Source organism: Acinonyx jubatus, chromosome E1 (genome assembly GCF_027475565.1).
Source record: "Acinonyx jubatus isolate Ajub_Pintada_27869175 chromosome E1, VMU_Ajub_asm_v1.0, whole genome shotgun sequence".
NCBI classification, from domain to species: Eukaryota; Metazoa; Chordata; class Mammalia; order Carnivora; family Felidae; genus Acinonyx; species Acinonyx jubatus.
The window spans coordinates 45,692,212-45,806,313 of NC_069397.1; the positions used below are offsets into that span (position 1 = coordinate 45,692,212).

Genomic DNA, 114,102 nt, shown 5'->3' on the forward strand with positions numbered 1-114,102 from the left:
ATGTTTTTTTAATTTACCATTTTTACCATGTTATTTTATTTATTTTTTATTAAAAAAAATTTTTAATGTTTATTTTTGAGAGAGAGAGATAGAGCATGAGCACAGAGCCTGACATGGAGCTCAAACTCATGAACTGCAAGATCATGACCTGAGCCGAAGTCGGATGCTTAACCAACTGAGTCACCCAGGTACTGCTAGTTTTTGTTTTATTTTTTAAAATGTTTATTTATTGGGGCACCTGGTTGGCTCAGTCAGTTAGGTGTCTGACTTTTGGTTTTGGCTCAGGTCATGATCTCACAGTTCTTGAGATCAAGCCCCACCTTGCTGGGCTCTGCTCTGACAGTGCAGAGCCTGCTTGGGATTCTCTCTCTCTCTCTCTCTCTCTCTCTCTGTCTCTCCCCTGCTCATGCTCTCTCTCTCTCTCTCTCTCAAAATAAATAAATAAACATTAAAAAGAATTTAAGTAAATTAAAATGTTTATTTATTTATCTTGAGAGAGAAAGAGAGGGAGAGTGGGGCAGACAGCGAGATAGAGAAAATCCCAAGCAGGCTCTGTGCTGTGAGTGCCGAGCCCAACGTGGAGCTTGAACTCATGAACGATGAGATCATGGCCTGAGCCAAAACCAAGAGTGGGATGTTTAACTGACTGAGCCACCCAGGCACCGGTGGATAATATGTTATATATTTCTGCAGTGTGCTTTTTTTTTCACCTTTTGCCCATTATGAATATATTTTCATTTATATACATACAGAATGACCTTATTTTTTAAAAATGTCTCCAAAAGATCTCATTATGTATGGGAATCATTTTTGGGGTAATAAAAATACTCTTTTTTTTAACTATAATTATTCTCATTTTATTTTATTATTTATTTAGAGAGAGAGGGTGTGAATGGGGAAGGGGCAGAAAGAGAGAGAGAGAGAGAGAGAGAGAGAGAGAATCTTAAGCAGGCTCCACACTCAGTCCTACACAGGGCTCGATCCCACAATCCTGGGAACATGACCTGAGCCAAAATCAAGAGTCCGACGCTTAACCTACTGATCCACCCAGGTGCCCCCAAAACGTTCTAAAGTTAGATTGTGGTGATAGTTGCACAGCTTTGTGGTTATACTAAAAACCCCCAAACTGTGCACTTTAAATTGTATGGTGTGTATATCTCAGCAAAACTGTTTCAAAGAACAGGATGTCAAAAAACATACCATTGTAAGGAATGTCTATCATTTAAATAACTAGTTCCCAATCGATGGGCGCTTAAGTGTCTGCAGTTTTTCATGATTACAAGCAAAACTGCAGGGATGCCCTGTGCCTACCTTGGCACACTTGTAGATCGAGAGGGAAATTTCTAGGTCTATACGACACAGCTCTGGATGCAGGGATTCTGATGCTAGCTGGTGTGGTAGAAGCCCCTTCAACTTTCTTCCAAGAAGATAAATGTTTTGACACTTGCTGAAGTAAGTTTTCTGTTGAGGATGGGCCTATGTTCCCCAGTGATCGTAGGTAGGGGAGGAAGGAGATGTGGTTTAGTCTTCTTACTACAATCTACCATAGCTAGGTATGGCCAGGCACCTTGGTTAGTACCCCAGATCTCCCTCTACCAGCTGCAGACTTAGATCTGTCTGTTCCCGAATGGTTTTTCCCTTCTCGAAACAGAACAACTCACTGTGTTACGTGGACGCAGGGAGCTGGTCCATCTGATGGACCGACCCCTGGCTAGCAAGACCTCAGTACATGCTAGATCCTCCCCATGGGTTCTCGAGAGACTCTAGATGAGTGTGCAGCAAATTCAGAGGCAGGGCAGACCCTGGTGAATTCAGTCACATGATGCAGTTCCTGAGTGGTGACCCCCACAACTGGGAGGTCACCAGCTCAGTCCAGGCATGGACACCAAAGTCGCTTATTCCCAGCTGCGGACAGATGGAGGAAAGTCCAAGAAGAATCAGGAGAAGGAGGGCAAGGCCTGCATCTGGCCTTGTGAACTCCTCCTACCCACCCCAGAATCTTCAGCAGCCCCTTCCCTGGGAGGGGTTAGGGGGTCAGTTGAAATCATTCTGAGACCCAGGGATGGGGCTGCCTTCTCAGCAGCAGCCCAGGCCATCCTGAATGCAGGAAAACTGGAAAACAGACAAAATTACCAGAGCCTCTGCCAGACCCTGCCGCTGTGAAGAATCACAAAGCCTCCTTCTTGTAAGGACACCAGTACGACTGCATTTTAACTAACTACATCTGCAAAGACCTCACTTCCGAGTAAGACCATATTCTAAGGTTCTGGACGGATATGAAGTCTGGGGAGCACTAGTCAATTGAATACAGAATCCGTGGGAACAAATAAGATACGAAACAGATAATGAATTGCAGCCCAGAACATCTGCTATAGGGCCCAGCCCAGAGTATCTTTTTACACTGTGCAAGAAAAGTACAAAATAAACAGTTTCTGCTCGTGCAATGAAAAACAATTGGATTATCGTAACAAAAAACATGAATAGCCTTCAGAGGTTGTGAATAAATGGGGTTCAGCAGCTGTAATGTGAAAAGTTGAAAATACTAAATATATTTAATAGGAATGGTAATCATATGCTGGCAAAGCTCATTGCTCTAATAAATTCTACAATGTCAGTGAGCAAAATAATGAAAAGAATACCTTAAATCTGACAGGTGTGAGGTGGTATCTCATTGTGCTGGTGTAGCCGCTCTGGAAAACAGTATGGAGGTTCCTCAAAAAATTAAAACTAGGACTACCCTACAACCCAGCAATTGCACTATTAGGTATTTATCCAAAGGGTACAAAAATGCTGATTTGAAGGGGCACATGCACCTCCATGTTTAGAGCAGCACTATCAACAATAGTCAAATTATGGAAAGAGCCCAAATGTCCATCGACTGACAAATGGATAAAGAAGATACGGTACATATATACAATGGAATACTACTCAGAGATGAAAAAGAATGAAATCTTGCCATTTGCAACAACATGAATGGAACTAGAGGGTATTATGCTAAGTGAAATAAGTCATTTGGAGAAAGACATCATGTGATTTCACTCATATGTGGAATTTGAGAAACACAACAGATGAATATAGGGGAAGGGAAGGAAAAATACGATAAAAACAGAGAGGGAGGAGGCAAACCATAAGAGACTGTTAAATGCAGAGAACAAACTGAGGGTTCCTGGAGATGGGTTAAATGGGTGATGGGCATTAAGGAAGGAACTTTTTGGGATGAGCTCTGGGTGTCATATACAAGAGATGAATCACTGGGTTCTACTCCTGAAGCCAAGACTACACTGTATGCCAACTAACTTGAATTTGAATTAAAAAAAAAAAAAAAAGAATACCTTAAATCTACTTCACACAGATAAACATTCTGGAAATTTTCAAATCAAAATTGTGTCTATACAGCAAGTGAGGATATTCACAAAATGCTGTCAGAATTTTTAACACAATTTAATATGTAGTTTTATCATTTTTTTTTGAATTTTTTAAATGCTTTCATTTACATACAGTATATAGATAGCATGTTTGTTTGTTTTTTTTAAGACTTGATTTATTTAGTCCAGTGTTAAATTTACAGAATAACTGAGCAGGTAGTACATAGAGTTCAATATACGCACCCTGCCTCCAACTCCATAGTCTCCCTTATTATTAACATTTTGCATTAGTGTAGTACATTTGTTACAATTGATGAACCAATACCCATATATTATCATCAACTATAGTCCTTTATTTATGTTAAAGGTCACTCTTGGTGTTGGGCACTTCTGTGGGTTTTGACAAATGCTGTATGACATGTATCCAACATTACAGTTTCTTAGAGAATAGTTACACCAACCTAACAATCCCCTCAGAAATTAGATTCCATGAGGCCTTTTTCTCTCCATGGCACTTCATCTCCACCCGACAATATTCTAGAGTTGAGTTATTATTATTATTATTATTATTAAAATCCAAGTTGGTTAACATATAGTGTAATAATGGTTTCAGGAGTAGAATTTAGTGATTCATCACTTACATATAACACCCAGTGCTCATCCCAATTAAGTGCTCCTTAATTCCCATCACCCATTTAACCCACCCCCCACCCAAAACCCCTCCAGAAACCCTCAGTTTGTTCTCTGCATTTAACAGTCTCTTATGATTTGCCTCCTCCCTCTCGTTTTTATTGTATTTTTCCTTCCCTTCCCTTATGTTCATCTGTTGTGTTTCTCAAATTCCACATGAGTGAAATCATATGATATCTGTCTTTCTCTGACAGACTTATTTCACTTAGTATAATACCCTCTAATTCCATCCATGTTGTTACAAATGGCAAGATTTCATTCTTTTTCATCTCTGAGTAGTATTCCATTGTATATATGTACCGTATCTTCTTTATCCATTTGTCAGTCGATGGACATTTGGGCTCTTTCCATAATTTGACTATTGTTGATAGTGCTGCTCTAAACATGGAGGTGCATGTGCCCCTTCAAATCAGCATTTTTGTATCCTTTGGATAAATACCTAATAGTGCAATTGCTGGGTCATAGGGTAGTTCTAGTTTTAATTTTTAAAATTTTGTTTAATATTTACTTATTTTTGAGAGAGACAGAGACAGAGAGAGACAGAGCACAAGTGGGGGAGGGGAAGAGTGAGATGGAGACACAGAATCCAAAGCAGGCTTCCAGCTCTGAGCTGTCAGCATGGAGCTTGATGCAGGGCTCGAACTCTTGTGAGATCATGACCTGAGCCAAAGTCAGATGTGTAACAAACTAAGCCACCCAGGAGCCCTTATTTTTGATTTTTTGAGGAACCTCCATACTGTTTTCCAAAGTGGCTGAACCAGTTTGCATTCCCACCAGCAGTGCAAAAGTGTTCCCCTTTTGATACATCCTCACCAACATCTGCTGTTTCCTGAGTTGTTAATGTTAGCCATTCTGACAGGTGTGAGGTGGTATCTCATTGTGGTTTTGATTTGTATTTCCCTGAGAATGAATGATGTTGAACATCCTTTCATGTGTCTGTTAGCCATCTGATGTCTTCTTTGGAAAAGTGTCTGTTCATGTCTTTTGCCCATTTCTTCTCTGTTTCTTTCTTTCTCTCTCTCAAAAATAAATAAACATTTTAAATAAATAAATAAACAAATAAATAAAAAGTTGTAATTATTATTGGTCATCAGGGGTTGAAGATTTAACATCATGAGTAATATCCTTGATGGGAAGAGGAATTTTCTATTGAGACTACACATTACTCCATGGCTATCTATTTATTTATTTTTTTTTTTAAATTTTTTTTAACTTTTTTTTTAATTTATTTTTGAGACAGGGAGAGACAGAGCATGAACAGGGGAGGGGCAGAGAGAGGGAGACACAGAATCCGAAACAGGCTCCAGGCTCTGAGCTGTCAGCACAGAGCCCGACGCGGGGCTTGAACTCATGGACCGTGAGATCATGACCTGAGCCGAAGTCGGCTGCTTAACTGACTGAGCCACCCAGGCGCCCCACCATGGCTATCTATTTAAAAGAATTCATTGGAAAAGTTCAAGGCACTTCCTCATATCAGATCATCCCCGACAGTGAGCTCTGTATCAAAAGACTGCACCAACCATTTCTAAACATCAACCAAATTTTGGACAATATGAGAATGATTTGATTAACAATTTGCAGAAATATGTATATCACTTCTTAAGCAGCTTTGTATCACATGGTTTAGTTTACTTGGAAATAAAGCAGGGGCGGTGGTGGAGTGTGTTTTAAAATTTTTGATCTGTGCATTGAGTTAATAATTATTTACATTACTCCGTAGGTTGTTAAATGTTTTGGAGGGGGGGTTGTGGGTTTCTTTTTTTTTTTTTTGGTTGTTAAATATTTGTAATACCTCCGCACACCTCACAGAGATTTTGTAAGGATTGAATGAGATTATCAGGGTAAAGTTCTCAGGTAAGAGGAATAGACTAACTTTACTGTTAGTAAGCATGACAAGTCCACGGATGGATTTTTCTCTTTCCATTTGAGACTTCCCTCTTGATATATCTGTGTAACCTTTGACAAATTACTTTCCTCTTATGGGGCCTCGCTAACGCACCCCTACCAATCAGTACTTACCAACAGCTGTTAGTAGCACTTCCTCTGCTCTCTAAGCGTCCAAGCTGCGGTCTGCAAGTTTCCTGACCCAGCTGAGTTTCATACAGGGAAAATGTTCTAGACACGTCAGCTCTTCTGAATGTACCCCTGCCCCTGCCCGCCAGTCCTCCTGGGCATGAAAGTCCTCAGGGACTGGCCCCGTCCACCACCCAGGTAAGGATGCATGAGATACTGGTGGGGAAAGTGTCAAACCAGCCATGCCTGCAAAACCTCCAATTTCCTTTGGCAACAGTTCTGACATGGAGAAGGATCATCCCACCAGAGATTAAACTTGTGAGGTTCCTTCCCTCCCTCTCTTCAGCAAGAGAAATTACCACCACTATCCCAGCATGAAAATCACCACTGGGGCGCCTGGGTGGTGCATCTGACTTCGGCTCAGGTCATGATCTCACAGTTTGGGAGTTGGAGCCCCGTGTTGGGCTCTGTGCTGACAGCTCAGAGCCTGGAGCCTCCTTCGGGTTCTGTGTCTCCCTCTCTCTCTGGCTCTCCCCTTCTCACGCTCTGTCTCTCCCTCTGTCTCTCTCTCTCAAAAAATAAATTAACATTAAAAAAAAAAAAAAAAGAAAATCACCATCAATCACTGTCGTGTTTTTTACAAGAGGTGCCCAAAAAGCAACTGAAAAAAAATTTTTTTTAGTGGTTATTTACTTTTAAGAAAGAAAATGTGCCAGCAAGGGAGGGGCAGAGAGAAGGGGACAGAGGACACAAAGCAGGCTCTGTGCTGGCAGCAGAGAGTCTGATGCGGGGCTCAAACTCACGAACTGCAAGATCATGACCTGAGCCAAAGTTGGACGCTTAACTGACTGATCCACCCAGGTGTCCCAAAAGCAACTTTTTAAAAAAGTTTACTTATTTTGAGAGAGACGGGGAGGGAAGGGGCAGAGAGAGAGAGAGGGAGAGAGAATCCTAAGCAAGCTCTGTACTGTCAGTGCAGAGCCCAATGTTGGACTCGAACTCGCGAACCATGAGATCATGACCTGAGCTGAAATCAAGAGTCAGGTGCTTAACCGGCTGAGCCACCCAAGTGCCCCCCAAAAGCAACTTTTACTATCAGAAGGGAATAAGGGCCTTCTATGCACTGAGAGTTAACTAATGATTTGCTTCCAGACAGTGGCCAGGTGGCAGACCCTGGCTTTGCTCAGTCCCCCAGGGGCGGCTAGGTGTGAGACCCAGAATGACTCACCACCACAGGATGGGACGTGGGGAGGCCAAGCAAAGAGCACCTGGACTGAATGCACACAGTAGGTTGGACGATGTCCCAGAAGGACATGTACCTGGGCAGGAAACTGACTTCCCCCAGAGAGAGCCCCTGTCCACAGAAAAGTGGGAGACCTATAGGGCAGGCCTTAGAGTGGCAAAAGAAATCACCACCAAAGTGGCCTGGCCAGATCACAGCTCCCTCCACTTGGGAAGCCCCTCACACTTCCTACTCCCCACTTCAGACTGGTGACACTGGAATATGTGGCTTTACTTCTTTTAAGTTTTTATTTATTTATTTTGAGAGAGCGAGCTTGAGCAGGGGAGGGGCAGAGAGAGAGGGAGAGAGAGAATCTCCAGCAGGCTCTATGTTCAGTGCGGAACCTGCCCTGGGCTGGATCCCATGACCCCGAGGTCACCACCTGAGCTGATATCAAGAGTCAGATGCTTAATCGGCTGAACCGCCCAGGCGCCGCTATGTGACTCTACTTCTGCATACATTTCACAGAGCCAGGAGAATTCTAGATGGAGTAGAAGTGGATCACAAGCCTCTCTGGGTTGTAACGTAGAGACTCAGAGACTGCTGGGGGCCCTTGTTACAATTCAGAGTCCCAGGTTTTATTCCTAGTAAGTCTGGAGTGGGGCCTAAGAACCAGCATTTCATATAATATTTAATACAAGACATTTCTTTTTTTTTAAATTTTTTTTAATGTTTCTTTTTGAGAGACAGAGTGTGAGTGGAGGATGGACAGAGAGAAGGGGAGACACAGAATTTGAAGCAGGCTCCCAGCTCTGAGCTGTCAGCACAGAGTCTGACATGGGGCTTGAACCCATGAACCACCAGTCTCTTCGTGCAAGAACTCATTGGGGGAACACAGATCGGTCAAACCAACCAATCATATTTTGTTTCAAACTTGTCTAGGCACCTCCAATTTCTTTTACGTTGTCAAAAAAGAGGAAGTTCCCTAAATGACTCACCAGTATGGGGTCATCATGCCTCCTGTGTCCTCCTCCCTAATTTCTTCTGGAGCTGTTTCAAGAAACTGTTCTTTTAGGGCATTTTTTTCTTCTCTCGCATGTATGGCTCATTTGCCATTTTGAAGCTTGTGTCTCCAAACCAAAACGTGATGTGGAAAAAGAGTTTTCTCATGTTCCTTTTCTCTCTCTCAGTTCAAAGAGCTGCCCTGGATTGTGAATGGAGGAACAGTAAGTTTCATTTACTTCCTTCTCTCTTTTACCAAAACTCTTTTCACCGACACATGGAGATGGTCAGCTTTCAGCACGACCATTCATGAGTAAGTCTTTCTTTGCTTTTAGACGAACAACCAAAGTCAAGTCTTTTCTGTTACCTACAGTTTAAAAGGAAATGCTGGGAGGGAGGGAGGGAGTTGAAGGCTCTTTGCTGAGGTTCAGAGATTAAATGTTGAGATTGCTTTTACGCTGAAATGTTTCTTTCTTTCTCTGTTGTTATTGGTTTTTTTTTTTTTTTAATTTAGAAAATCAACACACAATCATTGTAAAATAATTCAAGCAACAAAATAAAAATATATATTGGGAGGTGGTTTATCATCATGGAACTAGACCAGCCAGGCTTGTGGTCCTAACCCCGGTTTCTACCGTTTTCCAGCAGGTAGGCTGGGTGTCTGATGTAACCACCTGACACTTAATCTCTTTCCTCTGTGATGTGAGGATAATAACATCACCTACCTGGGAGGGTTCTTACGAGGACTCGGTGAGACAAGCCATGTCCCTTAGCACAGAACTTGGTATATGGTAAGCTGTCAGTAAATGCCAGCCCATGCTGCTGTGACTAGATGAAATATGAAAGGGCTGTTGTGCTCTCCAATTCTCCATTTCCAGAAGCAACCACTTATCAACAGTCATTCTCTATTCGGTACCATAGGAAACAAACTCTTCTGTGATGTGTCCTTTTTAATTTATTTTAAAGTTTATTTATTTACTTGAGAGAGAGAGAGAGAGCAGGGGAGGGGCAGAGAGAGAGGGAGAGAGAGAATCGCAAAGCAGGCTCTCCACTGTCAGCGCGGAACCCCATGTGGGACTCAAACTCACGACCCTCCAGATCATGACCCGAGCTGAAATCGAGAGTCTTGATGCTTAACTGAACCACCCAGGGGCCCAGTCCTATTTTTAGATGACAATACATCACAGAAATCCTTGTAAGCAGTAGATGTGGACTCACCTCTCTTTTTTCAACGGCTGCTTGGCATTTCATAATGTGACTCAGCCATAGTTCATGTAACCACCCCCCTTACTGATTTATCCATTTTTGTCTTTGTAATGTAAACAATGCTGCAATGAAAATCCTCATACAAAACATCCTTTGTGGAGACAGGAGAGGGGGAGAGCATCTCTGGAGGATAAAATCCTGGAGGTGAAATCGCCGGGTCAAAGGGCATGTACATTTGAATTGTTAAGTTGCCCTCTCAACACGCAGACCAGGTACCCAGTCACAGGGTGAGTGTGTCCCAGCCTTCTCCAACAGTGGACACAAACTGTTTTTAAATTTGTGCCAATCCGATGAGTAAAAAAACAATATCTCAGTGCTGTTTTGACCTCATCACTTGTGAGCCAGAGCATCTTCTTCATGTTTATTGGTCATGAAAGCTCCAGAAGTTCTATGGAAAGGAAATTTAGGGACAGCCGTCTGATTGGAAGGAGAGGAGAGGCTTTATCTTGAAGCTGAGCTTACAGAAGCTGAGAAAATGTCAGTTGTCCAGATCAAAAAGGGGAAGGGAGCTTGATGACATTTTTGAGGGGCCTAAACTCCTCCTCTACCCAAACTGTCCCATGGCCCTAGCATTATTTAATGGCCTTTTGCATTCATTCTTCTGGAAATTACCTATTCATATTATTTGTCCATTTATTTGTCTTTTTCTTATTCAGTTGCCATTGACATATCTATATATCTATATCTATATATCTATCTATATATATACATATATGAAAATATATATACATGAAAAATCTTTGCTTTCATTTATATGTTAAGTATTTCCTTTTAGATTGTCACTTGTCTTAATTTTGCCATAGAAAATCTTTAAGTTTTAGGGGAGTCAATTTTTCAGTCTTTTCTTTGTGGCTCCAATTTTTGTGTCTTATTTGGAAGAGATTTTCTTCTCAGGTGATATAAAAACATTTTCTAATATTTCTTTAAATCTTTAATAATTTTATTCTTTTCATTAGATTATCTGATGAGGGTTATTTTTTTCCTTGGCATTTTAAAATAATAAAATACAAATATACAAGCTATCAAAGACTACTAGCTAGTGTCAAAGGACTCATGAGGGGCTCCTGGCTGGTAGAGCATGTGACTCTTGATCTTGGGGTCATGAGTTTGAGCCCCATGTTGAGCCCCATGTTGTGCCCCATATTGAATATAGAGCTTACTTAAAAACAAACAAACAAACAAACAAAAAACAAAACAAAAAAGGACTCAGGAGCTGGTATAGAGATGCTTCCCATGGCCAAAAAATGGGCCAATAAAAATAATAATTGCAATGGATTGAAATACATCAAATATGTAAACTATGAGTTCATAATGATTCTTTTTTTAAAAAAATTTTAACATTTATTTATTATTGAGACACAGAGAGAGACAGAGCATGAGCATGGGAGGGACAGAGAGAGAGGGAGACACAGAATCCGAAGCAGGCTCCAGGCTCTGAGCTGTCAGCACAGAGCCCGACGCGGAGCTTGAACTCACAAACCATGAGATCATGACCTGAGCCGAAGTTGGACGCTTAACTGACTGAGCCACCCAGGTGCCCCAAGTTCATAATGATTCTTAAACAAAAAAATAACAACAGTGAAAGAAAAATATCCTGTTACAAGATGCTAGGAAACCAACTCATTATTTTCAGAACCAGTCAATAAAGGAAGAGTATCAAGCATTTATTCTGCTTTTTCAATGCAAACCGTATCTCCATATAATCATAGTTGATGGGGGCAAGTTTCTCTTTATAGAATTATTTCAGATAATAAATGGAAAAGGAATGAATTAGTATATCACCATTTTGCAACCTCTAATCAAATAATGCTTCCAAGTGATTATTGTCAAAGCCGACTAAGAAACAAAAAGAGAGATGACCAGACATTATGTGCTTCGTAATGGAAGTGCGCACTACCCTCATGCATTCTTGCTAAATAAAAGCTAATCTGGGGGCACTTGGCCGGCTTAATAGGAAAAGCATGAGCCTCATGATCTTGAGGTCATGAGTTCAAGCCCACATTGGGTGTAAAGATTACTTAAATAAATAAAACTTAAAAGAAAAAAAAGCTAATCTAAATTTCATTAAATTCAGGGGACAAGGGACAGAGGACCAAGGTAAAGGATACCATGGGAATGTGATCAACAAAATCCAGACCATGGAAAACACTATCGAACAAAGAGCTTGCCATCTTCCACAAATAAATTGCAGGGGGAAAGAAAAAGATGGAAACATCTACAGATTTAAAAAGACATAAGAAATAGGGGCGCCTGCGTGGTTCAGTCTGTTAAGCGTCCAACTTCAGCTCAGGTCATGATCTCACAGTTCGTGGGTTTGAGCCTCGGGCTCTGTGCTGACAGCTCAGAGCCTGGAGCCTGTGTCAGAGTCTGTGTCTCCCCCTCACTCTCTCTCTCTCTCTCTCTCTCAAAAATAAATAGACATTAAAAAAAATTTTTTTAATTAAAAAAAAGGTGGGGAGGGACCTGGGTGGCTCAGTCTGTTAAGCGTCCAACTTCAGCTCAGGTCATGATCTCACAGTTTGTGAGTTTGAGCCCCTTGTCAGATTCTGCACTGATGGCTCAGAGCCTGTGTCTCCCTCTCTCTCTCTGCCCCTCCCCTGCTCATTTCTCTCCATTTCTCCCTCTCGAAAATAAATAAAATTTATTTTTAATTTTTAAAAATAAATTAGAATTTTTAAAATAAATAAATAAAAATAAAAATTTTTTATTAGAATTTTTTAAATAAATAAAAATAAAAATATGATGTAAGAAACAGATCAACTAATTACAATGGACCGTTTTGGATCCTAAAAAAACAAAACACAAACACAAAAACAAAAACAAAAAAAAACCCCACCAGGAGACAGGAAAATTTGAATATTAACTAGATGTTTGATACAACATTTCAAAAACAATGTTAATTTTTGGGTGTGATAATGGTATTTTTACAAAAAAGAATCTTTACCTTTTAGAGCTACAAACTATCACTGTCCTCCAGGCAAAGATCACCAAGGACACATGTGTAGTTGAACAAAGCTGGGTGTATTGACTCTTGGAAGTGACAGCAAGTGTGTCCCATGGGAGCCACGGGATGTCTCAGCAAGAAGGTGTTAGAATCTTATGATAAGATTTGGACTTACGTTAGGTGATTTTGGAGGGAGATTCAAAGCAGCAGGCTTTCCTCTGGATTGGATTCTTTCAGGGAGTGAGGATAGTGATATGGTTGGCCATCTCAATAATTACGATCTAAAAGACAGGAAGAACAGAGCAAGGCAGAGTCAGGGCTGATGAAGATTCAGTAGTCACTCATATCAGCCAGTTCAGGGGGATGTTTGGCCATTTTTATGGTTTGGACGATGCTCACATCTTTATCTGCATTCGGAGATGACCATGAAATTATCTTGTGTTTGTCTCAATCCAACATGGTCACAGGGTCTTTGTCTGGTATTGGTGTTCTTAGCGGTGGGTCACTTCCTAGCCAGGCCGGTTCTCACTTGTCAAGGGCTGTTTTTATTCTCAATACTGAAATTTATGGAGGAAATAATATGTGGTCTTGGACTTGTTTTAAAATAATGGAAGGGGAGGTGCCTGGGTGGCTTGGTCGGTTAAGTGTCTGACTCTTGATTTCGGCTCAAGTCATGATCCTACGGTTGTGAGATCGAGCCCAGAGTTGGGGTCTGTGCTGGGCGTGGAGCCTGCTTATGATTCTCTCTCTGCCCTTCCCCCACTCACATGCCGCTCCCCCCCATCAAAAAACAAAAAAATAAAAATAAAAATAATAGAACGGGATGGAAGGTGGATGAAGCAGTTGTTGACTACGAGTTGATACTTGTTGAAAATGGGTGGTAGGCCCCTGGGGGATCATTACATACTCTTCTCTACTGTTGTATTAAAATTTTTCTGAAATAATAATTTTTTTCCCCGGGGCGCCTGGGTGGCTTACTTGGTTAAGCACCCGACTTTGGCTGAGGCCATGATCTCACAGTTCACGGGTTTGAGCCCCACATCGGGCTCTGTGCTGATAGCTCAGAGCCTGGAGCCTGCTTTAGTTTCTGTGTCTCCCTCTCTCTCTGCCCCTCCCCTGCTTGCCCTCTGTCTGTCTCTCTTTCTATGTCTCTCTCTCTCTGTGTCTCTCTCCCTCTCTCAAAAATGAATAAATATTTTAAAAAATTTAAATAATTTTTTTTTCAAAATAAGAAATTTAAAAGAAATAGTGGTCCAAAAAGGTCACCAGACATAATGTTTGGTCAGAGAACCTAGAATTTTAATATTTATTTCAAAAAAAAATTTTGAATGTTTATTTATTTTTGAGAGAGAGAGAGTGAGAGTGAGAGAGAGAGAGAGAGAGAGAGAGACAGAGGGAGAGTGGAGGAGGGGCAGAGAGAGAAGGAGTCACAGAATCCCAAGCAGGGTCTGTGCTGTCAGCACAGGGGCTAGGTCTTACGAACCGTTAGATCATGACTTGAGCTGAAATCACGAGTACAGACTCTTAACCGACCGAACCACCCAGGCGCCCCGGAATTTTAATATCTCTAAGTCAGCACAGCCAGTCTTAAGGGAGTGTCTTTTATCACACTGTACACCTGCAACTAATATCACACTGTGCGTTAAGTAACTGGAATGAATTTTTTTTTAATTTATTTATTTCGAGAGAGGCAGAGATAGCGCGAGGGGGGAGGGGCAGAGACAGAGAGGGAGACAGAGAATCCCAAGCAGGCTCCTCACTGTCAGCTTGGAGCCCAATGTGAGGCTCGAACTCACGAAACCACGGGATCGTGATCTGAGCCAAGAACCAAGAGTCGGATGCTTAACCGACTGAGCCACCCAGGCGTCCCCTCACTAGGATTTAAATTTAAAAAAAGAAAGAAGGAAAAATTAGAGTGTCCACTTCAAGCTCTCACCAGCAGAAGAGCTAGCAAGCATGGAAGAGCTGGTCAAGGCCACCCATCCGTCACTAGAAGGAGCCTCTGTAGGTGCTGAGGCTTTCCTCACACACTGGTCAGCCTGGCTGTGCCGACAAGAAAGTTCTCCAGGAACGAGCGTCTCTACCCCTTGACCCACAAAATGTGGCCAGATTACCACTTAGTTATTAAGCGACATTAACAAAGACTTTTTTCTTGTGTTACTCTGTTTTCCAGAACTCCTTTCTCCAAGTTTGAACTCAAAAACAAATGCAGTCACGAGGGGTCAAAATGTGTCTTTAATTTGTTCCAGCCAGAACCCATCACTACAGATCACCTATCTTTTGTTTCGGCATGAGAAGCACCTGAGAACCCAGAAAGGCAAAGGAGAACCCATGATTTTTAACCTAAGCGTCTCAGAAGCCCATGATTTGGGTCCCTACAAATGCAAAGTCCAAGTTTCTAACTGTTCAGTTATCAAATACAGTCATGAGTTCAACTTCACCTTTGTTGGTAAGTAGAGACTCATCCCTGGGGGGGGCCCTGTGATTTGTGGGATCCTTTCCTGTACTAGAATGGGCTCTCTGCTCCCCTGCGAATACTCACTCAAGGGCTTGGAAAGTATGTCACTGAGATCTTTATTCTTATTAATTCCATTTTGCTTGCTCTTCCGAAGACTTTTTTTTTAATGATTAATAGAGTTCTTTAAGCTATTATAATACATAGGGTCATCGTTGCCAGACTTAATATGAAATGTTAAATGGTCGATCCAATTTTCCTTTCTAGATAAGTTTTTCTTTCCTATTTCTGTCAGTTTTGAATACATAATACCAGAAGAAGGGGGACCCAATTCCTAACAGAGCTCCTAAGAGTGAGGTCTTGGGATTGGGATAGATATTTGCTGATCTTGCATAGGGCCCAATGAATTAAGGCAGGATCTTTGGTGAGCCCTCTGTGGCTGAGATCGTTGTACTGAAGCAAGTACTCCCATTTAGGTTGGGATCTTTTTTTTTTTTTTTTTACGTTTACTTATTTATTTTAAGAGAGAGAAAGAGCGTGCATGCAAGGGTGCGAGTTGGGGAGGGGCAAGGTGAGAGGGAGAGAATCCCAAGCAGGCTCTGCAATGTCAGCGCTGAGCCCAACGCAGGGCTCAATCTCCCAAACAGTGAGATCATAACCTGAGGCGAGATCAAGAGTCAGGAGCTTAGTGACTGAGCCACCCAGGCGCCCCAGGTTGGTGTCTTATGACCAACCACTCAGTTTGTGCCTTCTGGGCTTCCACAGATGTGTCTGTCATATTCGGCTGGGTGGAAGATAGCAGGCAGGGTGGCCAACCGCCACGGCTGGTATTTGGGGAATGACATCGTGGCAATCCGGCATACCTCTTCCAAAGACTCATTGCTATTTCAAATAATGATAGCCTGATTGCCTTAGACAAAAAGCCTTATGTGAACAATTTGGGAAATTGTTGAGATCTTTTCTAGATGCTTTATTCTAGGATTCCCATCCCTTAGGCAAAAACTACTTTTTCTCTGAAGGTGCAAGAAGACTTAGAATCAGTATTGGACCCTGCGGCAAAGGTCTTCAAAGCCCCAGGTCTTTTCCAACTTCTTCCCTTTGCAGTGACCACCCAGCAGGCATCCCACCAGCCAGCACTCTTCCTGCCCAACCACATCTTATTACTGCTATATTTTTCTCTCCCATCTTCCCACCCAAGCCTCTCACAACCTAGCATTAATGGTCTCATTTATAAAGGTGACCTTGATAAAGGACTTCTGAGAGAGGGAGAGAGGGTTTCCAGGTAATATGTGGGCATGGAACCTGGAGGCTTCTAAACATAAGAGCTCTGACTCACTGATCGAATCTTTGAGTGATTCTCTAGGTCTGTGCTCTCTAGCATAGTAGCCACTAGCCACGTGTTGTTATTTACATTTACATCCAAATTAATTAAAACTAAATGAAGCAAAAAGCTCAATTCCTTAGTGTATTCAATAGCCACAGCCGGCCGGTGGCTGCCTTGTTAGTGCAGACAGAACGTTTCCATCATTACAGAAAGTTCTACTGAGCGCCATTGCTCTAGTGCAAGGGTTCTTAGCATTTTAGGTTATAGCTGTCTTAACAATCGAATGATAGTGATGGGTACTTTTCCTGAGACATATTCATGAGATTACAGATGCAAATCTCTGCATAAGGCTTTTAGGAGATCCCGGTTAAAACCAACCATTTTAGGACAGTTTTGAACCCAAAATGAACAGAAGCCATATTGTAGAAGAAGAGTGAAGAAGGGGCAAATCCTTACAAGTATGGTCTTAGGATGTGGTACATGACGTGAGGGCAGGCCCTCTGTTGATAATAGTCCATCTAGGCCACCAGGCTGGACTGGGCCACCTTGTACTGCAGAAAGAGCAACGGGGTGAGCGTTGGGGAACCCGTGCACCCTTGGCTTCCCGTGCAACTTTGCATATTCCCTTTAGATGCGCCTTTGCTATATCTCCAGCCCTCAATCATTAAAATGGGTTAAATGGTAAAATACCATTTAACATGGGTTTTAACTCTGGGTGGGAATCTCAGTCTTTTGTGGGCAGCATGGGGTGAGGAGAGTAGGCACTTACTTGGCAGAGAAAACATACGATTGTCCTTCAAATCACTGAGATTCAGTGTGAGAAAAGATGTCAAGACCCACTATTAGTGTGGGTTTCCTCCATTTGAATAATGGGGACCTACACTCCTGTAAGGAACAAGCCCAGTTTTAGATGGTTTATGAACTTGATGACTGAAGCCTTAAATCAGCTGATTAAAAAAAGCCCCAAGTCTTCATTTCCTGAGCTTCTGTCCCACAGATATGTATAAAGTCTTCCCACATCCTGCCTTCCAAGTAAATGCACAAGTTTCCTGCAATTTGTCATGGTAACTACACTGTCCTGTAGAACTATTTTGATAGATTATAAGACTGTTTCAGCCCCATTTAGATCCAGTTAGTAGATATCTATTGAGTGCTTACCCTGTGCAAGTAATTGTGTTGGGTATTGGGTGTTGCTGGGGTTTCAGTGATGCCTAAGACATGTTCTTGTCCCCAGCCCAGTAGGGGTATGAGCCATGAACACAAATTCACTAATTATTGACTCAATCATCAAATATTTGATGATATCCCAAATGTGCCAAACCCTGGATATACATTAAGTTTCTTCTCTGGTAGAGCTTACAGTCTTGTTGGGGAGATACAAAACCCAAGTACCCAAACAGATTTATAATCACAAACGGCATTGCTTGTTATGAAGAAAAAAGAAACTGGCACAGTGATGGAGTGAGGCAAGGCATGGTGGAGTGATCTACTTAGGTAGGGTAGTTAGGGAAGGCCTCTCAAAGGGGATGGCATTGCAGTAGAGCCTTGAAGAATGAGGAGTTAGCTATGCAAGGAGACAGAGAAAGAGGGCTCTAGTCAAGGGACACTAGCCTGTTCAGGGGCTCCAACTTGGGAAAGAACTTGGCTGGTTGGGAAGGACCTGATATGAGGCTGGTATGGCCAAAGGTCAAATGAGGGGAGTGTAACCCCAGGTGAGACTAGAGTGGGAAGGGGCCAAGTCAGGCAGGGCCTATGACCCAATTTATCATCTTCAAAGTACATTCTAGGTGAGGCAGGGCAAGAGAAGTTGGGGACTGGTTAGGAGGCTCTTGAAGTCATCCAGGAGACAAACAATGGTGAGGACGGACAGACATGGATGGATTCCAGGTATATTTTGGAGGAAGAAGCAGCAGGATTTGTTTGATGATTGGATTTGGATTCACAGTAGTGAAGGTGAGGAAGGAATCAAAATGATTTCCAGATATCTAATGTGATCCACGATAGGAGTGTTGCATTTACTGAGATGGGGAAAACTAGAAGAATGGGAGGTGAGGGAAATGGAGAGCTGTTCAATGGGTATATGCAAGATGAGTAAGTTCTCCAGATCTTGCTGTACAACATTGTGCCTGTAGTTAATACTACTGTATTGAGCACTTAAAGATTTAAGAAAGTAGATCTCCTGTTAACTCTTCTTACCATGGTAAAGTAAGTAAATGAATGAATGGATGGGTGGATGAATGAATATATATCTAAATAAAAACATTTCTTTTTTTAATAAAAACATTTCTTAAAGAATGGGATTTTGTTATATGCTTATCCACCTACTGATTTTTCATTAACTAGCAGATCAGCTAGAGTTCAGTTTCAAACAGATTACATTTGAGGGGCCATGAGACACCCAAGTGTATCATATAAGAGGATGGGCCAAAGACGAGAGGAGGCAGAAGAGGAAGCACTTCTGCCTGGAGGATTTAGGCAAGTCTTAAAGGAAACGTGGCAGCTGAATGAGTCTTAAAGGACTCCTTGAAGTTTTTAAAAATATAACTGGGTTAGTGAAGAGTAGCAACTCCCTTACTCTGATCACCATGATGCTGTGACACCCTTTTACCAGTCAGTCCTTTTACAAACTCTCAGGAAAGTTTACATCTTTCCAGTCACTTTAGATATTAGTCTTTGGTCCAGTTTGGATCATCCCATCTCAGCGAGGAGTCCATGCGCCCTGCTTTCTCATGAATTGTTTCAACTGCTCCTTCCTGAACACTACAGGATATAGATTTCAGTTCCATTGGAAGAATGTCCTATCAGTGCTCTTCCCAAAGTTGCTCTCTGAGGCCACCATCACCAACTAGGTGCTGCCTTGTCAAGGATGTTGATTCAGGGATTCTGCTCAAGGGAGGGGTGGAGCAAGGAGACTAAATCATTTTCCTTGATTTTACTTATACTTGGGTCCTTGTATTTCATTGTTTCTGTGTCAAACTGATATTGTTAAAAAAAAAAATGTGTTTGAGAGTTGGCCCTGGATCTGCTGGTTTACTAGCTGTGTGAGTTTCTTACCTCTCTGAATCACAGTTGGTTCATCTGCGGAATGGGCATGATATTATCCTCCTTGTAGTACTGTTGTTACAAAGTGAAATGAGGTAATGTGAATAGCAAGCCTGGTACGTGATGGATACTCAACAATTATCCTTCCTTTCCTATAATACTGCTTTATTACTGAATTATTAAATAAATAATATAGCTGGATTCTCCCACAAAATACTCACACCACAGGGTTTTCCCTGACAAAGTTAAGCAGACCCACACACTTCCTGTTGAAAAGTTCTCTTGAATCTATCAGAGTTACTTCCTGCTTGTGGGAGGAAGTAGAAGATAATCATTCAGCTGAATTCTATAAATAAAAATACAGTTAGAAAAGATTATGTTTTTAGATTTCTTTGATTAAAAAAAAAACAATGTAGCCTTATAAAGACTGGGACTAAGAGCACCTCTCAACTTCATACTTGGAACTAGATCTTTGACAGAATTACACTCGTTGTCAACAATAAACAGATGGAGAATTCTGCTGAAAGGCAAGTTTGTGCTTTGATTCCTCAAAGTAAGAGACACCCTCCACCCTCTGGTGTTCTCAGCACCCAGCTTGTGCCACACTGAGTGGAGCTAACCATATACCATCGGTCTTTCCCACTGGGCTGCAAGCTCCTTGGCTTCTCAAGAAGGGTGTCATTATCTTTGCGTCCACAGTCAGGAATAGAGGTTCAATCCATGCTGGTGGACTGAGTGGGTGAATCCATTCTGCTCATCCCTTTAACACATACTTTCATTTGCCTAGACCCAGTGATTACACCAGTGCTGAACGTTAACGTCATTAAAATAGAAACAGACCGACATATAATACTGCATTGCATCTCATTCAACGGCTCTCTGCCCATCAATTATACTTTCTTTGAAAAAGATACTGCCATATCACCAGCCATTTCCAAGTACGTAAGGGAGCCCGCTGAATTCAACTTAACCAAGAAAAGCACTGGCGGAAGGGAAGAGTATAGGTGCAAAGCTGAAAACAAATTGCCTGACCATGCAAAATACAGTCAACCAGTCTTCATCAGTCCCTCGACAGGTAAGGGCTACCTGAACTCTTTCGACAGGCTCTGGATTTGCTTCCAAAAACTGCAGCCAGCCTCTCCCCTGCCCACGCACTTCCCACTTTGGCTGTATGCATCCAAAGGCCTTTCCTTTGGAAGGTTCCACACAAATTCTGATGGGGTTTCTTTCCGCCATCCAAAAGAAGACGAAAAGCCTAGAAGCTAGGTCAGGAAGAAACCTTGCAGTGAGATTTCCTGACTTGACCCTGCTTCCTGCCTTGATCTCCCACTGCCCAGGTTCTAAGCTAGCACATTAGAATTTGCATCTTTCTTGGGCTTGGAGCCCGGTCTTGATTTTCTTCTGCTTTTTCATTGACTTCTAATGTCTGTGCCCTCCCGTTTGGCTATTTCTTGCCCACTACTAATGCTTGGTGAGTCTAGACTTCTGGGGGACCACCCTTGTGGTGAGAAGGGCCCCTGTCCCAGTCCTGTGTTTTGGAAGGCACTGCTTTGGTGCTTCTTGGCCATGTATCTTCCCACAGGCTGAGGGGCCCAGGGGAACATGAGAATGTGCCCACCTGGACCCTGTATCTCCACTTTCCTAAACCATATTCTGGGTACCTGCACCTGAATTCCCTACCCAGTCACATCAGAACCCTCCTTCCAGGGCCTACACAAGTCTTGTTCCCAGCTCATCCTCCCAAGATTGTACCAGGGTAAGGAAGGATAGGAGCATCCCTAGACTCAAGTGTAGGGAGCTGCTTGTGGGGGGTGTGGACAGCATTTGGACATGCAGGCTAGAGGATCCACGTGCAGGTGAGGCCCCTTGGGGTGCACATCAGAGCTCGAGTGGAAAGCTGGGCTGGGCCTGGGGCTAGGGCTGACTCTCTTCATGCCGCCATATTCTGGCACAGAAGTCTGAGGAGTCTGAGAATTCTAGATTCAAACCTGGCTTTCCAGGTCCTTATGAAGTGACACTTGTCGAGGTAGGAGGAGGGTAGAACAAAAATGAGGTTAGCTAGGGCAGTAGGCACACTTGGGCATTGAACACTTCACCTAGCCTCATCCACAGAAGAACAGAGCCCACACCCTGCTCTTTGGTAAGTTCTAACAGATGAGGCAGCCTGTTGGACTCAGGCTCCAGAGTCCTGCTTTTGCCTACAGACCACAGCCCTTCCATTTACTAGCTGTGTGACTGTAGGAAAGTCCTCTCTGAGCCTTACTCATTTGTACAATGGGAGTGATATCAATGAGATAAATAAGGCAATGCACGCAAAGTGCTTAACACGGCATCTGGCGTGTAGTTAATAACGAATGGTAGCTGTTTAGGTGACATAAATCATGCCAACATGACTAAGGGCTTTGCCCAATAAGTGGCCAGGCTGTTCTGAGCCTTATGACTCTAACAGTGTTGCCAGGAATCTGGTTCAAGGCTGTGCTGTTTTTTCTCTTCCTTTGTGCGACCCCTTGTGGAAGATGTATTTGGTTGTGACTTTAAGAACTTCACTGACTAACAAGTTACCTCTCAAGAGTTGCAGGCGTCCATAGTGGTCTGAGGCAATTAAATTAGTTAATTTAGGAGACGGTTGTAAACTGCCCTTTCCAGAACACTCTACAGTTCAATGTCATTGGAAAAGAAAGCTGTGCGGTAACCAATGAACCGCTATCTTCTTCCAGGTGGAGGCAGCTGTCCTTTCTGTCTGCAGCTACTGCTTCTGGGATTATTGCTGGTGCTAATGGTAATAATCCCAATTCTGACATTTTGGATACTACCAAAGTACAGAGCAGGTAAGTTCTTTTGGCAGCTTTTCACGGTTTTCCGTGGGCGTTGGATACAGAGAACAGGAGAGAAGGTGAAGAGGAAGGGAAAGGAAAATTAAAAACGGGATACTACGAAGGGGGCGCCTGCATGGCTCAGTCGGTTGAGCATCCACCTTCGGCTCAGGTCAGGATCTCGCAGCTGGTGAGTTCAAGCCCCGCACTGGGCTCACTGCTGTCAGCTGAGAGCCCGCTTCTGATCCTCTGTCCCCCTCTCTCTGCCCCTCCCTCCCTCCCTCCCTCTCTCTCTCTCTCAAAAATGAATAAGCATTAAAAAAATAAAAAAAAAATTGTAAAATACACGTAAAAAACCAATAAACATTACCATCTTAACCACTGTTCAGTATACAGTTCGGTATAAGGACACTGCCACTGCTCCACAACCATCACCACCATCCGTGCACGGAACTTTTCTCATCTTGCAACACTGAAATCCTGTCCCCATTAAACCCTCCCCATTCAGCTCCCCTCACCCCAGCCCCTGACAACCAGCATTCTCCTTTCTTCCTCTATGAAGTTGACTACTCTGGGGACCTCATCTAAGGGAATCCTAGGGTGTCTCTCCTTTGGTAACAGGCTTATTTCACTCAGCGTAATGTCCTCAAGATTCATCCACGTTGGGCATGTGTCAGAAATTTCCTTCATTTCTAAAACTGAAGAATATTCCATCACAGATACATACATAGATACAAATACATATATCCGCTAAATTTATCCATTCGTCTGTCAGTGGGGCCTTGGGTTGCTTCTGCCTTTGGGCTATTGTGAGTAATGCTGCTGTAAACATGGGCACACAAATCTTAATAATTTTTTAACAAAAGGCCCCGCATGTTCGCATTGCACTGGGCCCTGCAAATGAGGTGGTGGGTCCCGACCGCCAGCTCCGCAAAGGCAAGAGCTTTGCCTTGTAATTGTCCACCTCCTTGCTGGCCCTGCCCCTCCGAGGAAGCTCCGTAATTGAAGATGAACTCGAGCAACATGCCTCTGCCTCACCTCAGGTGCTGCATCAAGCCCCAGGCACTGCTTTTCGCCAGTCACCTCTCGGGACCACCTCTACTTAAGATTTTGAAATTTGGCCTTTTCACTTGGCCCACAAGTATGGAGGAATATCAAGATTTGCACAAAAAACCAGGATGTCTCCGTACCAGTGAGCCGAGGGGCATTGGGCAGGCTCCTTCACTTGCTGGAGCCTCAGTGTTCTGACCTGTAGAATGGGGAGATACTGTCACAGCTAGGGAGAGACCTAAGTGATGCATGTTAGCCACCTGTGCCTCCCCCTGTGCCTCCTCTAGAGAGTTTTAAGTCAGAGAAGTCAGGGACTCAGTTGACACAAAACTTGAAACTAGATGTCAAAATGTATACATCTTAAAGCTTTTTACAACCTGTCTTCCCTTCTTACAAAAAGCCCAGGGTCTTGCAAAAGTGGAATTAGCATTCTTGATTACTGGCCAGGATTCAATAGAACTCGGCTGGGTAATTTACTGTCTCTTGCAGATATTACAAAGCTTTTTACAGACTGTTCTTTTTCAGCAAAGGAAAGAAAATGTGTCTCTGGCCAACCCAAATGCAATCTGCATAATCTGATGGGCAAAGGATGTTCCTTGGAGAAATAAATAAATAAATCAGAAGGGCTTCTGGCTTGGAGAAGCGGGTGATATGGATTCCTCGCTGAGCCTATGGTTTTCCTTCAACGGATGACAGTGTAGGCCATTGGAGCAGGGTCATTCTTTGTTTCAGAACTTTGGGGGATTCGGCTCCTTGGCAGAGGAAATGAGAAAAATGTGGCTGAATTGGTTTAATGTTTCTGTACCAATTTATGTAGGAAAAGCTATGAGAGATCAGGCACCCAGAGACTATGGAAATACACCCATGGAAATTGGAATATACGCAAATGTCTGTGAAACTCAAGCAGGTAAGAGAACTTTGTTGGGTATTTTGATTGGTTTGGTTGGTTGGTTTCAGATTTCGTCTTTTAAAAATTTTTTTAAGGTTGTACAGACACACGGGTACAAAAAAAAAAAAATGAAGAAAAGTTATAGAATACTCCCTCCGACCCATGACGTCCAGTTCCACCCTGCCGGTTTAACCATCGGTTTTTAAAATCCTTCCACAGATACTCTATGCATCTGGTAGCAGGTCATAGCCATGTCATCCTACGCCTTGATTTTTTTCACTTCACAACGTATCGTGGAGATATTTTAATGTCAATTCGGAATGATTCGCAGGGTGTTCCAGAGCCTCTTATGACCCCCTCTTAATGCAGGTATCATACGCTGCTTTATGGTAAATAGACCCAGGGCAGGGCCTTGGTAAGGATGAGAATAAACCCGGCCAACTGACTGAGGGCCGGCCTTGTCCCCAGGCATGGCGCTAAGCAGATTACCTGCTCTGTACTATGCAAACACCACTGACTCCCAATTTATCTCGTTCCCATAGACTCTGTGCCAGGCTTGGAACCAAGGCAGTGTGTTCGCACAGCCCAAGATGGTGAGTGCTCTCTGGGAAAAGTCCAGAGGCTGCACACCATTTCGAGGGCAGCTGGCTAAACCCTGCCCTCGAAATGGTTATCAGAGATTCGGATGACAGGCCTAGTAACTCTGTTCCCTGTCTTTTGCCCAGGAACTGGACACTCCCAGGAGATACATTATGCTACCCCCATGTTCCAGGAGGTGGCACCTGGAGGTCGTGGTGAGCCACAGTTTGGGATAAGAGATGCTAACAAAATGAGACCGCGGTCCCTGTGAGGCCACCATACTCTGGGGCTTTAGAAGCCCAAGGACGGGGTAGATGGGGGCAACGTGCACACCCAGGGTACCAGTAGCAACCAATACCACAGGTCCTAACAAATGACATCGGGAGACGGGTGGGTAGGGAAGAGGGAAGGATGTGACATAGTGACGTATAAAAAACTCAGAGAGGAGGATACCAGGGTACTCCTAAACCATTTTAAAGAATAAATTGTTTGTATACAGTCCAGGAAAAAAACCCAGTTAATTCTTGGTTCTGTCAATCCACCCAGCTACTAAAATGAGATTTTTTTTTTTTGAGGGGTGGTGGTGGTTGGTTTTTAGAGACTATGGATATATACATTAGTTTTGCTGAATTATTTTCTCTTTTATATTTCAGAAGCCTGTAATGATTGTAAAACTGGATCTATCTATTCTGAGCTCATCAGAAGATGACATTTAAAGCTACAAGCTACATCTCAGAGTAAGATGCTTTTTATGAAGCTGATTTACATGAAGAAAAAGCAAATTTGACTGATACTTAAAAATATCTCACTGGTTACCTAAAATAAATTACTATTTTTCATGATCAAACACTATTCCTTTGGCCTATTTGGGTACATCCAATCCTGTCATCAGATAATAGTTTTGTCAGGTGGGATCCTGACTGGTGACAGGTTTTAAATGCTTTTGCTATTTTTAGGCATGGACCATTCTCTCCCCATTGCCACATCGTTAAAAAAGAGTAATTGTGGGGCGCCTTGGGTGGCTCAGTTGGTTAAGCATTGGACTCTTGATTTCAGCTCATGATCTCACAGTCATGAGATCGAGTCTCCCCCGGGGCTCCACTCGGCATGGAGCCTGATTAAGATTCTCTCTGTGTCCCTCCCATGCTTTCTCTCTCTCTCTCTAAAAAAAAAAAAAAAAAAAAAAAAAAAAAAGAGTAATTGTTAGACCACTGTACTTTTCGTGTCTAAATTCTAAAACAAAAATTGGTGCCTTTGAAAATGTGTCTGAAGAAAACAGTCCCTATAGTTACACACCAAGTACACATTTATTATCCATTGCTGTTTTGGTTTGCTCTCAGATTTTGGAAGGCTGCAAAAACATTTATATTGATTTTCATGGACTTCCTCAGTCCTCAAGACTTAGCTAGTATCAAAGGCGTGCCTTTATGTGCTGCATTTCCCAGCAGCATTCTGTAGAGAGAACAGTGTTGTGTGGGAGAAAGGAGAATGAATTACTTTGACTGTTTTAACAAATTACCACAAACTGGTGGCTTAAAACAACAGAAATTTATTTTCATAGTTCTGGAGACCAGAAATCCAAAATCAAGATGTCGGCAGGGCTGGGCTCCCTCTGAAGACCCTAAGGGAGAATCCTGCTCGTCTGCTTCACTTTCCCGTGGTTCCTGGTGTTCCTTGGCTTGTGGCAACATCTCTCTAGTCTTTGCCTCTGTCTTCACATGGCCTTCTCGTCCTTTGCCTTTCTTTTATGAGGACACTGGTCATTGGATCTCGGAACCCCCTGGATAATCTGGGATGGCCTCATCTCAAGATCTTCAATTATAGCTGCATAGACCCTTTTTTCAAATTAGGTGACATTCACAGGTTTCAGGAGTTAGGACACGGACTTAATCTTTTTGGAGAGCCACCCATTCAGACTCCTACAGGGGACAAAATGGTTTCTAGTTTAAGCCTCTCATCCTAGGAGTTATTAGTAACATCCAATAAAAGCCAAAAGGCATTTGTAGACAACCAAAACAACATGGCCAAAATTTTTCCGCTCTGCTCTTCTTCTGGGTGTTGGCTGAACCTCTGTCTTAATCGCTCCCAACAGTGGACCTCTGACTAGAAAAAGCACAGCTACCAGTTATTAGACACTAACTGTATAACATTCTGTAAGGCCGATATTATGAACTTGCTTTTACAGGTAAGGAAACTTAGACTCAGATGCGGTAAGTAATTTTACAAGGTCACCCACAGCTTAGTGGTGGTTGAATTGGGAGTTCAGTCCCAGCAAAGATCAGCAGAAGCACTGGCCATGGAAATGCCTCTTAGGGTGGGAAGGGATACTGTGCACACAGGTCCAGACTAGAGGATTGTGCTGTCATAAGGCAGCATTCATGAGCATAATTTCTGCCCTTTCTCTGTTGATATTTGTATTTGGGGGAAATCAGTATGTCACAGAGGCTAAGAGAGTAAGGAGTCAAACAGACTGAGCTGAATTCAGGCTCAGTCATGTTTTAACTGTGTGACTCTGGATAAGTTATGGGCTTCAGTTTTTTTTCATCTGGGGGGTAAGAGCAAAGTGGGGAGCGGGGAGACAAATATCTGCATCATGGAGCCACTGTGAGAATTAGCTCAGGTAATGAATGTAAAGAGCTTGGAACAGGGTCAGGCATATAATAAGAATTTTTAAAAGGCTACCTCTTTGTGGTATGATGCTTACTCTTGAGTCATACCAATTGGCTGCTCCCCTTAGAAATCTTGAAGTCTTTGTGGTCATAAACTTGGCAACTCAGTCACCATTGGCCTCTTCTGTCTTGGGCTCCCTCCTAAAGCAGAGCCTGAGACAAGGACTTGGGTGCAGGTAGCCTATATGTCAGGTGACCCCAGGCGCTGGGAGTGAGAGAGCAGGTACAGCGAAACATTTCAGAGGAGGGAAAGTCAACTCAGGGCGGGGAGGGGCCAGCAAGCTAGAAACCTTACTGGGAATTGGATTTGATCCAGTTAAGTAAGACCTTCTGAAGTTTTGAAGTCCAGAATGCCTCTGGGTTTCACAGCATGCCCTGAATCGACAGCCTCTCATTTTCTCCTTGCAAAGCTTTTAAAGCACTTAGTAAAAGCCAACCAAGTCCACAATCCATGTAATTATGATTGCCCTGTGCCTTTCAAGTGCTAAAACCATGGAAGAGCCTAGTGCTTCACTTTCTACCTCCGTCCCCTTTCCCACTGCAGGGGAAGGTCTTAGTAATTGTAAAGTAATTGGGAGGCTATGGCGTGCAAGTGTTATCACCAACCCCTTCCAACATCACATGTTGCCATCCATCCAAGGAGTAATTCCGCTTCCCAGCACTGCTTTCTAGGGCCTTCTGATACCCTGTCTTTTCCTGGGCTAGCCCTGAAAGCAGAGCCTGAGATAAAGCCTTCTGTGCAAATAATTTATCTGGGAGGTGACGCAAGCATCAGGTACTGGAGGAAAAGCCAGTACCAGGGTGTACTGTTGAGTTGGGCAACTGGGGCTTGATCTCACTGGAACCTTCTGAGCAATGAGAAGATGTTTCTTAGAACTGTCTGCCTAAGGACTGATAGTAAGAAGCGGTTATCCATTGACTTCCATCCCTGATTGGCTGAGGGTTGTCCCAGGAGGGGATGCCTCCCCGACTTCTAGGCTGTGCATGTGGACATTCCAAGTGGGTTTCCATGGGCATCTCACGCAGGGCACTGCAAAGCACCAGGGCAGAAAATGATATGTGTTGCACGCTTGAAGTGAGAAGCTGTCAACACAAAGTGAACGAAGTCCCAGATGCAGCTGGAATCAGAGGTGAGGCCCCGAGGATGTGACACAAGATACAGAGGTGGTGGCTACACCATCTCGCCAAAGTTCCTTTGTGAAAACAATAACTGCCATGTGTTGAGCATACCAGTGTCCAGCTGCTATTAAGTGCTTTGTGTGCTTATATGCTTCCATAGTCCTCACGATTCCCTCCCCATCCAGCTGTGACTTCCTGTGGCTTCCCACTCCAACCCCCCCCCCCCCCCCCCGCTCCCCACACTCGTTCTGGCTTTCAGATTGAATTGTTCAGGAAGGGAAGAAGAGGAAAAGGAAAAGGAAAAGGAAAAGACCTACTGAGCTTTCATTTCAATAGCTACTTTGTTTTCAGGTCTATTTCAGCTTCACTTTGGTTCTTTTTCCATACTGTCTTTAGTTCTGCCTGTTTTTGCATTGAATACAAATGGAATCATGGAGCAGTCATTTTGTGTCTGTTTTTTTTCTGCCCAACATTGTATTTGTGAGATTTGTGAGGTGCAGCATGCAGCTTTAATTGTGTATTTCACTACTAAATAGTATTCCATTGTTTGAATATACTGTAACTTATCTATTCTGCAGCTGACAAACATTTGGGCTGTTGTCAACTTGGGGCTATTACAAATAATGAAGCTGTGACTGCTCTTATGCAACATGTCTGCTGCTTCCATGTGCGTGCAACTATGTTGAATATGTATAGGAATACAATGACTGGGTCATGGGATTCATCCCCATGTTTATCCCCAATGTAAGGAGATGATGCCATTATATTTTCCAAAGTGGTTCCATCACCTTTCTATCACCTTTCCATTCCCTTGAATGGTAGACGATGTCATTTTATTTATTTATTTATTTATTTATTTATTTATTTATTTAGAGAGTGTGAGCAGGGGAGAGGGGCTGAGGGAGAGAGAGAACCTCTAGCAGGCATCATGCTCAGCACGAGTCCGATGTGGGTCGTTATTTATTTATTTTTTTTTAATTAATGTACTTACTTGTTTAGAGAGCATGAGTGGGAGAGAGGGGCAGAGGGAGAGGGAGAACCTCAAAGAGGCATCATGCTCAGCATGAGCCTGATGTGGGTCAATCCCATGACCCTGGGATCATGACCTACACAGAAACCAAGAGTCAGATGCTCAATTGACTGAGCCACCCAGGTGCCCCGCACGGTCATTTTAATTGAACCATTCTTGTGGGGATCTAGTAATATCTTTTTGTGATTTTAACTTGCGTTTCCCTGAGACTAATAAGGTTGAACACACTTTCCCATATTTATAGGTCATTTGGATTTCTTTTTTTAATGAAATCCCTGTTTGAGGCCCTTATTTAGCCTGTTTTTCTGAAGGGTTTTGACTTTCATATTTTGGTCTACATCCACCCAGATGTGTGTGGTGTGGACATCATAGTTCATCCCTCCCGTGCACGAACATAGCCAACTCTAGCACCATCCACTGAAAAGCTGTCCTTTGCCCACCAAACTGCTGTATCATCTCTGTCACACAATCAAATGTCCATGTACAATGTGCGTTTCCTTCTGCGCTTCAGATCGTTTCATTGTTCTACTTATCTCTCCTGCGTTAGTACCATATACTCTTTTTTTAAGTTTATTTATTGTGAGAGAGAGAGAGATACTGAGTGATTGTGGGAGGGGCAGAGAGAGAGAGAATCCCAAGCAGGCTCTGCGCTGTCAGTGCAGAGCCCGATGCGGGGCTCGAAATCACGAACCATGAGATCGTGACCTGAGCTGAAACCGAGAGTCAGACGCTTAACCGACTGAGCCGCTCAGGTGCCCTGCCACCATACTCTTCTAAATAAGTTTTGATAACTGGAAAAGCAAATTTTCCCATCTTGTTCTTTTTAAGAATGTCTTAGCTATTCTTGACCTTTTGCATTTCCCATTAAATCTTAGAGTCAGCTTGTTATTTTCTTAAAGAAAACAAAAACAAAAACAAACCCTGAACATTAGAGGGATTTTGATTGATACTGGATTGAATTTATAGATCCATTTGGGGAGCATTAACATTGTTATAATAATGAGTCTTGCACATTACAAGCATCTCACTGCTTTTGTCTTCTTGGATTCTCTTAACATTTTATCATTTCCTGCATACCCATCTCACACATCTTTTGTTCCACATCTTATTTATTCCTAGGTACTTGATATGTTGATGCTATAAGTTGTATTTTATTTCATGCTGTTGATATACAGAACACAGTTTGTTTTTTTTTTTTTTTTTTTTTTTTGCTTTTGTATCCTTTAGCAACCCTGCTAGCCCTGCTAGACTCTCTTCAACTTAAATAACTTAACTGTAGATGTTCCTACAATCTGGAGACCGGAGAGCTACTGCTGCCGTTACCCTGGTTGCCTCCTGCCACAACAGCCTCAGGCCCAGAAACTGGAGGCTCAACATGGGATGTGGAGTTCTGCCACCGCAGACATTTGCTTCTCAGCGACAACCACCACCTTCCCTTCTACCTTCCAGACCCCACGCACGTGTGTCTAAACGGAAGACATTCACAACCACACACACCCTGGCAGTAAGGGAATTGTAATTTTTTAGGTTTCTGATGCCACCAAATAGGAGGGTCATGATGACACTTAAGAGAGCCAAAGAATCTACCACATTAGCCAAAATATCAATCAAGACTGAGGGTAAAATGAAGGTATTTTAAGACAAAGACTGAGAAGGAGGTTTTCCAATCATGTTCTCAGTGAAAGAAATACGCCGTATACTTGAAGAAGAAACCTGAACACAGATAAAGGGTGTAAGATTCAAGAAGATTCATAGAGTAAACATAAATGACAGAGGGCAGGGGGGCAGAAAGAGAGGTGTGCATAAGGTTTGCAAACATTATAAGGCTACTTGATGGGGGGGCTTAAAGTCACCAACCATGAGATCATGACCTGAGCCAAAATCAAGAGTTGGACGCTCAACTGACTAAGCCACCCGAGTGTCCCTAAGTGATGTGGGTCTTGCCCACCTCTCTGACCTCTTCTACCCAGCTCCCCTATGCTCATCTATTCCGGCTCCCCTGGCCTGTTTTCTGCTCCTTGATCATTCCACACCTTTTCCCTCCTAAGGGCCTTGGCTCTTGCTAGTCCCACCGCCCCAGATCGTCACACACCTGACCCCTTTGTATCATTCAGCCTCAATTTGAAGGTCAGGTTCTCAGAGATTCCCTGACAACCTATGCAAAACACACTACCCAGCCACAATTTGGCACATCATCCTGTTCTATTACCTACAACACTATCACTGTCTGAAATTACCTGAAATTGTCCATGTGCCTCCTGCTTAGCATCTGTCCCCACCTGCCCACCCCTGGAAGGGACTTGTCTGTGTTGTTCACCACTACGTCCTTAACACTTACAGTCCCTGGGACTCAGGTGCTCAGAAAGCCTTTTTGAATGAACAAGATGAATAAATAGAGAACACACACAATAACAGGCCGGTCTTCAGGAGAAGCACAATTATCTGAGAGAAATTTCTCCCATGCTTCCTTACAGGACGATGTGGTATAACAGCAAACAAATGCCTTCAAAAACACTCTTATGGCTAAATCAACAATGAGTTCACAGGACTATTTCTTAGTAACATCTTTCAATAGATATTGGTGTGATGTAATACGTGAGAAGGGTATTTGGTAAAAACAAATGTATTAAAAATAATTGGATTGGAGGGAAAATACATCAAAACAATACCATGCAGGTGTGCAGCTCTCGGTCAGATTTAATGGGAACTGCTGCTGGAGTGAGCATCAGAAACCACCTGTAGGTTTTAAAAATATACTTGCGTGGGCCCAACGGTCGGAGATTGTTATCAGAAAGAATAGGGCTCAAATATATTCAGATTTTTAAAAGCTCCACAGGGGATTCTGATGTAGAACTCCAGCTGGACATCTGTGATCTGGAAAAACCTCCATAAGTATTACTTACCTCACCTGCAGTGGAAACATTCTATGTTGCCAATTAGTGCAGATGCCTTAGCAGTCAAACCAGGAATACAATCTCCTGTGAAGGCTGAGGCCCCTAAAAGGAAAAGGTACCTAAATAAAGGGACCTGTCAGTACAACGGAGAGCTTTAGAAAAATGTTTTAAAACTTAAAAAATTCTTAGTTATATTAAAACTAAGTATTGAACCCCAAAATGCAAAAATGAAATTTAAACTTTTAAGTAGACGTACAGGGGTCATATTGGTATTGCAATTCTGAGACTGATGTAATTAAGGTAAAATAAAACAAATGAGCAGTTGTGGGATGTGGCTTTCTAATTTTATCATTACCCTCAATAGTCCTGAGAACTGGGATTTTGGAATGGGAATACAAATGTCTGATAAAAGAGATTAAGTAAAACCCCTGCAGTCCTAAAGGGCATGAGGGGACTTTTTTGGGGTGATGGAAATGTTCTATATTGTCACTCTGGTAGTAGTTACCCATTTATCTAAAACGCATAATTTGTACATTTAAAATAGGTAAATTTATTGAAGATAAATTATATCTCAATAAAGCTGATTAAAACATATACATACACACACACACACGCTCGTTGTGAACACTGAAAAGGCCTAGACACAAAGTCCACTTTCTAATTATCAGTACCCCTAGCACCCGGAGTACAGCATCCAAATACTGTTTTCCATTAAAAGGAACCAGGGTTTCTTGGAGAAACTCTGAAATACACAATCTCTAGATCAGACATTAGATACCAAGGAAGCTATCAAACACTACTAAAGTTATGTCAAAAGGACTCCAGGCCAACTTGAAGAAGCTCCCACTGGCTAACGATGGGACAATTTGAACATCAAAAGGAACAACTTTAAAGGGGACGAATCAGCATTTATCCTACCTCTCTCATACCTCTAAGCAAATAAGAGATGTTTTTCTTTATAGAAGTATTCTAACTAATGAATGAAGATGTAAGAGAATCAGAATATCACCATTTTGCCACCTCTAATGAACTGACTGACCTAAGCATTGATCAACGATTGATTGCTAGCATCCCCAAAAGAGAAACCACCAGACATTACTGCCTCCTGATGGGAGAACACAACCTAGGAAAAATCTTGTCTCCCCGCCCCCGCCCCCAAATTAAACTTGAAACTGATCAAGCCTCTGGATTCAACTTCCACTCTACAGGAATTATATATAGAGAAGAACAGGTTAAACCCTCATGGGGATGCAGTAAGCACGGTCCAAACAGTGACAAAGCCTGTAAAATAAGCAGCCCAATTTCTTAAAAAAGGAAAAACAGAGAGAGAGCTCAAATTTATGGGATAAGAGAGACTAAAAGACCTAACAATCAACTTCAATTTTATGAAATTATGAGACAATTGAAAATCAAGTGGATATTTGATATTAAAGAATTGGTTTTGGGGTGCCTGGGTGGCTCAGGCAGTTAAGTATCCAACTTGGGCTCAGGTCATGGTCTCACAGTTCCTGAGTTCAAGCCCCGCATCGTATTCCGCACTGATAGCCCAGAGCCTGCTTTGGCTTCTCTGTCTCCCTCTCTCTCTGCTCCTCTCCTGCTCTCTCTCAAAAATAAATAAACATTAAAAAAAAAAAAAAAGAATTTGTTTTTAAAAACTTTTTATTATGAAAATTCTCAAACATATGCAAAAATAGAAAAGCATTACAATGAACCTCCATGTACCCATCACCCACCTCCAACAACTCAGAGATATTTTATCTATATTCCACCACTTTTTTTTTAACTGGAGAATTTTAAGGCATGTTTCAGATATCGTATAATTTCACTCAAAAATATTTAAGTATGTGTCTCTTTCAGATAAGGATGTTTAAAAAAAAAAAAGCCATAATACCATCATCAGACTCCCAAGGAAATTGTCAATAATTCCTTCATATCATCTAGTATTAATGTTTTTAGGTGGGATAATGGTTAACAAAAGATACTTAACTGAAATCCTTACAGACGAAATGATACCCATAATCTGCTTCAAACTGGAATGGAAAGGTGGTGTTAGGGGGAGGAAGCAAGATGTTCACCGGCTGATGGTTGCTGGTGCTGGGCCATCGTATTTGGAGTCAATTACACTATTGTCCATATATTTGGAATTTTTGCCAAGTGAGTAATGACAGCATAATTAACACAAACATAATCAGCACACAAAAGTCTAAAGATTTCTTTTATCTATGAGAAGCAGACACAAAATGCACTGTAACACTAGATTATGCCATCTAACATTTTATTTTGCGTTTTAAAAATAAATGTGATTTTTGAAAGTTTAGTTTTATGTTAATCTTCAGTATTTGACAATATTCATGTGGCAGATTCTAGAAAGACTCCTTCTTTCCTGATAGTAGAACCCATTTCAGAGAGAAGACACTACTAAAGCCCCAAAGAATAAACTGTGTTTGATCCAAATTATGATATTCTCATCCCCTCAGATAGTGACTGGCCTACGAGTGTCCAGATGACCCAGTTCTGACCAATGAAATGTAAATAAGTCTTTTAATTGGGATGCCTGGAAAAGCTTTTACTTTCCCAATTAAAAAGGAAAGAGTTGGGGCACCTGGGTGGCTGTCGGTTGAGCGTCCGACCTTGGCTCAGGTCATGATCTCATGGTCTGTGAGTTCGAGCCCTGCATCGGGCTCTGTGCCGACAGCTTGGAGCCTGAAGCCTGCTTCCGATTCTGTGTCTCCCTCTCTGACCCTCCCCCGCGTTCATGCTCTCTGTCTCAAAAATAAATAAACATTAAAAAAATTTTTTGAAAAAAAAAAAAAGAGTTTTGGCTGATTAGCTCTTGCTTCCTTGACTTTCTTCCTAACCAGAATGTGGACAAGAAGCCTAGCCAGGAGTCACCTTATGAGCATGTAGCAGCAAGTACAAAAATAAAAACCCAAATACTAAAGATGGTAGAATAGAAAGATATCAAGAGCCTGGGTCCCTAACTATAATTGAAATAATTATCCCAGCTCTGGACAGTCCACCCCCTGGACTTCTTGTTATGAGAAAAACAAACTACAATTTGCTTAATCCAATATGTTGGATTTTTTTTTAAGATTTTATTTTCAAGGAATCTCTACACCCATTGTAGGTCTTGAACTCACAATCCTGAGATTCGAGAGTCACATGCTCTTCCAGCTGAGCCAACTAGGGGCACCCCATATAGTGGGATTTTTGTTTCTTGTAGCTGCACATATTTCTGATAGAATGGAATACATCAAGATATATCAGGAATGAAAACTGAATTTTAAAAAAGCACGGAAAATGTCTACTTCATAAGTGTAAAGGTGCTAAAAACAAATCTAAGTTAATAGAAGACAATCAAATTAGGAAGGAAGAATATTTATTATATAAACATTAAAATCTATACATTCTTAGCTGATGATATATACTTGATTAAAAAGTCTTTTACTTTGGATATATGCATCATTTCCTTCATCGTGGTGTCTCTACTTCTCAGATGTATTAACCCATTCTCCAAAGTAGCTTCAGTAACCAAAACTGTGAAGAGAATACTCATTTCATCATATCTGAGGGAAAAAGTAGTCAAACAAAACACATGAGCACAAATTAAATTGTAAATTCACCATACTACCAGCTTTAATTACTTTAGAATCCAGTCACTTTCCAGAGTCACAAAACTCAAAGGCAGGGCTTAAAAGGTAGACCAAAAAACTTTTTCAAAGTTTCCAAATTGTATTCAAAGTAAACTTTTCATAAAGTTTCTCTGAATTATTGTAATAGATGGAAAGTCATAAAAAACTAAAATTTGAGAAATAAACCCTGGTACCTCAACGCATCATTTGGGGTGAAATTATGGATGAACTTCAGAATAACTGTAGCCTTTTGGTACTTGGATACAATTCAAGAAAAATTACTTTAGACTAAATTCTCTTATAATACTACTGTAACAAAGATCTTGAGTACAATACATTATACCCAAACCATGCTTGCTTAATACAGAACTTAGTATGCTAACTTATAGTTTCTAGTTCAGCAATAACTGAATATATTCGCACTGGCCTTCTTTCTGCTTACCCAGTTACACTACCTCATTGTTTTCTTTCTAGAATTCCATCAGCAATTATCCTATTTATCTATTTACTTGTTTACTGTCTACTTTGTCCCACTAGAATATAGGCTTCATAAGAACAGGAATCCTTTCTGTCTTGTTTATTGCTGTTATCAAAGTGCACAAAACATAGTAAGTGTGCTTAATAAATATTCCATTAAAAAGCTCTTGGGCTTTACCATTCAAAAACAACTGTAACTTGATAATATTCAATTATCCTTCAATGACACAAAGGATAAGATTTTAGAACTCACAGGACTGGCAGGTTCAAGCAGCACCTTTCAGTTTTACATACAATGAAACCATTACTTGCTTTATCTATAGAAACCTGTTTTTCCTCTGACATCATCTGAAAGGTGTATTTTAACAAGTTGCTAGAGAACTGAAGAGAAAAACATAAAGCTTCCCAACTTTTCACTCAAAAGATAGTCAACACAAACAGTTATTACGATAACAAAATAAACCCAAAGGAGGGAAGAATGGATTATTTGAAAAACAGAAGTTAATGAAATAGCAGGGGATAAGACTAGAGACAGAAGATCAATCAGGAGGGGCGCCTGAGTTAAGGGTCCGACTTCAGCTCAGGTCATGATCTTGTGGTTTGTGAGTTCAAGCCCTGTGTCAGGCTCTGTGCCAATAGCTCAGAGCCTAGAGCCTGCTTTGGATTCTGTGTCTCCCTCTCTCTCTGCCCCCTCCCCAACTCACGCTCTCTCTCTCTCAAAAAATAAACATAAAAAAATTAAAAAAAAAAAAGATCAGGAGATTACTGCAAGAACCAGCCAGAAGAAAGACACTGTTGACTTTAACTTGGGCAGTGTACTAAGGATCGAGAGATGGGTCCAAGATACTATTCAGGAGGCAGGCTGGCATATAGTGATGAACTGGAGGTGAAGAGTAAGGAAGAGGAAAGAGTTAAGGACGATAAATCCAGGAATGTGTCTGGATCAACTAGGTGAACAGAGGTGCTGATCACTGAAACTAGTCCTCTGTCCTTTGTCTGGGATGGAATTATCTTCCACTCAGCCTCAGGATGAACCACAACACAAGCAAGGAAAAGGCACTCCACTCATGTTCCCTCAGTCCTAATTCAATAAATGTGTCTAATACACATAAATGCATCCTTGATAAAATGATAAACTCGGGTACACATAGTCCATGATGTTAAGTCTTAAAGCTGCACATAGTATGTGCTCAGATATACCTGATGAATACTGTTCCTGCTATAGCAATTAACTAGGGGCACATGGTTCTGTAAATGGGAGAGTTAGGAATAATTTTATGTAGATATAAATAGATATTTAGAAGGATATTTAGAAGAGATTTCTGTTACTCATAAAGAAACATCACAGGATCAAAACCTCTGAACACAAACAATTCTTGGGGTGCCTGGGTGGCTCAGTTGGTTAAGCGTGCAACTTTGCCTCTGGTCATGATCTAGCAGTGTATCAGTCTGAGCCCCATGTTGGCCTCTGTGCTGACAGCTCAGAGCCTGAAGCCTGCTTCAGATTCTGTGTTTCCCTCTCTCTCTGCCCCTCCCCTGCTCACGCTCTGTTTCTCTCTTTCTCTCACTCTCTCAAAAATAAATAAATGTTGGAAAAAAAAAAAAAAGACAATTCTTACTTTGAATAAAGTTGTTCCAGTGAGGAGTGCACAGTTTCCAAATAACCAGGCCACACAGAAATTCCATTTTCTAGTAATTCACTAAATAGTCCTTGACAAACCTGAGAAAAAAATACATAAAATTCAAATACGAAGGAAGTAAAAGTAGCTAGGATGATTACCCTGTTTTCATGAAACCACTAATTACCTTTTCCAGTGTTTAAAATGGGCATAAATTCTTTTAGTTATGTGATAATAGTGTTCACCATTCATATACTATATACTTATAAGCTGCATACTTCCTCTGGAAATGAAGAAATTAAGCACTGCAAAGCTGAATACTACATGCAAATATTCTCTGAGAGAAAATTTTATACCAAATACAGGAATTTTTGTCATCATCGTTATCATTCAAAACACTAACAAAACCAAAGCAGATTCTGTTGGAGAAAAAACAGTCCAAAGCGCTGTGCTAACTGTGAACTCATCTGAGAGCAGGGCACTGAGCCCCAGGGTTGTACAACCATGTCAGGCAGAGAGGAAACAAGGGAGAAGTAGTCAGACGAGCATGATGAAAACGGGGACAACAGTGTTCCTGAAGCCAACTAAAGAAAACGTTTCCAGGACAGAATGACTGATTTTGGTGGAACGCTGTGCACAAAGGCCTGACTGGAAATACAGAAGTAGTAAGCAGTAATATTACATAATTTACACATTAAACAGTTTTCTTAACAAGCAATGGTGAAGCAAAACAGAGCAAAAACTTTAAACATCCTTAACAATCTGGAGAAGGGTTTCTCCCCCTCTGAATGCTGACGCAGGATACTTAGCAGCATCCCTGGCCTCCACGAGATACCTCTAGCACTCCTCTCCCCACAACTGACAACCAAAGCTGTCTCTACACAACACCAAATGTCCCCGGTGGGGAGGCTGACCATCGCGGACTGGGGAGTGTGGAGGGAGTGTCTGAGTGACAGTACTGTTTCGCAAACTTCAGCCAGCATTAGAATCCCCTGGAGGGTTTGTCAAACACATGTTGCATCACCAGAGTTTCTGATTCAGCGGCTCCGCGGCGAGGACCAAGAATCTGCCTTTCTAACAAGTTCCGAGGGAAAGACCGTAACTAAGTAGGTGGGTGTTAAGGTACTTGATATTTTGGGGATAGGTGAGAATATAAATATTAATAAATCTAAGTAAGAAGTTAACAGAGAAAGGTAAACATAATTGTGGATTTTAACAGGTTAGTGGTTGACAGCAAACAATTTGCTCTTTTGGGGCACCTGGCTGGCTCATTAGGTTGGATGTTCGACTCTTGATTTCGGCTCGGGTCATGATCTCGTGGTTCGTGGCATCAGTCCCCACATCAGGCTCTGTGCTGACAGTGCAGAGCCTGCTTGGGATTCTCTCTCTCCCTCTCTCTCTGCCCCCCACCCCCCGCTATATATAAACTTAAAATATTTTTGCTCTTTTGGAAGGTAGAAGAGAAATGGCTCTAAGCATGATTAGGTGCTGAAGACATGGGATAATGACAATCCCCACACCATGAGTGAGAATACAAATACACCATGCAGCCAATATGGAGACAATCTCAGTGACATAGTGAAATTAAGGATTCATATCCATTTTATCCAGTAATCCCATCTTCATGTATATACCCAGCAAAAAACCCTTGCATAGCCCAGAAACTTCTGTCATACTGCTGAGGGAAAAAAGTTAGAAACACAGTAAGATATACAACATGCTCCCTTTTGGTAAATTAAAAACACCCACGGGACACAATACTATTATATTCTCACACGTAAACAAAACCAAAACAAAACAAGGCGGGCAATTACAATGACAAATATTTAAGGAGCAGAGTTCTTTTTTGTCCTTCAAGCAAAAAACCCCAAGGAACTTCTACCTACAAGGGAGCTGGGGAGTCCGCCATGACCCCAGGGGGAAAAGTGGAAGTTAAACCATTACCTTCCCTTCCTCTGTGTGCACTACCTGCCCCTCCCCCCAAGACCACTCCACAGGACCCTGAAGAAAAAAGCTGGGTGAATCTTGCTAGGGTCCTCACTCAGTTGCTAGATGGGTCTGAGTCACCCAGGACCCAGCATCACTGTGAAGGGGGGGTCTCAAAAGAAACTAAAACCACCCTCCTGGCTTTTCTCAAGAGTATTTCATTAGGCTAGATAGATTAGAAAAACCAAAACAAGATTACAGATCTAGAACTTGTGTTTATATCACCAGGTATCAAAAGTGTTACCTTAAAATTGTAAGTAGGCAAGAAATAACTCACTAGACATCTGTACAAATATTCGGATTACCAAAACTATGCACACTCATTTAAAAAATGCAACTCTCACTAAGCATGACTTAACAGTAAAATCCGCTGAACTGTATGCAGCTTCTTTTATATACTATAGTTCCAATTATCTATAATTAACCATAGAATTTATCCATAGTCATTTAATTAAATTTTTTAAGAAGCCAGTGAGGGATGCCTGGGTGGCTCAGTCAGCTGAGTGTCCAATTCTGGATTTCAGTTTAGGTCACGATCCCAGGGTCATGGTATCTATCCCCAGGGCTTGGAATTCTCTGTCTCCCACTGCCCCTCTACCCCACTTCCTCTCTCTCTCTCAAATAAAAAAATATTAAAAAAAAATCAAACAAATCAAAAATTTTGAATGGCAAGCTACCCATTTGTTTGAAATAATGGTAATAATTAAAATCATGACATTAAAACTCATTTAACCCACCTGTCTTAATTCCACCGTTGGGCCTCTTCCCACATCCAAAGCAACCTTAACAGGGGCTAAACAAGGGTGAAGTTTAAGTACCTAAAGAAATTTAAAGAGGGGGGGGGGGGGGAAGGACAGCACACCTTGTTTAAACATAACACAAGCACTAACAAACATAGAGCTTCTTAAACAGTAAAATCTTGTATGAAAACAGAAGCTAGCTGAGGTCAGAAAAAAATCATGTAATGATGTACTTAGCTGGCTATATCCAGGTGCTCATTGACTTCTCCACTTAAATGTTCTGCAGAAATAAGCTCACTTGCTACTCTCCCATTTTCTGACAACTCCATTTTCCCTCAATCAAAATGCCCCTTCCTGGCATCACTGCCTTCCCTACCCAGCCAGAGCCATGTGGCTTATCGTTTGGACTCTCTTTTGCCAAAACTTACCACTTTTCTTATTCATCCATCCACTCAACAAATACTGAACAGCTACTTAGTGCCAGAAACAGTTCTACGTACTGGGGACAAAACTCCCTGCCCCTCATGGAGGGGATAAACGGATAATAAACAAGTAAATCATATATTTGAAGGTGGTATGGGAGGAGACAGGAAGTGCTGGTGAGTGGTGGATTGGAGAGGCTGTTTGCAATTTTTTTTAGTTTAACTTATTCTTTTTATTGAGAGGGTGCACGCACATGAGCGGAGAAGGGGCAGAGAGAGAGGGAGACAGAATCCCAAGCCGGCTCCACGTCATGAGCACAGAGCCCAACATAGGGCTCAAACTCACAAACTGTGTGACATGGGAGATCACGACCTGAGCCAAAATCAAAGGTCGGGTGCTTAACTGACTGAGCCACCCAGGCACTGCTGCAATTTTAATAAGGTGGTAAGAGAAGTTCTTCTCTCTGAGATGACACTGGAGCAGACTTGAGAGGTGTAAGTGGGTCCTGGAGGAGGCACATCCCAGCCAAATGGAAGCATGACCTGCATGTCCTAGGAACAGCAAGGAGGTCTGTGCTGCTGGAGCAGGCATGTGAGGTCAAAAGGGAAGGGTTCTGTGAAACACTTGGGAGGCTTTGCCTTTTCATCTGAGTGAGCGGAGGAGTTTAGTGGAATATTCTGAGCAGCCGGGCAAAGTAACACGTACCTTTTAAAAGGGTCATTCAGTGCCAGAGGGAGGGGATGGTGGTGGCTTAGATCAGAGTGGAAGCAGTTGGTGGTAAGAAATGGTCAGACACAGGATATATTTTGAAGACAAGAGTCCGATGGTTTTTGCTGACGGTTTGGATGTGGGATATGAGAGAAAGAACGGATCCCCCTTGTTTGCTATACATCCTATAAATCCCAGCCCCTGAACAATTCTATAATCCAACTTTAGGGGCCTATCAGGCTAAATGAACACTGCATAATAAATCACTTAGCTCTGCTGCGTGGTAGGACAAATTCAGTTTCCAGTCCCAGTTGAGTACCCAACATGTCGAAATTGATTTGGGGCACCTCCCTTTTGCATTCAAGGGGGATATGAATACTCTAAATTCTTGCCAATTAAACCGTACTCCTCCCCAGTTTAAGTTAATAATCCTGCCTTCTAATTCCCTAAGAAAATAGAGGGTATGAGGAAAACTTCCTTCAAAGGCTAACCAGCCCTGGTAGCCTATTTCTATCTATACAATCATTTCTCTCCTCCCTGCTTTTTCAAATAATTCCTTTTCAAGACCAATCCCTCCCACTTGTGTTCTTGATCCTGCCTTGACTCCTTATGTTTCTTCCAAAATCTTGCTCCATTAGTCATTTATTTTCTTTCTTCCTCTCTCTTGATTTTGAGCCCTTAAAAATGTCCTTTATCCAGGCCCATAGCTAGCTCTTATGATCTACTCAATAGCCACTTGGGGTCCGACTAGAAGCAGTAAGGTCAATACCACAAGTCTTACTAGTGTGACATAATCCTACTTAACACTCTGATACAAATGGAAGCCACCGAGGGAAAGGCTCAGGAGCTAAGAATCAGAGATTTCTGTCTACCTGTCTGCCAGGATCAAACAGAAATGCCTCTGGGATTACCCAATAGGAATGCCTTGTTCTATTCTGTGAGAACCTGCATATTATTCCTGTGGCCAGATTCTAAAAATCTGAAAAACAGTAAAATAACTTGCACTAAAAGAAATTTATTATTCACAGTTTGTGTTAGAAACCAAGTATACTAATAACATGAGTGAAAAAAACATATACTTCTAGTTTCCCAAGTTTATCTCTGAAATATTAAAAGCACCTTTCTATGAAGATTCTTCTTTCTTGTAAAGGAGCTCTCTGTTAGCTGGAAAGAATCGTAGAGATAAGCCAGCATGCCTCGGTCTAGATTTCCACTAACAGATAAAACATAAGGAACCACATTTTTTCGTCCATCTCGGCCCTTCATAGAAAAGTAGAACAAACATAAAGTATCATTTAGCAGAGCTATCTCTTAAAACTATAGACTTAGAGAATCAGAACACAAACCTACAAATTCATTTAACAAAGTATCTACGCTGGGCCAGGCCTATACTAGGCACTGGACCCACAAAGATGGTTATGACACATTTCCTGCTTTCAGGGAGATTAGGATTTAGATTAGATCATTAAATCTCAATTGACTATGTATTAGAACTGTCTTGAATTAAAAAAAAATTTTTTTTAATGTTTGTTTATTTATTTATTTTTTAATTTTTTTTTTTTAACGTTTTATTTATTTTTGAGACAGGGAGAGACAGAGCATGAACGGGGGAGGGTCAGAGAGAGAGGGAGACACAGAATCTGAAACAGGATCCAGGTTCTGAGCAGTCAGCACAGAGCCCGACGCGGGGCTCGAACTCACGGACAGTGAGATCGTGACCTGAGCCCAAGTCAGATGCTTAACCGACTGAGCCACCCAGGCACCCCTAATGTTTATTTATTTTTGAGAAACAGAGCACGAGCAGAACAGGGGCAGCAGGCGGGGGGTGGGAGGGGGGGCGGTGTACACAGAATCTGAAGCAGGCTCCAGGCTCTAAGCTGTCAGCACAGAGCCCAATGTGGGGCTCGAAACTGAGCCATCCAGGGGCCCCATAAAACTGCCCTGAATTATAAAACGTAAAGGTTTTGGGGCACCTGGGTGACTCAGTTGGTTGAACATCTGACTTCGGCTGAGGTCATGATTTCACAGTTTGTGAGTTCTAGCCCCAAAGGGGCTTGCTGCTGGCAGCACAGAGCCTGCTTCAGCCCCTCTGTTCTGTTTTTCTCTCAAAAAAACAAAAACAAAAAACAAACAAACAAAACCCGTTAAAAATAAATAAATGAATAAAATGTAAAGGTTTTGTGTTGGGCCCCACTCCCAGAGGTTCTCAACTACCTGGACAAGAGTGGGACCCCAACATCACTACTTTTCCAATGCTCCCTACATGAGCGTTATAATACAGATTATAATATTACAATAAAGTTCAGAAAGGCCCTTAGAGAAAAAAACAATTGGTACACTTAGGGATAGGGGTTTGGAGTATAATCTATGTAAATGTAAAGTTCTTATAAGAAGCAAACATCTTTTAAAAACCTGCATTGGAGTTATTACTTTAAGGCTACAATTAAGAATGTAAAATATGCCATAATGTATGATATAAATCAGATACTGATAAGAGACCAATTATTTCCTTCCTTTTATTTAAAAAAATTTTTTTTAATGTTTATTTGTTTTTGAGAGACAGAGAGACAGAGCATGAGCAGTGGAGGGGCAGAAAGAGAGGGAGACACAGAATCCAAAGCAGGCTCCAGGCTCTGAGCTGTCAGCACAGAGCCCAATGTGGACCTGGAACCAACGAACTGTGAGATCATGACCTGAGCTTAAGTCGGACGCTTAACCAACTGAGCCACCCAGGCACCCTTCTTTCCTTCCTTTTAAGCTGATAAACAACCATCTCAAAATTTTTAAAATGTCAACTCTAAAAATTAAAAAGTTTCTGCATATAAACAGTTCTACCTTCATTCTTTTTTTTACTGTTATCACTGTCATCTGAACATTCATGTAATTCTGATACTTAAAAAATTTGTCAATCCTCAACTTCTACTATCCATGATCAAGCATAGTTTTCACTAATACATATATGTACTGACATTTTAAACCCATCTTTATGGCATATGGTACCGTAAAGATTAATGTAAATTTGTTCTCAAAAGGCAGTAAACTTCCTGAAATCTGGGATTCTATTATAACTCTATTAATTGGCATCTTGTACACATTTATACATATGATACTTAATATAACTCTTGAGGCACTGCAAGCTTCTGTGGTGCCATTTGAATTAAAAAAAGACTAAATTGTGTTTAAGTATTAGGAAGGCTTTAATGTTTTCCTTTTTTAATGAAGATTTTATTTTTATTGTTACTTTTTAAAGTTTATTTATTTTTGAGAGAGAGTGAGAGACAGAGAGCAAGCCGGGGAGGAGCAGAGAAAGAGGGAAACACAGAATCCGAAGCAGGGTCCTGGCTCTGAGCTGTCAGCACAGAGCTCGACAGGGGGCTTGAACTCACAAACTGCCAGATCATGACCTGAGCTGAAGTCAGACGCTCAACCAACTGAGCCACCCAGATGCCCCAAAGATTTTAAGTAATCTCTATACCCAACGTGGGACTTAAACTCACAACCCCGAGATCAAGAGTCACATGCTCTACTGACTGAGCCAACCAGATGCAGCTAATGTTTTCTAATTCTTTGATAACTGGATATCCAAGGATGCCAAGGTATCCAATGGTAACTCTTCTTAGCTAGAATATCTGATTTCTTATACCATCCAGAATAAACTTCTTTCTATACTCACTTTGTTCTTCAGACGTTGCTGATCTACTTCACCATTCTCAAAAAAATCCCTCCAAGAATGTATTTAGATGTTAACTGTAAAATTTACTAAAAACAAACACCAAATAGCCCAAGAAGCCTTTCAAAAAAACATACTAAATAGCAGAAATTCTACTTATTATTTTATAACATGTTCAACTAATGATGAGCAATTTTGAGAACCACGGAAATGGAAGAGCAACAATTTAACGGTGAGTATGGAGAATTTTTCATGGAGATAGTGAAAAAATGAACAAAAATTAAGAGACTAATAGCCATAACAAAGAGATTATCTTCAAATTTCTAGTGATAAGACAGGGGCCCTGGCTGGCTCAGTCAGAAGAGCATGCCACCCTTGATCTGAGTTCAAGCCCTGTACTAGGTATAGCGATTACGTTAAAAAAAAAAAAAAAAAAAATTAAATTCCTAGTCACAAGACTGATTGGTTTTTAACTATGATAATGATTATTTAACTATGACTATGCTAACCAGGTTTCATAAGAGTGCTGAATATCCCCAAATGAAATGTGATGGTATTGGTGCTATGGGAAAATATTCAACAACGAGAAGACTCTATTAGTCACCAAATAGCACATAAAAACTCCACCTGTCGCCAATCAGAAAATCTAAACATTCAAATCTGCAACAGCTCAAAAATGGGTCAGCATAGAGGCATTTGGGTGCCTCAGTCGGTTAAGCATCTGCCTCTTGGTTTCAGCTCAGGTCATGATCTCATGGTTTGTGGGTTCAAGCCCCACGTCAGGTTCTGTGCTGACAGTGCAGAGCCTGCTTGGGATTCTTTCTCGCTCCCTCTTTCTCTGCCCCTTCTCCACCCCACCCCCCTCTCTTTCTCAAAATAAATAAACTTAAAGGGTCAGCATGGGGGTGCCTGGCTGGCTCAGTCTGTTGAGCATCCCAGTCTTGATTTCTGCTCAGGTCATGATCTCATAGATCAAGCCCCATATCAGGCTCTGTGCTGACAATGCAGAGTCTGCTTGGGATTCTCTTTCTCTCTGCCCCTCCCCTCCTCAAAATAAATAAACTTTAAAAAAATTAAATGAAAGACTGGGTCAGCATATAAGAGGGCTCAGCCACAATTCTATCCATCCATGTGGCTTCTAAAACTTTGTATCCATGGGTACCTCGAAAAATATTATAGACATTTATAAAGAACCCTGTGTGATGGAAAGGCAAGGTTCCTTCTCTAAGAAAACTGTATCACCTGTTTAAATTTTGAAAACTTTGTTCCTTTTAGGATGTAAATGAAGCACCTTTCTTCTGTGGCCAGGGCTCAGTTTTTGGTCAGCTGGCTAGTGTATCCAACTGGGAGAGATCCAGGGCCCAACTTCTAGCCAGTGTGACTGGTAAAGAAGGGGACACTGAGGCCCAAAGCCAGGCTTTCTAACTAATCCTCCTTCTCTATATTCTCACCAGAGCACCTAGTGATGGGGGTTGTAAAGGGAGCGGGCAACAGCATATCTACAGTCAAGTTCTTTAGTCTTTCTTCCTTGTTCCTTCCCCTGCTTCAAACACCTAGAGTGTCTGATGGGGTGGGAAGAGGGATGTATCAGGGCTGATCTTTGTATAACAATGGTAGGGACTTTGGTTACATACAAGAAATGAAAAATCAATAACTGAAGATACTGGGAGCCAGGTTTCTCACTGTCAGAGAAGAGAATTATAAATTTGGAAAGAGGTGAAGCTAGAATAAACCCTGTGACACTAGACTAGAACTTGAAGAACTGGTGTGCACTCCTAGTTTTTAACAGGTAAATACAGACACAAATATAGAGGTGAGTGTGTAAACATGTATGTACAGAATCGCCTACAAATATTTCTTAGCTGGGTCCACAGAAAGGGCCCAGAAGCAATGATACCCACTTGCAAGGAGTACACCTTGTAGCAAAATCTCAGTTTTTAAATACATTTTCCTCTAATAAGAATTAAGGTTCCTTGGAGAAATGGCTGACTCCATAGCGAGGCCAAGAAACAAGATGATCCTGGAACAACTTGTTGCTACAAAAAGTAAGGAAATGCTCAGAGAATGATAGAGGTATGTCAAAAGGACCCTGGCCAAGTCTAGGACAACTTCAGCATCAAAATAAATAATGCTAGTAACAGATTATAACCCTCTGAGAGAAACTGGAAAGGGTAAGTCCATATTTATAGAAAGGGGGAGAAAACTCTACCTCACAGTATACTGTTGAAAAACAAATCTAATAGAGCAATAATACAATTAATAATTATAATAAATGACACCATTTAGCAACCCTCATAGTAACCACTGATTTACACAAGAAACATCAACGCATGCTCCAACTGGTAGGTCAAATGTGGTGAGAAACAGGTTATTGGTATAGTCTTAAACTGTCTGCCCACAAAAGACATATTAATTGCTCATTAATTACTAAGTACAAAGTATTTGTCAACTTCATATTGGAGAAACCTGGTAGCACGATCTCACCCAAGAGATAAAAGTTAACATCCACAGTGAAAAATCTGATTATCATTTGCCTTGTGATATGATACACTGAGAGGGCAGCACCATTTCTGTGGTATTCCTAGCAAAAACACATAAATCATAAGGAAACATGAGAGAAATTCAAATTGAAGGACATTCTACAAAGTAACTACAAAGACATATACTCTTCAAAAATGTCAAAGTCATGGGGCGTCTGACTGGCTCGGTCAGTAGAGCATGCGACTCTTAATCTCTTGGCTGTAATTTCAAGCCCACATTGGGTGTAACAATTACTTAAAAATAAAATCTTTAAAAATAATGTCAAGGTCATCAAAGATAAAAGGAACTGTTCATCTGAAGGAAACTAAAGAGACATGACAACTACATGAAATCCTAGATTGGATATTGGACCTATGAAGGACATCATTAGGACAACATTTGAAGGATTAAGTGGATTGGATGGTAATAATTAGATTATCATTGCATTCCAGATTTTGACAGCTGTGTTGTGGTTAAGTAGGTGAGTGTCCTTGCATTTCAGACATATATACTGTAGTATTAAGAGGTCATGGGGCCCCATGTCTACAATTTATTCTCAAATGGTTTCAGAAGCTATCAGTTAGGGGTGCCTAGGTGGCTCGTTGGTTAAGTTGGCTGACTCTTGCTTTTGGTTCAGGTCATGATCTTATGGTTTGTTAGTTCCAGCCCCACATCGGGCTCTGTGCTGACAGTGCGGACCCTGCTTGGGATTGTCTCTCTTTCCCTCCCTCTCTGCCCCTTCCCTGCTTGCATTCTGTCTCTGTCTCAAAATAAATCAATAAACTTAAAAAAAAAAAGATCAGTTAGAGAACCTGGGTAAAAAATATATAGGAGCTTAATATAAAACATACGTGTAATTGAGACTCATTTCCAGGACACATGTTTAAAAGTTCATGGTCTCCTAGATTCCACAGGGTCTCTATTGGCTCCTTTCCCCATGGAAAATTGTAGTAAAGTTTATTTCCTTTTCGTCCCTCTTCGTCCTGACAATCACTGCTGCTGAAGTTAGATGGACTCTTGGCAAACTAGAAAAGAAACTTGTTTTATTAACTTGTTAAAATAAATGTTAAAAAGTAAAGTTGAGGGGCGCCTGGGCAGCTCAATCAGTTAAGCGTCCAACTTCGGCTCAGGTCATCATCCCGCAGTTCATGAGTTCTAACCCTGTGTCCAGCTCTGTGCTGACAGCTCAGAGCCTGCAGCCTGCTTCATATTGTGTCCCTGCCCCTCCCCCACTCATGCTCTGTCTCTCAAAAAAAAAAAAAAAAATTAAAATAAGAAAAGTTGTGGGGCACCTGGGAGGCTCAGTCAGGTAAGTGTCAACTTTTGATTTCAGCTCTGGTCATGATCTCATGGTTCGTGTGGTTTTGAGCCCTGCATTGGGCTCTGCATTGAGAGAGCAGAGCCTGCTTGGGATTCTCTCACCCCCTCTCTCTGCCCCTCCCCTGTGCTCTCACTCTCTCAAAATAAGTTAAAATAAACATTAAAAAAAAAAAAAAAAAAAAAGGAAAGCTGCCTGAGACTTTCTATGCAGGAACTGAATGAAATTGGTCAGATTCCAAATAAAAATGAAGTTTAGTGAAATGAGTGAATGAATATATTGCTAAAAATATTGTTTTTAGTTTGAAAGAACTACAGAGAAAAACTGTTGGAGCTATCTAACCTTTCTGAGGTTAGTTAGTAAGAGGGGAAGGTGACCATAAACTAAGTGGGGTAAAGAAGAAAGCGTATACTCACCATTCTTATCCTTTGTGAAGAGTGGGATTATTTGTAATTATTCCACTCAGTTTAGTGGGTGTTTGGGGATTTTAAGAATTGGAGAGAGATAAGACAATGGTGAGCCACACATGCTTACTTCAACTGTTTTCCCTTCAGCAGGTACTAAAACTTAATTATAAATTACAGAACCATTTTGACAAATACAGAGATCATGGAGGCAGGGTACAAAAGTTGAAGCTGTAGGGTGTGCAAGGGTCAAACTCTACAGCAGCCAGGAATGCCAACTGAGGGACTTGAACTCTATCTCGAATGCAAATGCTTACCCCACAAAAGCTTCTGAGCAAGAGAGACATCAACAGGTATCTTTACCAAAGAAACTTTTTATATGCAACAATGAAAATCATTACAAAGAGGTTTTTACTTGCATTTATCTATTCGTTATAGCTCTTACAAGCATAACGTAGCTACACCAATAAAATTTTTTATCGTAGAGAAATATTATCTCTGACATACTAAGACACTCTACCTATTAACTATTAAATTAACGGTACCTTTCTCCACCACAGGAGTCGATGACGTAACCAGAAATCAAGCCACTGGCCTGCAGTTCTTGCTGAAGTAAACCAAACCAGTGAAGCCTCAGTCTTCTCACCGATTCTTTGGATATCAGAAATATCAGAGTTACTTACTTGGAAATTATATAATCTACCTGGATCAAAGGGAGAGTGACTGGTTCTTGACTACTTAAATACAAGGCCATGTTATTTGTTATTTTTCTGTACCTTTTAACACCATCAGGTGTCTGCTTAGTATCAGAAACAGGATGAAAACACACTCCAATCTGAGCAAGGCCATAAGGTAGCCTCCTGTTTACCAGATCCAGGCAATTAACATAGTGCTCCAAAGCACCTGTCAAAAGATAAATTCATCATCATATAAATCTATTCCATATACCCAAGTCATAAGGGTCAGTTTATAAACAAGTTAACAATATAATAATGCCAGCAAAGCGGTACAAGTAGCATGGAACTATTAAGGCAGATCTTAATTGATTACCACTTAGTTTTAGGTGGTTTCCCCACAACTTCTTCATTTTCAAATCAATAAGAAAGTTGAAAGTATAGTACAATAAATATCTGTAAACTCTTCAGCTAGATACACCAACTGTCAACATTCTGCCACATGTTTTCTTGTTCACCCCGAAACATTTCAGCATGTGGCTCCTGAAATTATTCTCTATCATTACTGCACCATAAAATTAATCGTGATACCACAATTTCATCTAACACATGGTCAATATTTTATTTTCTCCAATTGTCACCCAAAATGTCATTTATTGCTGTGGCTCCTGCTCTGCATTTTTACCAGGTCTCTTTAATCTATTTTAATCTAGAACATGTCCCCTTGCTCCTCCCTCCTTCTCTAACTTTGCTTTTAATGACATTGACTTGACTGGAGTCCAGGACAGTCATACTCAAGATCTGGCTAATTGTTTCATTAATTGGGGTAAATCATTTTTAACAGAACTAAATACTACATAGTTGATATGTAGGTCTTCTTGCATTTTAACAGGAGGAACATAATTTCAAATTATCCCATATTAATGAAACCAAATTTGATTACCTGATCAGGTAGTAATATCCATTCCCCAACAACAGCCTGCTCAACAAACTTCCACCCAACATTTTAGAATCCATTCATGATCCTGCTTGAATCATTATACTGGGGATTGCAAAATCATTAGAAGGTGACTTTTCTGTCTTTCCTTCTACACGTATTTCATAGCTTCTGTAAAAACAATGTTTTTCCATCCCTTTCCCCTACCGGCAGTCTCAACTATTTATTTTTTGATTAACACTATAAATTTCTGGGGCGCCTGGGTGGCTCAGTCGGTTAAGCCTCCGACTTCAGCTCAGGTCACGATCTCACAGTCCGTGAGTTCGAGCCCCGCGTCGGGCTCTGGGCTGATGGCTCAGAGCCTGGAGCCTGCTTCCGATTCTGTGTCTCCCTCTCTCTCTCTGCCCCTCCCCCGTTCATGCTCTGTCTCTGTCTGTCTCAAAAATAAATAAACGTTAAAAAAAATTAAAAAAAAACAACAACTATAAATTTCTATTTTTAATGTGTTATAATCTATTACTATTACTAATTAATATTCAGCTGGATTCTCCTTCAAGCCATTATCTGTGTCCTTGTGATGTAACTCTACTAGTCTTCAAGTAATTCTTTGCTTTCTAGCACCATAAAATGTCTCAAACTCACTTTGTACTTTCCCTGCCCCAGATCTGGGATTAGCCATTTCTCCAGGCACTGGTTCATTTTAAAAATCAAAGTCTGGGTACTAGTTGTGTTTATTGCTATTGTCATTACTTCTAGGTCCTTTCAAAATGAAGAAAGTTAAGAAATGTTTTTCAAAATTATGAGGTCATACTAATATTAACATAATATTGCTGATTCAAATTTAACATTACAAAGTTTATCCTTGCCTTCTTTTATATTTGTATCTTTTATATTATATTTGTATCTCTTTTTTCTTACAGCGAAAATCTTGGTTCCTAATAACCTTAACCTATCCATCTACTTGCTTTATCATCTAACATATATGAAACAGCTTCAGAATTATATTTCCAACATTTCTATTTGGAATAAATCTAAATTCAAGAGTTCTTTGTGGTTCTTTATGCACTGAGATGACATCCCACTAAATGACAGCATTGTGTTCAAATTACTTGAGATTTCCACTTCTGATAATAGCACACTAGCCTGCTGATAAGAAAAGCTGGTAAAGAAATTAAAAAAAAAAAAAATCTGTTTAAAGACTATCAAGGCAGTAAGGACTTGTGGGTCCAAAACACGGAGAGAAGGGTAGAGCAGAGAGGTGAACCCAACAATTATCGTTGCTTTTCTAACGCTCAAGTAGCAGAGCTGAGAAGCTGAAATGCTGAGAACTTCCTGACAAGTTATGGGACTGGAAAGTACAAAAATTGTAGTTCCGGTCTCCTGAAGGAGGAGGTGCCAAGGTAAACACTCCAGCCTTTCATGAGGGACATTCAAAGGGCTATAGTGTAGGAGTAAAGATGAAAACACTTAAGACCAGCCTCCAATAAACTCTATCTTGAATTGCATTAAGAAGATATGCTTCCACGATAGCTGCCCGCCAAAAGCAAAAGTAAATCCTCCCAGGAAGAAGAAAACACCACCAATATCTCAATTTATCTCTCCAACTTATACACAAATTACAGAGAATATCAGGAGAAAAGTCCAATGACCAAAAGCTGGAGATACAGACACTAGAAACAGATACATCTCGGTCATTAGACACAGACTTCAAAATGTGATTGTGTTCAAGAAAGCTGATGACAAGATGGGGGAAGAGGTTTAACACGTGTAATTTGTCACAGAAGGACAGAAGAAAGAGACAATTAACAATAACAATATCTGGAAACAAAAACATAAAAGACAATAACAATATCCAGAAACATAATGGCTGAGAATTTTAAAAAGCTATTCATAAGTAGAGGCTACCAAAGTTGTCCAGACATGAAATAAAGAAAGCAAGGACCTTGGGAATAGAAAGTAGCAAACTGGGTAAGTCTGAGCTAAAAACACCAGTCAATTAAAGGATTCTGCAAATAAGTGGTTTTAAATTTGCTAAAGAAAAGGTCTGATATATCAAAAGATGTTTTGATGAATGGGCATCTAAGCGAGCTAAGTTTCATTTTCTAATAGGGAAGAAAACATTGATTTGTTTTGGACATAGTAACAAGTGGTGATTTAACTCCCCCAGAAAAAAGACATGGAATAATTAAAGTAGCACAAATCAGAACTGTCAGAAATACTCACCAGTTTGTTTTATTAGGGAAATCTTTAAAATATGGGTACTAATTTTCAGACAACCATGGACATTGGGTTATTTTAAGTTACTTTTATAGTGCCACTTAATTAAAATAGCAAGGATAGCATTTTGCAAAGATGAGAAGCTGTGGCTGCAAGTCTGTCCTGTAAAGAACCGTTATTTTTTGTTATTTTATTTTATTTTTTTACTTTTTTCAGAATCTCTGCTATCATGTTCTATTTGACTCCAAGGGCAAATTGTGACCTACAAATTTCTGTGTATTCACTCAAGAATTATTTATAAAGCTTGATTAGTACTATTATTTTTTTAACTGACTCAAAAATCACTTAAGGGGCACTTCAAACAACTGTAGACCAGTTTTCTGTAAGAAAAAATTGGGGGAGGGGGGATTTTCATTTTGCTCTAGAAAAATAAGCTTTTGATTAGTCTATTGTGTGTAAAATTAAAGATAACTAAGTATTTACAAAGGTTTTGGTAACGTCGAACAAATGACTCACATCATTTAATTTAGGCCCGAATTCTGGAGCTGCTCAATTGAACTCTAGTGTTGTCCAGTCAAATGGACCAGTTTTCTCCATGGTAGGAAGTCAATATACCCAACTACATCAAAAAGATGAGAACCAGATAATTTCCTTCCCACGTGAATACAGGGCCTGTTGCAATTCGCGAAATCTACCAAGACTGCCTTTCCACCCCATCTATTTTGAAGCATGAAATCGTGAAGCATACCGTGGAGAAGGTTCTCCCGTAGTTTCCCAGAAGTTTTTAGTAAGTTGTCAAGAAATGCTACTAGCTGTTCCTTACTCAGCTCTTTGTCTTGCAAGAGTTCGCGTAGAGTTGCTGCTGAAACTAACCTGAAGGTACTGTCCCCGGGCAGCAAAGGGCCTGGCTCATGGTGGAGGGAGTCTACCGGGAAGACCTGCTCCCTTAACACCACCACGGAGGACCACCATTCTGCCGCCAGGTTCTTCCTCAACTCTATGCCCAAGGGGCCAAAGCCGGGGTGGCACCCGCTCAGAAGAGAATGTCGGCTAAGCTGCCGCCTGCTGCCGCTGAAGAAATGCCTTCTCTGACAGATCTCTAGCAGCTCCTCGCTCCCCTCACCGGACTCGGGGACTTCGGTCGGCTCGCTCCCCCGGGGCAGCTCCGCTTGCGACCGCAGGGGCACTCCGAAGGAGCTACTCCCTTCCGTCAAAGGCTCAGGCTGCCCCCCATCCACTCGACCTCCAAACCCAGACAATAGGCACCTGCAGACTTTCTGGCAGGCTCTGACTGCAGCACCAGAACGCATCGCCCACGGGAGTTAAACTGCAGTATCCTATTAGCTGGCTGGTCCCGGGAAACGGCCACAAACGTGAGCCCAAGAGCCAACTGCGCAGGCGCGACGGAAGTGCGCGAACGCCCGGCTGGCCACGCCCACGGAAGCACGTCAGTGTTCCGGTTGTAGCGGCTGCAGGCCTAGGCCAGTAGCTATGGCCGGCGCAGACCCGGTACCGTTTCTCGCCTCAACCAAGTTCGGCCCCTACTTTTTAGTCATCATTAGCACCGATAAAGATCATCCTCGTCTACTTTTCACTATCGTGCTGTACCCAGTCCGCTTTGGTTCTCAAGTGTTTTGCAAATCACATCAAAATACTGTGTTCGCCAAATCGCCATTTAAATACACCTTTTCAATCTCAGGTGTTTGCGTAAATAACTGTTACCTCTTTTAAAGTCTTAGCCCTTTATAGAGACACAAGCTTTAGTTGCAACTCCTTGTAAATGTTACCGCTACCCCCAAAGAGGCTCTCTGCTCTCTGGGGTTGGGGTTGTGTGACAGGGAAGGGTATGGACCTTTCACATTTTGGGAGTGGTTCTCAAATGGGAGTCCTCGGCCAGCAGTGCCTGCACCCCCTGGGAACACTTTTGGAAAAGGAGCCCTGTGACCTTTTAAACAAATCCTCCAGGTGAATGTGGAGGCACACTGATAATCAGTGGTAGAGGCAAGTTTTCCCACTAGAGGATCCTTCCACAGGTCCATCAAAGCGTAATGCGTGATTACCGGTCTCAAAACCAAACCAGGATTACCTAGCAGGCACTTAAGACTTCACAATTTTCATTTCCACACTTAGAGCCCTTAGAATTGCCCAAATGGTGGAAAGGTGCCTCAGCCCACTGAGGAAAATTGTTGCTTCCCAAGGCCCACAACTCCAATTTCTAAGCCTCCCTTAGAGCAGTTAGGGTAACCTTGTAAGACTAATTTGGGTTAAGAGACACAAGCAACTGGATTTCACTATACTACACCAAAGGGCAGTTTGTGAAAGGAGGGTACAATGGCTGAGGCAGTTGAATTAACCTAACAATAGTTAAAATTTATCAGGCTCAGAAAATCATTCCATACAAGCACACGTGCATTAGTTTGTAAGCTTTAAGACCGTATTGCTTGTAATTCTATTACAAGAACTGCAAAGCTGGGCTCTATCAACGTGTTTTCCAATCAGGAAACACCAGGGAAGAGGCCTATACACAAATAAATAAAAGCGAGAACGGGGAGAAAAATCACATTTATTAGTTCAGACAACCACAGGCTGGACACAACACACATGCTAAAAAGTGGACTGTCTTAAAACTTACTTCAAAGGTAAATAGGTAAATGTTTTCCACAGCCCCACAATCATTTCAATAAATGTTTACAAATTAAAAGGCCGTTAGACATTAAACAGTAAAATATGTAATAAATACTCCAACCTACCCCAAAAGCTTCTTAAGTTAAAAGTCATAATGAATTTGACTAACCATGCTATTGAAAACTGTTCAGTTACTAGACAGGCTGAATCAGTTTTCAATGTATTAGTCCTAAAAATACCAATCCCCATCCCCCACCCCAAGCAAATTCTAGTTAAGTTTTACATTTTAGAGATAAGGCATTGACACCAATTAAAGCCTCAGTTTAATAATCAAAATTTAAATGAAGTCTCATTAAGACCTCTCCTCTCCTGACAAAAAGGAACATAAATACCAGACTGTCTGGGAAGACATTCAGACCTATTTCTAGTCATAATTGAAATGTAGTATTAGAAAGGTTGGTGAGCCAAAATTGTATCGAAAACCACCACCCCTCCCTTGACCTTTCTAGAAATAAAAACCCATGTTGACCCTAAGAAGACTTGTACAATGGTCACTGTGCTTTTGGTTATGTTGCCTCCTCTTGGTTAACTATTAACTTCAACAAGATTTTTATGAATAGACCCTCCAGTCTGAAGTCTTTAGAATTCCCTGAATTATTGGAAAGATATTCATGATTTCCCATATAACTAGTTAAGAGCCCCAGCAAGCCTGAAGACTACAATCTACATAAACTGAAACTTAGCTCTTAGCCAAACGTCTTACAAGGTGTAAAGTTTGTAGCTTTAATCACCATTTCAGTTAATTCACAGTAGAGCCAAGAGCAAAAATATAATCTATTCTGAAACAGCAAGCTATTTGGAGCTTTTCAAGTGATGACATTTTACAAAGGAATAAAGTCCTCCATGTTGCTCTCACATGAAGCACTTTGAGGGTGGGGCTACACAGTTGGTTATTTCCTACCTTAATCTCACTTTACCATTCTGCTACCAGGCTATTAAATGACTCACCTGATGAGGTACTTACAAAAAGCCTTGATGCAATTTTGCCTAAAATTATAAATTTAAACTCATTTTACTTCTTGCAATATAAATAGACCGTTTTAAGGAGGGCCTTCTGATCTCCCCACTTCCCAAACTTAAATTATAGAAAGGAGCAGTCTTTTTAGTTTTTATGGTTAAAAAAACAGACCATCTAAGCAAAGTTTTACATGACATTATATATGTAAAATAAAGTACAATTTCCACTTAATTCAGTCTTCAAATATTTTTTATTGGAAGGCCATGCGTTGCCTTCATTTATTGTATTTCAAATCACTGTACATTTACTTGTGAAAACACTGCCTGCATTTTCTAGTACAAAAAAAACCTAAAAATTGTTTCAGGAATGTAGAGAAATATCCAACTTAAATAGCGAAAAAGTGCACCATAATTACTGCTGCACTGCAGTCATTTCTGCATTTCCCAGGTTTCTTAAATAACTATCTTGTCTGATAACACACAATATAAAGAGCAATTATGAAAAACAGACATTTACATATACTTCTAAAGTCTTATTGAGAATATCCTGTTGGCATTGGATAACCAATCATAGGTGCAGCTGCAGTAGCAGGATATGCATATGCCTGTTGGTTCATACCATTGTGCATATTTGGAACGTTACTTCCATATTGCTGAGTGCTATCATAACCGTTCTGGTAAGTCCCTGTTGGATTACCAGTCCTAAAACTGGTCTGTATACCAGCAGACACAAAATTACTTCCAAAGCTCCCATTGGTGTAATTTGCAGCACTGTAAACACCATTCTGAGTTTTTGCCCCAAAATCTCTCTTAAGCAGACTAGAATAACCTCGGTCATAATTTTCCCTGTCTCTAAAGGTATTAAATCCACCCCTTTTGCCCGCAGAGTATCTGTCCCGACGGTCATCCTTCATGCCTCCTCTACCCCTGGAACGACCTGTCAAGAAAAAAAAGATAATTGCATGCTGATTATTTCCATGCCACAAATCACTACTGACACAAAAAGGAATTAGGTAGCAAGTAGCTCTATTCACTCTGTAAAGTGTTTTCTGTTTCATATTAAAGATTTTTACTCACCCGCCAATCCCATTTAAATGGATTTGTAGACCATCATGTGACCCCAAATCACCAACATTTCTTAATGAAGGTTGGTCTTACCTGAACCTCTGTCTTCGACCAACTGAAGCAACTTGGGATTAATTGCTTGATTAGCTTCACGAAGCACAGAGATAAGGTCGCTCACTTGCTTTATGTTATTAGGTGTAAAGAAAGTGTATGCTGTGCCTGTTTTGGTACTGCGAGCAGTTCTTCCAATTCGATGAATATAATCCTCTGAGGAGTTAGGGTAGTCATAATTGATGACAAATTTCACATCTTCCACATCTGTAAGGTGTTGCAGTGTGGCAAAATAGCAATGTACGGAGTTTTGCACACCACAACAGCCAGACCAAAAATAAAAAGTTAGACAATTGTATTCCCAAGAAGGTACGGGCTGCAAAAAATACAGTTAAAATGGTTATCCATTCCCTGTAGGAATACCATTGAAATTGGAGAGGGGGAAAAAAAAAAAAAGCACACACCATCTACCTGGATGTCTCATTACCCACCCAATGATAGACAGCCTGTCAGTAAGACGTGTATTCTCTAACATATTCCCAAACCAGCAAGTCCCCTTACAGATCGTCAAGTGACATCTGAATGCTTCTGCGCAGTAGGGCCACTTAAAGGTTCACAGCAACCTCTTCATGTGCTCATTTTGAGGACCTTTAAACAAAAATGTACATGGTCCTTTGCATTACACACTCATCAGAAGTTCAAAATTCTGGCCACACTGCTTGTCTTGCCAAGACCTTACAACCGCAGCTGCAAGAAAAACATACCTGTCCCCCAAAAGTTGTTTTTATGCACTGTGTCTCGTCTAGGCAAGCGCTTCCAAGAAGCCAGGATTCACTTGAGAATGTGTCTCTCTCTGGCAGGTCTCGACATGACGACTACTGTGTAGGTGAGGGAGGAACTTTCAAAGCACTGCTTTCTTTTCCCACTGACTAAGTGTGAGAAGTTGCTCCTGCTCTAGATCTCATGTGCCAGTACTCACCAATTTGTAAAAGGCTTAGTACCTTTTAAAGCTGCTCTCTCCATTTCAAACTTGAACAAAAATTTCATTGAACATTGAAGTTTGGAAATAGTTCTTCAACATTTCAGCCAACTCACTGAAACTCAAAGACCCACAGATCACAGTAAACAGTTTGAAACAGTGCTGTACCATGGCAGTCATGCAAAGCATGGGACAGAAGAAATACCACGGCAGTGAACTGTGAGGATAACTTGCACTTTTTTCCCCCGGAGAGAACAGTTTACGGGGCAGAGGTGGTATGTTCTGCCTTTTGAAGATTACTGGCACACTTTCAGCTTTTCACCTCTCTAATCGACTGGAAGCAGCCAGCCGACCACTACTCCTCCATCCCCCTCGAGTCCTCCGATTGTCATGCCTAGGCCTTGCCAAAGGCTGCACCTTTATATGAAAAAAACTTGGAAAAAATGCAGAGGTTAAAGAAAGCAATAAACTTTCTTTAAAAAAGTATATGGAGATCTTCTGGGAAACCGAGCCATGAATTCGAGTTTTTACTAACCTAGCCCTCTGGAGGCCACATCTGTAGCAATCAGAATAGGAGCTTTTCCATGTTTGAATTCTGTGAAAGAAAAACTATCATCAATAATGTAAGCATGACAGGTTTTGAGAAAAAAGTTTTCATTTTCATTTGACTTACCATTTAGAACCCAGTCACGTTCCTGTTGACTCTTGTCACCATGGATACCCATGGCGGGCCACCTACATTAAAGAAAAACTATCAGTAAGTTCACCTTTAAAACCTGATCGATTTTAGTCTGCTTAAAAAACTAATCACAATTTCCTTTAGTTTTACCTGATGTACAGTTTTATTTACACCAGATATAACTGCCATCCATGAAACTCAAATCTGTTACTTTCGATCTGTTTGCCTCTCCCTCTAAACTCAGCTCTCATACACCTGCTTCAATGGAAGAAGCCCACATACCCGTCTCTCCTCATTTTTCTAGTAAGCTCATCACATCTTCTTTTGGTTTCGACAAAAACAATGGTTTTATTCTCCTTCTCACTCATGATCTCTTCCATTAGACGAATAAGTCTTGGAAAAACAAATTGTGAATTTTAATAAAAGAAGTCCACAGTTACAGACACATATTTATGGTCAGTGAAATCACTAACTTCGATTTACACAACTCAAGTAAAAACACCTGCTTGAACACTTGTATCAAGCAATTCTATCCTTGGTCCTTAAACCATAAAGGAGTTCCTTTTCCTTCTTTGCCATATAGTGATAACCAATTGCGTGAATGAAGGAAAGTATTTTAATAAGGATCGACAGACTAATTTTAAACAAACACACCCAACATTGCACCCAACTGAAAATCACTTTTAAGATAACCTATCACACGGTTAACTCCTGAATTTGTACAGTGATGTTTTTAGAACAATACTTCTACAGAAAACTTACTTTTCATCCTTTTCTACATCATGACATACATCCACAATCTGAAGAATATTGTGGTTTGCACTCAGTTCTAGTGCACCAATGTTTATGTGAATGTAGTCTTTCAGGAAATCTTCAGCAAGCTGTCTTACTTCTTTTGGCCAAGTTGCACTCCACATTAGGGTTTGCCTATCAGGCTGAAGAATTTTGGGTTAAAAAAAGCATTGTATTCTAAGAATAAATCTTTGAGATAAGCTTGAAAAGGAAACATTTTTAAAGGCTAACTTACTCTTATCTGATCCACAATCTTCCTTATTTGGGGTTCAAAGCCCATATCAAGCATTCTGTCTGCTTCATCAAGGACAAGGTAGGTGGTTCTTCTCAGATTGGTTTTCCCACACTCCAAAAAGTCAATCAGTCTTCCAGGTGTTGCAATACAGATTTCCACACCTTCAATGAAACACATGATGTAACTACAACACGTAGTGTAGAAGTTCTAGAACCAACACTGACAAAATTACTGTTACGTGCCTCTCTCCAAATCACGAATTTGTGGTCCCTTTGGAGCACCACCATAGATGCAAGTGGACTTCAAGCGACATGCTCTACAGTATTCAGCAGCTACTTGCTGTACTTGTTGGGCCAGTTCCCGAGTTGGTGCCAGCACCAAGCACTAAAAGAAACACAAAGCAGAGCAGATTTTAACAGAGTCCCGGATCCTAGTTTTAAACTTACTGGCATTATGCTGGCAGGTAATTGATGTTTGCTGTAAAGACAGCTTTGTCTCCAACTAAGTTGAATAAGACAGCTAACATCTCCATGTAAAAGCATGAGTTTTTTGCCACATACAAACATTTGCTACAAATCTCTCCATCATACTCCTAAGCAAAAGCTAATAAAAATAGGTCTACTTACAATAGGCCCATCACCTCTCTCTAGGAATGGCTGATGATTGATGTGGACGATAGCAGGCAGCAAATACTATGGGGGGGGGGGGCAAACAACAGGAATTAAGTTAAAATGTTTCCGGTTTCTTTATATTCTCAATTTGTTTTCTCTAGCACATCACCACCGAATAAAACTCAAGAGTTATCCCAAACTTACAGACAACGTTTTCCCGGATCCAGTCTGTGCTACTCCTACCATATCCAATCCACTTAGAGCAACGGGCCATCCCTGAGCTTGAATAGCAGTGGGCTCAGTAAAATTCTGTCTTGCAATGACATCCATTACGTTAGCTAAAATTAGCAACAATTCAATAAAAAATTAGCAAAACCAGAAGAAAAAGAATAAATGAAGTGGGGGGGGGGGGGACGTCAAAACTAGGCACTTACCAGGGAAGTTCGCTTCATAAAAATTCAGAACTGGCTTTGGGCAGTTGTGACCTCTAACCGTAATTTCCTTACTTCTTCTGTATGTCTCCACCTCTTGCTAGAAAACAAATTTTAATGATCTACTAAGTACCATGACAACCTTCACTAATATGCAAGTCAGCAGGTCCCTAACTTTTTAAATGATTAACAAACCTTAATGGGATTTTAAACCTGTATCCACATACACCACACAGCACAAGATTCACCTATTATGGTTATAGTCAACAACTTTGAAGTAGAAAAATCCCAAGCCATCTGTTTTTATAAGTTATCACCTCTTTCTTAACTACCATAAGTGTGAATTTCCCTTAATTTGGTCATTTCCAAGACCTCTCTATTCAGATTTTGATTTAAGTCATTATTGAATTATAGCCTGATAAAACCATGTGAAATTACTCACTGCTGTGCGCCTAGCCAAATCAGGGTGCTCTTGATAAAAATTCTTCTCAAATTTGGGCAGCTCATCAAGATTCCACTTCTTTTTGACTAGTTTTTCCCCAGGGTTTCCAAACTTCTTTCCAGATAGGGGCCCTGCCCTACTTCCCCCAAATCGAGGTGCACCAAACCTGGAAAAACAAAAACAAAAACAAAACCCTCACATTTTCAAATGTCTACATAGTAATTTACATACAGACTTTTCATCCTTTGGCACACACTAAAGGTAAATGACTTTCACAGTTTGAAGACAGCACTGCCCTTGGTGATGGTCATGCTATCAAAAGCCACCATTAGCACCATCTCTCTCCCTTCCCGTTGTCCCAAGTACACACTACTAAAGCCAAGTCAACAGCCCGGGATATAGCAGGTCGGAAACTGGCTGCCCAAACGCCCGAAGTTCCGATTACAAGGATAGACAACAGCTTATGGTTACTAGCCTTTCCCGTGAGCTTAGGAATTAAATGTCTGGGAAAGAGACAATACAAGGGAGGAGCTTAACAGCGATATTATTTACCGACTGTTTTCAAGCAAAGAAGCTTTGATTTTAAGGAAAAACGGGACGACACAAGCAATGAGAACAGAACAAGGACGGTGGTCTCAGGGACACTTACGCAAGCCAATCGAATTGGGGGTATCCCGCGGAAGGGCTCCTGATTCTGATAGCAAAATTATATAACGCAAAGAAAAAGAGGAGGAGGAGCTGGCAACTACCGGGGGAGGAGTCCCGGACCGGGCGGCGTTCCCGCTGGGGCGGCGCTTCCCCCTTTGTCTCGCATTTCTCTCTGCGCCACATTTTCTCGACGCTGCCATTTTGAGCTCCTCCGCCGGGCGGGGTAACAAAGGCGCCGCCGCCATGTCCGACGCCGGCATTTTGTACCCGCGACCCAACCACATGGCCGATTCCCGCGACGCTGGCCACCCTGCTGCCCCTGTCACATCAACGGGTTCGGAGGCGAGCCCGACGGCTCTCATAGAATTCCTGGGGCACCTAAACCACATCTCGAAGGATTGCACCTAATAGCGACGACTTCACCCTCTTGGAAACGTCGCGCTTTCCTCCCCTCGAAATACCCTCCCCCGAATTCTCCCAACAGCTACTCAATCGCCGGGGAAACTTCGATGTCCTCCCTGCCAGCCCGCCAACAAAAGGCGACCTTAAAAACCGTTAACAGAAAAACAGCTTTCGATCAGTTTTAGACAAATACCAAAATGGCGCAAGCCTTCAGTCACAAAAGCCTGAGAATAGGCTGAGAAACCCAAGCTCCTGTCGCCCCCGCCCGCCACCTTCATCGGCCTCCCATCCCCCACTGCCAGGCCTGACAAGTCCGTTCCCACACTCACCCTCGATCCCGGCCGCGGTCTCGGTCACTCGAATAACCCGACATGGCGTCAATGGTTGCGGTTGGCGGGGAACGAAATGGAGAGAATCGGATGCGACGAGTCGCTGCGGGTGGCTTTGGCGACAGCAAAGCCTTGCGGGGGCGGCAGCGGCGGAGGAGCGGCGATGACTGAGGCCGGAGCTGCTCAACGAGAGACCGGTGGAAATGAATGAGGTGCCGGCCGCGTCCCGGCAGCCGGTTTTATAGTCTGGACCGCCTCCTCCGCCGCAAAGAATGCTGGGAGCCGCTCTATGACCTAATCACTCCGCCCCTGCGCAGAGGCCGCAACGCCCGCCGGCGTTCCGGGATCCGCCATGTTCTCGCCCCACCTCCCACCGCCCCTCCCTCGGAATCGCCGGTTTAGGGCCCCTTTCATGGCTGGACCCACCCACCCACACTGAGATGTCTCAGCCTACACCCTATTCTTTACCTTTTTCTCGTTTTTCCACACCTCAGGGAGGCCACCCTGCCCTTTTCCAGGTTCAGCCTACCCAACAAAATGGCCAGCACAGGCCAACCCACTCAGCCCACTTGGAGATGTTTACGTCTCCAAAGAGCCCTCACGCCTCTAACCAAATGAGACGGGAAGGCGGAGCCAGACGTTGTCACGTGGCTGCTCCCGCCCATCGGGTAAGCGGACCGCACTACTTCTCCAGTTGGCGTCGGCGGAGGAATACGAAACGAAATAGCTCGCCGGAAGTTCCGTACTAATGCCCCCGGGAGACCGACCTGGGCTGCTCGGTGTGACCCGATATGTCAAACCCACCCACCTGAGAACCCCTTAGCGGGATATTGCCCGCGGCGAAGGGTATCTAGAGCCCACAAACCGCCGCCTCGGCCCGTGCTGAGAAAGGAAGTCCTCCTGTGATGACCAATCAGCAGCGAGAAGCCGTTCTAAAGTCCCACCCTCTTTCTCCCCCAGCCCTTTCGTTTCGTTCCCCCACCTCGGCGGTGCGTCTGCGCTGTTCGGCCCTTGCAGGACGCCGTCCATCGCGCGCCCATTTGGGAGTCTAGCGGCAACCTGCCTCCTTGATATGGCCGGCTCAGAGGCTGGTGAGTCTCGGCCCGGAGCCCCGGTGTGTGTGGACTGAAACCGTTTAAGAACCCGAACGCCCCTATTCCTTTTATCTCGCGTCCTCCGGCTGGACTCACTGGCCTGGCCTGCCGACGGGGCTCGTCACAGACACCCCGTCGTGGTCGGCGGGTTTGGGTCTCTTAGCCCCGCTCTCGGTTCGCTTAGTGGCCATCGAGCGCGATTTTGGGGTGTGAAGAGGAGGGCCCGCAGCACGCCTGCAGCCTGGCTGCAAAGAGGGCAGTCAGAAAGCAGAAAGTGTCCTCCTGGCACCTGTATTCTCGGGAATCCAGCCACTGTCAGCGCGCTCTCTGCTTCTTGAATTGTGGAGACTGAGGCCGTACCTGCCTGTGCATTGAACTTTTGAGCAACGGCACTCTTACGGTGTTGTTGATGCCCTTGCCAAAGTAGAACGGTGGTGGGTTTTTCTCTTCGGCGCTCTGTGTCGTTACCTGGCTTTTTCTAGCAACCGCTTTCGAGAAGCGAGTTGATTGGGTTGCCTGGGACGCCTTCATCCTTTTCTTCCAGACAGCGTTCAAACTTCAAACCCTTTGGTTTGGTCAGTTTGAGAACTGGGCACGGGGAGAGAAGAGAGAACGTGATTCTTGGAAGATACTCTCACTTATTTCTGGGAAGAGGGAGGTAATGTGCCTTGAATACACAGACACATTTTTAGAACCTGCTGAGCATGTCAGATACAGAGTAACAGAACTTTCTCTTTAGTTGCTAATTATATCAGGGCGCAAATATTTCAAGCTTTCTAAATTGTTCGAGAAACCCTTGAAGTGTGCTTGCTATAATTCCAACGGTGTCTGGGGGTGGGTTGCGGTGGCACAGGAAACTTCAGTGTTGATAATGTGCTAGCTCTGAATTTAGAGACATTTTTAGGTGTTTTCTATGTTTTATTTCTTACACATTAAATATAATTAAAAACTAACAAATGTTGTAGTGTTAGTGTCATTACTTCACTTCTTAACAGCCTGCGTTTATCAGCCTATTGGGCACCAGAGAAATTCTGATTTGCACAAGATAATTGGGTAAAAACATGACTAACGCTATTGGGAATTTGAAACAGCATTCATTAATTAGTTTCTGGTAGCCTCAGACTATTATTAACAAAGTGTCTTGCTTATGACATAATATTTGCTTACTTATACGTATGTTTTAAATAACAGCTTTGTGTGACTTGTAAAATAAGAAAAGGGTACATAACTTAGGACTTTAGCTTAAACGGTAGAAATTGGATTTGCATCATAGTTTTTACTATATTGAAATTCTAGCACTCTAGCACTTCCAGAGTGCTAGAAATTAAATAATGTATTTTCAAAATTCATGCCTTGGAGGGCCTTTGAACTTATATAGTAACCAAATTTCTTATCTTGTGCTTCATTCAATGTCTGTCTTTGTGGGGTCGACTTTTGCTATTTAAGGCTTATCTTTTTCCTTTCCTAACATAAGACTTATCTTTTTCCTTTCCTAACAGAGTGGATAACCGTTGCCAATAACCTTCTTTTGAAATGTCACATACACCTGAGGATACGAGAACTGGAAGACTGTGATGCTAATGTTTTTATTGCTCTTTATCAATCCATTTTAGGAGAAAAGGTACCAGGTAAGGGTACTAAAAAGTGGGAGTAATAGTGACTATATGTTAGGCCAGGTGTTTTGAGTGCCTTAAGTTAGATCCTGTGGTGTTTATAAAATCCTGTATTTTCTCTTTGTTTACATTTTATTTGTATGTAACTGTTGCATTCGTTACCATAATAAAGACCCACATAGAGTAACAGCCTTGTTCAAATCAGTTTGAGTGGTCTTGGTCATTATGTCAATTATGGCTAATACCTTGTGAAAGTCACACCTTTTCTGTACATATATTTTCAAAAATTCTAAAATTGAGTAGAACTTGGAAACTTGTTGGGTCCTGTTGCTTAACCAGTATTATGGATATGAATTGATGATTGTACTGCATCCCTGGTTGAGTAGCTCAGAGTCTTTATCCATAGATCTCTACTGTCTCTGCTATAACCATTAGTGTTAAAGCTCTGTGTAGTCTCTTTTCCTTTCCCACTGTTACCATGAGTTAGTGCCCTCATCACTTGGAATAATGGAGATGGCCTCTAGCTGGTATCTTTGATGCTAGTCTTAACCTTCATTTGAGCACAGAGGCCGATAGTTATTAGACCAGTCTTTTAAAATACTTTTTTCAGGGCACCTCGGTTGCTTAGTCGGTTGAGCATCTGACTCTTGGTTTTGGGTCCAGTCATGATCTCAAGGTTTGTGAGTTTGAGCCCCACATCGGGCTCTGTGCTGACAGCATGGAGCCAACTTGGGATTCTCTCTCTGCCCCTCTCTGTCTGTCCCCTCCCTGCTCACTTGCGCGCGCTCTCTCTCTCTCTCTCTCAAAATAAATAAAAGAAAAACTTAAAAAATAAAGTACTTTTTTCTTCCTTCCCCCGTTCATCTCCCTCAGTGCCAGAGGAGAAACTCCAAATATAAGTTCAGTGTTAAAATCTTTCCTCACTGTGGTCTTTACTGACCTTTTCGGTTTTTTTAAGTTTATTTTGATTTATTTTTAATTTTTTAAAGTTTATTTGCATTTCAAAGTAAGTTTTACTTTGTTTTATATTTTTATTTTTTAATTAACATCCAAGTTAGCATATAGTGCAACAATGATTTCGGGAGATTTCTTAATGCCCCTTCCCCATTTAGCCCATCCCCCCTCCCACAATCCCTCCAGCAACCTTCTGTTTGTTCTCTATATTTGTCTCTTATGTTTTGTTCCCCTCCCTGTTTTTATATTTTTGTTTCCCTTCCCTATATGCATCTGTTTTGTATCTTAAATTCCTCATATGAGTGAAGTCATACGATATTTGTGTTTCTCTAATTCTGCTTAGCATAATATTCTCGAGTTTCATCTACATAGGAGCAAATGGCAAGATTTCATTCTTTTTGATTGCTGAGTAATACCCGTTTGTATGTATACATAGATATATATATGTACACATACACCATATGTATATATACACCACATTTTCTTTATCCATCTGTTGATAGACATTTGGGCTGTTTCCACACTTTGGCCATTGTTGATAGTGCTGCTATAAACGTTGGGGTGCATGTGCCCCTTTGAAACACCACACCTGTATCCCTTGGATAAATACCTAGTAGCACAATTGCTCGGTCATAAGGTAGTTCTATTTTTAATTTTTTGAGGAACCTCCATACTGTTTTCCAGAGTGGGCTCACCAGTTTGCATTCCCACCAGCAGTGCAGAAGAGATGCTCTTTGTCCACATCCTTGCCAACATCTGTTGTTGCCTGAGTTGTTAACGTTAGCCATTCTGACAGGTGTGGGGTGGTATCTCATTGTGGCTTTGATTTGTATTTCCCTGATGATGAATGATGTTGAGCATTTTTTCATGTGTCAGTTGGCCATCTGGATGTCTTCTTTGGAGGAGTGTCTATTCATGTCTTTTGCCTATTTCTTCACTGGATTATTTGTGTTTTGGGTGTTGAGTTTGATAAGTTCTTTATAGATTTTGGATACTAACCCTTTATCTGATGTGTCATTTGCAAATATCTTCTCCCACTCCGTCGGTTGCCTTTTAGTCTTGCAGATTGTTTCCTTCGCTGTGCAGAAGGCTTTTATTTTGATGAGGTCCCAGTAGTTCATTTTTGCTTTTGTTTCCCTTGCCTCTGGAGACGTGTTGAGTAAGAAGTTGCTGTGGCCAAGATCAAGGAGGTTTTTGCCTGCTTTCTCCTCGAGGATTTTGATGGCTTCCTGTCTTACATTGAGGTCTTTCATCCATTTTGAGTTTATTTTTGTGTCTGGTGTAAGAAAGTGGTCCAGGTTCATTCTTCTGCATGTGGCTGTCCTGTTTCCCCAGCACCATTTGTTGAAGAGACTGTCCTTATGCCATTGGATATTCTTTTCCTGCTTTGTCGAAGATGAGTTGGCCATACGTTTGTGGGTCCATTCCTGGATTCTCTGTTCTGTTGAATTGATCTGAGTGTCTGTTTTTGTGCCAGTACCATACTGTCTTGATGATTACAGCTTTGTAGTACAGCTTGAAGTCCGGGATTGTGATGCCTGTAGCTTTGGTTTTCTTTTTCAAGATTGCTTTGGCTCTCTGGGGTCTTTTCTGTTTCCATACAGATTGTAGGATTATTTGTTCTAGCTCTGTGAAGAATGCTGGTGTTACTTTGATAGGGATTGCATTGAATATGTAAATTGCCTTGGGTAGTATTGACATTTAACAATATTTGTTTTTCCTATCCAGGAGTATGGAATATTTTTTCATTTTTTTGTGTCATCTTCAATTTCTTTCATAAGGTTTCTGTAGTTTTCAGTGTATAGATTTTTCATGTCTTTGGTTAGATTTTGGTTAGATTTATTACTAGGTATTTTATGGTTTTTGGTGCAAGTTTATTTATTTGAGAGCATGCACGGGGAGGGGCAGAGAGACAGGCTCCATGCTGTCAGCATGGAGCCTGATTCAGGGCTCAATCCCAGGAACTGTGAGATCATGACCTGAGCCAGAATCAAGAGTTGGACACTTAACCACCTGAGCCACCCAGGGGCCTCTATTTTTATTTAGAGAGTGTGTGTATGAGTGGGGGAGGGACAGAGAGAGAACAAGGGAGAGAGAATCCTAAGCAGGCTCCATGCCATCTCAGAAGCCCTGAGATCATGACCTGAACCAAAATTAAGAGTCAGACGTTTAACCAACTAAGCCACCCAGACACCCTTATATACTGACCTTTTAAATCATTATGCCATGAATTCCTACTAGGTTACCTTCAGAAGGTTGTGGGGTTTTTTTCCTCTCATGGAAAGCAGCCCATGATTATGGGTTAAAGTCTCACTCCATTATTGTTTCCCTTACTAGAGTATTAGCACCTGCTTGAATTTAGGGACCTCTTTATCTTTCTGTAGCATGGTGCTTATTGTAGAGCATGTTCATATATATGTTGATTGACTAAGTATTCAACCACTAAAGGTGCTGTGTGGAATTCAGGCCCTGTTAGCTTTATCTGAATTTTATAGCCTGTTCTGTTTGGGTAGAGCTTACTTTTGTAGCACTTAACCTGACTCAGAAGCCTGGTCAGAGACAGATGAAAACTTGGACCCTCAGATGAAAAATGTGTAGCCTTTTTTCCACAGACCTCATAGCTATTCCCAGGAGTCAAGAGGATGAAGCTCACAATGTACAAGCAGTAATTGATTCGCTGGCCTTGGATTACCTGCAAGTCAGCTTGTCTCACATAACAGGTCGGTGTATGCTTAACCATCAGATAATTTTGCATTTGACTAAAATAATTTGTTGGGTAGAATCCTAGACATTGTTTAGTTAACCAAATGAGTAAACTTATGATATAAGCCAAGTGGCAAGACTGAGCCAAGACAAATTGACTGGTAGAGTTAAGGCAGCCATTCTTGAGAGCTTTTTTAGGAGAGTCAAACATTGAATTTATGATGGACCTGAGTCTGAGATGTAAGAATTCTGGCTGGTAGTTAAAGGTATGTTTTTTGTTATTTTGTTATTTTAAAGCTAACATGCTGCTTGTTTGTAGTAGCTAAGAATTAGCTACATCTGAATATCCATTAAATAGGGACAGGTTAAATAAGTTATGATAGCTCCATGCAGGGAATTACTCTGCTACTGTAAAAGATGATTGATGATGCTCATTATGTACAATGTTCCATATTAGTGGAACAGTCTCCAATATGTGTAATGTCAGAAAGATGTGCACTTAACAATGATAATGTGCAGAGTAGGGTGCTGCTTATAAAAACAAAGGTAAGGAGAGGAAATATGCAGTTGATTGCTTGCAGAAGGACTCTTTGAAAGCATGTGCAAGAAACCTGTAATGCCAATTGCTTCCAGTAAGAGGAACTTCAGGGCTGCAGGACAAGGGTGGGATGAGACTTCATTATATAACTTTTATACTTCTTGAATTTTATTTTGTTTTTTAAAAGTTTATTTATTTATTTTGAGAGAAAGAGTGCATGAATGGGCGACAGGCAGAGAGAGAGAGAGAGAATCCCAAAGAGACCACACTGTCAGCGCAGAGCCCGGCATGGTGCTCCATCCCACAAACTGTGAGATCATGACCTGAGCTGAAATCAAGAGTCGGATGCTCAACCAACTGAGCCACCCAGGCGCCCCTGAATTTTAAGCCTCGTGAATATTTTCTCTATTCAAAATAAATAAAACTGTAAATTGTTTTTGAAACTTTTTCCAAAATAGAGTATATCATGCTTGTATTCTAAAGCCAAACATACCAAATATAAATATATTTGTAAATCCCTGTATTCTAGATAGAAAATGAGGATTATTCCAGTAAATTATTTCAAGCTAAGGAAAAGAGGGAATCTGTGCATATGAACCTACATTTGAATCACTTAGAGAAGGCTTACACCATTGGTTTGTTCTTGGGCAGTTAAATGTTAATCAGGATTGGTCACTCACATCTCTCAATGTGATGTTGATGACAAGTTTTGCAAAAATACTCTGTCTTAAGTTTTGAGTGCAGTTCTAGGAGTAAAAATGGTAAGTTAGTTTGAAGATAATTCATTTTGAAGGATAATCCCAGGGTTTTCCTGTTCTTTTGCAATTCAGAATTGCTTTATCACTTGAATAGGGTAATTTCTGGTATTTGTGCTTTTTAAACCTATAGCATAGTTGTATCTGCTTATGTAACTTTTTAATGCAGAGCTGCTCCTAACAACTCTCACCCACCCCATGAAAAGTTGCAGAACTGCTTATCTCCTCCAGTATACTGCAGAGCAGCTTTTTACTCCTTGTGTTCTTGTTCAGTTTAAAATACTTTCTTCTGTGCCATGAAACACTGCATTTTGGTGGGCGGTCTTAGTTGCTGGGTTGGCAGAGGATGCTCCCCATCCTGGCAACTGAGAAGTCCGGAGTATGCCCTTGGGGTATACTTGTGTATCTCGTTAAGCCAGAAAAACAAGGCTTAAGAAGATTTGTTTGCTTTAAACCAAAAAAAAAAAAAAAAAAATTGTCAAATACTGTCTATCTGTATTGGTAATTTTGTAAAACATCATATTTCTGGTTTAGGTTTGTTTTGCATCAGGAGTGAAATTTTGAATGGCTAGATTCTCTCAAATATCGAGTTTCCATTGTGTCTTTCCCTTACTGGTTTGAACTTAAGAGAATGCAGGCGTGACCTCCCAAAGGACAACCCAGCTGTCTCAAGAGTTACATTCCATCCATACCTGATGTTGATTAGAGTCCATTTTAGGTGATACTAAGCATGCTAAGTTTCCATGCTTTTACCACCCATTTCTTGTCAACATATCAATTTAGCATGTATTAAAAATTTATTATGAGACAAGTATTGTGCCAGGAATTGTTTAAAGAGTAACTCCTGGGTGTAAAGTGGATGTGGTGGGAGGTGAGGCTGGAGAAGTTGGGACTGAGGTGAGATTAAAAAGTTTTACGTGCATGGCCAGTGTTTTTAAGAAAATTTATTATTGAAGTTTATTTGACATATGAAATTATATTAGTTTCAGATGTACAACATAGCGATTGGACAGTTCTATATATTACACAGTGCTCGCTGTAATAAGTGTAGTAACCAACCACTACCTTACAACGCTATTACAATGTTATTGATGTTATTCCCTATGCCTTATTTTTCATCTCTGATTTATAACTGGAAGTTATACAAACTGTATACAAAGCTGTATAAATTGGAAATTTGTATGAATGGACAAGTTTTTTAAATTAGTATTTTATTTATTTTTTGAGAGAGAGAGCGAGAGCACCTGGGTCTGAGCAGGGGAGGGGCGTAAGGAGAGGGAGAGAGAATCTCAAGCAGGTTCCACTCCTGACATGGCCGGGGGGAGGGGGGGGTGCTCGATCCCACGACCCTGGGATCATGACCTGAGCTGAAGTCAAGAGTCAGACACTTAACTAACTGAGCCACCCAGGCATCCCACATAGGCAGTTTTTAAATTAAGAAAAATGACATGACCTATATAAAATGAATAGGAGTTAACAAATAGAAAAAATGAGGAATTCCTGATGAAAGTATCCCAACAAGTTCTTTGTTTTGATGTTACTCTACTGCTGTTATCTTCAGAACAAACCACCATCTAGAAGTAGGATCCCACGATCTGAAACTGTGTTGCCTCCTGCCATTTTTTTTCACCAGCCTAAAAAAGTTCTGCTTAGATACTTTATATCTTGGTATAAATCTTACCAGAGGATGTTTTATTAAGTCTACTTATTTTGTTTCTTGGTAAAGGAAGGAATATGCTAATTAATTACCAAACATTATATTCAAGACTGCTTCCTTTGTTTCTTCAAATATAATTAGGTATCAAGACATTCATGTTTTTAATATTTATAATATTATTCGTTTTCCTGAATTAGTTTGTAATTCTTTTATCTGAACAGTATTTACACAGTGGTATATTTGTTTTGAAACTTTGAGACTCTTAAGTTTCTTCGTTAATATTTTTAATAGCTTTTTATCCTGTGTTTAGGAGAAAATATAGTGAAGGGAGATAAAGAATCTATTAAGAATCTGCTAGAAATCTTCGATGGGTTGCTGGAGTATCTTACAGAACACATCAGTGAGACATCTCACGAAAAAAGTAAGTTTTAAAATTGTAATTTGAATAACTAATGCATATACCTGGTAAATTAAATCTCACTTCTTAACTCTTCTAAGTGGTTGGAAAAAACTATCTTAGACTATCATCATGTCCTTTGTCAGTTTGGATGTGCTAATCTATAAAAAGTTCTGATTAAAGTTGCTTACTGTCCTATTATTGCATGAAATGACTTATTCCAAAATTTCCTGTCAGAACTTCCATTTTTGTTATAAATTTGGATATTGCTAAAGCATTAACAGGAGGAATTGGAGTGTTTTTGTCTTTAACCTATGTTTAGGTTTGTGACAGCCTGAAAGTTTTATTTTAGCCTTTGAGTAATCCAGTTCTAAGTTTTCAGCAGCAATAACAAACAACATAAATTCTGATATGAATGAAGACAAAAAAATGTGGGTAGGCTCATCGTTCCTCCTTCTCACGTGGTTGTGATAACATCTGACCTTAAACTCTTTAGTGATAGTTTTCTACCTTTTATCGTTGCTGAAAAGATTTAAAGGCATATGTAGGTCTGGCCTGGAGGGAAAAACTGCCACAGGGGATATTTCTTATTTCAAACACTTGAGTGTTCTGCGTGTGGAGTGTTTTGAGTGTTTAATATCTGTTAAATATGTACCAGCCTCGGTACGCTGGGAGGATTCATAATTGCATGCCATGTTCTATTGCTCTCAAAGAAACCTAAGTTTCTGACTTAAGTCAGGAAGACAGCCATAACTGCATACAGTAGTCCCCCTAGATGCAGTTTTGCTTTCCACTCGCAGTCCCCCTTGGTCCAGAAGCAGATGATCCTCTTGAGGTATTGTCAGAAGGTCGGTCATTAATAGCCTAATGCTACATCACAATGCCTGTGTCATTCAGCTCACTTCGTCTCATCATGTAGGCATCTTATCATCCCACATCATCACAAGAAGGTGAGTACAGTACAATAAGATATTTTGAGAGACCACATTTCTATAACTTTTGTTATAGTATGTTGTTATAATCGTTCAATTTTATTAGCTATTGCTTATCTTAATGTGCCTAATCTAGAAGTTAAACTTTATCATATGTATGTATAGGAAAAAGACATAGTATATGTAGGTTTAATCTTATCTGTGGTTTCAGGCATCCTCTGGGGGTCTTGGAACGTATCCCTCGGGGGTGGGGGGGGACTGTTAAACAATAAAAACCATTATAGGAGAATTGGGGGAGAGTGAAAGACATGTGAAATTTACCTAATTCAAGGCTACTTAGGTATTTTGAGGCTTGGTGGCTTTAACCATTTTAGCAACAAGATTAAGAGATGGAAAACTACCTTTGGTGGAAATTGATTAATTTGAAGTTTTACACTAACAGCAGCAGTTTTTACAATGTAGTGCTTGATTGCAGGTAGAAGAGGAATGGTAGTGGCTTTACCATGGGTAGGGCAGTGGGGATGGCGAGAGGAGGGCAGAACTGAGAGATACTTAAATGTGAGTCTGGTAATAGTGAGACATGGAGGCAGGGCATGCGGGAGGGAGATTTCCAGGGGAGGTCAGTAGAATGTGGTGAGCTTAGTGCTGCTAGGAGGGGGTTGCAGAGGTGGGACCTCCCAGTGCAGTAGTACTGTGGTTGGGTGGTGTTTTCTGAAGTGTGATTCTCACCTTTGCAGGTCCAAGTTGATAGGGCAGTATTACCTAGAGCTAATCAGATTCTTCAAAATGCCAGTTAATAATGGGAAGTCAGTCTTTATTATCATGAGTCACATCATGTACAGAGCAGCTTTTTCCTGGTACCTGAGCTAGCATTATCATTAACTTACCACTGAAGAACAGGGATTTGAAAGCAGACTTTGCGTCAATGCCAAGTTCTGCCTCTCATTGTTTGAAGCTCTCTAAGCCTCAGTGTTTTCGTTTGAAATTCTTCCATGGCTATAGTGATGGTTGAGTAAGTAGATATATAAATAGTTTAGTTCCAAGCCTAGCTCCGAGTCACTGCGCAGTGAATGTTAACTGATGTTATTACAGTGTCGGTTATTTTGAATACAGAAATAGAAAAAAATGAAGGTAGATGCTCAAATAGAGAAATCTCTAGAAACGGGGATGGGAATATTCAGAGGCGTCAATCTGAATCATAGGAAGTTTCACCCACGTACCTCCTGAAATCAGTTCCCCAGTGTGTTGCTGCTGGCGAAAGTGTATTCCTCAGAAATGTTGAGTTGAAAAAGGATAGTCTGAAAGAGAACTTCAGCCAAGCTTTGATGAACTCTGACTCTTAGCCTGGGAGGGATAGTCTTGGAGCTTGAGGCTCACAGTTGTGTTCTGAAGCCACAGCCTAGTCCTCTTGCTTCAGACATCCCTTACTGAACAGGGAGGTTATAAACAATAAAAAATAAACCTACCACCTATCTTAAAAAATAAAACATTGCTAGTACAACTGTAGACCTTGCTTTTAAAGCAGCATTTATCTTGCTTCTGTTACCCAAGTAACACATGGTCTTCACAGGTGATAATTTGGTTCTTTCTAATTTCGTGTTCACAAAAGCCCAGTTTACCAGGAGAAGATGAGGGTGCTTAACTGTTCTTACCTCTACCCACCCCCATATAAAAATAGCATTATTAATTGAGAGGTTTTTTGGTGTTGTTTTTATCTATGCTAAACAGGTGAAACTGGACAGAGTTTTAAAGAATTCCGTCAAGGAGAACCTTTAGAAGAGCCAGAAAGTACTAAGGAATCCAAATCATCATGGAAAAAGGTTTCTTTTGGGAGGTAGCACTCAATGTCTATGAATTTAATCAAAACAAGTTATGCTTTTTCCTTCTAAGAATTGGCACACAATATACCACAATGGCAGCAAAAAACAAAACAAACTGATGGGAAAATCTCAGTACCTTCTCATATTTTACTTTATTTATTTATTTATTTTTCAACGTTTTTTATTTATTTTGGGACAGAGAGAGACAGAGCATGAACGGGGGAGGGGCAGAGAGAGAGGGAGACACAGAATCGGAAACAGGCTCCAGGCTCCGAACCATCAGCCCAGAGCCTGACGCGGGGCTCGAACTCACGGACCGCGAGATCGTGACCTGGCTGAAGTCGGACGCCCAACCGACTGCGCCACCCAGGCACCCCCCTTCTCATATTTTAAATCTCCCTGATGGAATTTTAAGAACCTTGAGCTATATGTAATACTTAAGTCTCAGTATTAAACACCTGTGTGTTTTCTTCTTCCTAGTTAGTTCTTTTATTCCAAAATACGTCTTTTTAAAAAAACAATTTTTTTTTTAAACATTTATTTATTGTTGAGAGAAAAGGGAGCGTGAGTGGGAGAGGGACAGAGAAAGGAAGATGCAGAATTGGAAGCAGGCTCCAGGCTCTGAGCTGTCAGCACAGAGCCCAACGCAGGGCTCAAACTCATGAGCAGTGAGTGAGGTCATGACCTTAGCTGGAGTCGGATGCTTAACTGAGTCACCCAGGTGCCCCTTTCCAAAATACGTCTTTAGTGGGGCGCCTGGGTGGCTTAGTTGGTTAAGTGCACCTGCATATTTTTTTATTTTTCCCTTGGTCATCAAAATAGTTTATGTTCCCTGTAGAAATCCTGGAAAGTACGAAGAAATAAAAAACAAGTGAAAAAAAAAAAGATGAGCTCTACCATTCAGAACTAAACAAAGGCTTGTTAATGTTTTGTTATACTTGAGTCTTTTTTATAATGTTTTTTTTTTTTTTTACTTAGTCATATTGTTTACATAGTTTTGTTTCCCGCATTTAAAAATTTTACATATCAAGTCTTTTTCCGAGTTGTTAAATTCTTTGTAATAATTTTTAATCCCTGTATAACAAACCATATAGGTGCTTCACAATGGGCTAAACCACTCCTCTAAAGTGGAGGTGGATGTTTCTGAGTTTTTTTATAGTTTTTGAAAATGTGATACATGCTTTTGTTTGCTCTTTAAGCTACATCCAAAGAGTATGAATGTTGTAAACCTATTAAAAGTTGCCAGACTGCTTTCCGAAAAGGCCATGACAGTTTATACACTCACCGGCAGTATAAAATTGCTCGTTACTGTATCCTCATGAATCAGTAACATTAACTCATTAACAAATATCAGAGTTTTAAAATACCTGCAACTTTTATAGACAAAATATAATGTCATTACAGATTTGATGGTAGTTCTACCTACGGGTTGAACATAATGCTATGACTTTTAAATGTATGACTTTCCCTTTTTTTTATGGAATTTGTCATGATTTGAAAGACACAGGCAATATCTTCCTGTTTAGGTATAGTACATTGTGGAAAACCTGTCTTAAAGGAGACCACCATGAGATGAATTTCTTGACTTTATTTTTTATTATTGGATTTTTCTTACAGTGCAAAAGTGAAACAATGCAAGGATATTTAATGCAAAATTCATACCCTACCCAGATTCCACCCCCACACCCGTAGAGTATCCAATGTTTATTGTTCTCTGTGTGTATTCCCCTATGCATTTAATCCTTGACACTTTCTACACGGCTATTTCTACCATACGTGTATGAGTTAAAACAGATAAACACCAAAAAGTGATAAGCAACAGAAGGGAGTGTCTTGCCCTTTTTCTGCACGTAGCAATGAGCAGTCTGAATACTCATAGGCAGGCTGTTTAAAGCAGCTTTCGTCAGGAGGGGCCCTCTGGTTAGGCTGGGCCCAAGTAAGTAAGGGAATTCTTTCAGGTGCTCCTTGTCATCTGAGGCTTTGGGCCCCTCTTGGGATGGAGATGAAACAGAATCCACTGGTGAAGTAATTAGACTCGGAGACACAGCACACACCTTTTCTCTAAGAAGTAATGGTAAGTAAACTTCAGATACCTGTTATTCAGCATACAACTATGAAAATAAAAATAGTTATTCTTAGGAATGTTTACAGTCGAGAAGAATAGAGAGAGTTGTAACTCGACCTTAGAATTGAACTTCCAGAGTATACCATGATTAACCTAAATATGAACAGTTACCTGAAATCAAACAAGTAGGAGTTATAGGCACATGAGCAAGTTTGTCATATAACATGTGGGACCTGATACCCTGAGAAGAGAATTCTGAATGCAACTTGATAGTCTACTCACATTCAGGTTACCCCCTAAGTATAGTTTTCCTAAACTGGATGACTCACTCTTTTCATGGTTTCAAGCAACAAGTCAGTATATCCAGTGGCAGTTCTTCTTCCAGGCATCAGGCTACATTTCCAAGAGTCTGCTGCTCATACACAGTAAGCCTGAATATCTTTGAGGCCCATTTTGAGCCTCGTACCTTGCTGTCCTTCATCCCACTTCCTGTCCTGCCTACCTTAGTTGTCATGCTCTTTTCTGCCTTCATGTTGTTTCTTCGGCTGGGGTGCTCTTTCTTCATCTCTATTCCTGGCAGATTCACCCTACAAAGCCCAGCCTCCCCCACATGCCTAGATTCTGAGGCTCTATTTCTACACTGTGGCCTTCTCATCTTATTTTGGTAATACTATTCTCACATTGTGTAGTGATTTTGAGTATGTTTGTTTTATAAACTGTGAGTTCCAGGGACAGTAGCCACACCAGACTCATTCAGCAAATATTTAGTGCTTTCCCTGTGCCACGCAGTGGTGTTATAGTGGTTAACAAAATAGACACCAATCCCTTCCCTCATGGAGCTTGTATTCTGCTTGGGGAGGCAGCCAATCAGTAAGACAAGTAAGTGAAATACATAGTAAAATTATTCATATTCATCTTAGTATTTTAGAGCTTCTCAAAACACCAAGCCCAAAATAAGTTGTGGTTTGTATTTTTTTAATGGAAGAACAGGAATGCTGGATAGTCATTAAGTATATTAAATTGGGAATCCAGTGGCCAAATTCTCATCCAGACTCTGCTACTGGCTATGTGACTTTGGACAAGGCCCTTGTCTTTCCTGAGCCCGTTTCTTAACATGTGAAATTGGAGAATTCAGCAAAACCATCTGAGAAATCCCTTTGAGCATTAGTACTTTGGTTCCAAAGAATAGACATTGAAATCCAAGGAATTAATGTTCAAAGAACCTCAATATGGAAGGTTAGACAGTAGACTAAAGGCATGTACTTGCCACTGGGATGAGCGAAGTAACAGAATGACCAGAGTCAATTGAAAGTAACAAAAGAATGCTTCTTGAAGGAAGAGAGTCAGGTGGATTGACAGAAGATGGAAGGGACTATGATTTTAGAAATGGTGTTCTGTGATAGCAACTACCGTGTAGAAAGGTTGCATCTGTAAGAAGTGAGTTGTTTTCAGATTTTAACTATTCGGGTTATAATGCAGTTAAGGCAAAAGAGAAAAGGTTGAGAGAAAAGCCAGGCTGAGGTGTTTTGGTTTGGTGTCATTAAGGGCTATGGTAACTTCCTTTTATATTTGGATTTAAGTCATCAGATAACTGTCACCGTATACATTCATAGGCATCTAACTTAGGCTTCAATTTCTGGGCTATGAATCTTATTTTTTTAATTGAGATATAATGAACATGTAACATTATGTTAGTTTCAGATATACAATCTATGGATTTTATGTTTACATGTGTTGTGAAATGACTGTCCCAATAAAAGTCTAGTTAATATTTGTCACCATAGATAGTGATGACAACTGTTAAGATCTATTCTCTTAGCAACTTATAGTATTAACTATAGTCATGCTGTATATTTTATTCCCATGACTTAACTGGAAATTTGTACCTTTTGACCATCTTCACCCATTTTTTCCTACCCAGGGTTCCCCCTTATTTATGAAATGTCATATATGTTTATTATAGATGCTTATTAATGCTTGTAGTAGACAAGTCCAGAGACTTTTCAGTAATAAAACAGTATATCCTAAAACAGTCTAAAAATTATAAGGAAATTTGAGTGTGTCACTTTCAGTCTGACAAATTAAAAGTGCCAAATGTTAACTAAGCATGAAATTTTGGAGAAATTTTATCAAAAAGAAACAGCATATGAGTTTCTTTGTCATCCAAGAAACTGAAGAAAAAATGGACTCAGGTAAAAATGAATTCGCCTGGAGTCAAGTTGATGACAAATTTAGTTTAGGTAGTAGAGAAATTGTGGACCATGTTATGAATTTTGAGTATTAGATCTTAGATGCTCTTCGTGTAAAATATGAAGTTATGGAGTGAGATTCACATATTTTAAACATGTTGATGTGAAAATGGCCCTGTTGCTCTGGGTTGTGGAAAAGGAGAGCATAAAAAGATGTGTTTGCTGGATTTTAAGAGACATCAAATGAACGTCAGACATTTTAAAATATGCAGTGTCTTGAAATACGTTGCATGGAGTTTGTGCAAGGTGAATTTTCCATTTTTAGTGTGATTATGTCAGTTAACCGCTTTAGTAACTGAGTTTTCAGGATACATTCTCATACCTTCAAAGTGAGGAGTAAGTTTATGGTGAAGTCTTTCATTAAATTGAAGAAGGGATAAATAGTCATTTGTAGAGGAGGAGTCATAAGTCTGTTTTGTTTGTGGGAAGTTTATGTATTGTAGATTTCTAAGGGAGCAAAGTGGATATTCCCTCAATTTCAGAACTATTTTAGTACAGCTCTCTAATAACATTATAAAGCTGATTAAATATTAAGCATTGAAAAGTTAGACAAAACAATTTGACCTATAAGTTTTTTATTATGGTATCAACCAGGACTCGTAGCTCAGAAATATACTCACAGAACAGCATTTCTACAATTCTCGCACCTATTTGTATGAGTATATTCCAGTAAAACACAAGCTAGGCACACCTGGCTAGCTTAGTCGGTACAGCATGCAACTCTTGATCTCAGAGTCGTGAGTTTGAGCCCCATGATGAATGTAGAGATTGCTTAAAAATAAAATCTTAAAACACACACACACACACACACACACACACACACACACATTTTATTTACAAAAACAGTTGGTGAGTCAGATTTGGACCTTGGGCCATAGTTTGCCAACCTCTGACCTAGAGAAAATCACCATTAACATTTTGATTTCTTTACTTACGGATATGCAAATGTGCATCGCATATGTTCTTTATTTGTTTTTAAAGTTTATTTATTTTTGAGAGAAAGTGACAGTGTGTGAGCGGGAGAGGGGCAGGCAGAGACAGAGGGAGACACAGAATCAGAGAAAGGCTCCAGGCTCTGAGCTGTCAGCACAGAGCCCGACATAAGGCTCAAACCCACGAGCAGTGAGATCGTGACCTGAGCTGAAGTCAGATGCCCAACTGACTGAGCCACCCAGGCACCCCTCACATATGTTCTTTTAAAATACAGTCATACAGTGGGGCACCTGGGTGGCTCAGTCGGTTAAGTGTTTGACTTCCCTTTGGGTCATGATCTCACCATTCGTGGGTTCGAGCCCCCCATTGGTCTCTGTGCTGACAGCACAGAGCCTGGAGCCTGATTCAGATTCTGTGTGTGTGTCTCTCTCTCTCTCTCTCTCCCCCTCCCCCAGTCACGGTCTCTGTCTTTCTCTCTCTCAAAAATAAACATTCTCTCTCTCTCAAAAATAAATAAACATTAAGAAAAAAAATGTTTAATGTTTATTCATTTTTGAAAGAGACCGTACAAGCAGGGGTGGGGTGGAGGGGCGGGGCACAGAATCTGAAGCAGGCAAGGCATATGAGTAATTTTATTTTGCTTTTTTTTTTTTTTTTTTTTTTGCAGGGCGATCTATGTGGTTTTCTTTTTTTTAATTAAAAAAAAATGTTTTTAATTTACATCCAAATTATTTAGCATATAGTGCAACAGTTATTTCAGGAGTAGATTCCTTAATGCCCCTTACCCATTTAGCCTATCGTCCTCCCACAGCCCCTCTAGTAACCCTCTGTTTGTTCTCTATATCTGAGTCTTTTATGTTTTGGCCCCCTCCCTGTTTCTATATTATTTTTGCTTCCCTTCCCTTATGTTCATCTGTTCTGTGTCTTAAAGCCCTCATATGAGTGAAGTCATATGAGATTTGTCTCTGACTAATTTTGCTTAGCATAATACCCTCTAGTTCCGTCCACATAGCTGCAAACAGCAAGATTTCATTCTTTTTGATTGCCAAGTAATACTCCATTGTATATATATACACCACATCTTCTGTATCCATTTATCCATCAGTGGACATGTGGGCTCTTTCCATACTTTGGCTATTGTCAATAGCGCTGCTATAAACATTGGGGTGCATGTGCCCTTTGAAACAGCATCCCTGTATCCCCTTGGATAAATACCTAGTAGTGCAATTGCTGGGTCTAGGGTAGTTCCATTTTCAGTTTTTGAGGAACCTCCATACTGTTTTCCAGAGTGGGCTCACCAGTTTGCATTCCCACCAGCAGTGCAGAAGAGATCCTCTTTGTCCACATCCTTGCCAACATCTGTTGTTGCCTGAGTTGTTAACGTTAGCCATTCTGACAGGTGTGGGGTGGTATCTCATTGTGGCTTTGATTTGTATTTCCCTGATGATGAATGATGTTGAGCATTTTTTCATGTGTCAGTTGGCCATCTGGATGTCTTCTTTGGAGGAGTGTCTATTCATGTCTTTTGCCTATTTCTTCACTGGATTATTTGTGTTTTGGGTGTTGAGTTTGATAAGTTCTTTATAGATTTTGGATACTAACCCTTTATCTGATGTGTCATTTGCAAATATCTTCTCCCACTCCGTCGGTTGCCTTTTAGTCTTGCAGATTGTTTCCTTCGCTGTGCAGAAGGCTTTTATTTTGATGAGGTCCCAGTAGTTCATTTTTGCTTTTGTTTCCCTTGCCTCTGGAGACGTGTTGAGTAAGAAGTTGCTGTGGCCAAGATCAAGGAGGTTTTTGCCTGCTTTCTCCTCGAGGATTTTGATGGCTTCCTGTCTTACATTGAGGTCTTTCATCCATTTTGAGTTTATTTTTGTGTCTGGTGTAAGAAAGTGGTCCAGGTTCATTCTTCTGCATGTGGCTGTCCTGTTTCCCCAGCACCATTTGTTGAAGAGACTGTCCTTATGCCATTGGATATTCTTTTCCTGCTTTGTCGAAGATGAGTTGGCCATACGTTTGTGGGTCCATTCCTGGATTCTCTGTTCTGTTGAATTGATCTGAGTGTCTGTTTTTGTGCCAGTACCATACTGTCTTGATGATTACAGCTTTGTAGTACAGCTTGAAGTCCGGGATTGTGATGCCTGTAGCTTTGGTTTTCTTTTTCAAGATTGCTTTGGCTCTCTGGGGTCTTTTCTGTTTCCATACAGATTGTAGGATTATTTGTTCTAGCTCTGTGAAGAATGCTGGTGTTACTTTGATAGGGATTGCATTGAATATGTAAATTGCCTTGGGTTGTATTGACATTTTAACAATATTTGTTTTTCCTATCCAGGAGCATGGAATATTTTTCCATTTTTTTTTTTTTTGTTATTTTGATTTTTTTTTTAATTGAAGTATAGTTGACACAATATTACATTAGTTTCAGGTGTACAACATAGTGATTTGACAACTATATATGTTACGCTATGCTCACCCCAAGTATAGTTACCATTTGTCACCATACATTATTATTAATTCTGTTGACTATATTCCCTATGAGGTTCCTTTCATCCCTGGGACTTTTCAGTCCATAACTGGAAGCCTGTGTGCCTCCCACTCCTCTTTACCCATTTTGCCCATCCCCCTACTACTTCCTGTATAGAAACCATCAGTTCTCTGTATTTATGCATCTTTTTCTTCTTTTTCTGTTTGTTCTTTTGCTTTGTTTTTTGGATTCCATATATAAGTGAAATCGTATGGTATTTGTCTTTCTCTGACTTAATTCACTTAGTGTGATACTCTCTAAGTCTACCCATGTTGTAAATAGCAAGCTCTCCTTTTTTTTTATTTTATTTTTTTAATTTACATCCAAATTAGTTAGCGTATAGTGCAACAATGATTTCAGGAGTATATTCCTTAATGCCCCTTACCCATTTAGCCCATCCCCCCTTCTACACCCCCTCCAGTAATCCTCTGTTTGTTCTCCACATTTATGAGTCTCTTATGCTTTGTCCCCCTCCCTGCTTTTATATTATTTTTGCTTCCCTTCCCTTATGTTTATCTGTTTGTCTCTTAAAGTCCTCATATGAGTGAAGTCATATGATATTTGTCTTTCTCTGATTAATTTTGCTTAGCATAATATCCTCCAGTTCCATCCACGTAGTTGCAAATGGCAAGATTTCATTCTTTTTGATTGCCGAGTAATACTCCATTGTGTATATACACCTCATCTTCTTTATTCATCCATCGATGGACATTTGGGCTCTTTCCATACTTTGGCTCTTGTTGATAGTGCTGCTATAAACCTGGGGGTGCATGTGTCCCTTTGAAAAAGCACACCTGTATCCCGTGGATCAATGCTTAGTAGTGCAATTGCTGGGTTGTAGGGTAGTTCTATTTTTAGTTTTTTGAGGAACCTCCATACTGTTTTCCGGAGTGGCTGCACCAGCTTGCATTCCCAGGCAAGATCTCATTTTTTATGACTAATACTCCTCTGTGTGTGTGTGTGTGTGTGTGTGTGTGTGTGTGTGTGTGTGTGTGTGTACGCGCGCCACATCTTTATTCCTTCATTTATCAATGGACAGGGGGTTTGTTTCCATATTTGGCTATTGTAAATACTGCAGTAAATATGGGTGCATACATCTTTTCAAGTTAGTGTTATTGTTTTCTTGGGAGTAAATATGCAGTAGTGGAATTACTGGAACATAAGGGATTTCTGTTTTTATTTATTTATTTGTTGAGGAACGCTCATACTATTTTCCATAGTGGCTGTACCAATTTACATTTCCACCAACAGTGCACAAGAGGTCCTTTTTCTCCACATCTTTGCCAACACTTATTTTTTGTCTTTTTGATTCAAGCCTAACAGGTATAAAGTGATAGCTCATTGTAATTTTGATATGTATTTCCCTTGATGATTAGTGATGTTGAGCACCTTTTCTTGTGTCTGTTGGCCATCTGTATGTTTTCTTTGGAAAAGCATCTATTCAGGTCCTATGCCTATTTTTTAATTGGATTTTTTTGGGATTTTGATGTTGAGTTACAAAGTTCTTTATATATTGTGGATATTAATCTTTTATAAGATAAGATATATCATTTGCAGATATCTTCTCCTGTTCAGTAGTTTGTCTTTTTATTTTGTTGATGGTTTCCTTTGCTGTGCAGAAAGTTTTTATTTTAGTGTAATCCCAATAGTTTATTTTTTGCTTTTGTTTCCCTTGCCTGAGGAGACCTATCAGAAAACTGTTGCTAAGGCTGATGTCAAAGAGATTACTGCATATGTTTTCTTCTGGGAATTTTGGTTTCATGTCTCACACTTAGTTGTTTAATCCATTTTGAGGTAATTTTTGTGTATGGTGTTTCATTCTTTTGCATATAGCTGTCCAGTTTTCCTACCATCGTTTATTGAAGAGACTATCCTTTCCCCATTGTATATTCTTACCTCCTTTGTTGTAGATTAATTGACCATATAAGCATGGGGTTTATTTCTGGGCTCTCTTTTCTGTTCTTTTGATCTATGTGTCTGTTTTTGTGGCACCTATTTTTCTAAAGCAAAGCAATGTGATGTGAAGCTTTGTTTTTAACTTGTATAAATGGTTCTGGGCCACAGAACTAGATCTTACTCTCTGGTGGTTATTAAAAGTAATGGGTAGTTTGAACAACCAGACCAACATAGTTCTAGGATTACGTCATTCCTGAGATTTATATCCTCTGGATACAAAATTCTTGGTGTTTAGTATATCATTCGGCAGTAAAAAAATTCTTTTTAATATTTTCTTTTCTAGGTGCCGAAGGCCCTAACCAAATGCAGTCCAAAAAAGCCCCAACTCTGTTACATGAAGAAGTGCTACACCCTCCCTCATCTAGTTTTTTGTCCAAGAGTAGGACATCCTTTGTTGAAGACAGTGAGTAGTAACGTGTTATTAGTGAGACTACTGCTATGAGTTAGAGCCAAAAGGTATTTCCTGGGATACTTTCGGATGCTATTAGTCTTTTCACTTTTGTTGCTTTACGCTTTATGTGATTCTTTTTGGTTTTACATGATTATATTTGTAAACATTTCCTATTATGAGTTCTGATTTCTTAAGATGGTTTTTGGTCACATGTTGTGCATCTACTATTTTCTAACTCTTCTCTCAAAGACTTTAGGACAATACAAGTTTCTCATATGTTAGCACATCAGTTTATGGTCTTCCAGTTATTAAGGAATGACAAAACATAGCAATTTGAAAAATATTCTCATTTCTTACTGTTATGTCTGGGATTTTTATTAGTTAGTATTACATAAAGTCATTGTTAATGGCGAACTAGCTGTATAACCTGTGGATGAACCATAATTTCTGTAGCTGTTATTCCAGCCATTTAGGTTTTTAGTACCCAGAGGCATGTATATATATCAAGTGATGTGTTTCTTACAGTTTCATCTTCATGTCCACTTTATTTTTGCTACTTAGTGGAAATTCCTTCTGTGGATGTGATTCCAAGTGCCAGGAAACTAGGGGAGCCTATTCAATCAGCTATTCCTTTACATCCACCCTACCACCCTTCAGAGCCTCGAGCACCCTGTCCCATAGGAAACGAATACTTGCGCTCAAGTCACATCTCCCCTGCTGTGAATTCTACTGGAGAGGGCACTGCATTTTCTGTGGTAAGTGGAAAGCTTACTTTCAATGAGATGCATGTCTATCAATTTAAAGACGTCTCTGCTAGAATGGTAATTATAGATACTGCACTAACCCAAGCACTGCACTTCCTAAATTTTGCCTCTGGGTATACTTACATGTTCTTACTCTAGAACAGTGGGGATGAATGTATAGAAAGGAAAATAGTAAGAGCTAACGACACATTGTTTATTTTGTGTCATGCACAGTTCTAGGTACTTTACTGGTATTGAGTAATTTACTCCTCAGCAGCTGTGGAGTAGGTACTTTTGTTTTTTTTTTTAATTTCCCAAGGGGAAGCTGATATAAAGAGATTAAGTACCTAGTCTGAGGTCACACAACAACTGTAGAGTCGGGATTTGAACTCCGTATTCTAGGGGCACCTGGGTGGCTCAGTTGGTTGAGCGTCCGGCTTTGGCTCAGGTCATGATCTCACGGCTCATGAATTCGAGCCCCTTGTTGGGTTCTGTGCTGACAGCTCACAGCCTGGAGCCTGCTTCCGATTCTGTCTCTGTCTCTCTCTGCCCCTGTCTTGCTCAGGCGTGCTCACGCACGCGCTCTTTCTCACTTTCTCTCTTTCTCAAATATAAATAAACATTAAAAAAAAAAAAACCTTTTTTTTTTAATTCAGTATTCTAGTTTCAGAACCCGTATTCTATGTCCCTAGTTAAATCACTGAAAATTTAATAAGAAAGTATGAAAAACAACCTTTCATCCGTATTCCTATTATCCAGTGTGAACTGCTAGTAATATCTTGGTCTTTTTGCTTCTACTGTACTTTAGGAAGAAAAAAATCCATTTTTATAATTATCCTGTCCCTATCCTCCTAGAAACGAACATGTAGGGATATGCAGGTGGTGAATTTATAAACAATGATACATTTTCATTATTAAAAAATTCAGAGTACATAGAAGTACGAAGATGAAATGAGCATCATTAGCAGTAGGTGGCCATCATTCTAAACATTCTGTGCATCTATTCAGGTAGGAAGGTGGATAAGTTAGAAAAAAGGGATCCTAGGATTATGATTACATTTGGGGGACTTTTAGAGAGGGGTGGTAGAAGGGCTTCTGAGTTGCTGGTAATATTCTATTTCCTGACCTGAGCGGCATTTAAATGGGAATACTCCTTTTGAAATAATTCTTGAGCAGGACACTTAAACTTCAATAATAAGTTTTTTAAAATGTGATTGTTTTTATAGTTGTTATTTACTAAAAAGTGTTAAATTTAATTTCACTTACACAAGAAACACATAAGTGAAGTTGAAGAGATTCTTTTTTTTTTTTTTAATTTTTTAAAATGTTTTATTTATTTTTGAGAGAGAGAGAGCACAAGTAGGGGAGGGGCAGAGAGAGAGGGAGACACAGAATCCAATGCAGGCTCCAGGCTCTGAGCTCTTAGTTAGCACAGAGCCCGACGTGGGGCTCAAACCCACAAACCATGAGATCATGACCCGAGCTGAAGTCGGACACTTAAACGACTGAGCTACCCAGGCACCCTAAATTGAAGAGATTCTTAAACATCAAATGTCTCTTCATAAGATTTCCTCTGAAGTTAAGAAATAAATTGTTAAAAATGTTAAGCATTTATATTCATAACGTTTGATTTTTAACTGTTTCAATTTTAGACAGTTGACTTCTTGATACCAAAGAGAATTATTTTAGTACTTACCACTTGTGATTTGATCACTTTTTCATTGTCCAGGTTTAGCCATAACCCTTGAATTTTCTTGTTGGAGAACACCTCACCTGCCTTTATATTTGAATGGCATCCTGACCCACACTTTTTATCTGAGTACATGTTTATAGACATTTGTTCCTTTGGTATTGAGGATCAAGAGAGTATTTTGACAAATATGTTTAAAAAAGTAAAACGTGGAGAATAAAGGTACCTAGTTGTGTGCCATAGGACCTCCCTTTTCCTCCCCCACCCAAAATGTTTTTATGTGCCATCTTTGTATCCTTTTCAAATCAACTCTTTGTTTTTAACAGGAATCAGATAATAGAGTTCTCTTAACTTCTAAGTTGCCTAAAGATAGCAAACAGGAAATGGTTTCAGCTCAGATCCAAAGCCCTAGGACAAGGAAACTTCCCACAGGAAAAAGGTAATATTACTGCACTCTGTTTTTAGTCTGTTTGCAAAGGGATTTAAAGAAAGGTGTGTACTCTCTGACCTTAGCTGTGAAGACCAGTATGAATCTGTTAAAGCATGCATTACAGTTATTTTGTCTAAGTAATGTGACTTGGCTACTTAAATGTCACATGGTCATTTTATTACAGATATGAAGGTAGACCTACAGTCTCATCCTGGGATTCACCCTTCTCCCAGAGGGCAAGGAAGAGGTTAACAGAACAAGAAATACACGCAGTTTCCGAGAAACTCTCTCAACGGCTCTCTGAACTAGATTGGGCAAGTCTTGTTTTTTATCTATATTGCAATTGCCATAGTTGGTGAGTATTTAAGTGGTCTTCCAGTCGAAGATGGAAGCTAAGCTAAGGTACTAAAATTAGTTGTGTCTTAATTACTGTAAAAATGTTTCATTAATCAGGCAGATAGGACATAGGATGAGAAGTCATCTCCACCTAGCCTTTCATGATATAACCAAATTTGGTATGGATTTAACCAGATTTTTGTTGAATTCTGATGAAAGTTATTCATTTAATTATTTACTTTTTTAAAAATTTTTTAAATTATTTACTTTTTTTAAAGATTTTATTTGTAAGTAATCTCTGTACCCACCATGGGGCTCAAGCTTACCAACCCCAAGATCAGGCATCGCATGCTCTACCAACTGAGCCAGCCACGCACCCCGAAAACTACATTAAAACCTTTATTTTAGACACATCTAAGATTTGGTATAAAATTAGATCTCTGCTTCTCACAAAATCCAGTATTACAGTTTAGGGGTATCATTGAATAAATGTATTAAATCCTTGTGTGACTTACTCTAAAGTTGATTGAAACTGAATAGTCCATAGCACTGGTTAATATACACACTTGATAAACTAAATATGCATAAGTATCTAAAAGTTATTAATACCTAATTATGAGAAGCTTTTTTTATTTTTATAAATTTTTTTTAACGTTTTTATTTATTTTTGAGACAGAGAGAGACAGAGCATGAATGGGGGAGGGGCAGAGAGAGAGGGAGACACAGAATCGGAAGCAGGCTCCAGGCTCTGAGCCATCAGCCCAGAGCCCGATGCGGGGCTCAAACTCACGGACCGTGAGATCGTGACCTGAGCTGAAGTCGGATGCTTAACCGACTGAGCCACCCAGGCGCCCCGAGAAGAAGCTTTTTAAAGATTCTGTCTACTCTTTCTTACTTGCATTCTGCTGAAATCAATGAAAGATGTTTTTGAGAAGTATTTTCTCAATAGATGTTAAAAAGTGCCCTGGGTGATCGAATTAAAGAAAAGACTGGCTACGAAGAAGATGATATTGGAAATGAAGAGATGGAGAGTGGAAATGATGAGACACTGTCTCAACACAGTGACAGCATCATGGAGTATGGGCCGAAGAAGCGAAGGCCAGGTACTTCTTCTCCCAGAGAAGCCAGGATGAGGTCCTAGGGAACCATGCAGGCACATCCATTGGTCTATGATGACTGGCTTTTTCGTTTTAAATATTTTAGAAATACGTAAAAGGATAAAAAATAATAGCTCTATCTTCACCATCTAAAAGTAGCAGATGCTAACAGTTATATGTGTGCTTTACACCTTTTTTGCTTAAAAATAAGAGTTAAAATCCCCTCTGTCCTCCCTGCAGTCCATTTTTTTCCTCCTTCAAAGAAACAATTCTCTCAAAGTTGATATCTTCTTATCCCAGTTTTTATTGTTTATTGATTTTTTTGTTTGAGATAAAATCGACATATAACATTGTATTTGTTTAAGGTGTATAGGTGCTTGCTTCAGCACACGTAATAAAATCATTTAAGGTGTACAGTGTAATGATTTGACATGTTTATATATATGTGTGTGTGTGTATGTATATACACACACACACACACACACACACATATATATGTATGTATTTTTTTTTACGTTTATTTTTTTTGAGAGAGAGTGAGCAAGAGTGGGAGAGGGGCAGAGAGAGAATCCCAAGCAGGCTCTGTACTGTCAGTGCAGAGCCTGATGCAGGGCTGGAACTCATGAACCATGACATCATGACCTGAACCAAAATCCAGAGTCAGACACCTAACCAAATGATCCACCTAGGCGCCCCTTGATATATTTATATATTGCAAATTGATTACCACAGTAAGTTTAGTTAATATCACTTGACATAGTTACAAATTTTTTGTTAATAACTTTTAAGGTTGATTTTTTTGCAACTTTCAAATATGCAATATAGTATTGTTAACTATAGTTTCCATGCTGTACATTATATCCCCAGAACTTATTTATCTTATAATTGGAAGTTTGTACCTTTTGAGCACCTTCACGCCCACCTTTGGCAACCACTATTCTATTCTCTGTGTCTGTGAGTCTGGTGTTTTAGATTCCACATATAAGTGAGATCATACATTATTTGTCTTTCTTTGACTTACTTCACTTAGCACAATGCCCTCAAAGCCATCCATGCTGTTATAGATGGCAGGATTTCCTTTTTTTTCTATGGATGAATAATATCTGTTTATATATGTTTTTTTCTTTATCCATTTATCTGTGGATGGGCACTTAGGTTGTTTCTGTATCCTGGCTATTTTAAATAATGCTGCAGTGAACATGAGGGTGCATGTATCTTTTTGAGGTAGTGATTTCTTTTCACTTCTGGGTCATTTGGTGTTCTTAAGTTTTTAAGGAACCTCCATACTGTTTTATTTATTTTGAATACTGTTTTACTTAGTGGCTACACCAATTTACATTCCCCCTAACAATGCACAAGGGTTCCCTTTTCTCTCCATCCTCTCCAACACTTGGTATCTCTTGTGTTTTTGATAATAGCCATTATTCTGGGGCGCCTGGGTGACCCAGTGGGTTAAGTGTCCAACTCTTGATTCCGGCTCAGGTCATGATCTCACGGTTCATAAGATCAAGCCCCACTTCAAGCCTGCTTGGGATTCTCTCTCCCTCTCTTTGCCCCTCCCCCACTCGCACGCATGCTCACTTGCTCTCTCAAAATAAACTTTAAAAAAAAGGGTAATAGTCATTATTTTAATCAGCGTAAGATGACATCTCATGGTGATTTGGATTTGCATTTCTCTGATAGTGATGTTGAACATCTTTTCGCATACCTCTTGGCTCTTTGTGTGTTGTCTTTAGCAAAATATCTATTCAGTTCCTCTGTCCATTTTTTTAATTGGATAGTTTATTTTTACTGTTAAGTTGTATGAGTTCCTTATATATTTTGGATATTAATCCTGTATCGGATATCTGATTTGCAGATATTTTCTCCTGTTTGGTAGATTGCCTTTTCATTTTGTTGATAGTTTCCTTGGCAGTGCAGAAGCTTGGTATGGTACCACTTGCTGATTTTTGCTTTTGTTGCTTTTGCTTTTGGTGTCAAATCCAAAAAAATGATTGCTGAGACCAATCGCAAGGAGCTCACCCCCTGTTTTCTTCTAGGAGTTTATGATTTCGGGTCTTACAGCCAAATCTTTAGTTCATTTTGAGTTGATATTTGCATATGGCCTAAGATAGGTTACAGTTTCATCCTTGTGAAATGTGGCTGTCCAGTTTTTCTAGCACCATTTATTGAAGAAACTCTCCTTTCCCTATTGAATATTCTTGGGTCACTTGTTGTAAATTAATTGACAATATATATGGGGGTTTATTTCTTGGCTCTCTATTCTGTCCCATTGATGTGTGTGTCTTTTACGTCAGCACCGTATTGTTTTGATACTATAGCTTTGTAATACAGTTTGAAATCAGGAAGTGTGATGTCTCCAGCTTTGTTCTCCTTTTTAAGGATCACTTTGGTTATTTGGGGTGTTTTGTGGTTCCATACAAATTTTGTGACTATTCTATTTGTGTGAAAATACCATTGGGATTTTGATAGGGATTACATTGAGTCTGTAGATCACTTGGGTGGTAACGGTATTAATGCTTTCAATCCTTGAGCATGGAATATCTTCCCATTTATTTGTGTCTTTCTTTCATTGGTGTCCTGTAGCTTTCAGTGTACAAGTTTTTCACTTTCTTGGTTAAGTTTATTCCTAGGTATTTTATTCTTTTCTGAATTATCATTCAAGTATAATTAATATACAATGTTACTTTCAGGTGCATAGCGATTCAATAATTCTATAAATTTCTCAGTACTTATCAAGATCAGTATATTCTTAATCTGCTTTATCTATTTCACCCATCTCCCTCCTATTCCCCTCTGGCAACCACCAGTTGCCAGAGTATTTAAGAGTCTGTTTTTTGTTGTTGTTGTCTTTTTTTTTTTTTTTTTTTAATTCACATACAGGTGAAATCATATGGTATTTGTCTTTCTCTGATTTAACTTAGCATTCTATTCTCTAGATCACCCATGTTGCAAATTGCAAGATTTCATTCTTTTTTATGGCTGTCTTTTTGAAGCATTGTAAATGGGATTGTTGTCTTAATTTCTCTTTCTTACAGTTATTAGCATATAAAAGGTAACTGATTTTTGTATACTGATTTTGTATCTTGCAGCTTTTTTATTTTTTTAATGTTTATTTTTGAGAGAAAGAGTGTGACCTGGAGAGGGGCAGAGAGAGGGAAACAGAGGATCTGAAGCAGGCTCCAAGCTATCAGTGCAAAGCCCATTGTGGGGCTCGAGCTCATGAACCATGAGATCGTGACCTGCGCTGAAGTCTGACACTTAACCAACTGAACCACCCAGGGGCCCCTAAAGATTTTATTTTTAAGTAATCTCTGCACGCAACCTAAACTCACAACCCTGAGGTCAAGAGTCACATACTCCACTGACTGAGCCAGCCAAGTGCCCCTGAATGCTTTCTTTCTTACCTAATTGGTCTGGCTAGGACTTCCACTCCTATATTGTATATGTGTATATATACAACATATGTATATGTATAAAGGTAGTGAGCGTAGGTATTGTCTTGTTACTGAAATGAGAAGCAACACTTTAGCTTTTCACCCTTAACTATAATGTTAGCTGTGGGCTTATCAAATATGGCCTTTATTATATTGAGTACATTCCCTTTATATACAGTTTGTTGAGAGTTTTTATCATGAATGGGTGTTGAATTTTATTAAATGCTTTCTTTGCGTCTGTTGAGATGATCGTATTTTTATCCTACATTTTGTTAATGTGAATCACATTGATTGGTGGATGTTGAACCATCTTTGCACTCCTGGAATAAATCCCACTTCATTATGGTGTGTGATCCTTTTAATATAGTGTTGAACTCATTTGCTAATTATTTTGTTAAGGATTTTCGTTCACATCAGTGTTCATCCATATTCATTTTGCATTGATGTTCATCATCATGCTGGCCTTCTAGAATGAGTTTGGAAGTGTTCTTCCTCTTCTGTTTTTTTGGAAGAGTTTGAGAAGGACTGCTATTCTTCTTTAAATGTTTGGTAGAATTTACCAGTGAAGCTGTCTGGTACTGGACTTTTTGTTGGATGGTTTTTGAGTACTGATATAATCTTACTTGTAATTAGTTTTTCCAGTTTTCTATTTCTTCATGACTAAATCCTGGTACATTTGATGTTTTTAGGAATTTATCCATTTCTTGTAGGTTCGATTTGTTGGCATAAAATTGTTCATAGTAGTTTCTTAGGATCCTTTGTATTTCTGTGGTATTTATTAGTTGTAATGTCTCCTTTTTCATTTCCAATTTTATTTGAGTCTTTCCTCTTTTTCCCTTGGGTAAGTCTGGCTAAAGGTTTATCTCTATTTTATGTGGCACCTGGGTGGCTCAGTTGGTTTAGCATCCAACTCATGGTTTCCGCTCAGGTTATGGTCTCATGGTTCATGAGTTCGAGCCCCACATCAGGCTCTGTGCTGACAGTGTGGAGCCTGCTTGGGATTCTGTCTCTCTCTCTTTCTGCTGCTCCCCTGCTTGCTCGCTCTCTCTCCCAAAATAAATACATAAATTTAAAAATTTTTAAATGTTTATCCTTATTTTTTCAAAGAAACACAGCTCTTAGTTTCATTGACCTTTCTTTTGTTGTTGTTGTCTGTTTCACTTATTTCTGTTCCAATCATTGTTATTCCCTTCCTTCCAACTTTGGGCTTTGTTCTTTTTTCCCTGGGTCCTTACAGTGTAAATGGAGGTTGTTTGAGATGTTGTTTCTTTTTTTCTCCCAATTTTTTTGAGATCTAGTTGATAAATAGCACTGTGTATGTATATGGTGCAATGACTGGATTTACCTATCATATGAAATGATTACAATAAGTTAATATCCATTGTCTCCTATAGATATAAGAAAAAAAAGTTTTCCCTTGTGTTGAGAACTCTTAGGATCTACCATAACTTTCAAATATACCATATGGCAGAATTAACTATAGTCATGTTTTACATTATATTCCCAGTACTAATTTATCTTATAACTAAAAGCTTGTACCTTTTGACCACCTTCATCAAATTCCTCCACCCACCCCCTGCCTCTGATAACCAGAAATCTGGTCTCTTTCTATGAGTTTAGCTTTTTTTTGTTTGTTTGTTTGTTTTGTAGATTCCATATCTAAGTGTTTGGTTTCTTTTTCTTTTAGATCCTACAAGTGAGATCATACAATAATCCTCCGAGGGTCCACCCATGTTGTCACAAATGATAGGATTTTCTTTTTTATGACTGAATAATTCATCCATCATTGTACAATTATGTTTCCGTGTCTTGGCTATTATAAATAATGCTGCTGTGAACATGGGGTAGCAGATAATCTTTTCAACAGTGTTTTTGTTTTCCTTGGATGTATTTCAAAAGATGAAATTGCTGCATCATATGGTAATGCATCTATTTTTAATTTTTTGAGGAACTGCCATCTGGCTGTACCAGTTTACATTCCCACCAACAGTGCACAAGGGTTCCCTTTATTCCATATCCTTGCCAACACTTTTTATGTCTTGTCTTTTGTTGGTAGCCATTCTAATAGGCATGAAGTGATACTTCATTGTAGTTTCAATTTGCATGTCTGTAATGATTAGTGCTGCTGAGCACTTGATATACCTGTTGGCCGTTTGTAGATCTTCTTTGGAAAATGTCTATTCTGTTCCTTTGCCCATTTTTAAATTTGGTTTTTGCTATTGAGTTGTACGCATTTGTTTTTTGGTTTCGGTTTGTGAGAGAGAGCACACACGTGAGCAGGGGAGGGGCAGAGAGAGAGGCAGAGAGAGAATCCCAAGCAGGCTCCCCAGATGTAGGGCTCAATCTCACAGTGAGATCATGACCTGAGCCAAAATCAAGAGCTGGAGGTTTAACCAACTGAGCCACACAGGCATCCCAAGTTGTATGAGTTCTTTATGTATTTTGGATATTAACCCCTCATCAGATCTCTAATTTGCAAATTTTTTTCCCATTCCAGAAGACTTTTAGTTTGATGTAGTTCCACTTGTTTTTTATTTTGCTGCTTATACTACTTTAGGTGTCCTATCTTTCCTGTTTTCTAACGTATGCATTTATTGCTATGAACCTCCATCTTAGAACTTCTTTTTGCTACATCCTATAATTTTGATATGTTGTATTTCCTTTTCCATCTGAAGATTTTTAAAAAGTTCTCCTTTGATTTCTTCTTTGACCTTTTAGTTGTTGAGTAGCATGTTGTTTAATCTCCAGATGTTTGTGAACTGATTGTCCGTTTTCTTCTTGTAATTGCTTTCTAAATTTCATACCATTGTGGTCAGAAAAGATGCCTGATAGGATTCAGTTTTCTAACTTAAGACTTGTTTGGTGCCCTAACATGTGATTGGTCCTGGAGTATGTTCTTGTATGCTTAAGAAGAATGTATATTCTGTTGCTTTGGGATAGAATATTCTGTAAATGTCTGTTATCTAGTCAAAAGTGTGGAATTTAAGCATTTTTATATGCTCCTATGTTGGATACATAAATACTTAGAAATGTTCATAAACAGTATATATAACATTTCCATCATTATATAACAGTCGCCTTTGTCTCTTGTTACTGTCTTTGTCTTAAAAGTTTGTTTTGTTTGATAAAAGTATAGCTACCACAGCTTTCTTTTGGTTTCCATTTGTGTGAAATGCCTTTTTCTATCCCTTCACTTTTATTCTGCGTGGACAGTGTCCCTAAACCTAAAGTGAGTCTCTATTTAGAGTCAGTGTGTAGTTGTGTTTTCTTTTTAATCCATTCAGCCACTCTGTGTCTTTTGATTGGAAAATTTACTCCATTTATATTTAAAGTAATTATTAATAGGTGTCAACTTAGTGTTGCCATTTGGTTAGTTTTCTGGCTGTTTTGTAATACCTCTGTTCCTTCTCTTGCTTTCTTTGTGATTTGATGATTTTCTTTAAGGGTATGCTTACACTTCTTTATTTTTTGTGTATTGTAGGTTTCTCTTCCTGATCCTATACGTTGTTTTTGATACCATAATTTACATCTTTTCATCTTGTGTATCCAGTGACAAATTATTGTAGTTCTTTTTGCTACTTCTTTTAACCTTTATGCCAGGTTTACACGTGCTTTACCCACCACTGTCACAATGTTGGATTTTCCTGAATTATATATTTACTCTTACCAGTGAGATTTTACTTTTATATGCTTTCCTGTTACTAAATAGCACCCTTTTATTTCTTTTTGAAGAAGCGCCTTTAAAATTTCTTTTAAGGCTGTTCTGGTGTTGGCGAACGCTTCAGCTTTTGCTTATTTGAAAACTATTTCTCCAGTTCCAAAGGACAGTTTTGCCGAGTAAAATAGTTTTCCTTGGCCATTTTTTTCTTTCAGCATTTTGAATATATTGTGCCATTCCCTTCTGGCCTGCAAACCTTCTCCTGAAAAATCTAAGGATAGTCATATGGGGGTTCCCTGGTAAATAACAAGTTGTTTTTCTCTTGCTGATTTTAAGATTCTCTCAAATTAAATTTGACAGTTTAGTTATAATGTGTCTTAGAGTGGGATCTTTGGATTCATCTTATTTGAAAGTTTCTGGGCTCCCTGAATCTGGGTGTCTGTTTCCTTTACCCAGGTTAGGGGAGTTTTCAGCCATTATTTCTTTGAATTAGCTTTCTGCCTTTTTCTCTCTCTCCTCCTTCTGGGACCTCTATAGTGTGAATATTGCTCCACTTGATGGTGTCCCACAAATCCATTAAGCTGTCTTCACTCTTTTTCATTCTTTTTCTTTTTGCTCATCTGTTTGGATAAGTTCCACTGTCCTGTCTTTGAGTTTGGTAATAATTTTTTCTGCTTCCTCTAGTTTGCTGTTGAACCCCTGTATGGAATTTTCAGTTTAGTTACTGTATTTTTCAATAATGTGACTTTGGTTTGGTACTTCCTTATATTATCTATCTCTGTTGAAATTCTCACTTTCACTTGTGAAATTGTTCTCCTGACCTTGTGGAGGCTCTTTATGCCCATTATTTTTAAGTTTTCATCAGGTAAATCCCTATTTTTGTTTCATTAAGGTCTGAGTTTTGTCTTATTCTTTTGTTTACAACATACTCTTTTTGTTCATTTTCCTGTGTCGGTCTCTGTGCACTAGGTAACACCCACCTCTCCCAGGCTTTAAGGAGTCATCTTGTGTAGGAGAGCACTCATCATTCAGCCCGTCCCTAGTTCTTGATTGTGCCAAACTTTTGTGATTGTGAGACTGCCGTTTTCCTTCTTAATGGCTCCCAGAAGATGAAGTTGGGTTTTTTTTTCTCATTCACTTGAGGTGGAGAAGTCATTCAGCTAGTTTCTGGATTCCTTTCAGAGGGAATTGTTCCATCTATGTAGCTGTAAATTCAGTGCATCCTGGGGAGGTGGTGAATTTAGGAGCCTCTAAATTGCCATCTTAAACTAGAACCTTCTCATCCCTTTTTTTATACTTGTAACAGCTCATATTTATAAATGCTATTGTTTTTAAATTTATATAGATACCGTATTATTCTGTAACTTTTTTCTCTTGTTTTGGAAATCTGTGTTGATACAGATACATAGTTAAAATGAATGAACTGTAAGTTCATATGATATACTCCATTTGTATGAATATATATAGATCACCCTTTTCCTCTATTTCAGCACATGTAGATTGTTTCTACTTTTCCTAACTACAGTTTTGCAATGAACAACCTATAATGTGCAAAGTTTCTCTAGGATCTCCAGGCCAGGTTGTAAAGCATGGAACTCTTGATCTCAGTGTCATGAGTTCGAGCCCCATGTAGAGGGTAGAGTTTACTTTTTTAAAGAAAGTTTCTCTGGGATCTACATCTAGTAGAATTTCTTTTTACCCCCAAATTACTTTCTTCCCTTGGTTATTTCATCTCCCCCCCCCCCCCCCACTTAAACTTTCTCAAGTAATCTCTAGGTAAGCCTCACCTAGTAAGCTACATGTTTCGCTTGCTATACACATACACATCTATCCTATTTTGAAAACTCATAGTAAGTTACAATGCTATTTTAATTGGATCTTCAGTTTCTAAAGAATACACTGTGGACATAGTAAGATGTCATGAAAGCATCATTTAAAGTAAATTGTGGGGGTGTCTGGGTGGCTCAGTTGGTTGAGCATCTGACTTCAGCTCAGCTCATGATCTCATGGCTCAGCTCATGAGTTTGAGCCTTGCACCAGGCTCTGTGGTGACGGCTCAGAGCCTGGAGCCTGATTCAAATTCTTTCTTTGTCTCTGTCTCTCTCTGCACCTCCCCTACTCACTCACTCTCTCAAAATATAAACAAACATTAAAAAAAATTAAAAAGTAAATTGTGCAAGTCAGTTTTTCTTAATATCTTTTTAAATTCCGAATATCAGTGCCTGACATGGGGCTTGAACTCACGACCCTGAGATCAAGAGTCATGTGCCCCACTGACTGAGGCAGCCAGGCACGCACGCCCTTAATACCTTACATTCAAAGTGAATTTAAAAGATTTGAATTAAAAGACTGAAAAAAATAAAAGCTTAGGGAAATTTTAGTTCTTTTGGAAGGTTTATTTAGCAAGATACCACACTAGTTTCCTTGATCTTAGAATTACTCACTTTTCTGAAAAGGCATGGAGTCCCCCTCTACACAACTACCAGATGCCCTAGCACAACTATACACAGCGCAGCATTAAAAACATTTGTGAAGAAAAGTGATTTGTTAGATGTCTTAGGCGGTGTGCAATTGTTAGGAGGGCTAAATTACTTAGTAGGGAAAAATTGGGACTTACTTACAAAATGCTGACCTACATTAATTTTGTCTTCTAAGCATGCTGCTTCGTCGGGATGAGATGTATATATACTTACGTCCTGCCTCCTCAGGACCGAGATGGGTATAAAGGGATAGCAGACATGCAGCTTGGATGGTGTAACATTTTCTTCCTCCACCACCACTTCCTTCCACTTCTTTTAGGCTGTATACATTTATGTGCCTTTATCTGTTTACTTGGTATGACTAAACATACAAATAAATACGAATTTGTTACAGGAGAGAGTATGTTTAGCACATTCACAGTCCTTCTTTTTTGGATTTGGTAAAAGTCAACTTAGGTTTCCACCTTAATATTTCTGGCTATCAGGAACTAATGGTGCATGTCTCTTTCGTGTTATAGGAGTTCCTATGCATAGAAGGCCACCCTACAGATCTCATTCGCTCTCTCCATCTCCAGTTAACAAAAACACACAGTTCCATATGGAGAGAAAACGGCAGCGAAAGCCTCAAGAGGCAGATATCCACCAAGTCCAAGCAAAGGTACATCCCATCTCTTGATTCCTATTGAGTAGCAGGCAATACCATTTACCCTCAACCAAGGGCTACAGTGAACATGCTTCAATTGCATTTAATATTCTTGAACTAAGTGAATGATAGGAGATGATGTGCCAAAGCTTTTATGTCTCCCATTAGGCACCATAAAACTTGTGATACTCTAAGAAAACTAACCTTGTCACATATAATCCAGCACTCCAGTGGATTCAGAAAGAGTAGATCAATGTGGGTTGATATTTGCAGAGTGCTTCAGAGAGGATGAGAATTTGAGGTGGGTTAAAAGTGATAGGCCTGCTGAGTTACAGATAGCATTTAAGTGCTCAAGACAGGAATGAGAGGAGGTGGTTAGAATTCAACATGGAGAATGCAGGAGTACCAAGGAAGACTTCTGCTATGGAACAGGGAGTTTGAAATGCAGCATAAATTTAGAACACTTACATTGTTTGCTATAGTATATTTTATAATTAGTGAAAAACTAAAATGCATTCATATGTCTTATAATGACATGTAACTTCAACTCAGCATGTAACTTCCACTCAAGGGACTATCAAAATAATTACAAAATCTGAGAACAAAAAAGTGTATTATGTAAAACTTTATGTCCCAATTACATGTCTGTTAAATAATGTACATTTAGGATAGTGGAATCTGCAAGGAACTTAGACGAATTTTGTTCCTCATATTTTCATTTGTATATGTTTTTAATAATTGTAATATATGGCTTTTTCTCCTCTAGGCAATAACGGAAGCATTTGAAAGGGAGCTAAGAAGAAATAAAGTTCAAGAGAATATTGGATCTCTAGGAATAAATAATGATGAGGAAACAGTGGGTAAAAGTCTCTACTGTAATAAATGCAATTTGATCAGATCAGTGCGAAGTACAGAGATGATCTTTTTAAAAGGAAAAAAGAACAGGGCCTTACTCATTAGCTCCTTGGAAAAAGGATTTCACGAAGCAGGATTTTCTCTTATTTATAGGGTAGCCAACTTGCTAAAATGTGGCAAGACATGGTATCAGAGAATACTAGCATTTTTCCTTCCTGCCCCAAACTGCCATCAGTTCTTATGTGGTTCTGTTGTTTAGCAGTTGACCAGTAGTTTAAAAGCTAGTTGAGGCTGACAGGTTAAAGGGGAGTTAGATAATCTCAGTTGTTCTATGCCTGATGAGAAGAAACCCAAAGCATAAATTTTCATTGCCTTTCAAAAGGATGGTTACAGAAACTAAGTGAAAACAGGAAAAATGCTTATGCTGAAATGTTTGTGAACAAAACAGGATATAAAATACATTATGATTGCAACTAAATGTTATTTAAGCACTTTTTTAATCTACATGGAAAAAGTTGTCAAGCAAGTACATCGAAGTATTACTGGTGGTTGTATTTAGGGTGTGGGACTCTGGTGACTATGAAACTCAAAAAATATTCAGCGATTTTTCAAATTCCAAGAGGTGCCAGAAGCCAAAAGATGCTTTTAACTTAGAGTAGACGAACACTAACCAGATTTTAGAAATGTAAAGTACGACAGTTTGGTTGTGGATGGGTTAGCTATTTTTATCAATATGTAATACTTACGATAATATATAAAAGGTATTAGACTTCTATCTTATTTCTATCCTGTTTTATGTCTGCTTCCAAGGAAAAAATATACAGAGAAGCTGTTCATAAAGGAACTCCAACGAAACGTAGTCAGCCCTGGAAGACTTACTCTAGAAAGACCACAACTCCAAGTCCAAGAGGTGGCTTGCCAAAGCCAAATAAAGCAGTTCCAAGTAAGAACCACAAAATTGTGCTTCACGGAAAACTGGCATCCTTTGAAAGTGTGTGCTACATTCCAAGGGACACAGCACTGAAAACTTCACATCTGCCAGTTAGCTGGAGAAAGCGCCCTCTTTTATCACTGCCATATGCTTGATTTCTGTAGAGAGAGATAAAACTCTTAATACCTTAGGGAGGCCTATACATTGGTACCAGAGACAGGGTAGGCCTACTACCTGTTGCTGCAGCCTCAGCCTCACTCTGCTCACTCACACTTTAATTGCCTTATCTTTGTTTCTGGCAAGTCGGTAGAACCAAAGAGAAGGTCCAAAGCAAGCAGATGGCCCATCCAGCTCCTGTTACATCAACAGTTGGTGCCAGTGAGCATTAGAGTCCTGTTAAAAGGAAAACAAAGTCATGTGAAATGCCAGGGTTCAGTTTCAAACACTGCTGGCCTTCTGACTACATCCCATCAGACACAGACTTTGCCGCCCAGTAGGGCCGGGAAGCGTGTGCGTGACCACACACACAGCGTCCGCCCCAGTCGCTGAGTCAGCCGAGCAGTCAGGACGGACTTCATGAGAACCGTGTGTCATCAGTCAGATCTCTTGTGCTTATTTTCATCCTTTCTGGTAGTTGGTGTGCTGGGATCAGAGAAGGAGGGCAAAAGTTAATGACGTACTTCTGGAAGTATTCTTTTCAGGATCTGAACTGCATCACTTAGATAAGCTTTGCTGTACCAGGAAGGTAGAATGAGAGTTACTGTTAAAAGCTGTCAGCAAATCTCTCAGGTGAAGGGGGGTTTGGGTTTTTTTTGTTTTGTTTTGTTTTGTTTTTACCTTGCAGTGAAAGTGAATGAACACAGCCTCTTGCCCCTCATGCTGGAGCAGTTTCCATTTCTCTATGTTTCTGGTGAAACACTAAGCAAAATGTGGAAACAGCAAATTACACAGGTTGAACAGCTCAGAAAAGATGCATGTAGAGAAAATCGATCAAAGAAGAAACTCCAGGATGAAGTAAGTTACCTGTCAATTTCAGGCATAGGACTAGAAAGGGGAAAGGGGAAGAGCTAATCTTTTAGAATCTAGTGAATAGTATTATAACCTCCTTCCTTCCTTTCCCCCCTAAAGATAGAAGAAGCCTTAAAAAAGCATGACCTCCTTACTGTACTTGTCAAGAAAGAATATGAACATAACAAGAGACTGGTATGTTAAGAGCAAGTTGAATATTATAATTTTGACTTTATAAGTTATATTAATTACTTGGATTTGTACAGCTGGGTGATAGTCCCACAGACTTACCTTTAACACTTGCCTGTGGAAGCATCTAGGGCTGTAACCAAAACTGATGAGGGGGGAAGGTGCTAGTATAGACAGTTTCATTTGGTCTTTATAGTAACATAATGCAGATGTTTTCTTCGAGATGCTTACACTTGGTCCCACTGTGATCCACGGTGCACCATCCTCTGTTGAGTATAATGGAGTGGACGGAGGTCAAAGACAGTATGCCAGAGGAGGAGATTTTAAAACTCTTGGTTGAGATAAGCAGTGACAACTGTAATCCTAAACAGTTCCAGGGAAAGAAAGGGAAGCCATCTGAAAACAAGTATGAGTCTGAACACTGAGTTGAGGGCTTTATGTAGATGACCTTATTTCATCCTCTCTGCTTTGCAAGATACAGTCTAATTTCCTTAGTTTCGAGGTAAACAATCTTGGTAACAAGTTTTGCTCGAAAGTCAGAATGCCTTTTTTCTACTGTTTTTAACCTGGCATCTGAGTGGGGCTTAGGTGACCCCCTGGTGGACATGGGGAGATGCGATCCTCAGTTCCACCTGGATCACCTGCGGCAGTGGGGGCTCGTTGGGGTGGCCCTTCAGACTGGTGATGAACCTACCAAAGGCTGGAAGGCTTCTGGGGGCCAATAGTTTTTCAGAACCTATGCCCAGGTGATAGGCCCCTGGCTCCGCAGGCCTGGCTTACAAGGACCTCCTGGTGCAGAACAGGGCAGTTAAGAATGCCAGAGTCTGTCTTCCTCTTGTCCTTAAACCTCTTTTTCCCTTTCCCTTTCCTAGCAAGACTTCAAGGACCGCATTCATAGGCAGAGGTTGACACAGTCAAAGATAAAGGAAAATCGGCAGCAGATTGTCCGTGCCCGAAAATACTACGATGAGTACAGAGTTCAGTTGCGTGCGAAAATGATGAGAATGAGGACCCGGGAAGAAATGGTAAATACGGCTTTTTATCCAACCCCTGTCAAAAGGATGAATTTTACCTGTTACCTTTCAGGATGACCTTCTTTGTGACTCCTGTCCCAATTTGAATCCATAACCCAAATGCAAATCCTCAAGTGCTGGCTACGAAAGTTTCTTGTTACCTGTGTGGTGCCTCCCAGTCTGTTCTCAGTCTCCACTGCCCTCGTCTGAATGTGAGCCCTTCATTCCCTCTGTTCTGCACTTATCCTCCAGGACAATTGCTATAAGGGGTTTGCGAACGTGTTAGAAGGAACAGGAATCAAAGGTGTGACTAGATGAGCTGGATTCCACATAAAATCAGAAAAGGAGTGTAGGTTGTTGTCTTAAGCTGAAATGCTTAATATTTTGAGAGTACAAACTGGTAGTAAATTTCATCTCTAGAGTAAAACATCGAGGTAATTATAGTTGACTGGGCTGCTACTATTAGCATTACTAAATGATGCTGCTAAGGCTTTGAGAGGCTAAGTAAGTTGACTGACACCGCTGACTGATGAATGCATGGCCATAACGAAAGTGGGCATATCCAAATCCTTTAATCTGTTTTCCTCTGGCTCAGATAACCACCTCACCCTCAGTTGTGCGCATCTGTAAATGTGCCATTTGTTCCTTCTCTGGCTGGGGTTCTTCCCCTATATACATGACTCCTTGAGAATTGTTTTCTGAGAGCAGTAAAGAATTCTGGGGATACAGGAAAGGATGCTGAACACCGCTGGTCATTAAGGAAGTACAAATCAAAACCACCACGGGAAACCTCTCACTAAAATGGCTAAAATAAAAAAGGTGTTGGCAAGGTTATGGAGAAGTTAGAGCCCTCACGCAGGGCTGGCAGAATGGTGCGACCACCTTAGATAACAGTCTGGCAGTTCCTCAGGAGGTTGAACACAGAGCTACTGTAGGACTCCGCAGTTTCACTCCTAGATACATATTCACGCAAATAACCTATAGCACCTTATTTATAATACCTGAAAAGAAGAAAGAAACTCCAGAGGCCCGTCGGCTGACGAATGGATAAACAAAATGCGATATACCATAGAATAGGATGTTATGTGGCAATAAAAAGGAATGAGGTATTGATACCTGCTACAATATAGATGAACCTTGAAAACATGCTAATAAGCGAAAGAAGCCACATACAAAAGGCCACATATTTTAGGATTCCACTTATATGAAATCTCCAGGGTATATAGACCTGGAAAGTACATTAGTGGTTGCAGGGAGTCGGGGGGTGATGGAGGAGTGGCTGCTAATGGGTGTACGGTTTCTTTTTGGAATGATAAAAATGTCCTGAAGTTAGTGACGATGGTCGCACAAGTCTGAATATACAAAAACTTTCTGAATTGTACCTCTTCAAAGGGTGAATTTTATGGTATGTGGATTGTATCTCAACAAAGCTGTTACTTAAAAAGACTTTGTGAAATACAATCAGTGTAGCTGGACCAGCTGGACAAAATGTTTCTATTCCTGCATGAAAAGTTCAGCATGAACTTTATTTTTCTAACAACAGATATTTAAGAAGTTGTTTGAAGAAGGTTTACAAATTCAAAAGCAAAGATTACGAGACCTAAGAAACTATGCCAAAGAAAAGCGAGCTGAACAAAAGAGACAGCACCAGAATGAACTGGACTCCATGGAGAACTACTATAAAGACCAGGTGGGCTCGCTGTCGCTTATTCACATCCTAATGTGCTTAATCCTGACCATGTTGTGTCAAAGATCAGCTTTGTATGTTTAATAAAAAGCCTCCATGTATCCATTCAGAACCTGTCCACACAGGTTGCACTGGTGATTCACAGTAAGCTAGTCCTTGACCACGGTACAGAATCTGCATTGCCCTGGTTCTGTTAAAGATTTTAAGGGGCACCTGGGTGGCTCAGTCGGTTAAGCATCTGACTTTGGCTCGGGTCTTGATCTCCCAGTTCGTGAGTTCAAACCTGCATTAGGCTCTCTGTACTGACAGCTCAGAGCCCACTTTGGAGCCTCTGTCTCCCTCTCTGCTCTCCCCAGCTTGCACTCTCACTCCCTGTCTCTTCAGAAATAAACTTAAAATCTTTTTTTTTTTTTTTTTTAAGTCTATGAACTTTCAATATAAGGATTGTTATATTTGGACTATAGGTAAAACATTTGGTTTTTGTCCTTTCCATGAACAGTTTTCATTGCTGGCAGAAGCCATATCACAAGAACGCCAGGAACTCAAAGCCAGAGAGAGATCCCAGGCACAGGTAATAATTAATAGAAATCATTGATTTATAGTTTTCAGAACTAGAAAACAACTATAGTACACGTTTTAAGGGAAATGGAGAAGATCCATCTATGATCCAAAACATTTATCCTATGGTTAATCCGATAAATAGGATTTATCATGTGTTCCTTTTCCCTGTGAAGTCTCTGTAAGAGCTGCTGCTAAATTCCTGCAGTTGCAGGGGCTGGAGGAGCTAGAAAGTGGCGAGGCTGTAACAAGAGTGGGGCCCGGACAAACGTGAACAGCAGGTGACGTGAGTTCTCTTGCAGACACTATATAAGGTGAAGAGGGAGCTGAGGTCGAAGATGGAGAAGGAGATTCAACAACTTCAGTGCATGATCACCCAGGATGACGACGATGCTTTCTTCCGGGAACTGGAAGCTGAGCGCTTCAGATCGCGCCTTCATCTGGCTTCTTTTCAGTACAGTAAAAATCCCTTCCCGTGAGACCAGATTTTGTAAGTGAAGTTTCTGGAGGACGTTACCAGGACAGAGCTAGAACTGAGCCAGTAGACACTCGAAACCAGGAGACTCCTTTTCAGATGCTTTACTTATACATTCATTCCAGTACTTTTTATGACATGATTTTTTTAAATAAAAATTTTCTTGAAGTACACTGCTGTGAATTTATAAGTTAAAAGGGGGGGGAGGGCAGGGAACAAAGGCACACACTCTTCATTAGTCATATTTGCACCAAAGCAGTTAGTTAATAGGCCTTGATTGAGCAGCAAGCTCCTGAAACCTATTGCTGTAGTTCGGTAAAAACAATACAAATCTCTAATTCAGAAAAGTGCTGTAAGTGTGGGCTCGTCATCAGCCGTGGGAGCTGGGGTTAAACCTTTAAAAGAGCATGTGTGTGTAGGTTTTTCACCTGGTGGCTGGAAGGTGAGAATTTGTGGCTGTGGCTTCTGTTCGTTGTCAGGGGACGGCGTGAGAAGAGGCGGAGTGTGGAAAGCCAGAAGGCGTGTGCCTCGAAGGAGCCCTCGTGCCTGCAGGTAGGGAGGAGGCGCAGTGGACTGGAAGTAGGCAAGTGCACACCAAGCCTATTTCTGGTGTGGAGGAGGAGAAAACCCCACACCCAGCAGGAAGGCACCACACCTTCCGTGGGGAGGAAGGCTCCAGAGCAGTTGAAGACAGGGGGACTTTGCTGATCAGAGCCAGAGAATGGCACGGGACCCCAGGAAAGGACTGAAGGGGAGAAGAGAGGCTCCGGTTAGGGAACGTAGAGAGTAGCAATGGCGATGAACCACAACAGAGGCCCTGGGAGCATGATCCGTGGGATCCGCTGGTCTTGCAGACAGACATCCAGACAGCTGTGATCTACCAGGACAACGGAGTGAGTGCAGGTGAATGGAAAGGATCAGGGACGTGCACAAGACAAGGCTAGGTCTGAAAGGGCTACAACGTGAATTCTAAAAATGGTTAAGAGAAAAAATGAAAGTAGATCTGTTATCCACGATATATTTGAGTAAAATGAGCAAATGAAACTATACACCGTGATACTATTTTACCTTAAAAGCTGTGGTATGGGTGGATCTCCCATATAATGGAGTATGTAGTTGACCTTCGGACAACGTGGAGATCACAGGTGCCAAGGCCCCGTGCAGTCAAAAATCCATGTGTAACTTCTGACTCCCCAGAAACTTTACTAATAGCCTACTGCTGACCAGAAGCGTTACTGACAAAAATTAAGACATTTTGTATATGTATTATATACTGTATTCTTATAATAAACCTAGAGAAAAAATATTAAAATACTATAGTATTTTATAGTACTCTACAAAAAAATTCATGTATAAATGGACCCAGGTAGTTCAAGGGTCAACAACTATAACCAATAGAGACATCTGGAAGAATAGGCCCCAAACATTAATAGGTGTCACTCTGAGTGATTATACAACCCTTCATTCTGTGCTTAATGTACTTTAATACTATTTGAATTTGCTAAAACAAGTATAATGATACTTTTATTTTTAAATATTACATGTTTTAGGAGTACTCTTAAGTTGCTAGTTCTGCCAGCTCTTTACCAAGCTAAGAAATAACTAGGAATAACCAAAAAGAATGGGTGAGGGAATTTAGCAGGAAAAGGATAGGACTGCTAAGCAAAGGTCAAAGAAGAGGAGAGGAGGACACATTCAAAGATGCCAACTTCTTTTCAAAAAACAGAAAGCAGATGAAGTGGTAACTCAGCAAGTGGAAGATGTTTCCATCCAAGTGCCTGTGGAGAGGGAAGAACGCAGGAAACGCTCCTGATCATGCATGCATTTGAAAATGTACTTAGAACCGCGATATGACGTAGGAGTGGGGAGGGAAAGAGGCGGATTGGTGGAAGTTTATAAATCCTTAACTACCATAAAAGGAAACTAACCAGACGGTTTAAAATTAATGAGTACTATTAACATGTCACCTAGAAACATGGAAGAAACATCAGAGCTGACCGAATATTTGGGATTAATGCCATCTGGAAAGCAAGACGGGGGCCAGGGGGAGGGGCGATGAAGGTGGTTTTTCTTTTTTCTTTAAGGTTCTTAAGTGTATATGACAGACTTTGTATGTTTAGCTGTGTATATGCATTACTGTATGGTGGGGCGCTGGAGAATTAGCTGCCTCCTCTGAAAAACATGGGAAGGAAAAGGAAGAACCAGCGTTGAGGTCAGCCAAGAGAACAGAGCGTTAGTGAGGGGGCTGAGGATACAGGGAAAGCTTATTTGCAATGGCAAGAAGCACCACAATAAAAAAATGAATAGAGAATGAGAAGGGCACAGCAGATAGAAGAGTGTCGTTAAGAGAAATGACATAAACTACCAGAAGAATCCAAAATTGGGGCTAGAGCTGCAACTTAAAAGATCTGTTAAAATCACAAATCTAGACCTGCTGAAAACCTGTTTTATCTGGCATTCTCAGCCATTCAAACCTTACCCAGCTAATTGGATTGATAGGACCAATTTCTTCTTGTCTTAAAAATACATGAAACTCATCTGCCTTTAAAACTTTGCCCTCTGAACAAACCTGGAAGCATCATGCTCCCTGATTTCAAACTATATTACAAAGCTGTTAAAACAGTATGGTGTTGGCATAAAAACAGACACACAGATCAGTGGAACAGAATGAAGAGCCCAGAAATAAACCCACACATACGTGGTCAGTTCATTCACAAGTGAGCCAAGAATATATAGTGGGGAAAGGACCGTCGCTTCGACAAATGGTGTTGGGAAAACTGGACAGCTCCATGCAAAACAATACATACGCAAAAATTAACTCCAGATGGAGTAAAGACCTGAACGTAAGACCTGGAACCATAAAGCTCCTAGAGGAAACATGGGTAGTAAGCCCCTCGACATTGGTCTTGATTTTTTTTTGGCTTTGACACCAAAAGCAGAAATCAATTAAGCGGGACTACATCAAACTAAAAAGCTTCTTCTGCACAACAAAGGAAACCAACAAAAAGGCAACCTATTGAATGGGGGGAAGTATTTGCAAATGAGATAAATCTGATAAGGGGTTAATATCCAAAATAGAGAAATTCATACAACTCAGTAGCAAAAAAACTATCCAAATAAAAAAAGGACAGAGGGACTGAAAAGACACTTTGCCAAAGATGACACACAAAGGGCCAACAGGCACACGAAAAGGTGTTCAACTCTAATCAGGGAAATGCAAGTCAAAACCACCTCACACCTGTTAGGATGACTGTTACCAAAAAGAAGTGTGGCTGAGGATGTGCACTGTTGGTGGCAATGTAAAATGGCGCCGTCACTACAGAAAATAAGGAAGTTCCCCCCAAAATTAAAAATAGAATTACTGCATGGCCCAGCAATTCCCCTTCCAGATAATTCATCTGAAGAAATGAAAACACTACCTGGAAAAGATACACGCACCGCCTTGTTCCTTGCAGCTTTAACGACAGCCAAAATATGGAAACTTAAGTGTCAGTAAGAGAAAGTGTTTATTGAAACATAATGCAATATTATTCAGCCATTAAAAAAAAAGGAAATCTTACTATCTGCAACATGATGGGCCTCAAGGGTGTTCTGCTAAGTGAAATAGGTCAGAAATACAAATGCCTAAAAACCAACGAAACGGAGCTCATAGAACCAGAAAAAAGGTTGGTGGTTGCCAGAGGTGGGGGGCAAAATGGGTGAAAGGAATCAAAAAGTACAAACTTCCAGTTATAAAATGAATTAAGCTGGGGCGCCTGAGTGGCTCAGTCGGTTAAGTGTCCGACTTCAGCTCAGGTCATGATCTCGCGGTTCACAGGTTCCAGCCCTGCGTCGGGCTCTGCTGACGGCTCGGAGCCTGGAGCCTGGAGCCTGCTTCGAATTCTGTGTCCCCCTCTCTCTGCCCCTCCCCCACTCGTGCTCTGTCCCTCGCTTTCAAAAATAAAACATTTAGAAATTTTTTAAAAATGAATAAGCCACAGGGATTAATGTACAGCATGGCGACTATAGTTAATATTGTATTGCATGTTTGAAAGTTGCTACCGGGTCTTAAAAGTTCTCACCACAAAAAAATTTGTATGTGGTGACGGATGTTATACTAGACGTTACCGTGGTGATCATTCCGTATCTATACACACACCAAATCAGAAAGCTGTACAGCTGAACCTAACATTACGGGTCAGTTATACCTCAATTGAAGATAAAAAATACTTTGCCCGTCTGGTCTCGCTCCTGCACCTGGCCGCACCGGCATCGTCTCTGGGAGAAGTGAGCGTCTGAAAGGTGGAGTCTGATGTGCGTCTTCACTCCCAGTCCCTGTGTTGAAAGTCAGAACACTTCGAGAACACCTGGCGGGGGGGGGGGGGGGGGGGGGGGTCGGGGGGTGGGGGTGGGGTGCGGGCAGGAGAAACACCTTGGAAGGGTCCCTCACCCACCCGGTGGGGTTTACAGCTCATATTATAGACTAATGTGAATCTAGATAAACCGTAGCCCAAAATACCCACAAAAGTATGCGATCGGCAACCGTTGAGCACATTACCCTGGAAACGTAGCCAACTGTATAATGAACACAAACACAAGGAAGAAGCCATATCCCCCGCAGATGGCACAGAGCCTGACACGTAGTAGGAGCACAGTAGGTACTGCTGAATGAAAAGAAATAAGTCCGTGCAAATACCTAATAAAATGTAATTGTAAAATCTGGCTTGTCCAGTTTGCTAGGAGTGTTAACATAGGAATGTAACCTTTTTCGGTATAATTACCTCGATCCTGTTAGGAGGCTCTGGTTCTGTTTTACATATCCTAACTAAGCGTTTGGGATATAAAATACAAACAAATGCAGTGGGTACCAAGGTTACACTTCGTTATAATGAAGAGACAAAGCTTCTAGGTCGCCCCACAGCAGAAAAACGGAACACACACCAAATCAAACTTCTGGGTAATTTATAGATTATAAAAATACTAAAATGCTGGGGCACCTGGGTGGCTCAGTCAGTTGAGCGTTTGACTTCAGCTCATGATCTCATGGTTCATGAGTTCGAGCCCCATGTTGGGCTCTGTGCTGACAGCTCGGAGCCTGGAACCTGCTTCTGGTTCTGTGTCTCCTCTCTCTCTCTCAAAAATAAATATTAAAAAAAAATACTAAAATCCTTACTATACTAACACTACAAATTGTAGATAATAACCAGTAAACATGGCAACGTGAGGGGCGCCTGGGTGGCGCAGTCGGTTAAGCGTCTGACTTCAGCCAGGTCACGATCTCGCGGTCCGTGAGTTCGAGCCCCGCGTCAGGCTCTGGGCTGATGGCTCAGAGCCTGGAGCCTGTTTCCGATTCTGTGTCTCCCTCTCTCTCTGCCCCTCCCCCGTTCATGCTCTGTCTCTCTCTGTCCCCAAAATAAATAAATGTTGAAAAAAAATTAAAAAAAAAAAACATGGCAATGTGAGACAAAGCAAAAAAAAAATTTTCAAAATGATGTAAAAAACGGACACTATGCCATCCTGTGAACTGTAATAAACCACTACCACTCACACTGCATCTCCCGACCTTCCTCTCTGTGTGGCCTGTGCTACGGAGAGACCCACACAGGCTACAGGCTGCATGGAAAACATCGCACCCGTTCCTTTTTCCACCCATATATTTAGTGGACTTTCATCCACTATCATTTATAGAGTTGTGGATCACGATCCCTAAGGTTTTGGTTTCTCGGAAAAATGTAATTGGTTTCTCCTTTTCATTTCGAGGATTTGACCGCTCAACGCCACGGGAGCAAATGAGGCCCCCCCAGGGGCCCGGACAGGCACGGTCACGGGATGGCCTGCTCCCCAGCGAGCCCAGGGCAGCCTCAGAAACCCAGCTCCACATGGCCTCCCGGCTCCTGCCAGCCCACCGACGTGCCGCGGCAGGAGCACACCAGCCCCTTCCCCGCTCTACCTGGAGACACGGGGGGTCCCGGGCGCTCCAGCGCGACATGGGCCACAACTAAGGCAGGCACGTGAATCCCCTTAAACTCCTCACTTGATGCCTCATACGCTGTCACTCTTTGCAAAGCCAGTCGTGAAGCTTTTTTGTCCAAAGCAATTCATTATAAACCGTATTCTTTAAAAACTTCGATGCTGTGACAGTGCAAACAGCATTCATTTTATTGCTCAACTTCGGCATGGGCACATACATAGTTAATTTTTAGAAACCATTTATACAGATGTTATTGATAAAGCTCATGTAACAACGGAGTGAAAATACAAAGAATATCAAAGCTAAAACACTCTGTAATAAATACAAGTACAATGAAAACGATA

The 114,102-nt window shown here is 40.7% G+C and overlaps 4 protein-coding genes and 1 pseudogene across 21 annotated transcripts; 2 read left to right on the top strand and 3 right to left on the bottom strand.

The window, feature by feature from the left end:
* The first annotated feature begins 8,267 nt into the window (after positions 1–8,267).
* MILR1 (mast cell immunoglobulin like receptor 1) lies at positions 8,268–32,272 on the top strand. Of its 2 annotated transcripts, none has more exons than XM_015072620.3 (9): positions 8,268–8,516; positions 14,676–14,951; positions 20,111–20,398; positions 22,041–22,151; positions 24,004–24,093; positions 24,618–24,668; positions 24,801–24,869; positions 25,308–25,391; positions 30,752–32,272. In XM_015072620.3, exons 1-8 carry the CDS (start codon positions 8,387–8,389, stop codon positions 25,361–25,363), a joined length of 1,071 nt encoding a protein of 356 aa, XP_014928106.2. In that variant the 5' UTR covers positions 8,268–8,386; the 3' UTR covers positions 25,364–25,391; positions 30,752–32,272. The 2 variants fall into 2 exon arrangements, with proteins under 2 accessions (XP_014928106.2, XP_014928109.2); XM_015072623.3 differs by having other exon boundaries at positions 8,375–8,516; positions 14,752–14,951.
* LOC128313393 (NADH dehydrogenase [ubiquinone] 1 beta subcomplex subunit 4-like) lies at positions 13,851–16,946 on the bottom strand (annotated as a pseudogene).
* Positions 26,181–57,425, bottom strand: POLG2 (DNA polymerase gamma 2, accessory subunit). 12 transcript variants are annotated; one of them, XM_053211817.1, is made up of 9 exons: positions 54,440–57,425; positions 50,640–50,766; positions 50,409–50,514; positions 48,993–49,166; positions 43,071–43,211; positions 40,818–40,898; positions 38,095–38,195; positions 35,815–35,932; positions 32,369–32,468 (listed from the first exon to the last, which is right to left on the bottom strand). In XM_053211817.1, the coding sequence occupies exons 1-9, from the start codon at positions 54,999–55,001 to the stop codon at positions 32,430–32,432; spliced, it is 1,449 nt and encodes a 482-aa protein (XP_053067792.1). In that variant the 5' UTR covers positions 55,002–57,425; the 3' UTR covers positions 32,369–32,429. The 12 variants fall into 12 exon arrangements, with proteins under 12 accessions (XP_026903710.2, XP_053067792.1, XP_053067793.1 ...); XM_053211816.1 differs by lacking the exon at positions 32,369–32,468 and adding an exon at positions 32,510–34,396; XM_027047909.2 differs by lacking the exons at positions 32,369–32,468; positions 35,815–35,932 and adding an exon at positions 26,181–28,353.
* Positions 57,426–57,565: 140 nt separating this feature from the next.
* On the bottom strand, positions 57,566–64,910 carry DDX5 (DEAD-box helicase 5). Of its 4 annotated transcripts, none has more exons than XM_027047908.2 (14): positions 64,806–64,910; positions 63,998–64,176; positions 62,619–62,784; positions 62,180–62,276; positions 61,950–62,083; positions 61,761–61,826; positions 61,377–61,518; positions 61,135–61,295; positions 60,870–61,042; positions 60,390–60,500; positions 60,102–60,163; positions 59,964–60,023; positions 58,492–58,716; positions 57,566–58,270 (listed from the first exon to the last, which is right to left on the bottom strand). In XM_027047908.2, exons 2-14 carry the CDS (start codon positions 64,039–64,041, stop codon positions 57,867–57,869), a joined length of 1,845 nt encoding a protein of 614 aa, XP_026903709.1. In that variant the 5' UTR covers positions 64,042–64,176; positions 64,806–64,910; the 3' UTR covers positions 57,566–57,866. The 4 variants fall into 4 exon arrangements, with proteins under 4 accessions (XP_026903709.1, XP_026903708.1, XP_014928117.1 ...); XM_027047907.2 differs by lacking the exon at positions 64,806–64,910 and adding an exon at positions 64,466–64,613; XM_015072631.3 differs by lacking the exon at positions 64,806–64,910 and having other exon boundaries at positions 63,998–64,216.
* A 6-nt stretch (positions 64,911–64,916) lies between these two features.
* Positions 64,917–113,682, top strand: CEP95 (centrosomal protein 95). Of its 3 annotated transcripts, XR_008294049.1 has the most exons (22): positions 64,917–65,088; positions 66,591–66,719; positions 70,271–70,378; positions 73,622–73,732; positions 76,369–76,474; positions 78,419–78,534; positions 86,471–86,590; positions 87,140–87,333; positions 89,338–89,450; positions 89,626–89,755; positions 90,727–90,880; positions 100,968–101,107; positions 101,859–101,948; positions 102,758–102,890; positions 103,723–103,892; positions 104,007–104,081; positions 104,948–105,100; positions 106,632–106,778; positions 107,275–107,346; positions 107,636–107,823; positions 108,288–108,360; positions 113,548–113,682. XR_008294049.1 is itself a non-coding variant. In XM_053211815.1 (21 exons), the coding sequence occupies exons 1-20, from the start codon at positions 65,070–65,072 to the stop codon at positions 107,810–107,812; spliced, it is 2,457 nt and encodes an 818-aa protein (XP_053067790.1). In that variant the 5' UTR covers positions 64,917–65,069; the 3' UTR covers positions 107,813–107,823; positions 108,288–109,088. The 3 variants fall into 3 exon arrangements, 2 of the variants coding, with proteins under 2 accessions (XP_053067790.1, XP_014928118.1); XM_053211815.1 differs by lacking the exon at positions 113,548–113,682 and having other exon boundaries at positions 108,288–109,088; XM_015072632.3 differs by lacking the exons at positions 108,288–108,360; positions 113,548–113,682 and having other exon boundaries at positions 107,636–107,981.
* The last annotated feature ends 420 nt before the right edge of the window (positions 113,683–114,102 follow it).

What these genes read in the sequence shown, in the direction of transcription:
- MILR1 (XM_015072620.3), top strand. Translation starts at nt 8,387, where the DNA reads ATGTATGGCTCATTTGCCATTTTGAAGCTTGTGTCTCCAAACCAAAAC. An exon ending in TGTCTGTGAAACTCAAGCAG is followed by an intron (nt 24,094 to 24,617) that starts GTAAGAGAACTT and finishes TCGTTCCCATAG; the next exon opens with ACTCTGTGCCAGGCTTGGAA. An exon ending in GGTGGCACCTGGAGGTCGTG is followed by an intron (nt 24,870 to 25,307) that starts GTGAGCCACAGT and finishes TTTATATTTCAG; the next exon opens with AAGCCTGTAATGATTGTAAA.
- POLG2 (XM_053211816.1), bottom strand. Translation starts at nt 55,001, where the DNA reads ATGCGTTCTGGTGCTGCAGTCAGAGCCTGCCAGAAAGTCTGCAGGTGC. An exon ending in AGAAGAATCTTCATAGAAAG is followed by an intron (nt 40,899 to 43,070) that starts GTGCTTTTAATA and finishes AAATTTCTTTAG; the next exon opens with GTACTTAAACTTCACCCTTG. An exon ending in AAATGATGCATATATCCAAA is followed by an intron (nt 34,397 to 35,814) that starts GTAAAAGACTTT and finishes TTTCCATTCCAG; the next exon opens with TTTGAAGCAGATTATGGGTA.
- DDX5 (XM_015072630.3), bottom strand. Translation starts at nt 63,449, where the DNA reads ATGTGGCGCAGAGAGAAATGCGAGACAAAGGGGGAAGCGCCGCCCCAG. An exon ending in AATTCGTGATTTGGAGAGAG is followed by an intron (nt 61,296 to 61,376) that starts GCACGTAACAGT and finishes GTTTCATTGAAG; the next exon opens with GTGTGGAAATCTGTATTGCA. An exon ending in GATGTAGAAAAGGATGAAAA is followed by an intron (nt 60,501 to 60,869) that starts GTAAGTTTTCTG and finishes TGTTTTTCCAAG; the next exon opens with ACTTATTCGTCTAATGGAAG.
- CEP95 (XM_053211815.1), top strand. An exon ending in AGAAGAAACTCCAGGATGAA is followed by an intron (nt 103,893 to 104,006) that starts GTAAGTTACCTG and finishes TCCCCCCTAAAG; the next exon opens with ATAGAAGAAGCCTTAAAAAA. An exon ending in GAGAGAGATCCCAGGCACAG is followed by an intron (nt 107,347 to 107,635) that starts GTAATAATTAAT and finishes GTTCTCTTGCAG; the next exon opens with ACACTATATAAGGTGAAGAG.